General features: G+C 39.1%; 12 protein-coding genes and 2 long non-coding RNA genes across 22 annotated transcripts; 8 read left to right on the top strand and 6 right to left on the bottom strand.

The window, feature by feature from the left end:
• The first annotated feature begins 4,446 nt into the window (after positions 1-4,446).
• On the top strand, positions 4,447-6,123 carry LOC116267501 (protein JINGUBANG). Its single transcript, XM_031649247.2, has one exon. The coding sequence runs from the start codon at positions 4,571-4,573 to the stop codon at positions 5,855-5,857; it is 1,287 nt and encodes a 428-aa protein (XP_031505107.1). The 5' UTR covers positions 4,447-4,570; the 3' UTR covers positions 5,858-6,123.
• An 8,251-nt stretch (positions 6,124-14,374) lies between these two features.
• Positions 14,375-20,155, top strand: LOC116261292 (protein EARLY RESPONSIVE TO DEHYDRATION 15-like). Its single transcript, XM_031639992.2, has 3 exons — positions 14,375-14,493; positions 18,926-19,317; positions 19,835-20,155. Exons 2-3 carry the CDS (start codon positions 18,975-18,977, stop codon positions 19,966-19,968), a joined length of 477 nt encoding a protein of 158 aa, XP_031495852.1. The 5' UTR covers positions 14,375-14,493; positions 18,926-18,974; the 3' UTR covers positions 19,969-20,155.
• Positions 20,156-21,187: 1,032 nt separating this feature from the next.
• LOC116248326 (uncharacterized) lies at positions 21,188-26,716 on the bottom strand. Its single transcript, XM_031621065.2, has 7 exons — positions 26,459-26,716; positions 26,244-26,360; positions 24,871-25,392; positions 23,659-23,798; positions 23,409-23,526; positions 23,011-23,151; positions 21,188-21,548 (listed from the first exon to the last, which is right to left on the bottom strand). Exons 1-7 carry the CDS (start codon positions 26,534-26,536, stop codon positions 21,465-21,467), a joined length of 1,200 nt encoding a protein of 399 aa, XP_031476925.1. The 5' UTR covers positions 26,537-26,716; the 3' UTR covers positions 21,188-21,464.
• Positions 26,717-29,011: 2,295 nt separating this feature from the next.
• On the top strand, positions 29,012-36,334 carry LOC116266790 (glycosyltransferase-like At2g41451). Its single transcript, XM_031648152.2, has 11 exons — positions 29,012-29,381; positions 30,460-30,609; positions 30,747-30,799; positions 31,308-31,416; positions 32,590-32,724; positions 32,804-32,848; positions 33,256-33,443; positions 33,578-33,719; positions 34,267-34,313; positions 34,630-34,717; positions 35,651-36,334. Exons 1-11 carry the CDS (start codon positions 29,064-29,066, stop codon positions 35,951-35,953), a joined length of 1,578 nt encoding a protein of 525 aa, XP_031504012.1. The 5' UTR covers positions 29,012-29,063; the 3' UTR covers positions 35,954-36,334.
• Positions 36,335-41,084: 4,750 nt separating this feature from the next.
• Positions 41,085-45,598, bottom strand: LOC116245784 (pentatricopeptide repeat-containing protein At4g20740). Of its 5 annotated transcripts, none has more exons than XM_031617341.2 (4): positions 43,251-45,598; positions 42,198-42,295; positions 41,916-42,107; positions 41,085-41,793 (listed from the first exon to the last, which is right to left on the bottom strand). In XM_031617341.2, the coding sequence occupies exon 1, from the start codon at positions 45,430-45,432 to the stop codon at positions 43,276-43,278; it is 2,157 nt and encodes a 718-aa protein (XP_031473201.1). In that variant the 5' UTR covers positions 45,433-45,598; the 3' UTR covers positions 41,085-41,793; positions 41,916-42,107; positions 42,198-42,295; positions 43,251-43,275. The 5 variants fall into 5 exon arrangements, with proteins under 5 accessions (XP_031473201.1, XP_031473200.1, XP_031473199.1 ...); XM_031617340.2 differs by having other exon boundaries at positions 42,198-42,359; XM_031617339.2 differs by having other exon boundaries at positions 42,198-42,971; positions 43,251-45,597.
• Positions 45,599-46,449: 851 nt separating this feature from the next.
• LOC116245787 (uncharacterized) lies at positions 46,450-48,611 on the top strand. The gene is made up of 4 exons (XR_004170601.2): positions 46,450-46,720; positions 47,469-47,625; positions 47,956-48,088; positions 48,222-48,611. It is a non-coding gene; the product is annotated as an uncharacterized LOC116245787 (long non-coding RNA).
• Positions 48,612-50,459: 1,848 nt separating this feature from the next.
• LOC116245786 (ubiquitin carboxyl-terminal hydrolase 24-like) lies at positions 50,460-56,498 on the top strand. The gene is made up of 7 exons (XM_031617342.2): positions 50,460-50,904; positions 51,750-52,766; positions 52,858-53,045; positions 53,255-53,502; positions 53,815-53,957; positions 55,735-55,911; positions 55,988-56,498. The coding sequence occupies exons 1-7, from the start codon at positions 50,890-50,892 to the stop codon at positions 56,174-56,176; spliced, it is 1,977 nt and encodes a 658-aa protein (XP_031473202.1). The 5' UTR covers positions 50,460-50,889; the 3' UTR covers positions 56,177-56,498.
• Positions 56,499-71,429: 14,931 nt separating this feature from the next.
• On the top strand, positions 71,430-86,250 carry LOC116264647 (hexokinase-3-like). 2 transcript variants are annotated; one of them, XM_031644984.2, is made up of 9 exons: positions 71,430-72,102; positions 72,656-72,806; positions 72,958-73,134; positions 83,563-83,637; positions 84,463-84,618; positions 84,704-84,802; positions 84,902-85,029; positions 85,615-85,696; positions 85,771-86,250. In XM_031644984.2, the coding sequence occupies exons 1-9, from the start codon at positions 71,831-71,833 to the stop codon at positions 86,137-86,139; spliced, it is 1,509 nt and encodes a 502-aa protein (XP_031500844.1). In that variant the 5' UTR covers positions 71,430-71,830; the 3' UTR covers positions 86,140-86,250. The 2 variants fall into 2 exon arrangements, with proteins under 2 accessions (XP_031500844.1, XP_049931586.1); XM_050075629.1 differs by having other exon boundaries at positions 85,826-85,960.
• Positions 86,251-87,936: 1,686 nt separating this feature from the next.
• On the bottom strand, positions 87,937-90,161 carry LOC116264676 (ubiquitin-conjugating enzyme E2 20-like). The gene is made up of 6 exons (XM_031645023.2): positions 89,876-90,161; positions 89,435-89,462; positions 89,101-89,328; positions 88,940-89,003; positions 88,770-88,829; positions 87,937-88,174 (listed from the first exon to the last, which is right to left on the bottom strand). The coding sequence occupies exons 1-6, from the start codon at positions 90,022-90,024 to the stop codon at positions 88,119-88,121; spliced, it is 585 nt and encodes a 194-aa protein (XP_031500883.1). The 5' UTR covers positions 90,025-90,161; the 3' UTR covers positions 87,937-88,118.
• Positions 90,162-91,172: 1,011 nt separating this feature from the next.
• Positions 91,173-92,217, top strand: LOC126409709 (uncharacterized). The gene is made up of 2 exons (XR_007572316.1): positions 91,173-91,642; positions 91,715-92,217. It is a non-coding gene; the product is annotated as an uncharacterized LOC126409709 (long non-coding RNA).
• A 1,964-nt stretch (positions 92,218-94,181) lies between these two features.
• LOC116264658 (uncharacterized) lies at positions 94,182-96,842 on the bottom strand. Of its 3 annotated transcripts, XR_004174914.2 has the most exons (3): positions 96,505-96,842; positions 94,653-95,727; positions 94,182-94,534 (listed from the first exon to the last, which is right to left on the bottom strand). XR_004174914.2 is itself a non-coding variant. In XM_031645013.2 (2 exons), the coding sequence occupies exons 1-2, from the start codon at positions 96,584-96,586 to the stop codon at positions 94,805-94,807; spliced, it is 987 nt and encodes a 328-aa protein (XP_031500873.1). In that variant the 5' UTR covers positions 96,587-96,842; the 3' UTR covers positions 94,431-94,804. The 3 variants fall into 3 exon arrangements, 2 of the variants coding, with proteins under 2 accessions (XP_031500873.1, XP_031500857.1); XM_031645013.2 differs by having other exon boundaries at positions 94,431-95,727; positions 96,523-96,842; XM_031644997.2 differs by having other exon boundaries at positions 94,431-95,727.
• Positions 96,843-100,256: 3,414 nt separating this feature from the next.
• On the bottom strand, positions 100,257-104,515 carry LOC116263790 (tetraspanin-3-like). The gene is made up of 2 exons (XM_031643573.2): positions 103,866-104,515; positions 100,257-100,979 (listed from the first exon to the last, which is right to left on the bottom strand). The coding sequence occupies exons 1-2, from the start codon at positions 104,373-104,375 to the stop codon at positions 100,635-100,637; spliced, it is 855 nt and encodes a 284-aa protein (XP_031499433.1). The 5' UTR covers positions 104,376-104,515; the 3' UTR covers positions 100,257-100,634.
• A 3,873-nt stretch (positions 104,516-108,388) lies between these two features.
• Positions 108,389-112,278, top strand: LOC116246030 (probable inactive purple acid phosphatase 16). The gene is made up of 5 exons (XM_031617707.2): positions 108,389-108,728; positions 109,800-110,024; positions 110,110-110,383; positions 110,940-111,108; positions 111,805-112,278. Exons 1-5 carry the CDS (start codon positions 108,455-108,457, stop codon positions 112,015-112,017), a joined length of 1,155 nt encoding a protein of 384 aa, XP_031473567.1. The 5' UTR covers positions 108,389-108,454; the 3' UTR covers positions 112,018-112,278.
• Positions 112,279-112,677: 399 nt separating this feature from the next.
• Positions 112,678-116,033, bottom strand: LOC116246031 (transcription factor ORG2-like). 2 transcript variants are annotated; one of them, XM_031617709.2, is made up of 3 exons: positions 115,553-116,029; positions 113,411-113,767; positions 112,685-113,144 (listed from the first exon to the last, which is right to left on the bottom strand). In XM_031617709.2, exons 1-3 carry the CDS (start codon positions 115,964-115,966, stop codon positions 113,061-113,063), a joined length of 855 nt encoding a protein of 284 aa, XP_031473569.1. In that variant the 5' UTR covers positions 115,967-116,029; the 3' UTR covers positions 112,685-113,060. The 2 variants fall into 2 exon arrangements, with proteins under 2 accessions (XP_031473568.1, XP_031473569.1); XM_031617708.2 differs by having other exon boundaries at positions 112,678-113,767; positions 115,553-116,033.
• Between the last annotated feature and the right edge of the window lie 9,296 nt (positions 116,034-125,329).

The following is a 125,329-nucleotide window of genomic DNA, read 5'->3' on the forward strand; positions in this document are numbered from 1 at the left end:
ACATTCCCTTGGATACAACTTGCCCAAGGGAAATCTTTTCCAACCACAAGGATGAACCTTTGAACCCTTGCTCGAGTTTCAACATGCAAGAATAGCTCTATACTAACAGTCATGAATTCACGATAGGACGATGTAATAAAGAAAGGAAAGAAAACAAGGCCTTGTCCGCATGAATAATTATTGAAATGCTTGTTGTGTAAATTCATGAAACGAAGACAGAAGAAAGTTCGTTGTGCAGATATGAAAGGCTACAGTTGAATGCTTTCTGAAGGTAAGTTTTTTGGCATGTGCCTTTACTTTTGAATTTCTTTTTCGTTGGCAAATCATCCTAAAGTGCTTAAATTTATTTTTAAAATTTGTAATGTCAGAAGATAGAGCGATACATGCTGAAGTCTATGATGTTTATTTTATGCCCATATTCGATGCTTGTAAAAAATTGGTTCATATTAAAAAATCTAAAAACTAATTGCTCTTAAAAAATTATAGACAGAAAATTATGAAAAAGATAAAGAAAATTCAGGCCCCAAAAAATATGAAATCTCGATACTCTTATCATAATATCTATGAACTTTGGCAATCTAAACAGATAGAAAATCGATTTCCGTTTGGATCCAGTACATCACGAAACCGGTCCTCAAGATCATATCTTAAGCAAATGCATCCGACACTATGTTAAGTCAGCTCGTCGAAAAGAGAACTAAGAGCCGTTAAGTTCTTTATTTTGCAGCTCCAGACGTATTCTTTAAAAAAATATGTGGAAAAAAATCCACACCATGGTATGTTTGACACTCTATTAAATTGTAAAATCTAGTCCAAATGTGTATGCAAGTGTCCGAACATGACCGGGCATATGAACAGGATCTGCATATTTATTTTCCATTTACTTTTTGACAGTTATACTTGATATGATGAGTATATGGACTGATTAAGAGCTATTAATTCAAGTTATTCATAATTCATAAGATCCCACATTGAAAGCTATATACTGTTCAATGATAGTGAATGATAACTAATTACTTTGCCTTTAATAAAGTAATTTTACGTACGGCGCCTTAAGAATCATCAATGAACATGATTCAATGGTTCACATGGTTCTCATCTTCACCGGCCCAGTATGAGTAGTTGGTACTAACAGAGCAATTCCATTTTCCTCTTTTATGCCAAATTTCCAAACCCAAATCTATTGAGGTAAATTATAAGTTGCCTAACTGGGTTTTGCCAACCTTGGCAGTCTGAGTCCCAGATGGCTCGAACCCACTTTAATTTGTTCAAAGGCGGCCAAACCATTCTGCTCTTTAGCCATATTTTCATTCATTTGCTACAAGAAAAAACCATAAACACAGGATCAAAACCTGACCGCCCTGGTCTTTTCCCATCATACAGGACTCGACACGTGCGCGTCCCACATCAGCCCATTCAATCTTCAACAACCATGGAGTATTCCATAGACTCATGAAATTTTCAGGTTTAGCCAATTCTGGTCACTATGTTGATACTGACCAATGGTTTGGAATGCATAAAATGCCTTAGAGTTCACATAAAGAAACCATGGTCCACTTAAGAAAAACAAAAACTGCTTGGGAAATCCTGAGCATTTTCCATGATTGGAGGCAACAAGAGTTTTCCTTGTCTGATTGGAGGCATCAATGATGCACAACACTTGGGTTGTTCTACATTCATAAGGACTGTGTCTGCTTGAGGGGTCCATAATTATTTCTAGTGAAGTAAGCCTAAAGCCCGAAACCGCGATTTTCGCAGTGGGATGAGTCTTGGCTGTCATGCCACCAAACATGGTTCAATTTTTATTGGTCCAATTAACTGATCACTGTCCACTTTACTTACTGTTTTTAATATGGTTTAAGCGCCGAACTTTACGAAAACAACACCATGGAAAGGTCAAGCAATGGAACAGTGAGATGGGAACAGGATTTCTTAACTTGTTTGGAAGAAAATAAATCCAAATGAAGTGGCTAAATGTGAGAGGAACCTAATTTGAACTGCCCACAATCTATAGTGGAATATTCATGGCTGTTCTGTACATTAAAAAGTGATTAGGTTTCATGGAGAATGTGCTTTTCCTTTCCTTTTTACCTCAATAATGGAGGACAAAGCAAGAGGAAATCCGAGTGCTCTGCCATGAAGACAAGGACGGGAAGATGTCCGGAATCTTCGTTGTTTAATCGTCTGATCAACGGATTCTTTAACGCGGAAACAGGTAGCCATTGCCAAAAGACTAGAGAAAATTATAAAAGGACGCTTAATGTCTGGACAAATAACAAGTTACACCGCAACTTTTAAAAGTTATAGTCACTAAACTTTTGAGAGAAATTAATTTTCAAAAAGCTACCTACTAACAGAAAACATTAATTTTTCACGTAAACAACAAAAGTACTCCTCCTAAAACCTATTTTTTAATTTCTATACTACCCAAACATTAGCATTTCTTGTGCAATTTTTTGAAAATATTCTTAGGAACTCTTAAGAGACAATTGAGAACGAAATATATTTGGCATCGATGTTACTGGCCTAAAACAATATCCTGCTATCCCGACCACGCAGGGGAAAAAAAAAAAAAAACCATATCATGTGTAAAACTTAGTTCTAAAAATGTAAATTGATGTATACTTGCCTGCAGATTCGATATCGAATATCCATTAGCCAGATGTATAAAGAATGTTGGACCTGACTATTATTTGGATTTGGTATCCTGTTTCATAATGGAATTTCAGTTATCAGCCTAATATCCAACTGGGTTTAATAAACTTTAGATCTGATCCTAGGATCCTAATTCAATTATATAGAATTCAATTAAGTCGACTTCAGCAAAAGATGGATGTGGCCCGAATCCGGACCATTTAGGTTAGTGCTTGGGTTCAAGAAGATATTCATCGACAATTATGGTTCTTGGCTTTTGTTTGGTATGAAAGAAAACCGGCTAGCATTGATTCTTCATTAACATCACACTTCTTTTAGTATATGAATGCAAATAATATTTAGAATGCGAATGTTGCCGACATTGAGTGAGGTAGGTTTTCTGATATTCATGAGATTAAACACCATCATGTTATTCAAAAGCAAATAATGAATGTACCGCTATTGAATGCGTACAAGCTTTTGAAAATGAACTAAAATGAGAGATCTTCTAGTCAGGAAAATTGGGTAGTTGGATGAATCTATTCCCTTGGCATTTCATCATGATGGAAGGAGAAAGCTTTTGTTTTTAATTGGCAAAAGCTCCTTTGTTAGACCACTAAACTTTGAACAAAGCCTTGTTTTAAGAGTAGAAAAGGCAAGGCTTGAAGATCGGCATTCTTTTGTGCTTAAGTTGTTCCTAATCAAGGTAGAATTTAAAAATTGCTTATTCCTTCCTTCTCTGAACGCATATTCTTTTCCCTTCATAGCAGAGAGGTTGTGATGTGGTGCCGGTGTGGCTTAATTAGAAAAATGGAGTGATATGAGACCAAATTTGTTTATATCGGCCGATATATTGATTAATATTGACATTTATAGCGATATTTTTAAGATAAAACATTAAAGTACTGGCTGCCCAATACATAGTGAATTCAGTAAGCTTAGAAAATATGTGAAGTTATTAAAATCAAATTTATAAGTAATTTGTAAAAGACCTATGTTGTTTGCAACTGACCTGTTATATTTTGTGCGGTGCCAGGTCGGTTCTGTTTCTTCACCTAAGAAAAAGAAAAAGCAAAAGTCGGCGTGCGGGACCAAACGCACTCTCCCTTCCAAGGCAAATTTCAAAGTAGCCGTTGCACCTCGCATGGTGAATTTACCAAATTACCCCTTCACATTAAACAAGTCCAGGGATCCACACTACACCACAGTATTCTTTAGTCGCTGGTTCGATTCTTGTGGGTGTCAACCACCTTCAATTTTTAATTCTTGTCTCCCAAAAACAGAAAAAAAAATGTACATCCCTCTTTTAATTGTAAACATAAAGGCTTTAACCATGGGACAAGAGCCAGGTTGGTTGATAGGAAGATTTTTTGTTTTTTTTTTTTAAGTAAAATTTCTAAAATTGGACCCTCTTAGTGACTTATTTTATGTTTTTACAACGTAGGCTACTTCACGAGTTAAGAATGGATGAAATTCACTTGCTGTGAGTAGAAACCGGCTGATTGTGGCTTGATCCAATCTCAGTGTATAAGATCTGGACACTAAACTTGGTTATAGATATAGGACCCGACCCGGATCTGTTGTTTGGCCTAGACTGGAATTTTCTAAGTAAGCTCTATTCATGTAAACATATTAAATCACCTTGGTATAAAAAAATACCAGAAAGGGAGGGAGAACTACTGCCGTCATTTGGGAAGAGAGCAAGGTCTTCTTTGTAAATCCTCTCTGGTTTGGTCGGTTCTTCCCACCTTTTCAAACACGCTCCTCCTTTTTAAAGTAGTCTTCCTTCTCTAACGGCCTTCCCGTTCTGTCTCTCTGTCTTTCTCTCTCTGTCCCTCCCTTCCTCCCTCCTCAAGAATCAATCTGTGGCTAAAACGGGTTAATTGTTCTTCCCCTTCCTCCATTTTCACCGGCTTTCAAGCTTCAGGAAAAAAGGATGAGGTGCTTTGCAAATGCTTCTCTTTCAACAAGCCCCAGCAGGAGAAGTCTCTTAGAAGAAGAAGCTGATGTTTCTTCTTCTGATGACAGCGTCCTGTCACATCTATTCATTTCCGAGACAGATTCCGAGTATATATCGAGTCCTTCATCAAATGCTTCCTTCAATGCCGGTCCAACATTGAATTGCGGCCGCGGGAATTCATTAGCTGTACTTTCCGGCCATGTGGGATCAGTTTCTTGCCTGGCTCTCTGCGGCGAATTCGTGCTCAGCGCATCTCAAGGCACGGATATCCGAGTTTGGCAGCAGCCGGACCTTCGGCAGTTTGCAAAGTTCGGCCATGGAGATGGCTCGGTTAAGGCGCTGGTTGCAGCGGGGAACAGGGTCTTCACTGCCCATCAGGACTCGAGGATCAGAGTCTGGAAAGTGAGCAGAAGCTCCGAGAATGCCTTCCGATTGATCGCCACCATGCCAACAACCAGAGACTATCTCGGCAAGTTCATGAAGCAGAGCAATTATGTGCAAACTAGGCGGCACCACCGGCGTCTATGGATCGAGCACGCGGACAGCATCTCCTGCTTGGCTGTCTCGAATGGCTTCATATACTCCGGCTCATGGGACAAGACCCTCAAGATCTGGAGAATTTCAGATCTCAAATGCCTCGAATCCATTGTTGCGCACGACGACGCAATCAACGCAGTTGTAGCTCACAGAGGACTAGTGTACTCTGCATCAGCCGATGGCAAGGTGAAGGTGTGGAACAAGAACAATGCTTCTTCTTTTAGCTGGAAACATTGCCTGTGGAGTCTACTAGAGGGACACAAGGATGTGTCTCTGAACTCAATAGTTGTATGTGAGGATGGGAGATTGGTATATGGGGGGGAGTCAGATGGGTATGTCATGGGGTGGGAAGGGGATGCTGAGTGTCAGAAATGGAAGTTGGTATGTGAAGTTAGAGCACATGCCATGGCTGTGCTGTGTTTGTGTTCAGTGGGGGAGTTTCTCTGCAGCGGTTCTGCTGATAAGAGCATCAGAGTTTGGAAGAGAGAGATTGGTGGTGGGCTTTCCAATTTGAGGGTTATATGTGGGCATGAGGGGCCAGTTAAGTGCCTGCAAGCTTCTTCACCCAGTGTTGGAGGAGGATTCATTCTGTACAGTGGGAGTCTTGATAAAAGTCTGAGGGTTTGGTGGGTTCCTAAGGATTGTGATGCAGAGAATGAGAATGATCCTTATACTATATACAAGAAAGATCAGAAAGAGAGGCATGTTATTGCTGTGCCTGTATAAATTTTTCATTACTGGAGCTGCGGATTTTTTTTTTTTTTTTTTTTTTTTGGTTTTTGGCTTTCAGGGGATAGTAAAAAAGATTGATACCGTGAGCTTTGATTGCTGCCCATAGCGGAAAAATAGGCAAATGACGCTTTTTTTTTTGTCATGTTTGAATGTGTGTAAAAACAGGGGTTTGTTTTAAGATTGACATACTAGAAGCATTGTGATTTTTTTTTTTTTGGGGTATCAATAACATTCCAGTTTGGTTTGTGGATTCTTTTAAATTCATGACTTCAATGTGGAGAAAGTTTTGATATGTATAGCACTACTTTTTTTGAATAAATTGTACTTGGTCAAATTTCCTCAAAACTGCAGGCGTTTCTTTTTCTTTAGATTGTTCTTGCTCCTTCATCAACCAATCCTTATCAACTATTACTCTCAGAAAAAGCTCAGCCAACGCAATGATCAGATTGAACTTGATTTTGCATCTTTATACAAGTCGCAGTCAATTTTGGAGAGAGGACCTAATCATGAAGTTGAAGTGAAACGCACACAAGGGAGGAAGGAAAGCAGTTGCTTGCTGGGTTGGTTTGGTTGCCACTTGCCATGTCAAAGAATCAACCATGGTTTTTCTCTCTCACCTCCGGCGTACCTTTTTAAGTTGGCATCTTCCGGATAAAGTCTGCGTGGGGTTTAAGCCCTCGTCCTTTGTTAGTCACTAATGAAGATATATACAACAAAAAATACGCTCTGATGGAGCTCTAACTTTCAATTACAGGCTCACAGAAAGAACTTCAAGAGACTCAACCTGAACGCATCTCGTGCGATTCCTTTTCCACTCCTCTTGAGCCAGTTTTCAATTTTCTGCAAATTCAAGCAGTTACAGCCACAATTGAGAACGTGTTCCTTCTATCTGTTCCAAAGCATGTCTTCTAGACGACGGTCACCGTTCCTCCCATTGTGTTTCATTTCGTTTCATGTCTTACATATAAACGAAACGACCACATGAAATGCGTCTTTCCAACACTTGTCCAGCACCTTATCCGAGCAACGTTGGTGATGCCACCACCTAAACCTTTGAGTGAGGTCAGTGGGAAGATTATTGCTCCTGCCAAATTTGTAAAGAGAAAGAGACTTTAATTGAAAAGTTGCAGCGTTTCAGCCATGTAAAACATTTCTTTCAACCCTGAATGAAAAAAATCGCATCATCTGATCGTCGGCATAGAAAGTAGAGGAGAGAAGGGGGTGAAGACTACCAACTGATGGGACCTTGATGTGCTTCGTCTAAATGCAGGCGGGTCGCCTTGTCTGATTCCCCTACGAGGAGAGAACCATGCACCCGGCGGACGTCACTGAGGCAACCGTGGCCATAATTTTCCTGACCATTCCACGGAAAACCCCAAATGAAGAAGGGCCTGCTCCAAGAATCGCCGGTCCACCCTGTCCTAAGCCTTGCTAAGATCAATTTTGATACAAGCAGTCTTAGCCTTGCTGGGGCTGAACTGGTGAATGATCTCCAGGCTAAGTAAGAAACTATCCTGAATCAGGAACTGCGCAGTCAATTTCCGCGTCTGAAATGGGGCTCAGGAAGCAGTTGTTCTCCTCAGCCGAAACTATAGGTCCCCCGGCACTGGTGGCAGAGAGCTCTCCAGTCGACCGGACGTCACAGAGGAGCTCAGTGAAATATTTCGTGCATGCTCCAAAAATAACAGACGGATCATAGAGCACCGCTCCACCGTCCTGAATACAGTGATTCTTCTTCCTCCTCCTCCTCCCTTAAGCCGCCGCGTGAAAGAACTTGGTGTTTCTAAGCCACTGAAAATGGTTTTTGAATTCAACAAATTGAACAAAGGATTAGAAGATCGGTTGATAGAATGGGAACAGGATTCATGCGTGCATGTTATCAAGCTAAAATCAGATTTCGGTCAAAATTACAGGCGACTCGAATCAACTAATGAAGACAAACTTTAATCGAAAATTAAAGGCCCAACATATTCTTTAAGGATGTGTTTGGTAGCCTTAAATCTCATGTCCGTGACTGGTATGGAATTCCTTTTACATGGGATCCACAGAGGATTTGGGATCTTCAGTATATGGCCAAAACGTCATATTAATTTAAGGTTGGATGGGGAGGGTTTCTGACCTATAAATGCTCGGATTGAGATTCCTAGAGACCTCAAATCACCTCGGAACTCAAGAGAAAACTGATTATTACAGTTGGAAAAGTGGCCATGTTCACCATTTAAATGCACGACTACGACGAAAATCCACTAGATTATCGTCACTCTCAATGTTGGAAATCAAGCTATGACAATCCCTTGATTAACTCTTTTCTCTTTCTTGATTCTTTGTTGATAATCACCAATTTCACCAGTTTATAAAAAATAAAAAGTTGAAAACAAATTACTTAAACCGACCACACTTATCACGTAGGAAGCGTTTCCGGACTGGGTAACAAATCACAGAAGCAAGTGGGTTTTTCCTATTTCTTTCGATTTTTGTTTTGCTTTTTCTGTTCTACACTAGTAAAAAAACCGCCGGTTGCCGGCCGCTGCCATTCTCAACCACTCTATCTCTCCACACCAGGGGTGTCATTGGATTCTTTTTTCGCTCACCAGCACTGTCATTGGTGGTTTCTAGTTTTTCCTTTCCCATGAATGTTTGATGAGAAATCAATGGCAAGCATGACATGTGACAGTAGTTCCCGTTCACATGCTTCTTCTTTATCATCCTGATTTTCTTAGTTTCCATAAGGCCATGACAGCTGAAAATATGTGAGTATCTGATCAATCAAATCCTCAAAGTCACAGCTACCAGCAAATTCCAACTCTTTATGTCTGGATTCACCTTGTTTTGGAACCACCAAAAAAATGAGATATGACGGACAAAACAAATCCACATGATTCAAAAGCAGCAAGATTCAATAGTCTAATCTGGTGCCCATTTTTTAGCTCAAAAAGTCGCATGAGTTGCATGAAAAGACAACCACTGGTGGAGCCACATCTGAGCGAGGATATAAAATAAGCCCATGCACTTTCCAGAACTCACAATGTGGTTTCAATCTAAAAAAGCCCTTATAAATGGGTTCAACATGGTTGATTTTAATAGAAAATCTACCGGAAATGATCTTTATACATGACCAACTAAAATCGTAGATAATTTGATTTGTATGTATAATAGGCACACATGCCAGACGCTAGTGTGATGGGCTCTACTAATTCTGGCATGAGTGGTTAAGTAGTCTCTGCTGCTTAGTGATGGAAAAGTTAAGACCTGATCTGGGTCCAGAGTTTATTAATATGACTTTATAATCAGATAGGGCTGTACAACGAGTCCAGCTATGAGTTATTATGACTCGAACTCATTTGTTTAAGCTCAAGTCGAGCTTGACTCATTTGTAAATGAATCAAGCTCGAGTTTAATTGAAAACTCTAGCTTATATGCGAGTCGAGTTATTAAAGATACATGAAGTCAACTCGAGAAACTCGAGTAAGCTCGTTTAATCTAGGTTATCTTTTTTTTTCGTAATTTTTAATTTTAAAACTAAAAAAAATGATAAAGACAAATGGGTAGTTAGTAAAACAAGTCAGGCTCGAACTGGGACTCAGTCTATCTAGTCGAGCTCCTACTAATCTTATACAGCTCGACTTGAGCTCAAGCTGAGCAAGATACAAGTCGAGTCAAATTGAGCTGACCGAGTTCGAGCTTGACTTGGCTCGTGTCCAGTCATTAAATCAGATTCTCCCAACAGATCTAGATTTGGATTTGGATTTGGACTTTGCAACACCCCATGTGTACGACAGGGACTTGAGAATTATACCATGATAATCGTTTTATATGTCTATTTATCATATGTCCTGGTTGGAAGACTTTTTTTGTGCATCATATGTTGGAAGTAATTAAGATTTAATGCATTATCCCATTACTTATATGAGTGGAGGTTGTGTGACGGAAAGAATTTGTTGCAACCCAGACGATAGCTAGCGATGTCAATGGATCAAGATTTGGATTGAATATCTGATCCAACTGCTTCAGAAAAAAAAAATGATGTGGAGAAAGAATACTATTTGGTTAAGAAATAGATCAGATTTAGATTCAAGAAACGACATCCGATCATATCCACATATTGAGCTCTATGTTTAAGTATATATCCAATGGAATAATAAGCATATTAATATAGCCATTCGAAAGTAGATTATTAGCATATATATATGATTATGTGAGAAGTAGACGTTGCCTCTACTCAACAGATAATTAGTAGATATTTCTTGTCTTTGTGGAAGATTGAGATTCATCAAGTGCTGTCCCCAAGTTTCTCCCAACCAGAAAGGAGATGGGAAAGAGAACAACACCCAACAAACAAGTGCTAAAGTTGGGCACGAAAATTCTATATCGGAAGAGTTTCGAAGAGAAAATATCGAACAAAGATGATGTCGTAACTTCTGGCTTGTCATAAAGGGAAAGCATGATAGTGGGAATGCTTCTAACCTCTTGATGTGGGGAGCAGTTTGCCGTGGCCCGTGCCACACAACATTTTTCAATTTGACGAGAAATCCTTTGAATCCATCCCACCTAATCAAATTCCAAACAAGATTTTCTTTGGCGCTAAAGTTTTGGGGTTATCTGAAAAGTTATGAACTTACGCCATTTTTTCTAGTTCTAAACCTATAAAGACTTTTTATCTTAAATTGATCTCACTAGTTACAATGTCTAATCAGCTCTTTGAATTTTTTATATAACATGGTTGCTAATCCTGGAACTCGGACAAGTGACTCGTCCCTAGAATCACTTGGGTAGGTTGTTTGGATATATATATAAGTAACGTTAGGTGGTGAGCAGAAGAAGTATTTCATCATAGTATAAACTTCATCTTTTCTCCTATTTCTCAAGGTTTCAAGCTTGCTTGAACAAGTAGTGATTTTTCAAATTTATAACAGTAAGGAATATATTTGTAATTTTTGTCAATATAATATATTTTAAGGAATATATTTGTAATTTTTGTCAATATAATATATTTGTAACTTTTGTCAATATATTAAAAAACAACCGGCTACTTCAACCATTTTAGGTTGTTTTTTTTTTCTAAGAATCCAACCAAATCTAAATTGAAATTGGATTGTAAAAAATGTTGAGGAATAACTGTCGTACTTCTTTCATAAATTGGATTCTTTGGCATGTCTTTGTGTATGAGGATGTCCATTTTGTTATTCGGCTACGCACCGTCTTTTGTTTGTTGTTGTTGGGTGACTCAGTTGCTCAGTCTATCAACACTCTCATCACCCTTTTATTTTGTTTTATTGTACTGCTTTATTGTATATTTTTTTTTGTATTTTGTTGTTGTGGTTTGTTTTTATATCTAGAAGACTTTTTGTTTCTAAATTTTTTTATGTTTTTTCATTATGTTGGCTCTCTCTCTCTCTCTCCCTATATATATATATATATATATATATATATATATATATATATATATATATATATATATATATATATATATATATATATATATATATATATATATATATATATATATATATATATATATCACACACACACAAAAATCGACTTCTATTTCATTTTTTTTAAATCCAACCCTACAAATGCCATGCTATATGCCATTGGCTAATTTAATATGGTGGAAAAGGTCATTTGAATCGATCAACACTAACATTGTTATCGATAAAAAATACACAGTAGTAAAGTAGAAAATTTTGAGAAAATAATCATTTATAATAATTAAATTAGCACGACTTGGTTGACACTGATTATTCACCGGGAAGAACCGCTTGACTTAGGCGATGACTTGGGCGAGTCGTTTGACTTGGATGAGTTAACTCATACACGGGAGGCCCTTATTTTCCGATCAAGACCCCCAAGTCCAACCAAGTCAGCGAGTCAACTCGTAACCACGGGATCGAGCTATCAATTGGTAACCTCGGAAATAATAAAAAACTAGGTCTTAACTTTTTAAGATAAAATTTAAAAGAGCTACCCATTAACAGAAAACATTAATTTTGAATATAAAATCATAAAAAATATACAAGCGTGTCTAAAAGGTTATGCAATTAAATACAAAAAAACAGCGACGTTAAAATCAATCATGAATCGGTCCCATTGATTGATAAGATACTGATCAAAAGAGAACAAGCGTCCGGTAATTAAGTAATTTTAAACTTTAAATTTCTTTATATGTTTGAAATTAGTTGATTTTAACATCATAAAAGAAAATCACCCAATAGGGACTGATGAGCATTTTCTCAAGGTTTTAAAAAAAAAGAAAACGATGGAAACGAATACTTACAACATTTATGTTCCAGCTTAGTTAGCAAAATAATTATCTTTTATAAATGTGGCAGACACCACAAGTGAAATTAACTAGGGAATAGTTTTAAACTAAAGAAAACCATAAGCGTCAAAGTTTATTTCCACTTCTCTTTATTAAATGTTTAACACCTAGCAGTAAAAGAAAAATGTCTAAACTGTATTAAACGTTAGTTGATATTATCTGATTTACAAATGGATGGTGATAAATGTTTTACTATAATTTTTGGGTAAGATTCATAAAACACTTCTAACTACCAAACGATCCATTAAGTTCACATCTAAAACTTAACAAATCTGTAGATTTTAAAAAGCCGGTTAGCGGCTACTTTCTATCCCTTTCATAGAAAGGAGCCCTTGTAATTATATACATTTAATTATATTGGAATCTGCTCAACTCTACCATGTCAATTTTAAAAAATAAAAAGTTTTCCAATGATTTTTTTTTAATTTAAAAAAAACTATTTTTGGTGTAAAACCCTCAAGGTCATATCTTTATTCTTCTAAGATTCTACCATGCTTTTGTCTCTAGATGTACCTTGAATGCATTCTTCAACCCTAATGTATGTCGCAACTACCATTATTTGCTACCGAAAAGAATAATGCATCAAAACATGACAGTGACTATAAGATTTGAATCTTGAACCGCGCCATGTTACCCGCTTGCATTTTATATCTGAAAAAATTAAAGAATTTTTTTTTAAATATTGGAGGCGAGAGAGACCACTCCTTTTAGCAAACTGATTTCAAAATAGGCTGATTTTAGAGTGATTTTAATTGATTCAGACCGAATCCGCAAATGATCTGATTCAGTGGATTCAAAAGTGCCGTGTGCCAATTAAAAATTTATCTTATTATTATTTTTTTTAATATATTATTTTTTTACTATGCTTGCAACATTATTTAGATGGCAGAGCTTGTAGTTATGAATGTCATGATTTTGATTTCTCATGTCTACATCATGAAGAAAGAAATTCGACACGAACGGACATGATTTTGACATTACAAAACAATGACTTGACAAAGGAATGAAATAGTGGTTCCATGCCCACAGTTGGCAGATCGCCGATAATAGATGAAATAATTGTGCTTTTAATTGCTGGGAAATGGATTCCCAGGAAAATTAATCGTCGGTTGCCGATTCCAAACTACGAACTCAGTGGCACGCCTGGACTCTCTCCATTTCAGTCAACAAATAAAAATAACTAAATAAGTATTTTGGCTGCACCATATACGTTAGGTGCATACGAAAACAAATATATTTTGTATAAAAATATTTCATTAGCTTTAAAAAAAAATGTGGTCACATGTAAGTGCACTGTAGTATCCTTTGAATTTTAATTTCATATTGAGCGGTTAGTTGGTTGCTAGTTGGTTGTTTATTTTACTTAAAGTAGGCAATTGTGTTTAACTAAAAGGCAATTATTTGAATTAATCATGGCTGCTGGGAATTGAGATTAGGAATATAAATGAATCGGATTTGAATTGGATATAGCATTTACCATATTGAATTTCTTATATGTTCATATATTTGCATTCCAATCCAACCTTTGAATTCGCGATTGAATCTAAACTCCATGCTTACTGTCTGAATTTATCTAAAGTTAAATTTGAATACCATCAAGATGTCATTTCTTAGGTTCAAAGTCTTTTTGAGGCAAGAAAGCTGAATATCTAATCTGAATCCAATTCATTAACACGAAACTACATTTTTCTTGTGAACCAACTTAAAATAGACTTTTATGTTTATAATAAAATAAAAAGAAAAATAAAATATTAAAGATTGGAAAACAAAAAACTCTAATTCATGTAGAAATTTGACGAGGTTAAATGTAATTATGTTTGATTATTAACTAAGGTGATTTTTTTTCTCTAAAATTAACCCCAAGGAATTCCAATTCCAATTACCAGGTCAAACTCTAATGCTGCGTTAATTACTCATGGGGTGATCCACACTGTCAAGGTCCGTAACCAACAATCCGCCAGCTGGTGAAGTCGATAAAGCAAAGACAGTTTCGGGGAAGAAAACACGATCATTTTTCAACGTGGCAGAAGATTGGAGACAGCTTGATTCTTAAATCAGCATTTGATGATTTTCTAGCTGTCGTAACACCTGGGCTGCAATGGAACCGGATGCTGCCCGTAGGTTTAACCGGTAGGCCCGGTGGCTAGGGCTTCACCTCGTGCCTATAAATACCGCGATATCCCCTAGCCCCCCGCCTCCAGGACGCGTAAGCTTCGGGTTGGATAGACTGTGAGTGGAGGAGAGAGAAAGAGGGAGGGGTCAAATTCCCAAGAAAACGTTTACTCAGAGACCACAGCCAAACGCCGGAAAGGTAAACGCTTTCCTCTTCGTCTTCTTCTTACTTTTTCATCGTCTTCTTGGAAAGGAAGAAAACTAGGGATTGTTGGCGAAATTCCTTCGTTTAGTTCATGAATTCGTTCATGAAAACTTGCTGTCGCGGCATCAGGGGGCGTCCGTCATCATTCTTGGCTCAATCCGTTGGCCTGAGGTCCACGGAATGACGGGAATGGCCTTTTCTGGCTTCGGTATATGCGAATTGCTTGTGTCTATTTAGCACGATTGTTTCGTAACGATTCGTGAGCTATGTCTTCATCCGCGGTTTCCGAGGGATCGGATTTCGTTTAGTCGTGCTTTTTGTTGCTTTCTGCTTTCTCTTTGGAGAGAGTGTCCACACGGAGCCTTCTGGAATTCTGTACGATGTTTTCGATATGGATTTCGGGAGCCAGGGAGTCCTTTGCGACTTTGCGTTATGTTCCGTTCTAGATTTTCAATTTCGCTTCATCTTCTTCTGATTTGGCGCTGATATGAAGGTGCGGCTTCAATTATTCTGCTGTTTCCATCAGTTGATCTTTTAACTATTTCCGACTAGTTTTGGTGATTCTGGACAAACGTTCTTCATTCCTCCATAATTTCCAAGGAGTCCCTTTCAAGGAAATTGATCAGACAGGAACAGAAACACTGACAGAGGAAGACACCTGTCTCTCTCTCTCGCTCTCTAAGTTGTTTGTGGACTTTTGTTCCTTTTTTACCTCTTTAATTTCTTCTTCTCTTTTACGCGGCTTCCGGGCTTGAGTTACGTATCTGAAAGCCTAGTGCCGGACTCTCCGCGTTTTTGCTTTTAAAAGGGGAAAAATATCACCCGACAGCCCTAGCTCACAGGGCCTTCATAAATTCGCGGTAGTTTACTTTATTGGCGTTTCGCCGGTGGCACGCACCCGCGTGGTTACAACGGCAAACCGCCAAGATGGACTTCATGTGAAGAGCCCGTCCCCTCAATGGTTCTTTATCAGCCGCCTAGTTTGACCGGTGAATCCATTGGTAGGCAGACGGTGCTTTGCTCAGCTGGTTGTCGTTCTTCCTGCTCTGGATCCAATCTTAGACAAATGGGTCATATCCAGGATTTTGCCATTTCTGGCTGATCCTGAGTTCGACTCCGGTCGACTTTTTGTATTCCGCTGTCAGGATCTAACCCTGGCTTGCACTTGAAGTTAGGGATGTAAATAGACTGGATATATCCAATTACCAACTTACATTTGAACCGCGTAGCAGGATTTGGTAAAGATCTGATTATGTATAGATATCAGATATTATACCTGACCTGAAATGGGCTTTAAAAGATAAAATTCAAATCTGGTTCTGAATCTAAATTTGGATCCAAGTACTATGAAATCCGATTAGAAGTTGGATCTGTCCAGAGTCCCAACGATTTACATCCCTAGTGAAATCGCGTAGGCATTAGGCAAGTGTTCATAATGCCCGTCTCTTGTTGAGTTTTGCCTGTTCATGAATGAGCGGGGAAAGCGTCTCGCTAAATAGGCGAGATGACACGCCCCCTGATGCAGATACATTGCACTAGATACTCTTCGTTTATTGTCTCCTGGGGCCCTACCAGGTGGCTTGTGTGGCATTTAGTCTTTGCGGGTTAGGTCAAGACACTCTGCAATTGATGTAAAGCTTGTTTTCCCGAAAATTGGGTTTGCCTGTCTTGCCTTGCCATGTGATGGTTCAGACTTTGTGCAGAATTAATGTATTTTTCAAAATTTGTATCGCATGGTCATGATGTCCACTTTTTTTAAACCACAACTCTATATTTGGATCGACTACTTTGCATTTGTGAATGATTTTACAAGAATCGAGAATTTAACGATTTTTTAGATTTTGTTAGGTTCGAGGATCCTTATTCAAATAAACTGATGAAATGATTGTTCTAACTTTTGAATAATGATAGGGGTAGTCATATGGTCAAATTTTTGAAGAAAATACATGAAACTGCTTTATAAATGCAATGGCTCGATTTTTGGCAATTATGTTATACCGGATGATCTCTTATTTGCAATTAGGGGAACTGAAATCAGAGTTCGACGGGCCATACTCATAGTATGGTACTATCATGTAGAGGAGGCATAATAAAATATTAAATAAACGATGGATTGAAATTGATGTTTAAACTCAATAAAGCACTTACAGAGGGTTGTTTAATCTCTCTAAAGACAATAGAAACATTTCATAATTTAGTAAAATCTCGTCATTCAAGGTTAACAATTCATTGCCAGATCCATTAGCCAAGCTAATAGGGTGCCGATAATCCGTCCCGTGAAGGCAATCAGCCATCGAACTTGTCACCCTTTTAAAAGCACTCCGCTGGTATGGGGTTGCCATAAAGTGCGATCAGATCCGGCCGTTTACCAAATGCCTGAATCATCTTTAAATGCCTAAAACACGCTTTGAACGGAAGCTTGCGTCTGTACTGTTAGTGCACATTCATCGCCGTTTCTTGTGCCTTAATGGTGGGGTTCACTAAAAGGATGAACTGTTAGTGCTTAGGGTGGTGGCCGAAAGCTGTCATCAAAATTGAAAATAGTCATGTCCACAAAGGGTTGCACCTTGAATAACATTTTACGGTAGACATAGATTTTATATTTGCTCATAATTGTTGGGTCCCTACTCTTGGCTTGTAATTTAGATTCTCAAGGAGAGACGGAGGAGTTTCCTGAAAAATTTCTTTGGGGAATGAGGTTTCGCATCTTCCAATGAGTCGCCTACTTCTCCTGCAACCATTACTTTTGCATGTTATGAGAAAAACGAGATACTTTACCAAAGGGAGTCCCGAAAGAAACGAGTATGCTGATGAATGGATGGAGGATTTCTTGAAGGATTTTGTCCCACTTTTCACCGAAAAAAAATCGAACTTCCATTTTTCCTTATAAACGAAAAAGCTGAGACACTTTTGCGACACTTGCACATGACACGACGGAACTCGAATTATTTAGATTCCATGGTTTTTGCGTGGCGAACTGTGACTGGCTTGACAGGAAAGTGCGGGTTGGACTTTAAGGGAAGCGCTGCCGTGGTAACCTTGGGACCGTAGGTTTGTGAACCCCCGTTTGTCCTTTTGCCCTAGGCTCAGCTGCTGCGTACACGAGTAATTATTTTGCTGGAAGGTTCATCCCCACCCACACAGCCTAATTATTTTGTCTTTTTCTTATGAAACTGCAACCCGTCTAACACTTGTTTTTCCTAGAACAAAGCAGCTTTCCTTCAAACTTTGAGGCTTTTTTTTGGGTGTATGGTGCAAAGTCGAATCCTTAAGTAGCGGTCCTGGCTGAAAAAAATATCACGGTCGGCCTCGACTCTAGTAAGTACACTTGTTTGCGCATTGGCAATCAATGGTATCCGACGAGAGGCGAACCTGTGGCCAGTGGTCGCTGTCTACACTACCCTAGCATTTTTAAAGCGTTTGGTTGCTTTAACCTTGCCCTCACTTCAACTCAAAAATTACAGCTGTTAAAATATTTCAAAAAGAAAATTTCACAATAATACATTAATTTCTTCTTCAAAGAACTAATGTTTAACCTTCAAACCCAAGAGCATCTTGTCATGCCTTCAAACCTAAAAGCGTACGTTTGGTTAGCCCTTAGAAAGTGAGCGTCATTTTATAAGAACATTGTTTAAAAACCCTCTACGGCAGAAGCGCAGGCTTACAGAGGAATACTGCTCGATAAGAAGTGAGGTTTCCACTTCCTGTTCAACGGATTGGATTCACCTAGCCTTCCTTTGTTCTAGTAGCAGATGCTTTATTTGCTGTGTAAATAGAGCATCTTAATTATGATTCTGTCTCTTGCATCATCATGATCCATGGTATATTTAATTAGAAAGTTGGAGAAAAAAGAAATCAAGAAAAGTGAATATGGCTTCAGTTGGCTTCAGGACTTTCTTTAGTTTATAACTAATCATTCTTATAGGTACCACTTCCTGCTCCTTGGATCCTGCTGAAGGGTCTAATCTAACGCCAACAAAATTATTCGACCTGCACCTGCCACATGGTGTGTTGTAGACTGTTTCTTCATTTATCTCTTGAACATCTCTTTACTGCATTTAATATTTTAACGTACAACCGAACTCGCCGTCGTTTAAACTACATAAATATTACCGAGCCGTTCAAGCCTTAAAGTATCTTTTGTGTTATTCGTCCATGTGGTGCTTCGTGGCTTATTTGTTTTTTGTTTTATTTTTTCTTGAAATAAAAAAATCAAGGCGTATGCCACTGTCACATGGTGGACTCCACCGCATCTTTTGGACGTGCACTCCTTTTTTTCTTGTACGCGGAAAGAGTAACACAGTTTACTTGTTCCTAGCTATATGTTTTTGGTTACTGAATTGTGTATGAATTAGTAAAGCCGTTGGGCATGATAGCGTCTCCCTCTCTCTCTCTCCCCATATAAAGAGTTGCAATTGTTGCGCAGGCTTCTAAATCAAAAAGAGAACGAGCGGTTGATGAGACGATAATAATTCATGGCAGCAGCACCAGGAATCATCAGATCCTCACTTAACCCGAATGCACCTCCCTTCATCCCCTCCTCCTTTCAGCGGGTGGAGGACTTCTCTCCGGAGTGGTGGGAGCTCGTGAAATCATCGACGTGGTTCCGAGACTACTGGGTGGATCAGCACCAGGAGATCGTCGATGGTGTTAGCAATGCCGGAGAGGAAGATGACATTGTGGCTCTTCTGCCGGAAACCTTCGAGCTAGAGGAATTTCCCGATCTTCTCGATGAAGGGGTATTCTTTCAGCCTGAGCAGCCGAAGCATCTGATGAGCAATCAAAATGGCGATCTTAATCAAGAGAAATTACGACTGGGTAATTCACTATGTTCATTAGGCCATGACGTTATGTGACATACCTTGATAATAATAATCCCAAATGAATTCGGTTTTTGCACATACAAATTTGTGCTACCACACCGCCACCGGTGCTCTTTATCCATGTTGCTGGCAGAACAGAAGACCATGGTGGCTTTTGGAAAAGTTGCCCATTGGGGACCCTTTCCTTATCCTTCCGGTTGTGCTTTCCATTGTCGTTGCTATCCATTTTGAAAGCTTTCAAATATCTATCATTTCTTTATTTCTGAGAATAGTCCAAAACCCGTATGATATATTTCTTTCATGTCTTTGATGTGGGGACTGTTGAGAATCGTCCTCTTACGGACCATTGGTTTGTTCTTCTAGATCCTTTTTCTGAAAGATGATGAATGATGATGAAATCCCTTTAACGTCCACAGTAATTTTCCTTTTCCCAAAAAGCCAAACTCTTTTCAGGGTACATTTTAGCAGGCCTGCTCGTTACTTAAAATTTTGCTGTACTATGTGGCTTGCAGACATAGCAGAGAGCCTGGGTTTGAAATCGCCAGGAGGCGGGACGTGGGAGCAGCGGGCCAAGTACTGGGAGAAACCACCGCAGACCGTCAGCCCCAGGACCCCCAACCGTAGGATCATTCAGCAGCCGCGATGATCATCTTCACAAGAAAGAAGGGGACACTGCCGTGAGAACTCTCTTGAGTTTTGTCTGCAACTCGCTCTCCCTTCCTTTCCCCTCCTTTTGTTTATTTCCTGTAAAGGGATGCTTAAATATCTGAAGTTGGTCACATGTCTCCTGGCAGCGATCTCTGTTAAGTAAATTTCGGTGAATATTATCTTTCTCTCTTCCTCCCACATCACTGCCGCGCCCTCTCTGCATCTTTCATTTCAACCCGTGCCCTCCCACAAGTTGAGCATAACCAAGTATACTGTGAACCCTGAGCTTTCCCTTGGTGCTGCCTTCAGAAGGCAAGGTGGTCGCTGAAGGGTTCGATTCTCGTGGATGGTTAGGGAGCCAACCTCTCACCAGGGGCCGCCTATTTAACCCTTCGATACTAGTACGGCCCTTATAATAAGCCAAGGTTCAAAAAAAGATTTCGTGGGAAAGGATTTCCATGGGAATGGGCAATCACTTGAAGATAGCAAATGGAACGACCTAGGAATATCGCCATTAATCAAATTAACGGTGGGCACTAGCTGTTTACACAGCAAGGAAAAAGAAAAAAAAACCGTCTTTTTCTGGGCATATTTTGACACGAAGCTACTTGAAAGAAAAGGACCCGACAATTATAGGAGACAATGCAAGTTTCCCTTACAAGATCGCCACAAAAATTACAACTTAAAACAAATGAAAATCCTCCACAGCATCCGAAAGATTTAAAACATAAAAAATCCTTTTTTTTGGGTTGGAAATTTTGTTTCCCTTTCACATAATTCCATAATTGGTAGTGTGTACACATGAAGACTTTATGCTAAACAAGCGAAGATATAATGACATAAATTTTCCATATCAGCCCTTCCAATGCGTCGCATGTGAATCATGTCTTCAAGTTATACTTAGAAAAAGGTGGCCACGCACAAGAGCCTTCGGAACAACCTGAAAACCTGGCTGTCGGCAGTTTAGCCGCAGATCCACCTTGGAGCTACTACAGCCATGGGTGTCTGACACCTAGATTCATCCTCCCCGGCCTTTGTGCAACCTTCTAAGCTTCCAGGAAGCAATTATAACTAAAACCAACATTTGGAGACAATCACTTCATCGCATTACTTATGAGCTTAGCTCCCAGCGAACGCAGAAGCCGAGGAAAGCACACCATCAAAGAGAGGCAGGCGCTAAAGGGAATGGGGATCCGATAAAATTGATACGATAGCCATTGCATTAAACTCATGGAGATATTAGTGTGGACTGTTTATTATGGGATCAGTGTACTACTACAACTTATCCATGAAGGCAAAGATAAATAAAGCGAGACAAAAACATAACTTTAATCTATTCAAAATGAAAAATTTTTAAACAGACAACTGGCGAACACTCAAGCCTCTGCACTTCATTCGAAATATTGGCGTATAAGGACACGTCCACATAACATGGAACAAGGTAAAATGTGGAAAAAAGGGCTAGCTTATTTTGCCTGTATGAAGCCATTAGAGTCAAGACTTGGAGGAGGTCAGCTGCCGGAGATTGTATTTGGCAAGTTCCTTGTACCTTTGGACCACACCTATTAAGCAGACAGTCTGCAAGAACAATAACAATGGTTTTATACTGAGTTAGAAGCACGGTAATAGGAACTCTATGCAAACAGGAAGATAAAAGGCAAAAGGTGCCACAAAAATTGGATGTAAGACGGGTCACAAGACCTTGCCTTCACTAGACCTGACAAAAGTCACTTGACCACTCATTGCAATACCAACTTTGGATGTGCTTATCCACAGCTTTACCGCATGATTGGAAAAATATAGATGTTGTATGAACTATAAAACTAGATTTCATGTTTTCTACTTGAATACAGTTGTCACAAGAGTACGACTCACAACTAAAATGAAGACTACGATTTGCCATGATACATATAAACACACATATAAATATATATCAGTCCTAGTCATGACAGTAGACAAAAACTAATCTTAAATTGCATCTGCTATTTACATCCATTGGTGAAGAGATCCACTAAGATCAGAAGCAAATGCACCCAGTTTGATGAAAAAACAAATTAAGCAAATCTTTAATTAGAAATTTAATACATCCCTACGGATTGACATAGCTAATATTGTTTTCTGCTATATAATACCACAACAATATCCACTTGTATCGCCTGCCACAGGTGGTACAATAGCCCTATGGACATAGGATACATTAACCGCAATTACTTGATCAAATGACAAGGCAACATGTTCAGATATGCATGCCACTGATGTTGGGTATAGTAATGATTTTACAGTTGGACCCCAAATTGACTTCAAACAATTTTACTCAACCTTGTTTAAGATGATGACCTAGAAGTGACATAAATATTGTATAACCTCATCAGGACTATCATGTGCACAAGCCCCAGTCTCAGTATCCTTTTTCTCAGGGTCATACACTGTATGGTCATTTTATTCCAGAACATACGTACTTGCATAAACATAACTTTTAACAATTGAGGAGGAGTACCCAATTAAAAGAAATTTGGTATAAGCAGACTCCACATATGATGCAGATGTAAAAAATAAATACACATCAAAAAGTATGACAAAGACAGAACTTTTCTATAGAGAACAATGCACAACCATTGACTGTTACCACATGAAACACCAAAGAATACAGGAAAGACATCCTTGTTTCTACATGAATATCCTACTGATACCCTAAGGATCTGGAAACTACAAAGAGAAAACAGTAATTATAAAACAAATTTGTCATGAATTTCACAAAATTACATGGAACACCGGCTTCAGTGCAGGTCAACAGGTTTGCTTGGTAACATTGCAAATGCAGAGTAATGGCATCACCAATTGCTTACTACAACAAGTATGAACTAAAATACAGTAAGATAAAATGTTCTATCCCAAGAAACAAATGGACAAGTGCACGAGCAGATAGATGGTCAATAGAACTCTCAGTTAGAAAAAAGATTTCATGATGCTTCACATTCATCATGTCAATTTCAGAAAGGCAGTAAGTGATTAAAAAGATGGTGCAAAATCACACACTGACCTTGACAATCTGCACGACAATGGTCTTATCTGGATTGCTGAGATCCACCTTATGTGGCTTGGGAACAGATTTGGCAACTACATCTATGATTTTTGACCGTTCAATTCCAGTGTTTGCACGGGCATCATATAATACTGCAAACTGTAAAAAAATGGAAAATACACTTGAGACAGCCTGTGAGGGATATCAATAACCATATTCATGTGAAGACAGTCCCATGACTCCCATCATCCCTCGACATATGGAAGAAAACTTGTCCTCGAGAAGTAAAGCAATTACAAAATCCTTCCAAGGTCAGCCGATGTGATCAACACAATATTAGGAGCATACTTATTTCTTTTTTCTCCTCCAGAGAAATGTAAACACGAAAGTGTCAGTAGAATAGGCACTGAGAATACCTTTTGTGATGCACCTTCAGCTGGAAAGTGTTGGGAAACTAGTGGTTTAATTGCCTCAGAAATTTCTTCCTCAGATGCATAGCATGTTAGTTCAACTGGTAATAACCGCAAGATGAACCTGAACAAAAGCAGCAGTTATTGAAAGATTCATGTAAACTATCATCACCAAGATGGACAGAAAGGAAAATGAGATGCTAAAAGAGTAAGTGAATTTAAACAATCACATAATGATTAGAATTTGAGTGTAAACCTAGACATGTGTTTCCTTGTAGAAGCAGCTGTTGTCATCAAATGTTCTACAATCTTGGTTGGACCAGGATCTCCAGAGGATTTATTCATCCGGACGAAGATAATCCCATTACAGCCTGAATCGAGACTTGCAAAACGTCTCTAATTAGCAAAAAGCAAAAAGAATGTAATTAGCTTATAGATTACAACATAATAATGTATTAAGAAAATTGTTTGAAGAAGCAAGGGCAAAAAGAAAACACACACACACACACGTACACGCAGTATATAAACAAAACCAATATCAACCTAATAAAAGATCAAAAATTGAAACTAGCATAGATCAATACACCACGTGATACTGTGCAGATCGCAATTAAACAAATTGTTGAAAAAATGTGATGGACATTATTAAATAAAATAGGTACACTGTTTGCAAATTGCAATTTGCATAGAAAGCCCTACTTCAATGCTGCATCTGCAAGTTAAAACTTAAACCCATTCACCAAAGTAGACCCACAAGTCTAAACCAACTGCAGAAGAAAGGATGTGACCAAGACTGAACTGGATGAAAATTCAAAAAAGGTGTTTGCAGTTCAGAAAATATCAGCAAAATAACAGACTTTAACTTTTCTATATTTTTCTGAAATAAGTTGGTTGCTTATGTGTGTGCAATCACCAAGAGAAAGCTATTACTTCACTGCCCCACATTTTTTACCAGTTAGCTTGCTGGTAGACAACTGCTGTGCTCTTTTTCCAATTGGGTGGATCAGGAAACTAGCGGAACATCAGCTTACACTCCATATTTCATGCCTTCAGTTGGTTATCTCCCTAGAGAGGTGAACCTTCTAACTTCTAAGGGTCTCTTTTTAAGGTGTCGCCCAGTATTTGACTACAGTAAGGAAATTTAAGCTATCTAAACACAACCTTAGGTCAGTAGCTGTGAAAACTGAAAGGCTTCTATTTATTCCCCACCACCAAGACAACTGCATGAACGCTCACTCCGCATTTATCATTTGCAGATTCCTTACTATTATGTTCATATTTTGCTACCTTTATATGTAAGTCATGTGACTATAAGGCTTAAAATGCACTTACAAGACAAGTAGCAAGATGAAAAAATCTCAGTTCCACAGTTCGATCTCTTACAATATTAGTCATCAAAAACTCTGTTCATTTTTTCCGTCCTTGATGGGGGGGGGGGGGGGAGCAATAATGAGAAAAACTAAATCACCTTACTCCTATCATATAATTCTGCAAATTCATCTTCTTGTTGCTCATCTGTACTCTTTTGTTCAGCCTTGTTAGATTCTGTTGAGTCATCCTTTTTTCTATCAGCATCCACACCTTCTGCTGTGTCATCCTTTTTTGTATCAGCTTCCAAGTGCTCTGCTGTGTCATCCTTTTCCCTATCAGCATCCACACGCTCTGTTGTGTCATCTTTTTTTGTATCAGCATCCAAATGCTCTGTATTCCCATACTCCTTTTTATCAGCATCCATGCACTCTCTTGCATCTGAATGTGCTGTTGTATCATGCTTTTTCATGTCACCATCCAACCGCTGTTTCTTAGCTAGCTTTTCATCTGTATCCTCATTGTGATTTTCTATATTCTCTTCCTCTTCATGAGATTCAGGTTCTTCGTCACTCCCAGATGAATCAGAGTCGTTAAACAGGATTTTTTTGTTCAAAGGTTTACTAGTGATTGTACTGCTCTTCTCATCTGAACCTTTCCCGTCAACTAGTTCCTCAAAAAACTGCACAACGACATCATGGTCATTTATTGTGAAAAACCAAATGTTAGCTTGCAGGAATATCAGGTCAATGCTGAGATTAATATGCTAAAAGAAGAAGCACCTGGATGTACATGAACATTAAGAAGAACTAAAACAACAACAAAAAACCGAAAACACAAAGATCGTATACAAAAACATGTTAAAGATAGTCTAATGAGCTAATTCCAGAAAGCACTAACACAATTTTTAACGACTCAAGAACCACCATAGGATCTGGGCACGGAAAACATCGGATGTATTCATATGATTACCAGATGAATAAGGATCCTCGATAATTAACATAAACGAACAGCCTCGACTATTTGTATTTTCACTTTGTTTAGGGGAACATACCTGTGTATGAGGTGCTTGTCGCTTAAAAATGTTTATCTGCAACAGCCGCCATCTGCTACTGATGTCCCATACAATTACTAGGCAACCAGTAATTCCTTGATTGCACCTAAAAACTATAATCTGGAAGCTCGAGGCAACCAGACTAATAATTTTTGTAGCCTCTACAGGAGACGCATTGTTTGCATAATGGCTAAGCTTGCTCCAAGCAATCAAATACGTTATAAAGCATAACAAAAAGGCCTTTTTTTTCAATGTGTTGTGTGTGAGAGAGAAAGAAAGAAAGAGAGGGAGAGAGAGACAGCTAACTTAAACAACTAAACGTGGAAAGAACCATAAACACTCTCAGAATCAAGATGAGGAAGCACTCCATACCAACAAAGAAATACTGAAACCAAATGTGATAAACCAAACAAAAAAGCGTGAATACACCCTTATGAAACAAAACGAAGAAGAAGAGGGGGAGGTGGGGGAGGTCGTACCCGGTCGACAAGAGCCAGCGCCTCCCTGGTGGCTTGGCGCTCTCGGCCACCGTCACACGTGAGGAAGAATCCCTCCACTCCCGGACGCAGAGGGTACAGTCCTTTCTTCACCGGCTTCTGCAAACCATGAACAGCCCAACCACGATGAATCTCCCAAAAAAAAAGAGGAAAAGAGTAGTGATTAGCGTCGGAGGCAAAAGGGAGAAAAGGCTTACGTTGTGAGGGAGATAACGTGGCTTCCTCTTCTTGCTCTTCCCATTTGCTTTGTCACCTACCTGACCTGCGTCCGCCATTTCCTTCTCTCTCTCTCTCTCTCTCTCTAGAGTGGGCGGTTTCTGATACTTCTGATAAACCCTCCCGGTGCAGGGAGTGCCCCCATTTTCGGGCTAGCTTTTGTCAGGGCATGGATCTAAACCCGTATCCTTTTGAACAGAGTCCAAAGACTAAAATATCTCTCCCGACGGCTCTCTCCCTCTTTCTCTTCCTCTTAGCCTTGGTGCGCCTTCCGCCGCCGTTCTCCTTCTCCGCCCCCACCTTCTCAAATACGTTGAGATTAAGGGGTTTAATGTTGTAATTGATCGAACTGATAGAAGTTTAAGGGCTTCATGTAATTGATCGGATTAATGTAATTGATCGAATTGATAGAAGTTTAAGGGCTTAATGTAATTATTTGGATTAATGTAATCGATCCAACTGATAAAAGTTTAAGGGCTTGATGTAATTGATCGGCTTAATGCAATTGATCGAATTGATAGAAGTTGAAGGGCTTAATGTAATTATTTGGATTAATGTAATTGATCCAACTGATAAAAGTTTAAGGGCTTAATGTAATTGGTATGACTGGTTGGCTAGATAAAGTTTGACATAAGTTATGTTCACATATGAAAGACCACCACCATGGTCGATTCAATAATGTTTTTATGTTTTGTTGAACATGATCACTTTTCTTGGGTTCTTTGATAATTGTTTCCTTTTGATTGAAATGAGGAGAAGGAAAAGAAAAAAAAAATAGAACTTTTCATTGGGTGATATATGGTGAAGAACTTCTTAGATTGAGAAATGCCACTCATAAACCTTCTAAATTTGAATGAAAAAATAATAGAAAAATAAAGTGATATCCAGGTTAAATACTTGAAACCGGAACTGTAGAATAAATTATAGTAAAGTGTTTTAAACAACAAAAATACAAGAAAACATAAGAACATACTGTTGTGGTGTTATAGTTAAGTACTTTAAACAACGATAGTTTCTAATAGTATTTTGAAAATATTGTGTTCTGGCGGTGGTATTTCATTTCAGAAGTATCGGAATATGATCACAACTACTGAATACCAGATGGGGGAAGTGTTCTTCAAGATCCTCTAACCATTAGAAATAAATAAATAAATAAGGATAAACATATCTGCGTTATGTTAATTGTTTTTATATACACATAGGGAGCGGATACTCAATGTTAGTAAATGGTTAAAATTTAAAAAAAAATCATCATTGTGTTTATGAGAACCGATTTCTTAAATTTGTAATAATGACTGCTCAACAAAAGAGTCTAAAACTTCTACCTTCGTTTTATCCTTTTGGGTTACTATTCGAGCACTCCCTATATTTCAACTTACTTATTGATATCTTAAAATATTTGAAACAAAGATTAACTTAAGGTCCGTTTGATGCGCAAGAAGAATTTAACGTGGTAAATTTACCATGATAAATTTTTTTGAAAAAATTTACAAGATGAAATTTATCTCTGATCATGTTTAATGACATGGTAGAATTTAACGTGATAAAATTAACCATGTTTGATGCACAAACTCTTAATATCACCCTCGCCACCCAACTCCCTCGAAAATATCTAAGTCGTCACAATCATCATACTTTCTAACGTTTTCATTAATAATGGGATTTAGGAACTCACAACGACGTGTTCCCTTATTTGACTTAGAAATATTTATTAATGACAAGTAACGGTCTAAGTTCCTCTAATTCCAAAGTCTACTTATTTAATAAAAGAGTCGTGGCCACGAACAACGAGGCATGCTTATGATTAATAGAACTTACATGGATAAAACGGAAAATAAATACATTAAAAAAAAGTTGAAACTTGTTTTTGATATTAAATAACAAAAAAGAAAAAAATTGGCTAAAGGATAAGAAAAAAAAAAAGGTAAGGTAGAAACAATAATTAGTTCGAGAAAATATGCAGGCGCATTGAAGGGGGCGGGGGCGATGATACCGTCCATATCGTTAAGAACAAGTCTTGGATTTTATAAAAGTATAATTGCGAAATGGAAAAAGGTTTGCAGGTGATGCCCGTTAAAGCCGACACGGACAGATCCTGGGGTGACCACAGTTTTCCGAGACAGACGGCTCCCCCTATCAACGGAACATGGGTTTGAGTCGGAACCCACGTCCTGGTAACAGGCAGCCTCGCCCCGCTCCAGCTTGGATCCAGTCGGTGGCCCTCCAATTTTTTTTTCTTTTTTGAATATAAAATATTTTTTAAATAACAACTTTAATACTAGCTAAAGGCACAACTTGTGTGGTTTTTGTGTCAATTAAAGAGGGGAGATTATTTTAACCATGAAAAAGAAATGTGGATCCAAATCTAAGGTCTGAAAAGAAAAAGAAGTCAAAACCCGATTGCCGAAAACCACGTTCTGGGCCGACTCGGGGTTCCACCCGAACCGGTCGTTAATTTTCAAATGTCAACCGGAAGCAGCCCACAGGACTTCCCTCCCTCAACCTCAACTAAATACCGTCGACGACGACGAAGAAAGAAGAAGAAGAAGAAGAAGAAGAAAGAGGGAAGGAGATCGAAAACCTGTAATGGCAGGGCGCTACGGTCCTCTGAGAGTCTCTGCTCCCTCTCCGTCCTCGAGGCTCATCATTCTGCTGACGCTCCTCCCCCTCGCTCTCGCGGCCTTCGCGTTCGTCCTTCAATGGCGAGGAGGCCTCGTTGATCCTTCCAGTCGATGGCCCGGCGAGCCGCCCTCGTTTCCAGGCATGGTGGATAGCCCCCCCGTAGCTAGGCCTTCCTTGTTGTCGACAGTTGATTGCTCCGATCGATCCCACCGTGGTTCATCCTCCGGATTCCCATACTTTAAGGGGCGCGGATTCGATTTCCCTGCCGAGCAGCATCCTAAGGTCTGAAATTATCGATTTTTCACATCTATGTTTCCTCCGTTTCTTCCTTCCATGTGTTTTTGATATCCGCGGAAGCAACCCCTTTGACTTCCTTTTAGTCTATGCCTCTGTTCCCTCATGAAGGGGTGTTTGAATTATTGCTCTAACTTTGTCCGGCAGCCGTTAGACCAGTACTCAGCGGCGCTTTCAATTCGAAAACGATGAAAAAATGGTTTGTGGTGTGCTCTCTGTGGTACCGTTAGCTGAAACCTGTGTAGATTGTAGTTGTTTATCGTTCACTTGGTAGTGTGATGAAGTGCAAGAGGAGACCTTGTTTCGAATCGGGTCAGCTTTTATGTTGCAACGCGAGCGTCTGGGTTCCGGTTTCGAATACAATCGCAGTAGCCTCAATCTGGTAACCGTCTGTCGATTATCATGGCTGTAATTTTAGTTTGGTGCATTGCCGGCTCAAGACTTCTCTGTGAGATGCCTTAATAAACCGGACTTGTATATAATCCATTCTCGAAAACCCATACTGGAGTCTCTATACTATAACAGGAAGTCGTAGCTCCTCTGTTCAAGCCAGGCACGTACAATGATAAATACAAATGGACAATATGCTTAGTTCCATGTCGTGTTCTTGCAATCTTATTTCACCATTTGTTTGCTTGAAACGTTCCTGAGACATGCAAATCCGGCGAATTCTTTGTTGATTTTCTCATGTTTTAGTCTTTACTGCACATCATATGCTTCAAGTTAAACGATTTTTTCTCTTGGTTGAGTATGCGAGTAATTGTGCATGCTTGCTTGTTAACTGCCATATGCAATCTTGAAATTGTTGTTGCTCTGGAGTTCAAATATAACTATGGAGTATGGAGTTCATAAACTGATCTGCTAATAATGTTAGTATTTCTGACGGATGCAAGATCTGCAAGCTATTGTCAGTCTACATTTTTTCTCTTTGGTTGTATTCCAGCACTGTAAGAAGGAAATGGCAAGTCCGTGTCATGATAACCACATCTGCGCTCAATTGCTTAGTCGTTCTGCTCTTAGGTAACTATTTAATGTTCAGCTGCTTAATTAATTTCGTGCTCTGCAGATTTGCATTACAACAAGTACATCAGCTGGTTTAGATCAGCTTCTACCATGGATATTCTATCATAAAATCATGGGAGTTTCCAACTACTTTTTGTTTGTGGAGGGAAAAGCTGCATCTTCAAATGCCACTGCCGTCTTGGAGGCTATCCCCGTCAGTATTATCATTTGTTTTTGTGTTTCGTTGAAAATTAGAACATTTGAAAGCCTTGTTTACAGGCTAAAAATAAAACTGTTGAAGATTAACCAGCTTTACTCATCCTCTCACAAACTTATCTGTCTCTGTGGCAGGGAGTGAAAGTGATATACCGAACCAAAGAATTGGAGGAACAGCAGGCTAGAAGGTTTTTCGTCCATCTAACTTCTTGTGTCTACTGTTTGTATTTCATGCATTTAACCTTAAGGTTTTGTTGCGTACTGGCTTGCCTTTACTATTATCATGTCTAAACTGACAGGAAATCACTTTAAGAGAAATGCATACTCATGCTTACATTAGATAAAAGGAGAAGCTACTTACAATTAACAGCTCAAGTTATCTCATTTACTGGTCAAAAAATATCCAATATTTCCATGCTTGAAGGAATAACAATAAAACCATTCCTTCCACTGGGGCCTTATTTTTTAGCCTATAGTTGACCTACTGATTCTGTTGTCTGTTATCTCTTTGCATCCTTTAGTTTTTATATATGATTTAATTTTTGTGTGCATCCATAAATGTTTTTGCCGATTGAATGGTCTTCTATGAAACAATAGAAATCATTTTATCAACAAGATTTGTTGTTTTCATTTTATTGAACCGCTATTTCCCACTTATTGGATTACTTATATTTTTCTCTCCTTTTCTGAGTTCAGCCGTATTTGGAATGAGACTTGGTTGTCATCTTTCTTTTACAAGCCTTGCAACTATGAGCTATTTGTCAAACAGACACTTAACATGGAGATGGCTATTGTGATGGCACGGGTATATTTCTTTTTTCTATCTTTTTCAGTTATCTCTATTCATCTTATTTCTTTTACTTATTGTATGAATGTGAAGTTGTTTAATTCTGTTGAACCTGTTGATCCTCACAGCAGGTTACCATGCTAGCAGGATTGTTTTTTGTTGTTATTTGCTGACTAGATATGTATAGTTTTTGTGCCTGCAACCAGTTCATCGTGATCACCTAATCCTTGCATGAATTAGTAATGAGCATGCAAGAAATTAAAAGTCAGGCTTGGCACAGAAGTTCAGAACAGGACTCTAAGAAAAGACGAATATATGAAAGAAACTATGCCGGCTCTTGAAAATTATCTGCTTTAGTTCAAAATTTGAAGGAGCGTGGAACATGGTTCTGTCTTAATCTTGCTTTATAAATGTTGGTAATATTTCAAAGTGCTGTAGTTGCATTCATTTTGTTTTCCAGTATCTGTTTTTTGTATTTCAAGCTGCTTTAGAAGGGCCTCAAAATCCACAGAAGATGTAGTGTTTTGTAGTTGAAAACTTCAAAGAATGTCATAAATCGCATTTGTTTCTTCCTGTAATTCTTTTACCTTTCTTCTTCCACCACCCCTCAAGCCCCCTTCCCTCCCCTCCCACCCCAACCAAAGTTAGTCAAAAGATTGTTTCAAATCCTTTCTGCAAAGGAAGCATGTTTGATGTAGTTTCAACTGGGCTGTTTATAACTGTCCAATTCCAAAATTTGCATGTGTTATGGATGTTAGATAAGAAAACTCTGAATCCATTTCCACACAGGTTCATACCTAGCTGGACAGAACTTTTTTTCTCTTTGGCACACACACCGATTGATGTGCACACATATCTGGGCTGAAAATTTTGTGTTTGCTATATCTGTGACATTATTTTATCTCATGTGAAACTTTACTGATGACTTTTCAAAGAGAACAAATGCAATTAGCAGTTGGAATAATTTTCTATCAAAATCAATGACAAAGTGCTTACAATTGCATGAGTTTGTTATATAATGAATAGATAAGGTTCTTAGTCCACTGATTTCTTGACACTAGTGAAAAATTGCTGGACATGCAAGACACACTTATTGAGGGAATGATTCTCTTTGTTTGTCTTGGTTACATTAGCTGTTAGTTGTCTCTCTTGTTCTAACTTCAAGCTTCACAAAACCATTGGAAATCGCAGGATGCAGGCATGGATTGGATTATTCATCTTGACACTGATGAACTTGTTCATCCAGCTGGTGCTCGGGAATACTCACTTAAAAGTTTGTTCAAAGATGTTCCAGAAAATGTTGATATTGTCATTTTTCCAAATTATGTGAGTCCATGATCTCTATAGCTTCCATTCTGCATCTTGATTGCTTCCAGACTGAACAGTCAGTTTTTTGCTTTTCTAGGAGAGTTGTATTGAGCGAGATGACATAAAGGAACCCTTTGTTGAGGTATGAAATGTTATGGAGCTTATTCATGTATACCATGTGGTTGTGCATCGATAATTCAATAGCCTATGGTAGTGTCACGTATGCACATGATCATATCATATAGTTGAAATTGTTGAAGCTAAATAAACTTTTTCATATGATAATGTAATAAATTTCTTCTCTTTCATGCATTTTCATGCAAGATGGAAAAGATAAGTTACTTCTCCATGGCTTGTTGCACTATCAGCGAGTAACTTGTTGAGTTTTTTCTCGCAGTGTTCGCTGATTCTGTTTTTTCGAGAGCTTTAAAAACGGAAGATGTGTGTCACTGCCTTTTAATTTCATCTATCCTGCCACTCACTCTGCTTGTGCGTCCATTCATATTTTGTTTCATACCCTGACTGAAGTCATCAATTGTTTTTCTTTAGGTCTCTATGTTCAAGAAGAACTATGATCATCTCACGAAGGAGATGTACTTTGGCAATTACAAGGAAGCAACTCGTGGTAACCCTAATTATTTTCTGACTTATGGAAATGGAAAGTCAGCTGCTCGTGTCCAAGATCATCTGCGTCCTAACGGTGCGCATAGGTGGCATAACTACATCAAGACACCAAAGTAAGATTTCTTACAGCCCTTAAGCTGCATTCGGCCTCTATTTTGTTGACTACTAATATCTTGTGAATTTTCCTGGAGACTTCTTTGTGGAAATGTGGTACTTTGCTAACTTTAGAATGGAATTTCATTGCTAGTGAGGTCAAGCTGGAGGAGGCTGCAGTTCTACACTATTCTTACACCAAATTCTCAGACATTACTTCTAGACGTGCCCGCTGTCGTTGCAAGGCCACGAAGGAGGATCTTAATAGGTGTTTCATGATCGACTTCGACAAAATTGTGAGTACCTGCCCTTATCGTCTGGGCAATTTTCTTATGGGAATTGCTTTTCTAATCCTAATTTGATCTTCAAGTCTTTTCATATGATACAAACTGATCTCTTTCCATCTTTACATTGACAGTTCATCTAACTAAGCTGAAATTTGTGCAAACTACATTTTTTAAGTAATTTTATATGCTAGAGGCTTTTTAAGCTTCTGCCAGTTGAACGTTCCAAAGAGACCGAGTTTCTTCATATGCTTGAGAGCAGTTTATTGATTTTGCAGCTTGAATATCAAGCTGATGCCCTAAATAGTAGCTAGTAGTTATTCTCTACACATGCACGAGAGTGTGGCGTGCCAGATTTTCATCTGATTAGTTGGAAGAACCTTCTTAGAAGCCTTCCTCTTAATCTGATGATGAAAAGTCAATCTGTTGTTGATTAAGTTTATGTAATTAATTTCGTATTAGTTGGTTCTGATTTACCTTTTTCTTCTTTCTTGTTCTTCCTATAATCATTCCTAACTCTCTTTCAAATGCTTATTGAACTACCATCCTTTATGCACAGGCGTACATAATTGCTTCAACCGCGTCCGAAGAGGAGATGCGTCAGTGGTAACTATTCTAACCAGAGTTTTTAATTTCCATCTTCTGTTGGCAAATATACCCACTTTGTTAGGAAGATTTTTTGCCGAAGGTCAGGCAAGTTATTTGCAAATGGGCTGTGTGGGCCTTCTGCGATGCATATATCTTCTAGATATGGAAATTATTCTGATTGAGGCCATACGTGCTGTAAAGTGAGGCACTTGTTGAACTCTGTTGTGCACCATGGGAACTGGCTAGAAGAGAGCAAAACCCAGAAATGCTTGGTTCTATCTATCTCTTCTGTAGATTGTCTGACGGTGCAATTTTTTTTCTTTTGGGTGTGAAGGTATCGCAAGCAAGTGGTCTGGGCCGATGAAGCTTTGAAGCTGAAGCTTCTCAAAAAAGGCATTCTCACCCGAATTGATGCCCCCTCGGTAAGCTTCAAACCCATGTGGGTGTGTCCTCCAAGAATTGATTGATGTCAGATCTTGGAAAATTTTCCCGTGTTTAATAGCCGGTTGTTTTGGCAAACAACAGAGTTACCTCCCATCCCTTGATTCTCAATATTGGTTATCGAGACGCTCGGGGTTCGACATATTCAAAATATATTAAATATATATATATATATATATTTTAATTATTCTTCAAACAAAAGTAAACTTTGGGCCATACAAGCTGATGCTTGTAGTTCAAAATGATCAGTCAGAAACTGATACAATGCGTAGTTGCGTACACCAATATTGACCGCACTGCTCATTTGAAAGGGCATGGCGACCGGGTTTACTTCAGTTTTCTTTTTTCACTTAAACATCAAAACTCAAGTGGATCTCATATTTGTAGACCTTTTGATGCAGCCGAAACATGCGCTGCCTTCTTATGTGAAGTGATGAACACATTAAATACTCGTTTTCACGTTTAAATCCACCGAGTCTAGTACATTCGGCCTATTCAAAACATGAGATGCTTCCTGATGCCCCTTCTGAAAGATGCTTCTTGAAACATCTGTGTTCTTGGCGTCCCAAGAACAGCATATTCTACAGGGAGATGGAGCATTCCATCTCCTAACTCCTACCATGAAACGTCTGGAACAGAGCACTCGATTACCATACATCAGGTATTTTTTCCATCCATTAGGTACGTCATAGGAACGTAGAAATTAAAAGTCATTTCAGCCTATCCCCTACATTCAAACCTCCCTTTTTACCATTAGCAAGAAAGTTTACAAGTAAATTACAAAGATTTGATTTTAGCCCCGTGCCTTGAATCTGCATATCCGTGTTTCCCGCATATTTCAATCAGACGAAAAATACATGGATGATTTGTGAATGCTGTGCAAGTATTTTTATTTATTTCACCTTATTTGGTAGGTTATAATTCAAGGCTTGAAGGATTCTGGCATTTTCAGCTCGTTTCTTGAATCTAGAAAAGATTCGGTGCCAAAGGAAAACATCTCCTCCTCCATGGAACGTCCAAAGGACACCAACATCTCACAAGTACCACATACACATACAGTGTTGAAGATGAAGCCACTTCCAGCAAGGAGGAGGAACGGGGGAAAGCATCAAGCAGTTGCTCGAAGAACCCTGGCTTCCATTGATGCTTTGGCGAAAGCAGTGCCTCCGCGCCCCTCACCTGCTGGGAGGCGGACGAGGGCCAACTTCACATCTTAATTGCCTCTTTCTGTTTAATGATCCTTGGTGAGTTGGTGTGATGATTGATATCACGACATAAAGGGGGAACAGGAGAGAGTGAGAAAGAGCAGTTTGGGTGTCAACTGTTCTGCTTATTGGCGCCTCTTTCCTGCCATTACGCAAACACTGTTGTAAAGTTCACGTTCCGGTGCTGTCTCACGGGTTAACGGAATACGGGACTTTTCCAACTTCTGATGAGGACTTCAATCGTCCATTTGCGAATCGATGGTTTGGTGTATAAATTACAGGCCGGAGAAGGGGAACGCTGGGTTGCTCGCAGAAGATCCGGTATCTGCTGAAGGAATGTAGATTAGTTTATTCTTTTTTTCTCTTTAATCCTTTTTTTATTCGATGCTTGGACACGATATAATTTACATTTGCTTGTATTGATGATATTCGATAATTTGATATGACAATGTTTCTATGGATTGCCTAACATACAGAGCGTTTTCCTTTTCGGAAGAGAAATCTCATAAAAAAAACAAGCTTTTTAACTACAAAAAAGACTTCCTCCATGCATAGAAGGATCAAACCAGAGTTGGCCAGAGTTCAGCCGACCGAATTATCTGCAAACCGCTGGCCCATGAGGATGTATTTTTATTTGATTAAGTATTTATTAATTGATTTTTTTTTAAAAAAAGGATTTGCATGATATAAGACAATGTTGGACGATACGGCAATACCGTTATAATGAAGCGCAAGCAGCCGACGACGTTACCATCCGAAAACCTTGCCTCTTAGTTTATCCTGAAACTTTATATTTCTTTCACAAACTAAGAGTCATCCATTTGGCACTCTTAAGCCGCAAGAGGTGTAACATAGCTTGATCAGCTTGGTGGCCTCATAAAAGTTTGATCATGTTGGTGCTCTTTTTTAGGTTGCAAATGGTGGATGCAAGACACTTTAGTTGATGAATGTCTTATTCTCCACTTAAGTCCAAAATCACTTCTGAATCCCGAAGCTAGAGAGAAAGGTTTTGACATTTTGGAGGTATCTTTATTTAGCGCTCTTCGGCGGCAATGCCATCAAAACTGACATGAAGTAAAGAATGACATGTCATTTATGAGTTATTTCTTAAATAGTTTAACATTTTTTACTTTAATTATTTTCTATATTTTTCATTCATTTTTTCCAAAAAAAAAACCGTCTATTTTGTACCGTACACCTATTAACGACTAATTCAGCTGAATTTGTGGATCAGCAGCTTGGCCAATTCGATTCACGAACTGACTTTCATAAGAGTAACTGCCTTCTTAGCTAGAGATCATTATAGTTGCACTCATCTCAAGCCTCCTACACAATACTAGTTACTTGCGTGATGTCAAAGGTGTCAAGATGAACACTTGTTTGAGACGACCCTTCTCATTTCCTCAATGTGGTGTTGATTCAAAGTAGTAGGTGGCTGAAAAAACAAGTTTGTCTTTTATTTTTTAATTTTCAGAAAGAATAATTTTTTAGAATAAAATTGAAATATCAAATATTTGCTGACAAATAAGCAAAAAAAAGCTTCATAGGAAGGCCTGAAGAATATAAAAAAGGTATGTTCGAACTCAGAGAGGGAGTGATTTTAATGAGAGAGGGACCGGGGGAAAGCATCAAAGCATATGCTGCTTTTTCTTGGAAAGAAGAGAGAACATGAGTAACATCCCATGAGTAATATCCCAGATCATCAGATACGGTGGAAGAAAGAAAAAGAGAAAAAGGGCATCAAGTATGTTCTTCAGCATATTTACCCTTGTCAGACTCATTCTTTTCTTGTCATAATTTTCAAAATTTATGGTTTTTTTCTTTTTGAGTATCTGGCTTGACCCATATATCCGAATATACAAATTCATGATCATTTCCTGAGTATCTGGCGCAACCCATACTGTCTAAATAAACACAAATTAGATGTGAACTTGGATGATTAGTGGAAAGTATGTTTTTTTTTTTAATACTTGGTCATATCTCAACAATTAAACTATGAACTTTTCATAACTAACTTGTAAGTGTTTTCTTATGACACTAAGGAGGCGTTTGGCAACAACAACCGTTCATGTTTTATGAATATGCTCCAAATATTTTCTTCTCATACCAAACAGCCCCTAAGTAACTAAATCAAATCTTGATGACCACACAAGCGTAAGAATTGGTAGATTTTTTTTTTCTTGATGCATAGACTGAAATTTTATAAGCTGAGAATGATTTCTTTCGTTGGATTTTAAATTATCTAGAAACTTGTACATCAAAATACATGTTTTGTTTGTTGTTAGATTTTTCAACCTAGAGGTGGCATAGGAGCAGTGAAGATAGGCAAGGCAAGTCCCGAGCCCGTTGCTGTAGGCCATTGCCTACACAGCCCACAAAAATTGCATTATTTACATATTGGTATCTTACTCATGTTTACCTCATTCATATGGCTTCCTACACAGACCCTTCCATTTTCAATGGTGACCTGGGACCAATTATACGGGTTGCGCACCTGTCTCAAACTTATGCATCTGCCATCTTCATGAGCCACAAGTTCTTAGGAAAATTACTCATGCATGTTTTTAGAACATAGTTTCATCCTTCATGCTTTTTTTAGTTTGTCACTTATCACCACAAATTAGAGAACAAAGCATCTTCAAATCAGATTACTATCAGCTTATATTAGCAGTGGAGGTAAGTGCAGGCTGGGGTAGGCCAGTGCCCATGTCAACCAACACAACTACACAAGTCCTTGAAAAAGTTTATTACGAGGGAGTTGGGCGTAGTTCCAGTCAAATGTGGTGTCCACATCAAACTCAAGTTAATGCCTTATAAGCACCAAGGTTAGTGTCCTTCATAAAATTTTTTAACTCCACCCTTGGCTTGTAAGTTATGATATGATGGACTTTGTGCCACTTAAAGAAAAGATGGATGAATGTGAAAAATATGAGAACAAAAATATGGATCTGAAAAATTGCTCCATTGGGGACTGCTACGAAAAAGAATTTAAGTAGAATTGCGCTCACTAAAGCAAGATCACGAAAGTTTGTTGATAAAGGAAGAAAAGACTCGTGAGTCGAGGCAAGGACAATGAAGATAGGGATAAAGAAGAAAAGCCAGTCGAATAAAGAGAAGTTTGTCCTGCAAGTAGCGTGCGGGCTAAGCAAGCCGGACACTGATCGGATATAAAAAGGAGAAGACCTGGAAGCAATAGCAGGAAGCTTATATTGGCAGCTCCGGCTGCCATTGCCCGTCTGGATGCAGGAGCTTCCTCCTTCCATGGTTACGGAAGGAAGGCATGAAAAGGAGAAGGAAGAAGGAAAAAGAAACGCGATTGTGACTCATGACATGATTGCTCGGCTGAGTTTGTTCAGTTGGTGTTGTGGTCCGGGCACCAAAGTGGGTCTCTGATCGACGAGCTCCTCTGATGCATGGGCCTCAACACCAACTAAACAGACTTAGCTGGTCCATCATGTGATGCGTCGCGGCGTCCTCCTTCCTCCCTCCTTTCCTTTCATCTTCAGCAGCCATGCAGGAATGGACCCTGAGCGATCTTCTTGGATAGAATGATACCTTTTCTTTTTCTTTTGGTCTGCTGCCATCATCTTAGAAATGTTTAGCTATCTAAAGGCAAAGGAGGGAGAGACCAGGAAGCTTTTGGCAGTGCGTATGGCGGTACCTGATCTTCCTAGATTGAAGATCTGTGCCTCCGATAGTCGTCTGATTCAAATTAATTAGTTATGTCCTTTTGATTTCCTGAACCATCTCATGTAATGTGGGGAATGATCCCCAGGAAATACATTTTCTGTAATGGAAGGCGGAATTATAAATTAGAAGTGGGTATCCACTTAGTTTGATCTTATTGTGCTTGTTCCAATTTTTCTTTGCTCCAGTTGCACTTGCTTATTCGTGTCGCTCATATATAAATCTGCAAAATATTGAGATTAAATCGACATTAAGAGGCCAAGGCATTGATGGCCTGGACCTAAAAGGAAGGTGATCAGACTCCCTCACTATGGCAGGTCGATCGACGTGCAACTCTTATGTCTAAAAATGTTTTTCGGAACATGATTTCACTCAAAGCCCCAGGAACAGGAATGAAGAACTCTTGTTTGGAATTGTTTGGGCCGTCCGCAGGCAGTATGCTCTCTTAGTTTTGCAAGCAGGCTTCTAACCTTTGATAAATTACAGAGGCTTGGGATTCTTGCTAATAGATTACATGGGCTTGGGATGCTGGCTAATAGATGCAGAGTCTTGCAAGGATGTAATGTAACTATGCGGTCAAGACCTGGAACTCATTGCAGGAGATTTAAATCCCACAGGCTGCCTTGTACGAAAGTTAAAGGGGGATGATAGAACTATTCATTTTCAATGATTAAGCTATTCATTGTAAGAAAAGATAACTGAAGACAAATTACTTAACAAAAACACAAAAACAATTGAATGTTGTCGCCGACCCTCCCTCCCTTCTCCCCCCACTCCTTCCCCCAACACCACCCGCCCGTCGCGCCTCTCTCTCTATTAACATGGTCTTATTATGAACGGCGTGCAGTGGGAAGACTAACCAAGGGGCCCAAAGAATATGCTTTGAGAAAAAGATCCTTTTTTTCCTAGTAAATTGGGAGGACATCAGTTTTAAACTCTTACAGGCATCATACCCTTGGATTTAAGATCCGATACCAATTGAGATAATTGAGAATATCGTATTTAAGGTAAGACCTCCCTCTGATCCAACCTCAAATTTGAGGTTTTGACCATATACCCAGGGTCTCAAACTATCTTTTCTAGTGGTAAAATTCGGTAGTTGTTTACACTGTGGGTTCCACGCAAAGATATCTGATAAAAGAAACCTTAAGTCAGCCTCGTATCAGAGATCTAAGGCTATCAAACACACATTAGCGACATAATCGCTTCAAAGTACCAGGTCATCCCTTAATCCCAGCGTACGATCCTATACAATCCAATTGCACAAGGAGAGGCCACTTATGAGAACACAACATGAAAGCCTTCATTTTCTTTGCCACTTGCCTTTCACCATGACATTTCAAACACTTTGTGCCAGTCTGTCCTTGTAGAAAAAGATTTGACATATCAACACGTTTTAACGTTTCAAGAGAAATTAACCAAACATAATAGAATTGAAGAATAGTGAAGTAAATAATTGAAGAAGAGTGGAGTAAAGATTTAGGTATCATTGAGTATTGTAAATACAGCAATATAAACGCAATCTTCCAGGTCACAACCGAGTTTTACAAAACTTGACTATAGTTCCCAGTGGACCTCGCATGCCAGGCATAGTGTCCTTTGTTCCAATTTCTTCTTCCGCATGTAAAATGACAAGTTCCAAACTTCAAGCCCCTCGCATGGTTGAGATGTTCATAGCTCCTATGTGATATTCAGATGGTAGTATTTAGAGGCCAAACTTGCATTTTGGCCGTGTGAAAAATGTGAAATTCCCTGGCGTTTTCTTTAGCATGCACACTCTAATTGCCTCTGAGAAATTCCTCTTAAAGAATCCAAATTATTCATCATCAACTTCTTTCCAGGAGACCAGTTGCTTCACCATTGAGAACAAACGAGACCAACTTGCTTTCAAGCTTCAAAACAGATTCCAGCAACGAGGGCAGAGGGACAGAGTTTGCTGATCATTCTCTTGGGCAGCATGCATGATTAGGTGCATATTATAAAGCATTCAACGGAGTTCGGAATGTGTCAGTTCCTCAGAAAACGCACTTTGCACTTGGGGCCTTGATCTTCTCTGGTGTTTAAGAAGAAAAGCCACCTCCAATGGCTATAGCACATGGATAGTCAAGACTGGACATGGTTCCTATGGAGAAGGGCCCAGCGAACAGGAAGAACCATCCATATAGCTGAGAAAATGCAAGTATCAGAATGCATCTCGCATGCAGACTGATGAAAAATCAGATGAAGCTTTCATGACAACAGAAAGAATTAGTAGTCATCATAGCCAAGAAAATAAGTTACTTCTTACTCATCAAGTCCTTCATTGTGGAACTGCACCACATTCTAAGTGCAACACACGCCTCAGGTCTTAAAAACCATAGACCACGAAGTGGAACCACTTAACCTCCTGGGTAGATATAGGAAAACAGGAGTAAAGACAGGAAAGATGGGATGCTTATTTGACTTGCACTTGACCATATTACTGCAGAAAGGATGGTACCTGCAGCATGCAACAAATTTATAACATGGTAAGGGAGGGCATGAGAGGAGTAATCTGAACCTTCAATCTTTGCCAAGGGTATGAAAGTACCTATCACTATATAGCGTGTCCTTTAGCTGCGATGCAAAGTTTTCAGTGCCAAGCCCGCGAGCGCAGGGCCTTGTAGATGCCAAACAAAGAAAAACACCCTAGGAAAGGAAGCGGATGGATGCTAAAGAGAATTGCGCAAAACAATTCAGCAATTTCACTACCCTAGCAAGGTTTAGGAATCAAGGTTATTGAAAGATTCTGTGTGTGCGTGTGTGCATGGGCAAAAAACAGATTAAGATTCCCACCCAAGAAACTCTGCAACAATTGTTAAACAGTTACCACATTAAAATAATACGAATGCATAAATACAGAAATTATTTTCACGTAGGAAGTGGGTCCATTTTGAAATTACTAAAGAACGTGAAAATGCACAAAAAACTACCAAGTACCAACAAATTACTTTTAAGTGATTTTGCTTGCTGCTGCTGGAAATAAATGCATCAGAGACTGTCAGAAGTACAAACATGTAAGTGCAACCTCATGCGTACTCACGGTTATAGAACTTTGAAAAGCATTTGCATGCAATATTGTTACATCTCATAGAGCTCTTTTGATTGCAGGGAACACCATATTCAGGGAACACGGCATTCCAGTAAGTGGTAGGGCCAGCAACATGAATGATGAATGCAGAATGTGGCGCACACTCCACCTCCAATGGTGGAGTCACAGTCTCTGTCCGTGCATGCAAACACAAACTGGACAGTTTGTGCTGTGACAGAAATAGCAATCAAACAACCTAAGAAGGATACTCCGATGGAAAACCTGTCGATGTTTCTGTATCATATCCATAACATTAATCAGAATGTGATTTAACAAGAACTCACTGCTGAACTATGTGATAATAATCTTTGAACAATATTCTCATGATAAACAAAGAAGTTTAGACCAAGATTCCAGAAAAGTTGCATCATCAGATGACAATTACGTATATACACATTAAGGATTTCTCTATTAAAAATATGCTTCGCAACTATCATATCAAGCCATGAAGTGTCATAGGGCATGGTTTGCTACCAAAAACAAAAATGAAAAGAGCAAGAAAGGAGATGGTACCTCTTCTGCCGCAGACATGAAGCAATTAGCTCCCCAACAACTTGGATTTTGGACCAAAAAACTTCAGCCCAGAATAAACAAGGTCCATGGTAATCTTTTTTAGATGTTCATTTAATAACTCGTTGTACATTATCAAATCTGCATCAGTAATTGTCTTCTTTTTCTCCATAAAAGCAAACACCTTTCTTGTTTCTTCGGCAGTTCCATGCTTGCAGAGTCCATGTATAATGGCACAATATATAATATCTCCTGTTGGAATATCCAGTTGCATCATCTCATCTAACACCTCTATCACCTTGTCTGACTTACCCGACTTACAAGCATGGAGTATAGTAAGTGTATACTTGAAAACCATCGGTCCACTGTTTACACTCCCCAAACAATCTTGAACTAGAGATAGAGCGGCCATTATCTCGCCACTCCTACAAAGTCCTTTAACAAGAGAACAATATGAAGCAACAGTAGGCACCCAAGACATCGCCTTGATCTTATTATAATATGAACATGCATCTAATATTTCACCAGTATCAACCAAGCAATCAATTACCTTGCTATATGTCAAAGAATTTGGTTCAAAACATGAATTCTTCATTTCCTCAAAGAGAGACAATGCCATCGGTACCTTCCCAATTTTGTGAAGCCCACTTATAAGAACATTGTATATGGAAGTGCTGCAATAGTGTCTTCCTTTTAATTCGTTGAATGTTTCCAATGCTTTCAATACTCTCTCATCCTTGTTCACCATGAAAGAGAAGAAATCAAGCAATACATCATCAGCACTTAATCCCAGCGTAGATATCTGCTTGAGCAAACTGCAAATGTTATCAAACATTTCTCTGTCTGCATATGAAACAATCAATGGCCTAACTGTTATAGAGGTAGGAACAAGTCCTTCTTGAACCAGCATTTGTAAAACGTTACTTGCTTTATCCAATTCACCTTCACTGCAGATTCCATCTATCAAGGAATCATAAATGAGCAAGTCAGCTCTATATCCCATTTTGTTCATCTCCTTATATAGGCTACAAGCACAGCTTACCCTACCAACACTCACAAAAGAGGTGATCAAGCTTCCATAAACTAAACGATCGACCAACAGCCTCTTCTGTTTCATCCGTTCAAATAAACGATAAGCTTTCTCCACATCTCCCACCTTACAAATCCCACAAATCATCGTAGTATAAGCCATAACATCAGGCTCAACACCATCCTTGACCATCTCTTCCCAAACCCTCCATGATCCGTCCAAATTTTCTGCACGAACCAACGTCCTTATCATTGCCGTATACGCGAAAACATCAGGCTTGCACAGATTTCTCCGCATTCGATCCAGTATCTCAAAAGCTTGATCGATTCTACCAGCTTTACAGAGGCCTTTGATGAGAATCATGAATGTAATGCTTTCTTCTACATATCCATCATTCTTAAAATCATCATAAACACCCAACGCCAAGTCTAGATGTTGGGATTTAACAAGAGCGTCTAGAATCCTATTATAAATGAAAACACTAGGCTTGCACCCAAATTTCTTCATTTTTTGATACACAAAATGAACTCTAAGGCCTCTACCGGCATCAGAGTGCATTCTGAGCAGAATCTCGAATTGCTTCTCAGTAGGTTCTCTGCCGTACGATTTCATGAGCTCGACGACCTGATCGGCCGCCCGATACCAGTTCGATCGATTCAAGCAATAAGTCAAGGCATTGAAAGTAGAGAAATTGTGGTGGAACCCCTTTTGCTTACCTGCCCAGCTGAAGAACTTGGAGCAAATCCGGGGGTCGTCGTACCCTTTGAGCACCTCGGCCACCACGTTCTGGTTCACCCGCCGGAGCTTGCGCAAGTCGGCTATGACCTCGGCGCCCCAATTCTTGTGCTGGCGGAAGCTGTCCACGACGTACCGGGCGATCGGCGACAACCGGCGGCCAGAGGCGAGGAATTTCTCAGATGGGTTGTTCCAAGTCGGGGCCTGTTGGACTGAATCCGGGTCCCAGAGACGGAAATCGAAAGCGGATGGTTGAGAAGCGTTACGTCCGCCGACCTTCTTGCCTTTGGCAGTGGTGGGTGGGAGGGAGACAGTCTTCCGGTTGGTGAAGAAGCCGCCGAAGACGACGGGGCGGTTCTGAGAAGGAACCCTGTGGCCATAGAATACGTTGTACTTCTTAGGGATGGCAGAGGGCGGCATCTTCGAATCTGCAGGTTCTCTTCGCTCCTCTCCTTCCTACCTTCCCGCTACATCTGGTTCGATATTCGGAGTCTGGAAGCGTCAAGCAGAAACTCTTACTCTCAATTCTACACCGGCGCAACCATGTCTGCCGAAGTAAGGGGCGGCGCGTTTGAGAAGTGGAGTGACGAAGCGCGAAGCGACAGCGTAGAGCAGATTTTCCAAAATAGACCTACAAATTTGAAGATAACATAATCGCTCGTAAAATTTAAGAAATATTATTGAAAACCTTTCAAAAAATTCGACAAGTAACCATGAACAAAAAGCACATGGCAATGTCATCCTCATTTCCCAAATGTCATTGCTACACTTTGAAGGGAGACGTTTTTTTCGGGTATTTTTTTTAGAAAGGTTGTTTTTCCCATGAAAATGTTGAGAAAATTAAAAAAACCTACAAATTATTGACAAATGGTTACATTTATGTTTAAAAAGAAGAGAAAAAGGAAAATTGGGCAAATGTGAAAAATGTGATAAATTTATCTTCCGTTCTTGCAAAGAAAATTGCTGTTTAGCTTTTTTTTTTCTGTTTTTATCTTTTTTTAGTTAATATTACGATATTTTAAAAGTATAATCAAGCTCACTAAATGTCCTGGTTCTTGAAAGTTTTTTTGAATGTAAAGGATCCTTGTCCTAGTGGCACTTAACCAGCTTTATTTAAATTAATAAATTTGACCCAAATACTTTCAAGCCTATTGATTTGCATGTCCACTATTTTATATTAGCTCCTCTAATAACTGTCAACATTTTTAACGACATTTAAATTCATCAGTCATAATAGTTAAGTAATTCTTTGGGGGAGTAGACGTAATATATCTTTAGAAGTTCTTTCGTGACAAAATGGAACGTTATAATTGACAGCTGTATCAACAATTTCAGAAATGGCAGAGCCTTCTGAAATTATGATGCAAGAGTTGGGACTCAAAACGAAAAATTTCCCTAACAAAGGCCGGCCAAGGCAAAAGGCCATAAACCGAGCTCCTGCTGAAAGGTGTTTTGGCGGGAGAGGCGGGCAAGGCTCGGCCTCCCCGCCGATTCCTTCTCCATTGCTTCTTCATGAATTCGTGCGCTTGCTTCTTGTTTCTAAATTCTTGTTGATTGCCGCCATTATCACCACCACCACCACCACTATCACCGTGTACTCGGCCTGTCCCTCTCTTTTCAAGCCTTTTTTGTGGTGCTCGGATCTAGCAAGCAACGATTGCTCTGAACGCATGGCTCCTCCGAGTGCACCAAAATTTCAGCCCTCCTGGTAAGTGGAAGCTCTCGTTTTCTAAAGTTTCCGTTTCGTTCGTAACTAATCCCGAGGTTCTTAACTTCTTGCTACCTCTCCGTTTTCTTTCATTCTTTGGTTTTCCTTTTTTTTTTGTGTCTTTATTTTTCTCCAGGGAACTTGTGGTTTCCTCATTTGGTATTTCTTCGAATTGAATACGAGTAGCTAACATGATCTGCCTTGTACATTGATCTAAGATCTTCACCTTCATTTTGAGCTGCTCTATTTAAGACCAGCAGATGATGGCTATCTTAGACAATTTTCACATTGGTGATTCATTTGGTGGTTGGATCTGTTATTATTTTATGGAAGGATTTTCGTTCTTTCAATGTCTCCTTTATCTTCTCTTTTTGATTTTCTGGCTATCTCTTCTTTATTTCATCTTATCTGGATTCAAGAGGGTTTTTTCAACAGCCTGATTTGTTCGCACAGGGTTTATATACAGGATGTAAAAATCTCCAATTTTTTGTAAATAAAGGTTTGGGGGCCTAACCCCCTAGCAGTCGTTCTCCGGTAGTGCAAGGGAAAAGAGAAAAACCTTGATCAAGATTAGGGCTAATCAAAGCATGCTTGCTTGCAAGAAAAGGAGAGGGACAGTGAGAAAAGTGATAAAACACAAAAGAGGGAGGGAGGGGGTGGGAAAGAGGGGAGAATCAAGATCTCCGGGGATCTTGCAGAGTTCGAATGTTGCTAAGGAATGAGGCCGACTGATAGTATATGTATGCAGGAACCTAGATTGAAAGAAAGATTGGGAAGCTGGTAGTGCCCCTAAGCATGTACAAACTACGCAGTTAAGCTATGTTGGAGATGCATTCCATGGTTACTGGAGCAAGGCATCAAGACAAGAAAATGAAAAGTGAGGCAATGCATGACATGGCTGCTCAGTAAGTTTGTTCAGTTGGTGTCATTGGCCAAGCATAAAGTATGTTGCAATTTATGTATCATGATTTTGCTTGAAACTGTGTGGCTTGTGTGATTTTAATTCAAACACCTCATCCCATTCCCGGGGCTACTGAAATATGAGGACTAGAAAACGTAAAAACTTATTAGACCCACCTTTTAGTGGTTTTACTGTATCAGGTCATCTGACTCACAGGTTGTCACATTAAAGTTGCTTTTTCTAATGAAGTCTTAAAGAGGTAGAAAAATGTAGTTTTGATGTGGCAACCGGCAACATACGTATTGTTGATCTAATCTGGTCGAATGATTTACAGACGACGTGGTTCCGCAGCAGTTATTGTGCTTCTTGGTTTTTTATATACCAAAGCAGCGTCTCAATGGCAACTAGACAAACTTAGCTGAACCACAATGTGATGCATTGCCGTGTACGTCTTCTTTTATGCTATCGTGAGTAACCATGTCAGAATCTGGTCTTTTCTCTTCTTAAACATGGTTTACCTGTTCATTCTTTTAAGAATGCTAAGCCATGGCCAACAACTTCATTTGGATGAGTAACGGCCTAATGTCCTACATTTTGCAGAACATGCACAACTAGTTTGCAGTGTTGCTTGTAACTATTGTCTGCCACTATGCGAATGCGATGCAGAGAAAGCAAGAAGACTTTTTGAGGGGAAGCAGCGCCAGTTATTCCCCAAACTTGAAGTCTTCAACATCTGTTGGCACTATTTATCAATATGGACTTGCCCAAAGAAATTTTTTCCCCATGCTGGAATCTCGTGTAGGCAAGAACGTTTCACACTTTTTTGTGCAAAACTTGGTTAACAGAGGAATTTGGAAGATATTAGATAAGACCTTGGATGAAGCTTCAATTCTGCCAATTCTTTTTTGCTTTTCCTTGTGTTGCCGTAGGGCTTCGAAGCTGCAACTCTTTTCGATTTCATTTCTCCTCCCACAGCCCATTAATCAAGTTCGCTGGCCTTCGAAGGGTTCTCATTTTTCTTTGTAAAGCAAGCTCGGCAAATCTGGCTGCAAATTAATTGTTGAAAAATGCTTATTATTTTCTTAATTGTTCATACTTTTCTTCACTTGAAATACTCGAGTTGGAAGTCCTCAAGTGCAGGGGCGAAGCCAGGATTTTTTTCAGGGGCGAGCCAAGAAAAGCAACGAGTCGGGCCAAATTAAAAAAAATTGATTTTTTCAATATACAAAAAAACCTACGCTCACCTAAGCCATGGCCCAGACGGCCTCCCGGCTCCCCCCTCCCTCCGCCCCTACTCAAGTGGGTTGGTGCAACGGTCAGGGTAGAAACTAATAGGCGGTCATTTCTCGTATCGAATTTATGGAGTATCAACTCTCTGTGCTGCAAAAAAGGGTGTCATTGACACGTAAGTTGAAGTAAAGCATACCCTATAGTGACAATGAGTTGAGTGAGAGTTCCGGCTTTCTTGTTTTGCAATAGAATTAAATACTCCTCATACTCACCTAAAAATAATTAGAAACATTAGTATATGTAATGTTCACTTAAAGAGAAATTTGATCAACTACCTTTTTTCCGGTGGTCCTGTTCGCCAATGTTTGCCGTGATCTGTTGGTTCTTAGAAAGATTCTTTACATTTGTTGGCAGCGTGTAGCACTTGGCATCATTTATTGGAGCGGGTGGTCAAAATTGATTCATCCCCGGTGCATGGCAATATAAACTGATTAAGAACTGAATTTGGATATGCTACATAGCTTCAGTTTTGAGTGAGAGTCTAAACTTTAGATAAATCAAATATAAATGCTTATATAGTTGGGATATTAGACTGTCTGGATTTTGGTTTTTGACTTCAAAAGAAAAACACATACACACCCACTTCAAGATTGAATTCAAAATGCAGAATCAATTTTGATCAAGTCAACCACAAGTTAAAAAAATTTACATTTCTAGCCCTAAAAATATAACTTCCACTAGTTTTACTAGTGTTAGAGACAGCCAGTGAGGCTTCAATTTACATGTTCACCGGGCTTAGGACGGTTGAATGAAGACAAGAATCAATAGTTGTATCCGTCTCATATAATGTTCCTGTTGCCAAACAACTTTTAAAGGGTCATTTGACTACAGTAACACATTATTATTGTCCAATGAATTATCCCAAAAAATGGTCCTGATTCTATAGTGTCATAGATCTATGTTATTTTTTGAAACAGATTCATATATGACAGCAACAATATTTTATTGTTATCAAACAACCACTGAAGTGATCTCTTTCTACCATTGTGGTTTTTAAGAAATTTTATTCAAACTTCACAATTCTTATATGAGTTTGACCAAGTTAAATCCAACATAAGGTTCTTCCCCTAACTTTCCTTTAAATGCCAATAAGTAGGCAGGTCTGCGTGACAATTTAGCTAAAACCAATTCAAATACTTCAATTGGTTGCCCTCATCCGCACTCGAGACATACAATTTATATGGAAATTAATATATTTCAAAATCTTATGCATATCAGATTATCTTCACTTATTTTTATAATTTAAGCGACAAATCAAACTCATTTATGAGGACAGAACATGTGGACTGGATATAGATAAAGACCAGATGGCCTCATCATTACGACCCGCTTTGATCGGCATCGCATCTCCTGATTGCAAGGAAAAACGAGTGTTTATCACGAATTCAAAGGAAAATGTGGCGCTTAATTAGGTTTTTTCGAGTAAAAGGTCGGTTGGTATTAGAAATTTGGGAAGGAGACGCTATTTTGTTTACAGCTGGCGTTCCTAAAGCCTCTTACTTGACGCTAAAATGTGTTATTTGGTCACAAATCATAGACGTCCAGGTGCCAAATTCTCCTTCCGCTCGGTCCCTCGTTGTAGAAAGAGAAAGAGGGAGAGGAAGAGACACCAGAGGGAGCCGGGAGAGAGGGGGGCGGAGCTGCCGGCGCGAGTGCGTTAGGGTTTTGTTCCTGTTTGGCTGTTGCTCGAACACAGAGTGGGGCGGTCGATGCTCCGTCCGCCATCGACCCCTGTGCCTTCGCCTTCTTCTCCTCCTCTTCCTCTTTCTCATTAAATGTGCGTCTGCACCCCCGCAGCTGCCACCATCACCACCATCATTGCTGCTTGTATCGCCACCGACTCAGCTACTAGCTTCCCTTTCATGTCTTCCTTGTGCTGCCGCCTTTGCACTGCCCCTTCCGGTGCTGCGCTTCTCTATGAAACCCTAGCTCACATACGATCCCAACACGAGAGCTTTCTGTATCTCCCTCTCCGGCAATGAGTAATCCCAAGGTTGTTGGTCTTGCATCTTTGTTTGTTTTTTTCTTTTTTGTTGTTTGTCGGAATTTGTGTCTTCACTTGCTGATTTTCGGTTCCTACTATATTAAATCCTTGCTCGTTCTATTTGATTTTATTTTTGTGGTTATCTCTGGTACTCGTTTTTCGTGCTAGAAGGATGTTTCTACGGTTCGATTCATTTGATTAAAATTGTTCGGGAATTAGCGTTTGGAGTACAATGGTGTGTAGTTCTGGAATATGGAAAGATGAAGAGTCCGCCTTGTCGTGGAGGTTTAATTTTCTTTTGATGTCTATATCGGTGATCCGGGGAAATTGGGGATTCACGAGCGTTTTCTTTCCCTTTCCGCTCTCTCTCTCTCTCTCTCTCTCTCTCTCTCGGCTTCCTTAAAAAAAATACAGAAATCAAAGAACTTGAGATTGCTGTTGGGAGCTTTCAATGATCAGCTGACTCGATACTTCTCTTTACCTTGTTCTCCCTTGGAAAAAAAAAAGGATCATTGAACTAATAAATTTGATTTGCGGATGGAAACATTGTGGTGGATAAAAGTTTTAGTTGATATGATCTGCTCGGGCATTCTAATTCTTTTGATGGTTCTCAGATTGCCGTTTTGGTTATACCGATTCAACCCAGAAAGAAGAAGGGACGGCCCTCACCTGTTTTAGATATTTATAACTCCTTTATGTGGCAGTGATTACATAGTAGTTTCTTCGTGAAGTTTATGCAACATTTTTTAATTTGTTTGAGTGTGCTTGCCGCCTTGAACGTATGTCTTCTGATGGTCTTTATGCTTCAAGGTGCATAAAGTCTATAGATTGATGAGTCTATCTTTTTTTAGCAGGTTGTGGTGTTTGGATCATTCACTGAAGATGAAACAAGGTTGTTCCAGAAGGCTTTGGTTGGAAATCCTTCCGAGTCTGTGAAGAAGACTGACTTGCAATTTGGCTCATTGGACTATGCGGCAGTCGTTGGGAGCTACAGTGCCAAACAGCCGAGCCAAGCAAATGGTTCTAAAATATGTGAACCAGTAAAACCACTTTCTGAGAATGGGCTACCAACTAGTCACAAAGCTAAGTCCACGGATGGCATACAGAGAGTATCTGCAAATACAAAATCAGTTGTCGCTTCTCCTCATTTCAGTCATGTTAATACTGGCACTGAAGCAGCTAAGAAGGTCGCTGCTGGAATTAGATCGGTGTCTGGGTCACTACAAAATGGATCAGGTACCTTAAAGCCATCAACGGGGCAGCTGCCTGAGAAGGATGCCCGTTCTGTTGGGAGCCCTGATGGGGCAGCCAAACATTTATGCGTAGAAAATTCCACTAGTACTTTGGCCCACATTTTGGATGTTCAAACGAATGTCAAAGGAGGTTCCGATGCTAAGCCTGTCATTTCAGACAAACCAGAGACAGTTTCTGCTTCCTTGCAGAAGTTGAATATCGGGTTGGGCGTGGAAAATAGTGGTTCTCAAATTTCTCATCTATCTGATGTTCATGGAGATGGCAGTATGTTTGTTTCAGGAGTTCTTCAGAAGCCAAAGTCTGAGGACCACCATGGTAATAGTGGGGGTAGTTCTCCACACGTCCCTGAGGATGGAACACCAAAATATGGAAGCAGCACAATCACTGGTGATATCATTTGCAGTAATTCCTTTGTTCACTCGTCAAACGGTCCGACTTCAGGAAAGGATGTAAACAATGCATCAAATGGGATAGAGACATCTGTCAAATATGTGCAACCAAGAGGCTTAATAAACTTGGGCAATCTGTGCTTTCTTAATGCAACTCTTCAAGCACTTCTTTCGTGTTCACTTTTTGTTCAGCTTTTACAGAAACTTATTGTTCGTGATATCCCCAAGGTCAGCACTTTAAATGAGAATTTCTTTTTTGTAATTTTGGGTGAGAATTCATGAATAATATTTTTTTCTCTTTTTTCCTTTTTAACGTTAGACGGGATACCCAACATTACATGCGTTTACTGAGCTCATTTCTGAGTTTGAAGCATCAAGGGATTTGAGTGCAAGAAAGAATGCAAGTGCTGTTGTTGAGGTTGGAAAGCCATTTAGTCCTGTGATGTTTGAATCTGTCTTAAAGAAGTTCACTCCAGATTTGCCTGCAAGCATATCAGGGAGGCCAAGGTACCTTATGCTGGTTAAGTTCTCTTGTCTGATTACAATTAAAATGCCAGAGGATTCAGTCTTTTTTGTCTTGAGTAGTACAAAATTGGTGGAATTGCTTACAGATTATCAGTCACTGATGATGATTATGAATCTTAGTCTGCCTATTCTAATTGGAGAAGTATATGTGCTTGTGCCAGTAACAAGTTGTAATTTGAATCCATGTGCAGGCAAGAAGATGCTCAGGAGTTCTTAAGTTTCGTGATGGACCAGATGCATGATGAGTTATTAAAACTGGAAGGTCACCTGTCATTTTCGGATGGGGGAAGGTCATCATTGGTTTCTTCTGCTGAAGATGATGACTGGGAAACTGTTGGACCAAAAAATAAGACTGCAGTGACCAGAACTCAAAGTTTTGTGCCATCTGAGTTGAGTGATATATTTGGAGGGCAGCTACGAAGTGTTGTTAAAGCAAGAGGTTTGTTAATGTGTGATGCTTATATGAGTCCCTAGTTGTAGGTTGTAGGTACTTATGCTTCTTCTGTCTGTGGTGCTTACATAGAGACATATTTATACTTTATACACTTTGCACTTTTTTCTTATAAGGAAAAAAATTTCGCCATGCATATGTGCATGTGCATGCATTGAATAGATCAGCCAAGTGAACTGAAGAGCTAGTGGCGTGAACTTTACCATGAATCTTTCTAATACTAAAGGCTTTGTTTTTCATGTACATATATTGTTTCCGAAGATTAAAACCCTGTTGTTGTTGGACTTTTTTTTCTGACAGGCAATAAAGCATCAGCTACAGTGCAGCCATTCCTTCTGCTTCATTTGGATATATTTCCTGATGCTGTTCATACAATTGAGGATGCACTCCGGCTGTTTTCTGCGCCAGAAACACTTGAAGGCTACAGAGCATCAACAGGAAAGGTATTTGAATCTTGGCAAAACCCGGCGCCAGTAATTGGACCAAGAGAGCAAAATTGGTGAATGAAAGATATTCTTTGAAAATGGGCAGGTCTTCTGTTGTGCTTTACAGTTTAGCGACCGAGTCTAACATATCAGTGTGGTACATAATTGCATGACTGTTCTATTAAAAAGAACAAGGTGTAGACGACGTGGTGATTGTGGTTAAAGATTACTACAAGTAGCATTGCATTCATATAATTCGTGTAGGTGTTACCAATAAGAAACAGTGTGCAAGCACTTTTTCTTGTTTGATATTGGGGAGAGTTTGTGGAAGGATGTCACTTGAGAATGAATTAAATTGGTAACAAAGAAGCTTGAGAATGAGGCAGAACAGAAATAAGAGCCAAAGCTTCTCCTTACCTAATGAATTTTCTATTATAAATCCAGTGAAGGTTTCGTAGAATCATAATGCGCCCTTCAATCCTATTTGCTATCAAACGCTTGATGTGGATCACCAAGTGTTTGACTCCATATTTCTGATGTTTTCAGTGGTATTTTCTTTGTCGTACTATGCCTGCAAAACTTGGAGTCATTGTATCTAGATTTCAACAATTATTTGGTAAGAGTGTTATCCACTTAACAGTAGTCCTTTTATATTCTTTTGATCTCTGTGGAACAAACTGATGATTTTGTATTCTATATTTTTATGTACCGTGATGCAAGGTGAGCCAATTGCAACGGCACTTTTTATGGCAAAAATAGCTTTCCTGCTGAAATAGTTTTGGAATTGCTATATTCACACTGTATTTTGCTTCAGATGGCTACTTTCAAATTGAATTCCTGCTGTATTAATTATTGTTAAATGTTTTAAGTTTTAACAGATATTTTGAATCAGGATTTCATGTATATGAGTCACCAAACCAATCACATGCCAGAAAATTGATCACCGCTATAGTCAATTAGTCATGTATGTAACTAACATATAAAGGTGGATGAACTTATAACCATAGTTGGTTGCAACATTGAACAATTCACTACGCATAGAGCTTTCAAAACAGTGTTTTGCACACCCACATTGCCGTCATCATGTCCTTATCACGTGCATTGGGAATTTTCATAAAGAAATATCTTTAATAGTGTGTTTTGGGAGCTTTCAGATACAAATACCTTTATTGGTCAGGCTCCTTATTGGAGTTTATTTCGAGCAAATTGAAGAATTTATAATGATATTTTTGCAAATTTTTAAAGAAAATCCCTATGAATTTGTGTTTCCAGCAAATAGGATGTTATCTTGGTAACAGCTGGCAGAATGACCATCGGTGCAGATCTTGATGGTAGTAGCAACTATGCAAATGAGAACTAGCTTGTTTATCAACTTCTGGCCCTCTAAGTTTCGTTGTCTGAAGGCACTTCTTTTCTAAAACTGTTATTGGTAGTGATCCACATATTCTCCTTGTGAGCTTTATCAGTTTTGTATGTATTCCTGTCCTGCTTCCTTCACTTTGTTGATTCCTACGATTGGTGTACCTTAGGCAGGCAAATTTGGACTTCAGAATGTAACCATTGTTGTTTCTGCTTGATGTGAAATAGATGGTCTTCAACTCAAAAAGTCGAGAATTGTTATTTTGTAGGCTTGGAGACAATTAACTTATGTTTCCATACTGTATCAACTAAGTTGCCTTATGAGCTCTGGTGTACTGATAGGCTAATATTATTGTGACCTGATTGATTTCAATCTTTCATCGCCTTGCTGCTTCTTGGTGCTGCTGTCATATAACTTTGTCTTTTATGATAACAGGCTGGAGTCGTCAGTGCCCAGAAGTCTGTGAAAATACAGACCCTGTCCAAGATTATGATTCTACATTTGATGCGGTTCAGCTATGGGAGCCTGGGAAGTACCAAACTGCATAAACCTGTTAAATTCCCCCTAGAATTGGTTCTTGGGCGTGAGCTGCTTGTCTCATCTACGACAGAGGTCAGATTGCTCCGGGTTTTTGCTTCTTCTGTTTTTTCTGTAATAATTCTTAAATTAACACTATGGTGTTCTCCAGGGCAGGAGATATGAACTTGTTGCTACAATTACCCATATAGGGAGAGACCCATCAAGAGGACATTATGTAGCTGATGCGAAGCATGTGGAAGGCAGATGGCTACGTTTTGATGATGCATCAGTCAGTGTCGTGGGTCAAAATGACGTGCTCCATGATCAGGCTTACGTACTTTTTTATCAGCAGGTTTAGGTTTCTCCTGAGTTTCGCTGTAAAGTTTCACAACAACTTACTGTAGATATTGCCAGGGAAGTGGCTGTTGCCACCAATCGGTATCATGTTCATGGCTGAAGCGCCATATGTGAAGTTCCTTGACGAGAAGGGGTGGTTTTCAGCCATTTGTATTTTTGGTTTCACATGAACTTTTCGCCATTTAACCAAGCTGTCGTGACCGACGGCTTTTATTGACTCCTGTAAATTTGTTGAGAAATTTGTGCACCATCTGTAGATATAGAGGCGACATGGCGTTTATGTAGAGTGGTTTATCTACGCATTCCTTGCCTGTAGTTGGACATACATGTGCCTGCATTCGCTTGACTGCCTTTTCGTTGCATGGTTAAGATAAAGAAAAAAAAATTACTATAAGTATGTGTGTACGTGGAGAACAGGAGGATCATGGGATTGAAAACAATGTAATGAGGACGAGGGAGAGAAAAAAGGGCGGGAGGGTTGTGGAAAGTGAAAAGAGGAGTGAGAAAAAGTGGTTTAAGCTGAAGTCTTCCATTCATCCCGGATGCACGGATGTGTGTGTGTACATCGTCTCACACACACATCCGATGCATCCGGGATGAATGGAAGAAAACCGCTCAAGCATATCTAAGGGATTCAAGGATCTGTCGTTCCGGGTTCGGAAGATCAGCTTAAACCACTTTTTAATATATATATACATATATATGTATATATATAGAGAGAGAGAGAGAGAGAGTGAGTCTTGTGACAACTTTGCAGTGAGAGAGAGAAACTCATGACAACTTTGCCATGTCAATGTATTATGTTCTTTGTTTTATCATAAAGGGGTTTTAAGGTTGTGATACAACGTACCTGCTGAGCATCTCACAGGAGAGGTAAAGGTGGTTGTATCAGGATCTAGACTCCCTACAATCTCTTTATATGACTTCGATTTCGAAGGACCAAACGTTTAGAAAGTGACAAAAATTGTTTAAATATGAACTAGATATTGACATATTGAAACAGTTCAAACGACCTTCCTTGTCTCTGTTTTTTTTTTTTAATACTCGAAAAGGAAAGATATTTGATTTGTTTCAAACATTAGCCAACAACGTTGAAGTTCACATACGCAGAGCAAGGAAGGTGGCAGTAATAATATCCAGTAACGATTCAGTTTGTGTCCTGAACCAGGTCGAATCTGAAGGGACGCACATAATGGTATCGATGGTTTAGCGTCCGCTGCTGCACTTTCCTGCTTCTTGGAACGTAGAAATTGCTTTCAGCTATGGAGTCGGATGTATTTGTTTAACATACCATACTTACCATCATCTTCAGGTGGAAAGCCTTTTGAAATCATCGAACTTTTATTCAGGCAGTAGTGCAGCAGATCAGAATTGGGATTGATATTGCTATTATCAAGTCCGACCATTTGTACATTGCTTACTGAACTCTGTTTGGAATACTGAAAAGTTGTATCCAAGTTTTTTATTTGATTATGCTCGTGAAAATTGGATATCCATCAGATTTGACAAGGGAAAAAAGTTACACTACATTCAGACCCAATTGATCGGATGTGAATTTTTCTTATTGAGTCAAACTATTTGAGGTTTGGTTTCAAATCGAACTTTGTATTATAGACGAAGCATTGACATCCTTAACAAGTGTTGTTTGTAAGAAGAACACTAGAGTTCATTCTCAAAAGCAGAATTAAATTTGTTAGGCCTCGTAAGTCTCGTTGGTGTACATATTTTGTCACAGGTCACAGTGTGGTCTCATCTCTCGTGTGGCATCGATAAGTGGAAAACCTTTTTGCTCAGATTGCGTCTGTTATAAAACGAGGCAACAAAAGCTGCTGAGTTTAATGTTCCCAAAAAAACGGAAATATAAAAAATTTTAGAACATATTATGGAAGGTATCGGTTGCAATATCTATGGCTATTCCAGTTTTCATCAACAAGCAATCAAGTTCAATAGGAATATATCCGTTGTATTGTGTCCAATTTGCAGATGGTTCTACTGAAACTTATGAATAATGGAATTGTGAACCAGTGGCTTGGTAGGTAAAATTCATAGATTTAATTTACTTGACTTTAGCGAACGACTGTGGAAGCAAAAAAGCAAATATCCCAAAAATAAACGTGTCTCCCTTTTGTATTGTTCTATTTCAGTAAGAAGAGGAAACGAACAGTCTCTTTATTCTTTCCTAACTAATGAAAAGAAGAAAATAAATTAATACGTAAAGCCCATTCCGTAAAGCACTATTTATTTGGTGAAAACTTGTTCACCATTAGTTGTACTTGTTGTTCCTTGTCTGACTGCATCTTTCACTATTTGCATCAGGTTCTCTAGATTCAAAGTTTATATTTCTAAACTTCTATGCCCCAAGATTCTAAGAGTTGACTTAAACATGTTCTTTAACGTGGATAATATTTTTTAACATGAAGTTTCAACAACTGAATTTTAAGATTCCAATAGAATCTGATTCATGGACCTTGAACAAAATGGAGAGCCAATTGATTCTTACATTATTTGGCATGCGAATCCCCACATACTTTATTTTATGCAAAAACACCCACAAATGTGTTTTAACATCAATTCTCAAACCAAATCCGAACCACCTGCATCCATGCTTTAGAAATACTTGCTTTCTTTCAAGGGTGCTGCTCATATCTCTATTCATGTTTCTCATACATACATCCGTACCTACAAACACAAACACAAACACATATTAGGGTTGGAAAGTGCCCAATCCAAATTGGAAGTATTGACATTTCTTCTTGTTCCGTCTTGTTCAGAAGTGACTTATAGGGGCCGTTTGGCAACAGTAATAATATTCTGTTATTATTTCATGTACCTACCCCAAATATTAGAGCAGATTCATAGAATATTGTAACATAGTGTTCCATGAACCTGCCCTAATAATTTAGGGTAGATACCTGAAAGAGTTACATAATGTCGTTGTTGCCAAATGACCTGATAGAGGAAGTTTGGTAATACATACACTGCATTCCTTGAAGCACAATGTTTCATGGATCTTTTTCTAAGGTTGAGATCTATACGTGGAACATTCTGCATTTTTCTAAAATTGAGACGGATTCATGAAGCAATGTATAGCACAGTATTCTCGTTACCAAATGCCCCCATCGTGCTTTTAGTTGTCGATCTGACCTATTTGCAACCCTAACACGCACATGCATGCATATACGTACACTGAAGTATGATCAACAGACAGATCGACGTGTGTAATAGTGTGGTAGTTGCCAATGAATGCAGATCAACCTCATGGGGTCTGGTTACCGTGGACAGCCGACATGCTCTGGGTTTAATGGTGAGGAATGGCGGTTTGGTATCTCCTTCCGTCCCTACTTCTCACTGGGGGCCATTTTATTGCAGTAAATATAGCTACTTTTCACAGTGTTGTAAAAAGGCTGTCCTGGCCTTTAAAGCTGGCTGCCTCCAGTAAAAGCGTGTTGCATCTGGGCTACTGCCTGGTATCGATCCATTTCTAAGCAATATTGATGCCATATTCTCAGCGTTTCTTTGTGTATCATGTACCAAGTATAGCTATACATTAAACCACAGCCAATGGCCTCTTGCTGTGTATCGAGTTTCTTTTTCTGTCTTTGAATTGGATATAATTGTTTTCTTGTAAAACTATTGCTACAAACAGAGATAATCAATAGCATCCAACAATTTGAGATTGAATGAGGAGGCTCTTCAAATGATGCTAAGAGAAAATTGAGCACTTCTGTAAAAAATTCGAAGCAGCCTTGGACCCGGGATGAGTAAGTAGAAAGGGGGAGGGGTTTCGGCCTCTTTAAGGCAAATCATCATCTCCTTCTAGATGCTTTCTACCGACCACATGCTAATTCATATTGGTTTTGTTTCCCTTTTTCGGATTCGCAAGCTGAGTTTAGGCAAATCTCTACCGGATTATGTTAAAATAAGCACCTTGGTGACCCTACTTGACTTGAAGATCTTAAATCAAATCGCCTGATTAAATGCACACTTAGATTGCCAAAAAGGCTGATTCTTTTCAATCATCAAATATTTTTTTTTTTTATATAGTCAAAAAACCCTTTGCAGTGTTAGACATAACACGATAGCATTGGTAGATTGTCATGTTATTATTGCCTACAGATATTCTTAGTGCCACATATTGGATTTATATTTTCTTTCTTTAGACATACTCAATTTGAATCGATAAACTTTAGTTGATGCACTAGTTGCACCCCCTAGGCTCCCAAAACCCTAAGCCTGGACCTGACCTAAAGTGAACATGCTAGCTAGGGTTAGGTTTGGCCATGCTTAAAGAATAAGCACCATGGCATCACATATGCGCCACTAGCAGCATGTTGATCAGCTAAAATATTACACCTTTGGAAGCAGTTGCATCATTAGATACGGCAATCTGCTCATTTAATGCAAGTAAGTAGCAGAGCTCTAAACTTCGATGGAGAATCAAACGTGGTAGGAGGAAATTCATATATAATGAACTACTTAGGCAGCATCTGCATCTGTTCCCTATTCAATCACCATAAATATTCAGTTGACCTCTCTCTCTCTAAAAGCATGTGAGAGGCTGTGGGACAATGTACAACCCTGTGTAGATCCACTAAATAAATGCAACAACCAAACAGAGGTCTGCTCACTGCTCCTGTACAGTTCTTCATTAAAGCCAAGGCAAGGCTTCTGTTCGCAATTTCTTATGGGGACTAGCAGAAGTTGACTCTTCAAGCAAACCTTTCACCTACCCAATTCTTCATCTATATATATATATATATATATATGAAGAAAGAGAGAGAGAGAGAAACTGAAATTAGCTGGCTATCTCTGTGGTCGGATGATTATTTTTTAATTTTATGTGGCTAAAAGTTATCATAAAAGATGTATTTGCGACAGTTAACTGTTTGGTCGCGGTTTTTAGCACTGAAATGCACCGTTGCGACAGTTTTTAGTGACATAAAACAAAAAACGAGACACATTTATTCTGCTTTGGTTGCTCGAACCAGGCAGAGCTGGTTTCGTCTTGGCCCAGGCTCAGCCTGGGGAGGCTAACCCACTTTTCTTCGACATGTAACTTTCAGACCCTCTCTTGTGGCTTACGTCTATTAGACCTGTAAACAGGGTCCCTTCAATTTAATACAGTGAATTTGGTGGGCCGCGTGCCCCCAGAGGATTGGATCTGTGGTCATGTTATATCCATTAAATGGGCAGATCCAGAATGGGAGTTAAACCAACCCAGACACCATTTTCTGGCACAATCAGTTTTTGTCTACCGAAATCCGATCCAGAATCCAGATGTAGGGAAGTCAAAAGCGGTTAAAGTCCGATTAAGAAATCAGAACTGGATTTGGAATTAAGAAAATGTCATCCAATCAAATTTGGAGTCCTTTTTAAATAAATGTCAGATCATATTTGGATTCACTTTTAAATTAATTTACATTTTGAAAGTCAATTTTTAGCATATCAAAATATGATTCCTAGATACAGATGTAAATTTAAAAACCAGATTCTTATTGGATCCAGATTGCAAGTTTAAAATTCATATTTACATATGGTATGCAAACCTTGGTTTATTTGTGTTTGAATCCGACTATGTGAATATGTGATCAATTAGATATGAAAAGTAATGCAATTGATTTGAATACCATCTGTTGGCATCTAATTCTCAATCATACCAGACATTTATTTTGAACTTAAGAACATTAGTTACCAATAAGATACCAAAAAAAATCCATAAATATATTCAACAAGCAAGGGCTAGGGTAATGAGGTTTGTTCAATGCTAATGAGTAGTGTTTATGAGAAACTACACAACACTAATTTGGACCCACTTGAATCTGGTTCCAAGATTCCATCGTGACCCGGTCCATGTCAAATCGGACATTGACTTATATTCTGAAAAGAGAAAGAGAGCCTTTTGAAAATCAAATTGGAGCTGGACCCAGTGTTAAGGAATCTGAGCTGGATCCAATTCATGTCTGTACTTTGCATTCCCAAAAAGCCCACCTCTGGGAATGTTGGGAACCAGCTGGTTTATTTATTTGGCTCTCTACTTTAGTTCCATTACCTCATGGGCCTCCATCCCATCAGTCAGTCCGTTTCCCAAAGCACTTTCCCAGGTTTGGATCTGGATTTGGATTTGAATCCAACCAAACATGGGCTGGGCCCAAATGGATCTAAAATTCAAAACCCAACAACTCTAAACAGTGATAAAATCAAGCAACCATTTGAACGACGCTCTAGGAAAAAAAAATCTTTTCACAAAAATCAGGATTTGCTGGACTTGGTAACTTTTTTTTTTTTTGTTAAACTTAGTTGTGTCTTTGGGTTCATGAAAAACTTGGAGGGAAGAGGGTTTAGGTTATTGTAAATGAGTAGAAGCCTACCACTCGAAAGAGAATTAAAGATCTCACCGAACCCTTTGTTTTTTTAAAGTTCAAAGTTTACTTTTGGTGCTTCAGGGTGAATGCTTCAAGGTGAAGTTTAATTTGCGGAAGATTGAAAATGAAAACTTTACTAGCTTTTAACCTAACCGTTGTGCCAACTTCCTTGGAAATGGGATTAAGGTTATTCACTTTCTTTCATCAAAAATGAGTTTTTCTTTATTAGTTGTCCAAAGTACGAAACAATACTCTATTTTACTTCTAAAATGTTGTTTAGTATTGCGCTTGATGAGATTTGAGACTGCTGCATAAAAAAAAGGTGTGTTTTGGAAGATCTTCAATTTAAACAAATTAAAAATCTTCATACATGCTACATGCTAAAAGTCATGAGTTTAAGATTTGATTGAGGAGGGTTCCACATTAAATCCATGAATCTAACTTTGATATTGATATCAGCAAGGAAGAAAGGCAAACTAAAAAGTGTCATTCATTCAAACACAATCTCTTGTCTCAAAAGCAAATGCATGTAGACTCGGTCAACAAAAACCCAAGAGTGGGGTCGGCGGTTAACTTGATTGGTGAGCCTAGGTCCGAGTCCATTGGCTGCTGGGCCTTGTTTTGTTCCAATTGCCGACCGTTTTGTTTCCACACGGAGTACACCTGCAAAGGAATAATCAAATAAAAAACAATTTCATAATTAAGCAATCGACGGGCAAAGCTGTTAAATTAATCAACACGATCAGCCGATGGGACATCCGGGTCGTACTTCCGGTTTCGGGTCGCACCGTTTGAGTCAACTTAGGGGGACCCACGGGAGACAGAGGCGGTCCTGGCTCGGTCCGGGACCGTGCAGAAAAGATCTCACAAGATTTGTTGGGGGCAAGGGTCAGGTCTAGAGACCTAGAGAGAGAGAGAGAGGTAGAGTGGTCCCCCAATGATTGGACTCACGCTCGCGGGGGGAGGCGAAACGTGTAGCGAGGCGTTTGGTGGACTCACCTACCACGAGTCCCGGACACCCGTTGCGGGCCCCACTGCTGCCGACGTGGACAGTTGCGCGTGGCGTGGCGTGGCGTGGGATGGGAGGGCCCTTTTTTTTTTTTGTCCCTCGTTGGACCCTTTGTCCCCTGGACAAGTTGTCCACATCCCCTGCCGATTTTCCCGTCGAAGCCCTCATTTCTCAGGTTTTTATCAATAAGCGTGCTTCTTTCTTTTTATTCAGAACTTGTGCGGTCGTTGGAGGCTGGAGTTGCTTTTTTGTTTATTTGTTTATTTGGGAAAAGCACTCACTCCAAATTATCATTCTCATATGTTGTCTGAGTTGCGGTCATCTTTGTCACCTTCGATTTTTGTTTGTGAATTGTGTATCTCATTTTAGAGGGACTAACACTCTGCAGCCGTCTTTTGTAAAAGTAACACAAACGACCCTCAAGCTAAACCCGGAAAACACGATTTTCTGTGGTGAGGTTATCGACAGGTTAATGGAATATCTAAAAACTAAAGCCGCCAAAAGAAAATTTGTCACATTTTGTGCGTCCGGTGATTTGATGGTCCCCCTGCCAGGTTTGGCGTCTTCCTCTTTATGACATAGCAAAGCCACTTTTCTTGCAATTTCCACATCAACTACATGGTCTTACCAAATTAACATTTTCCTTTTTTTTGTTGGGACGTGTTTGATGGTATCCAAAACTTCGAGGTGATTTGAAATTAGTGTTACTGAGAAATCTACTGTTCAAGCAAACAATGAATTTTAGTATAATAGATTTCATATTCACAAAGGTATGTGGTCTGACAAAGAAGAGGGCGGTGCTGACATTCATATAGATCTCAAATTAATCACCTTAGACCTTTCATTTTAGGAGATAAAATACAGCATTGATAAAGGCAATGAAAATGTGTGTGAACAGTAAAACGTATTGACGTTAAATCAATAAAAGATTCTACCCACCTTTTACGGCCTTGCAAGAATCTACTTCTCTTTTTAACGCATGGGTTTAAAATGCACTACAAGGAGCTCCCAAACTAATTTACATGGATATCCATTTTAATTTCTATAAATTAAAACAAAAAACTTTAAGGCAGGGGACATTGGCAAAACAATGTTTTACCAAAAGCATGTTTTGTGATAACCTAATTTTTTTAACTAGTTTTTAGAACCTGAAGCATGTGTTTGGGTAACAAGAAAAGGTCCAGATTTTTTTTTGTAAATAAGCGATCAGGTTAATGAACACTAATTTTTTCACAAACCCGATTACGACCATCAATCAAACCTCCAAAACAATGTTTAAGGTTGTTATTCAAATCTACCTTCAGGGCCCATTCAAGGAGAGAAACAATATTCAGGGAGAGAAACAATATGTTATTGTCTCATGTTGCATGAATTTACCTCACTCTTTAGAGCAGATGCATGAAACAATAGCATAATGTTATTGGTTCCAAACATTCCCTAACGGGTCGTTTGGCAATTGAAATAATTTGTAAAAATTCCATGAACATGCCTTTAAAATAGATTCATAAAATGCTATTTCTTGTGTTCTATGAATTTGCCTTGTTTTTTTGGGTCGATTCATAAAATACTTGTAAAGTGTTCCAATTGTCAAATCACTTCTTGTGTTACAGGTAAAACTGAGTTTAGGGGCAAAATAATCCTTTAAAATTCAGTTTTAAGCTTGTCTTATTGATGTCAAAACTCATTTTTCATGAAAGACAAGAAAAACATACTCCTTCCTCAAGTTTTTATCTTGTCATTCATTTAAAAACTACCTAGAAAATCATTTTTTTACATAACCTAGTTTTGAGTCATTCAAATGGACTTACAACCCAATTCTATGTTAAAATAATAGCAACAACTAAAATGGCAGTAATACCTAAACTGAACTTGGGTAGCTTTAATGGTAGTGGCAGTGCTACCTGTACAACAATGGATTGTTTGAACTCTAAAAGTAAACAAACGAATATACATTACTGGTTATTGATTATTATTATTATGTTTAGGTCAAACAACCAATTGGGACTCATTGAATTAAGAGAATGAAAGGATATTATTAATGGCGGGTATCTCTCTCCTGAGCTGGGAATTTAGCTTTTCCTCAACATTGTTTCAGTTGCCTGATATTAATATTATAAAAGAGACAACTGACCTATTGCAATTATACAAGGAATTTTCGCTGTTTATAAGAAGCTGGCGATGGCTGGCTGTGACAGTATGTCGCCATAGTTCCATGGACGAAACCTATAAGTTATTGCTCTTGTAGTGCTTCACTAATAAAACATGCTAATATCATTTCTCCTTTTGCCATTAGCTTACTGCATAATCAAAAAAATGACTTTATAGATGATATAAACCATTACCTCATATGAAATGGAAACTGGCATCTCTACTAATCAGAGTCGTCGGAATTTCAGCACGGTGGTTAAAAACTCACAAAGTTTTTCCAAGTTTCTCTTTTTATATAACGAAGGAAACCATCAATGCAAGGCCAAGCGGAGCTACTTTTGATAAGAAGATTAATGTATCAATGCGATCTAAAAAGATTATGTGCTTCTTTCAGAAAACGTAGTGCATGTCACTATGGATATTATTTTACAGAATCAAAACATTATTTCTCTTGGAACAAGAACATGGTGTTTGTTAACATGTGTTTTAAGAACATGTACTATAAGACTACGTGTTTTTCATATCAAATGACCTGGTTTGATATATTTAATCGCACAAAATTAATCTCTAAGGGGCCATTTAGCTAATGGAATAGTTACTTACCGTTCCATAAACCTGCCTTTAAGAATTAGGACGGATTCATGGAATACTAGAACCTAGTGTTCAATCTAGTGTTTCACGAATCTTTCTCAATTCTTGGGGCATCAACGATATGTAAGTGTTTCATTAGCCAAACGACCCCAAATTGTGGATGTAAACTCATTTGGTGCTGCTTGTCTATTGCATCTTTGTCAAGGAAATAGTTCTCCTCCTTGCAATGCATAAAAAGTGTTGCATTATTATATTTTGCAAACGGGTAAGGAAGGGTGGCGTTAGGAACCAAGATTTATTTTTCTGTTTGTTTGTTTGTTTTTCATTTTAGCATTTGGGCTGTTTGGGAAGGGCATCATCAATTTCAACCACTCAAATTTATTGTGATGCAGACCAATTAAATACTTATAATAATCACTTTACAGTAGGCAGGTCACATAAAAACTTAAAAGAGGCATATAAAACTGGAAGGAATATCAATAGAAGGATAATAAAAGTACATTTGTGTTTGTGCAAACAAGTGTGGCTGTTCCTTTTAATTAGTATATTGGTCGACCTTCATTACCATACATGGAAAGTGAGCAATCCCCTAAACCCTGATGTGATATTGTGTAAACCAAGTTTAGTGCTAATAAAAATATGGAACTAGTAATTAGGAACACGTTTTTGAGGTTATGTTAGAGAGAGAGAGAGCTTGTTTAGGACTTCAACCAAACTTGACTTGATCATCCTTTGTAATTCTCTTCGGATACGAACTCAAACCCTAACTTTTAGAGCCAAATTTGGATCTAGAACTAACAAATAGGAACAAGTTTTTGAGGTTCCTTTTGTGTGTGTGTGTGTGTGTGAGAGAGAGAGAGAGAGAGAGAATAGAGTGATGGCTTAGGACTTCAACCAAATTTGGATCCAACCGGCATCATGTAATACGGTCGTTTCCATGTTGAATCTGATTCAGACATGAAACTTGGATTGGAATCAGAATACAAGAGCTCAGACGTGCAAATTAAAGTAGCGCTAGAGCTACTGCTGCGACTGTTTGATTGTGAGGCAAAACCTGCGCCGCTCAAGATATCAGCTGTAACCCAAGTTTTAAAACGTCATTAGTCGAAAGTGATTAGCTAATGCCTGTGATTAGAAAACTGGAAACTGCCAATCTCTAGATATGGCAGCTAACACGTGAAAAAAGTGGATGCCATGACTGCTTTGAATGTGAAATATACAGGAAATGTAATGCATATACCAACTTTATGAATGTTTGTTTCACCAAACAACCATCTCTGTTCTATTCTGCCCTTAATTGGTATAGTATAGCTGGTCGGCATGAGTATCATGTTGATGATACATCCATTGTTCTATTATATTATATGCTACTCGTCTATACTGTAAATTGTAGCATGCACGTCACTTGAGTTAAAGAGGACATCGTAGGACCACTAAGGTTCCAAAGCAACTGTAGACCCCGAGAGTGTGGAGAATGAGGCAAGAGTGGCTTTGCCTCTCCCGAACTGCGAAATCTGACCTGCTTTAATCCCCATCATTTCAGTATATATTTGGTTCAAATGACGGTGGAGATATTATGAATCTTATCAAAGAAAAAAAATCTGTTCGGTTGTATTTCAATTTTATGATATAAATCTATTTTTGGAATTGAGAGCACCAAATCTTCCTCAAAAACATGTTACCCTAAAAATGCCTTAGTATTTGCCAGAGTATTGGTCATTTTTTTTCGCTTTGCTAACCTGATTACTTGCCAAACCCTACTCATGAAATTAATAAATTATGTTTTGTGCGTCCTATTTCATAGATATAATGTGCATTATGCATTCTTTTTTATTGAAAAACAAGTTTCAAATAACGAAACCCGAGGGGTAGCACACTAGATGGCAAGGTGGAAGGTACAAAAGGGGATCAAAGTTCGAAAATGCGGCCGTTGCCCCATCCATGTGTGCTCCGTTCCTGGACGCCACAAGGGTCCTAGAGCAAGCTCTGTGCCCCGGGGGTGGTTAAGTGGCTTCTCTTAGAGGCTGTGGAAAAAAGAAGATCCACTCAGCTTAACGAAAAAAAAAAAAGTTTCAAATAACCTAGTTTTCATACATATACGGTGACTTTAGTCCCTTCAAACGCAAACTGCTCACATTTTATGTTCCAACTACAATATTTAAAACGTTGATCTCAATCAAACAAATATTCAATATGCATGCATGGTATGGTTACAACAGTAGAACCTTTAGTTTCAGCTCATATCGAAAGCAGATCCATATTATACATACACACATATATAGAAACTGAGAGGTGCTGCACATTTAGATTCTAAACAAATGAATGACATTTTCAATCCTTGATTTTTTTCCACAGGTAGACAAGTAAGAGAAAAACAAAGAGAAAGAAGCAATCATCTTCGTCGGTTAGTATTAGTTTACTTCGTTTCTCCTTGTTTTTAACTCAATTGTCGATTTAGAAAAGATCAAAGATTGAGATTATTTTTTTATCTCTTTATGTTTTATATATATATATATATATATATATATATATATAGAGAGAGAGAGAGAGAGAGAGAGAGGGAGGTAAGGTTGATTCTTCAACTGGTATGCCAGCCCAGACTCTTCCGGTTGTCGGCAAGCAAAACCAAAATAAATGCACGGGATTGGCGTGTGTGGAAGACCAGCGCCCCTGTTTTTAAGCATCATCTTGTCTCCTCCTCAGTTGCGTTACTCACCACCTTCGAATTAAACCCTCGCGTTGCAAACGATACATATATTTATGGCCTTGTCTGCCGACCACACTCCTTTCCACCACAGTTGTGAAATCAAATCTTCAAACTAAAATTAAGCAGAAGAACCACACTTCACTATGAACACTAATTTCTCGCGATGCATTGACGTTTGAGTTTGTGACATCTCTCTTATTTGAAGTCCATGATAAATTTTATTTTTATTCAACCACGTGAACAGTTTGCCCTGCTTATTTTTACTTTCGACTTACGATAGAACCTAAAATTCATATCAATTTTCTCACACTACGAAACAAACATAAGAAGCTAAATCTCACCAATTCTCAAGAATTTCCTTCAAGAAGCAGAAAATGTCGGCCAAGGGGGCAGTAGCTCAAATAAAAGCTTGAGTTTTTTTATAAATAGGGGAAATTAATGAGCTGGAATGTGAATTTGGGTTTGGAACAGAGGCTGCTGCACCTATGATCCGGTATCCAAGCTGGTCTGGCTTGACCGACCAAGCCCTTTCACGTGGGCTCGAGCCCAGACCCATCCGATTAGCCAATGCCTTTGATCTTCTTTTTCTAAACTTGCAATCATATTACACTTCAACTCCCTCAAGAAAACATGATTTGCAGAAACAACCGCAACTTCATCTTCTTACTCCATGCCATTCAAAATCTTCCTTTTTATTATTATTAAACTTGGCAGACTAGAACCTAAAAAATATCACCGGGGACAGGACCTACAGCCCCAATCCCAGCACATGCTATAAGGTCTAAAAAACTCGATTCGAACCATGAATAAAACCATGGTGGAATTGGAACCATGAATCGATTCATTTTACTAGGACTTCTAGCTAGAATCTGTCTTAATGGTACCAACTAACAAGCAAGATGAAGCTTAGAAAATCTTGGTTGAGAGGCATTAGCTATAAAATTTAAAATTTTTAAAAAACAAAGAAAAATCTTTAAAGTATCAATATTTAAATGTGGATTTTTTGTGAGTCCGTGTGGACAGTTAGCTTGCCTCTAGTACTAATAAGAGCGTCGTTATCAGATCAGTTCATATACGAGACCAGTTATGGAGGTTTGAAACAAAGGTTCGGGTCAATCCTGACCTACGGAGTGTGGCCGATCGTCCCAAAAACTTAAGGTGGCCACTGGTAAATATTCCTAAGCTTGGGTTCCATTCGAGAATTATGCCAAAACACAAGGCCCTTCTCCCGCTTCCACTAAAAAAAAAAAAAAAAAACTTCTCTTTTTTTTTTTCCGTCCCTCGTGCTGACCGTACGGTCCCACACCGGCTTAGCTGGCGGCAGCAGGAGTACAGCTGGCGTCCGTACTCGGCCCGATACGCCAGCTACCGTCGCCGTTTGGGCGAGAGTTTTTGTCGAGAACTGTAGCCGCGAACGGGAGGGGGAGTTGGTGGGCCGACGACCTAAATTACCGGAGAGCCCTCCCTCTCAATTAGATCCCACAAGTTTGTCCTCCACTTAAATAATGAAAAGGAAAACCCTCCTCGGTTCGGTTCGGTTCGGTTGGACTAAAATGGATTTCTTTCTTAGAACCTGCTGGTAGTGGGGGAAGAAGTATGGTCTTTTTTTATAATAGAGAATCTTTAATAGTGCCGCCATTTTGGTTCTCATTTTTTAAACCGAACCATCAATTTCCGTAGAGATTATAAACGCTAAAATGATTTGATACAAGGTGACATCAGAGACGATGGACAATGACAATGATCTTTTCTCTCTCTCTCTTTTTTTTTTTAATACTACCTAGAGTGAGAGAGATTATGATCTAAAATTAGAACTGAGCTGCCACAAGTTTGTCACTGTCAAGGCTATTTTGGCACTTTTTTTCCCTTGCTCATAAGATATCCGCGACTGCATAAGATCCGCCACTGCTTCGAGTTTTGAGTGAACTTGTGGTATATATGTCAAATAAAGTTATCAAATGATCGGACTCTCTCATCAGGCTACCAACCTAACTAACAATGCTATACACTCGCTTAAATACCCGATTCTATGACTAATCTCTAATTTCACCGTTCACTTAGTTTAAGTTTGATGTAGCCACCACATAATTTTGAAAACAGTCTTAATATAATTTAATGAAGTTTTTGATGAACAGGCGTAAGTAGTGGCCTAAACGAGACCTGATGATTCATTGTTAAATCAAGCAAAAAAAAAGCCAGAAATGGCAAATAAATCAGCGTCGGTATTGCCAAATGGCCGTTCACATTTACGTCGCTGAAGCAGAGACCCCACGACGACTGTTGAAGAAGGAAAAAAAAGGAAAATAACGAAGAAAAATAAAGTGGGTATTTAAGAGAAAGAGAGAGGGATGATTTGGTCAAAGGAAAGGAAAATGCAAGAGGGGAGAAAAGAACACGTAAGAAGGAAAAAGGAAGAGAGAGGAGAGTGAGAGAGGGACACATTAAATGCATACCCGCCCGCCTCACTGCCTCCTGTCCCCGACTCTCCCTCTCTCTATCTTTCCTTCCATTCTGGTTCTCTTTCTTTTTGATGATAACAGCATAGCAGCAGAGCGGGAGAGAGAGAGAGCAGTTCACTGTGGGGATTTCTGTTATTTGGTTCCTGTTTCTGTGGCTTTCTGATTCGTTGAAGCATTTCGTCGAGCACTTCTCTTTTCAAAGGGCCGTGGCACTCGATCTGGTTGTCTGAATCGCATGGTTGGCTTGGTTTTCGACGAGTGGCGGATCGTGGGGATCATTGGGATGATGTGTTTATAGCGTTGAAGGGTGGACTAGCTCTCTCTTTGGGTTGAAGGCTCGGTCGCTCGTTTTGCTCCGGGGTTCTCGTTTCAGTTGTTGATGGGAAAGGTGGGGCTGGGAGTGGCGGCGGGGTGCGCGTTGGTGTCGTGCACGCTGGCGGCCATCCTGGTGAGCAGGCGGCTGAAGAGCAGGGCGAGATGGAATAGGGCGGTCAGCGTGCTGAGGGAGTTCGAGGACGAATGCTCGACGTCCATTGGACGGTTGAGGCAGGTGGTCGACGCCATGGCCGTCGAGATGCATGCTGGTTTGGCATCCGAGGGTGGTAGCAAGCTGAAGATGCTTCTTACCTTTGTGGATACTCTCCCCAGCGGGTCTGTGGAACCACTAGCCTCTCTCTCACTCACTCTCCCTCTCCCTCTCTCTTTCTCTCTCTCTGTCTGTCTCTGCTTTGCTTTTAGCAGCTTGATGCTGATAGCTTTCGGGATTCCTTTAGGAGCGTTGCTTCAGATTTAAGCTTTGGTTGTGCGTCGTATTTTTGTTCTTTCGTTTGTTTCCCATAGGTGTTTTGTAAAAGAGGGGGACATTTGTTTTTCACAATGGCCTTTTGCTATATATACGTTCGTTCTATGGTTTCTAATTAGTTTTTTGTCGGTTAGTCGTTTGAGAAATGGTCTAACTGAGATATTTATCTGTCGCAAAAGGAAAAAAAAAAGCAAAAGACTGTTAGCAGGATAATTTGGTGCGCTGTAGGTTCTTTAAGCACGATCTTTTCTGGACTTGAGATGTTGAATAGACGGCTGGTTCTATTGGTTTACATTCTCTTCTATTGAATATGGATTCCTTCAGTAATTAGTCGCATGTTGGTGTTTCCTTGTGGGTGAATGCCGGTAGATCGCGTAACTCTTGGTTCTCTCTTTGTTTCAGCCACGAGAAGGGAATCTATTACGCATTAGATTTAGGAGGAACTAATTTCAGGGTGCTAAGGGTCCAGCTCTCGGGAAAAAGGCAAAGAATTATAGACCATCACGTGGAGAAACAGGCGATTCCCCCTCATATAATGACTGGTACAAGTGAGGTAGCTGAATGGTTCTTTTCTTGCAGTTTGGAAAATATTGAAGGATATGATCTTCTTCCATTAATCGAATTACTTTTGTACGCTAATGAATTTCTCCATCCGTTTCATTCGTGGTCTTGAGCCTTTTTCTGGTCTCTTTCCATTGTTGCAGGCTCTTTTTGATTACCTTGCTTCTATCTTAAAGCAGTTTGTTGAAAAGGAAGAGGGTTATCAGCCGTCTCCCGGCACAAAGGCACTTGGCTTTACGTTTTCATTCCCCATGAAGCAGACCTCTGTTTCTTCAGGTGTGCTTGTGAAGTGGACAAAGGGTTTTGCAATTCATGACATGGTTAGTGTATGCTTGATTTCGGATGACAAGCTAAAATAATTTCAGCCACGTATATTTCATAGAGCACTCAGCATCCAATTCGTCTGGTCGCTTGGTGCTCTTAATTTGTTCCATTTGAATGTTCTCTACGTTATATAATTCACCAAGCAAGATAAGAATGTTGTACACTTGCTAGAATTATTTTCTTTTATAAGGATGGAAAAACAATAGGTTGGACCAAATTCAGGTACAAATTTGAGGACGGTAGGGAGCCATCTTTCCCCAGGCTTCTTGACAATGGCAATTTCCGTTTCTGGCTTATAGGGTTAACCATCCACGGAACCTCTTGTGCACATTAACTATCCTTCTCATATGATTACCTTGATTCGTCTGGAGTACTTGTTATGCTACTGAGCTATCCAGAAATTTTTGTTTTTGATGGGGTAATTTTATCTAAGCCTGACTTGTGTTTTTTCCTGAAATAATTTTAATGACTTGAAGTTGGAAAGTGCAAGAAAGTCACTTTTTAGTGCTGGAGCCAGCTCCTCCATGAGTATTCGTTAGGTTGTGTCATAATGGAACATGTAATATCTATATGGTTTGTCTATTATTCTATTGATCTCCTGGCTCATGTTCGTATCTCATAGTTTGGTAACTTCAAGCACTGAACTCAACTGATGAGATAGCTAATCATATCTACTATTTATACTTAGACCAGCCTACCGGTTTATTACTTTATTTCAAACATGTTACATGAGGGCATATTCCATCTTCCTGCAAGTTGATATGTTTCTGCATTGTGTCTACTTTGTATTTGACTGTTTTCTCCAATAGTGATTAACATCGTGAACAGATTTTAACCACAATCTGGGCTTGTCTATGAACACTCAAAGCAATCTACCCATGTTTTCTTCTTCTTTTTGTTCATGAAAAACATTATATTTTTGCACTGTCTTATATGATATGATTTAGTTTCCAAAAGACGAAACAATCCTTGGCTTGCTTGGGGCATTGAGTTTTATTTTCTATTATATGATTGTTATTGTTTTTATTGTTGTTGTGGTGGTGAGGTGTGTGTTTTTCTTGAGCAGTTTATCTATATATTTTAATTTCCTATTCACTAAAGTGCTTTCAGATGCTTTTTTTTTTTTGTAAATTATTTGTCTTTTCCTGAGAAGCTGTTGCTGCAATAAAGTTATCTTCTGTGCAGCCTCAGGATGGTGCTGCCTTTAGGATAATTTTTTTCAGCAATTTTAGGGTTTGGACATGATTTAATAAAAAAAAATTGTCACTGTTCTGCATACCTAATGTTGAAAGGGATTGTTCTAACGAAATGCATATAATGATGTCTCATTATTTTACACTGTAATGCTATTGTGTGTCTTTCAGTTAATGGGGTTCTGTTTCTCTTGACTTCCTTTCCTGGGCCCAAACGTACATCAATTTGTCTTGTGTATCAGTACAGTTCTTTTTTTTGTGGGAACATGTACATTGTGTTTGTAACTTTGCATGGTACTTTTTGACTCATTTAACCAAGTTAATTGCGAAATAGGACTTATAGCCTTTTTTTTGGCTATTGATTTGGGATGGTAGGATTTAAACCTATCGGTAGCAAGAGAAGAACCCTTTACAGCTTTACTTAGTGCTTGGCCACACTCCATTTATGCTTTTATTCCACACAAAGATGTTAAAACGTGTATAAGGTTTGGGTCATGACGTCTGGATCTGGATTCAGATTCAGATGTGTCTGGATCTGGATTCAGATTCAGATTCAGATGTCATATTAGGTGTTTCCTTTTTAATGTTATGTTTTCTCATTAATGGCATGGCTGTAATATTCTTTGTTTTTAATAGGACTTAGTCCATGGTGTAAAAGATTGATTTTATAATATGATCTTAGGGTTCATCGGACAGTTACTGCTGCTGCCGTCCCTATCCTTTGACACTTTTCTTCTCTTTATTTCTTGTTTTTCTGTGCATAAGTTTTTGGTGGATGACACAAGAATCTGATATTACAAAATCTTAGATGGTATTAGAGCCAGGTTGCAGGGTGTTTACCAGAGTATGCTCAAAGAGATCTAAGTTGTCTTTTTACTCAAGAAATCCCTCTTTTTCTGACGATTATCTGATCTGTCATCTTCCCTGTCTTCTTATTTCTATTCTTTGTGATCTCTCATCATTCTTTTCTTCCTGTTACTGTTTCTTTTGATATTCCTTTTGATCTATGCTCTTATTGATGCTGTATAGTCCTCTCTTTAGTCTGTATTCTCTTCTCTCTGCAAGTGTTTGAGATCTGCCCATAAGCCTGACCATTCTCAGTAGGCCAACGTCCCTTTTGCCTAGTCAGTTCCTTATAAATTAGTAACAACAGTATTATACCACTCTTTATCATCACTGGCTGATGATTTCATTCTTCTATCTACTTTATAGTTCTCTATTCTCCTCCATATTTGGCATCCAATTTTGTCCATCTGTCAGCCTTGCGTAGGTTACAAAAACAGGTTACCATCTTTTGCGCTTTTCTAGCAGGCCTCTCACGCCACCACCCCCACCCACCAAAAAAAAAAGGGTGCAGGTTCACAGAAAGCCCTCTTCTCTTTGCCCCCACTTCTAGCAGGTTTATCCCCTTCAGCAAAAAAAAAAAAAAAAAGCTTTTGCTTTTTGCTTATATTAGCTTACCTTGTTTGAAGGGGGTTGATAGGGGCTCATACTGTTTTAATGCTGATTAGAGGTCTCCTTCATATTAGTCTTTCTTTCTTATTTGTTTTTTAATTTTTCTACTCTTGTTTTTGTTCTTCCCTTGTCAATGGATTCCTCTACGCATTTTGGTCTGTCAGCCAACTTCTTGAATCAACTAGTCACTGACAAGCTCACACATTCTAATTTCTTGACCTGTAAGAGACAAATCCTTCCATTTGTACGGAGTCAAGATCTCGATGAGCATCTTGATGGTTCCGCTCCTGCACCACCGAAGGTTATGTACATGAATCTAAGGATGAGAAAGGTGCCACATGTTCCAAGTTCACAAAAAATCCAGAATATACATCTTGGAGAAAACGTGACCAATCTTTGGTTGTGCCTACATCACTTCGGCACTATCTCAAGAAGTATTGGTTACTCTTTTAGATGATTACACTGCAGCAGAGCTATGGACTCATTTATCTCAGAATTATTCTAGGATATCAGAGGCACAAGTTCTATTTTTGAAGAAAGAATTTCAAAATTTGAAGAAGGGTTCGATGTCAGTCATGGAGTATATTGGTCACATGAAGGTCATCACTGATCAGTTGGCAGTCATTGGTAGTGCTATTTCAGATAAGGACAAAGTCCAACAGCTTATAAATGACTTAGGAACTGATTTTGACATGCTTACTATAGCACTGCAGGTCTTCCGCAACTGCCTACTTTTGAAGAACTACATGCAAAGCTTCTTCATCACGAGAATATCATGAAGCATAGAGCAGAAGAGAAAGATTCAACCGGTTTTCATTCGGTGCTTGCTATAGAGAGGTAGGTAGGTTATGGACGAGGGAATGGAGGACATCAAGGAGGCAAGGGGCAGAGGTCTTTTTGGACATGGAGGACGAGACATTTTGCCTACATCCATCATTCCAGGGAGCTCTACTACAGAAAATCAAAAGCGAATCCCCACATGCTTCCAATGCAATAAACATGTGAAAGCTGATTGTTGGTTTAACCCACAAAATAAAGGAAAAATGCATAAGCCTGAAAATAGACCAGCTTACTCTCAGGGAACGAGGATACCACCAGGAGATGTACGTCAGGTCTTATTGTCAATCCTATCATCACAAATGACGTTCAAGTAGAATGAGCAAGGACATTGGTATGTTGATTCAAGGGCAGCCTCTCATGTGACAGGCTATGCGGGTAAATTATCTAACCTATCCCCTTAGCTTGTGAAAGGTAGTATAGTTACAGGCGATGGATCTCATCACTCCATCAGTCATATTGGCAATGCACAAAGTCACATGTCAAAATCGTCTCTTCCTTTGTCCAATGTGCTTCTTGCTCCTAACATTTAAAAGAATATTGTGTCTGTTACTAAACTTGTTGATGATATGCATTCAACCGTCGAATTTACTCCTCATTCTGTCTATGGTAAGGATCTTCAAACGAAGGAGATGTTGGCTGAGGAGGAACGACATAGAGACATGTATGTCTTCAAGGAGAACCCAATCACCTCTTCAGTTTCTTTGGTCCTTATTCTTTAATTGGAGCCATCAAACCTTCTTCAGAGTCGTCAAAGTTTTCCAGTTCAAATTTGTTGAGTGTTTCTAGCTATTGTAATAAGTCAGGACTCTGGCACAGTCGTTTGGGTCATTGTAGTAGAAGTTTTGTTGAAAGTCTTGTTTGTATCAATCTTATTCCAGAGTCTAGTTTGTCACCTCCTTCAGAGTCTAAGAAGTGCTCGAGTTGTAAACTCTATAAGAGTCATGTTCTTCCATTTCATATTATTAATAGAAGAGCTTCGAGGCCTTTTGAAATTGTTTGCTCTGACATTTGGGGATCCACTCCTATTCCTTCTTTATCTGGAAGCCGATATTATGTCATTTTCGTTGATTCATATTCTCGCTATAGTTGGATATATTTCATGAAACGTAAACATGAAGTATTTCAAATATTTTGGAATTTTCATTCTATGGTTAAAACCATTTGTTGACGTTGAGGCAGTTTTTTGAATATTAAAGAACCTGACAGTTCTTTAATTATTTTCAATAACTTTTTGGGTTACTATATAATTATGTTATGTACTCTAATTCTCCCTTAAGTAAGGGTTAGGGTAAGTGATCAATGGAACTTTTGACGTGTTTCTTCTCTTTCTCTCACAACAACGCCATTGACGGGTTAGGGTGTGTATGTTATGTGCATATTGATTCATCTTTGAGAAATAAGTTTCAGGACAAGGTGGCAAAGTGCAGATTTTTTCCAAACGTATTAGAACCTGTCACATGAGTGCGGGTGCTGGCGCGGCGTATCCCAAAAAATTTGGGTGCGAGGGTGCGGCGATGGTGTATATATATATCATATTTATTTTATATATATACATGTATGTATTCATAATGTACATAATTTTAGCTTGTTTCTTAGCTTAATCTATCATTCTTTTTACTTTTATTACTGTACATAAAAAAAGAAAGGGGTAGAGAGAAGAAAGAAAAAGAATAGAAAATATTTTGAACATGCATAAGAAAGGATGCGGTTGGAGTGCGTGTCAGAGCTGCGCCCGTGTGACAGATTAGAACCTCCAGAAATGTTGTTTTTGATGAATCGGAATTTGGCATGGACGTGTCAAATCAAATGCAACCCAGGATAGTGGAGATATATGATCCATAGTTGAGTCATGTCAATCCACCATTCATTCATACTCGAACAGTAGTGAAGGTTTAAGTAACCATCAGACCGATGAAGAACATCCTACTAAGCGCTTTTCTAGATAAGTATATATGTCAGAAGAGGCATAGAAAAGGGGTTGAGTAGTCTAGAGGTAACCACTACTAAACATGCGCGGAGATCGGCTCGTATTCGGCATCCAATTCAACGATGGGTGAGTCATGATACATTTTCTCTTGATTTTCAACTATTTATGTCTCAACTCACAAAACAAGATGAGCCACTCTCTCTCAATCAAGCTGTCAAATCACGACATTGTATTGAAGCTATGAATGATGGAATGGAAGGTCTTCATGAGTGTCAAACTTGGGATGTGGTACCACGACCGGAAGGAAGGAATGTTGTTGGTTCCAAGTGGGTTTATTAAAATAAAATATAAACCCGATGGGAGAATTGAAAGATATGAGACACGTTTCGTTGCTCAGGGTTTCATGCAACAATATGGCGAAAATTATGATGAAACTTTCAGTCTGGTGGTTAAAATGTAGCTCTTGATCGAGGATGGGCACTGAGTGAGATGGATGTTAAGAATGCATTTTTGCATGGAGATTCGATGATAGAAGTTTATATGGAACAACACCCAGGATGTGTAGAAAAAGATCCTTCCACTTGGGTGTGCAAATTGAAAAGGTCTTTGTATGGGTTAAACTTTAAAGTAAAGCAAGCATCTCCTTCTTGGTTTGAGAGTTTTTCTTTACATATTCAAGGTTTTGGTTTTAGAAGATGTTCATTGGATCATTCCTTATCTGTCTACCAAAAGAAAGGTATCACAACTCTTCTCCTCATATATGTGGATGATATTGTTATAACAGAGAGTTCAAATGAGCTTCTTTCTTGTTTTTCTATGCATAATAAGTCTTCGGTGGATGACACAGTAATCTGATATTACAAAATCATAGAAAATATGCATTAGGTGTTAGTCAATTTCAGCACATTGTGTATGGAAGAAAAAGTTGTTGCTGAGATTTTACGTGTGTAGATCTGGATTAAAACTAACAAGTATCTGCTCAAATTAAGATAATTAAGACATTAAGTGAATGTATGACTATGTATAATTCAATTTGACAATTTAAGAATTTTTGGTTGGTTAATTCAAAGGAGGGACCTTTTCCCCTTCCTCTTTGAAATTTTCCGTTGTATCAAATCAATATTCTATAAAAATGATGTTATTCTGAGAATAAACTATTTGATTATATTTAAGATATTGACACGGTTTCTATTGTTTTGCATCTGTTTTCCCTTAAATTTCTGATGTTGAGAAACATTTCTTAAGGATGCTTAGCTGTGTAGTTGTATTGTGTTTCTCTTATATATTTGCTTGAGTTGTACCATATACTTGTAGCTTACTACCTGTATTTGGTTGCTTTTGGCATTTAGTTTCCTTTTTCCTTGTTTTGGTTTAGTGAAACTTAAACTCTTCCTACTTCAGTTTTATACTTTGAGGACCAGAGTCCCTTAACCTTCCATCATGTTAGGTGGTCAAAGCAAGACAGCTGCAGAGGCATTGTAGAAGAAAATATTGGGAAAGAAAAGGAAATCAACACAACTGAGAGGCTAAATTGCGTTGTCAAGGAAAATGTGCAGGCATGTGATGTTCCATACATTGTGGAACCATTGCACTGGGCATTTAGATTTGCTATACTAAGCAAATTTAGCTAGCACCTTATGTTCCTTATATGGAATCTCCTTCCATGGAGCGTGCAGTAGGCAGCTGAAGGGTTAATTGATTGATCATATGATTAATTAACTCAGGGTCATGGTTGATGTGCATATTTCAATAAAATTATGCAAGTTTTCAAGATTGCTATTTCTATGGGTGGTCTTGAAATTTTTAATGATTTTGAGTTTCAAGGCTATATGGAGCCTACAAACGAGCAATAGAATCAAGGCTTCACCCTTTTTGGTTTTTGTTTTCCATTTGGTTGCTTTTGAAAATAGAAATTTTATCACGTTAAAGTGTTTGAGGTTTAGTTTTTGTATGTCGTACTTTGGCAAGCTACCACCAACACAGAGCATTCGTTTAATCAGTTTCACTTAGTTGTTGACTGCTTTGGGTACTATTTTTGAAGATTTCTGTTTTTGAAATTAATCGTCGCAAAACAAGTTTTGAATAGCCGGTTTTATGTCCTTATTGTATATGCATCAAGGGGAAGTGATTTAGCTGGATATTGGTGTGAGGATACTCCTACAACAGGTGGAAAGTCGAGGCCAGAGACTATTTCTGTTAATACTTTATACTGCTAAGCACATTGTAAATGTCTTGTAGGTGTCCATATCACTAAGTATCTCCTAATCCTAATGACTTCTGTGTAGCTATCCTAGGATCTGATTGTGGTGTTTCGTGTCAGTAATCTTCAATGGAGTGGAGGAAAAGTGGTCTCTGTAGGGGCTTTGGCTACAATGTATTGGCTCAGTCAAGTAATTCTGAAGAATGTGACCTTGTGGATTTTGTGTATGATTGTTAGGCTGCTAGTTATTGTCTCCGAATCCTAGGGAATTACTTTTCTGGTCTGATGGAACTGTAATATGTTTACTTGGGTTTAGATGGCCATATTTTGATCAACATTGCTAGTACGCTAACTTAGTTACATGGTTGGGTTAGTATTGTGGAGAAAGAGATCGATCATCTTCAAATATTTTGCTGCATTTTCTTTTGGACTACTGATTCATCTCATTTATCTTGCCTTCTATGAGGCATGTGACTGAGTTTTAAAATCTTAAAGTGTGTAGTAATAGTATCCTTTCTTTTAGCCGTCCATTATATCATCTGATTATTATTCACGCAAGCCCTAATTATGCATGCTGACATACAAATTGCTCTTCATGCTTTCATCTCCCGGGATTTGTTTAGATGCTTCTGAGAAGTTCATGGTGAGAAAATTTAAGATCTTACTTAGACTTTTGTGCAACCCAGGTAGTGAATATTGGTTGCCTCTGCTTCCATTGGAAGATCCTTTTCCACCAGAGTAAGTTTATAATGCCTGGGGCTTCTATTACTATTTTCTAACTATTCCAACTAATATAGGTATCTATGTGTATGCTGGTTGGATTATTGTCTTCTAGTAATACTTCCTCATGGTATTTGTTGATGGTGAAGTACTTTGTAAGCATTCAGAATCCATAATTTTCGCGTATTTTGTGGGCCCTAACATGTCCAACTATAGTAGATTGAGCTATATCAAAACGGATTCTTGTGGCCTTTAGCTGGTCTTCAATTTTGCTTGTATTCAGAGATTGGGCGTTTTGCTTTTGTGGCAGTTCTTGATTGGGTGGTTTCTTTCAGTTATTATTCATAAAATTTCTGTATTTTGGACCTGTGTCAGTAGAAACACTAAGGTTTCCATATGTGAAGTTTTGCATGTGAAGTTCATAGTAATCTTGTTTGTGGTACTCTGATTGTTCAGTTACTTCTATGAGGTATTATTCCTCTTCTGTTGCTATGAGATGGTGGCACTGTCTATCCCATGTTCTTCATAGTGGGTACATGGGCAGCAGTAGATATCTGGTGCACTATGTGTCAGTGTTACAAGCCAGCACTTCCTGCAACGTTTGCATTTTAGGTGTTCTATCTTTATTGTTACCAGTACGCATTCTTTGTAGTCTGCATGCAACTTCCCAATCCCATAACTTTTGTTCTATTTCTAATGTGTGTGAACTATGAGATGGACAATTGTTCCCTGCAAGCGGAAGCTGACTAGAGATATGTAGCAGGGCTATAGTATAAGACATATTCTGAAGGGTACTTCTAGGCAAAGTATATGGGAGTCAGGACTCAGGAGTGATTTGTGTGTCTTTATGGTCCATAGCAGACATAGCAGATCACTGAACCTTCTTTCTGTCTTGGTCGTCCTGTTTTCCTTAGATTTTGCTGCTTAAGCATCATTTACAGTTATTGAGTCATCATGGATGAATTCAGAGGGAATTATTGAGCAACAAAAGTCTATTGTCCATGCTGAGACAGGCATGAAAATGTGAATTTAGAAGTTGCACCAATTATTTCTTTGTGTGGTTTTGTTTTATATCCAAATGCCTTCTGATAGTTTCTTTAGTGTTATGCTCCGTGGGATTAAAAAAGAAAAGAAATTTTGGTGAAAGTATATGGTCTTGTTACTGTTAAGTAATTTTCTAAAGTTAATCTGAGTGAAGTGCTGAAGTTGCTTTAAGCAGTAAAAAGATTACCATGTAGCATGTACTTTAAGCATGAACTATATTCTTGACTTGTGTTTGTGGGTTGTGGTTGATCTTGTAGGTGCCGTATTGTGAAAATTCCTGCATAATTTGCATGTACAGGTTGTTTAATCTTATCTGATACCTAGTTTAGGTGTCTAATAAGTTGTTTTTACCTTAATATTGGATATGCAAATTTTGCTGTTCAGTGGATGTTTAAAGTGGTTGCAAGCTTTTGGGTGTTTTTCCCATCCTGTTCAATGGAAATTTCTAGTTTTCTTAGGCAGATAAAGCAACCACTCCTTTCATTTTCTTCTTTGTCGAATTCTTGAGTTCCTTCAACTGTTTCATTTTTTTTTCTGCTGATGGACGAGAAGAGTATTTATCTTAGCCTGAAAGTGGATGCCAAAAAGTTTAGGCACCTTTCTTGCAATAACTACTCAAGAAGTTCACAAGTGCATTCCATGGTGGAATATGTTTCTTTGAATGTTCAAATTCAATAGAGATTTATCCCATGCTACTTATTCATCACCCATTATTGTGCTGTACTTGGGAGCTGACTTTGCTGACTTGCTTTTCTTTAATAGTTCATTCAGATGTGATCTTTCATGTTTAGTCGATGATTGATACTAGAAGACTAGAGATCCCAAACCTAACAGCATAAGCCATAACAACTTTAGACCATGTGACAAACACAGATACATTGACAGAAATGCACTGACATGTTCCTTGACAGCTTATTTTCTTGGTGAACTTGATGAAAAATTAAAATTCTACTTTTCAAAATTTGTTTCTGTGAACATTGTTATTAATTTGTTTTGGAGATCGTTAGCTGACAATATTGTTCAATGCATCCGGTCTACTTTTCAGGATGGAAAAGATGTTGCAGGATGCTTACAAGAAGCCATGGCTAGAGTGGGGCTAGATATGACTGTGGTGGCATTGGTATGAGCACATATGTGCATTCTTGGTTCCTGCTCATTTGCTTTAATAAGTCACAAGGAAACTGTGACTTATGCATGATTATCTTGTCATCTCTGGTCACTTGTGTTCAACGATCATTTCACTTTATGTCCATCTTTCTGGTAGGATTTGGGATCTTGAGTTAGTGTAAACTCGGATCTGAACAATTCAATTTTGGGTTATGGACCCAAGTAACATGAAATGGTTTCCTGGTTTCGGCTGTGAGGCATCTTGTTTCTTGTCCGTGTTTGTCCTCTGCATGATGTCCTCTGCATGATGATGTAGCTTCCTGGCTGTTACGATTTTTCTGCAAACACATAGTAGGCCTATTTTTGCAGACTGATTCTCAAGACTTGTTACTGGATAGTCATGGGAAAGTTTTCCACTTCATCAAACTAGATTAGACTGCATATTGATTAATATCTTGTCTGGAGAAGTGCATCAAATATTTTACCGTTTGAAGTGTTGGCTTTTCTATCTGAGGTTGACTAGCTAGATGATTTATAATGGTATTTGATGCCACTGTTTTTAGTGGAAAGAGCATGGCCAGGCTGCGTTGATCCATTATGTTCTTGAAATGACTAGTATATGCTTGATCCGCTGTCCTGGATGATCTGCAGCCTTGTCTTCAATTTCATTCACCTAACTTAATTACCTGTTGAGTCTTTGTCTTTGCACCAATGCTGTATACAACTGTACTGTGGTCAACCAATTGATTTTTTGATTTTTGTTGGCCTCAAAATGCCAGCATTGCTATACCAAGCTTGATTCCCCTCCTAACCCTTCAGTCATTCCTTTAAATATTAGGTAAATGACACTGTTGGAACACTTGCGCTTGGGCACTATCATGATGATGATACCGTTGCAGCAATTATCATTGGAACTGGGACCAATGCTTGTTATGTTGAACGCACAGATGCTATCACAAAATGTCAAGGGCTCCTTTCTAACTCTGGGAGCATGGTATTTATTCTTGCTATCATGGACTTGAACCTTCTTTCATAAACTTTTTATCATTATGCACAAATTGCTGACTATGACTGGTCAGGTTGTCAATGTGGAATGGGGTAATTTTTGGTCATCTCATCTTCCAAGAACTTCGTATGACAAAGCTTTAGATGATGAAAGTCCAAACCCAGCTGAGCAGGCAAGGCTAATTAAGTCAATTGAGGACGGTTGTTTCTGTTATCCTTTATTATCTTAACAAAGGATGAGATCTTTAATCTTTTTAATGTTGATTCTTCAGGGATTTGAGAAGATGATATCTGGAATGTATTTGGGTGATATAGTGAGAAGGGTGATCCTAAGAATGGCACAGGACTCTGATCTCTTTGCTGGTGTTGATTCTAGACTAAATATGGCTTTCTCTTTGAGGTACGTTACTTTCAATCAATTACTTAGTTCTGTTCTACTGAAACTGATTTGGTACTTAGATGATGTTCTAGAACTAATTTGCTAATCTAGGATCAAGGATGAGTCATGAAAGTTTGTAGACCCATCTATGTGTTTTAGTACCCGCTACCATCAGACGTTTCAAAATCAGTTCTAAATCTATTCTATTTGCTAGTTTTGTGAATAGCTATGCCTTTTAAACTTACAATCTCTTGCTTTACTGGAATGGTAAAGCTTTCCTACATGCATGAGCCACTTATTTCAACCCTGTGCTATCATGCAAGTTTACAGCTACTATGAATCTTGTACTGAAGAGTATGAACATTCTTATCCTCTTCATGACGTGGCCTTTCCATGAGCATGATTGTCTCGTCTTGCATATTTAATCTCAATTGTGCTGAAGCTTAGTGTTCAAGGTACTTATTTGCTGAAATACTTTTAGGCTAAATGGATAGTCACGTATTTTTTGTTGTTAGTTTCATCAGTGTAATAGTTTTGGTAAATGGATGCTACAAAGTTCTAAACGTGCTTAAGCTGCTTATTCGTTTCCGCCACACTGATTTTCAGGACTCCCTTAATGTCTGCAATGCATGAAGATGATTCTCCAGACTTAAGAGAAGTTGCAAGAATAATGAAAGAATGCCTTGGGGTATGGGAAGCTCTTTCTCTGCGTATTTGGCTTTTCGAGAACTTTAAGTTTGAGGCTTCATTTTCTTTGTTCAGGTTTCTGATATCCCTCTGAAGATTCGTAGACTTATTGTGCGAGTATGTGATATAGTGACACAAAGAGCAGCCCGATTAGCAGCTGCCGGAATCGTGGGAATCTTGAGGAAAATTGGCAGAGATGGAAGCGGCGGTGTTGGTAGCAGAATGAAGGGCGAAGGTTATAGCAGAACAAGGAGAAGAAGCGTTATTTCAGTGGAAGGTGGTCTGTACGAGAGTTATTCAACGTTTAGAGAATACATGCATTCTGCAGTTGCTGAGTTATTAGGGGAGGATGTGTCCCAACATGTTGTTCTCAGGCTATCGGAGGATGGCTCCGGATTAGGGGCTGCACTTCTCGCTGCTGCGCATGCTCCGTCCTTATGTTAATAGTCATTAATGGTCGTTAATACAAGTCTCTCTATCTCTCTCACATGTAAATATAGATATTATTATTATTTTATATAAGGGCAAGTGTGCGAGTCATGTATGTTATGTTAATTATTTCCTCAATTGATTACATATTTTTTTAGTGTAAATGATCATTTTTTATTGTTGGAAATCTAATCGCAGCCAAATAATTTAACCAGCAGGGGCAGAGCTGACTATACGGATTTTTTACGTTTGGTACCCTTTGGTGAAAATCTCAGTGGAATTCTGCCCGATCTTGATGAGATCAAGTTCTCCGGTTGGTCTTCTGGCGCTGGAGTGGTTGGAGACATGATGGTGAAGTGGGGAATATATTTCCAAAAATGGCGGCACCATCAGCCACAGACTGTCTCCAGCGTGGCGGCCCTCCCTGTTATACTGTCTCTGTACTTCCTGCTTGAGCTGTCTGTGTCAAGTCATCTTTAGTACTGGGGCTTTTCACACTTTTTATAACATCTGTTGCTCAGTCCTCTGAAAAGGCGAATGTATTTCTTTGAAGTCTTGTTTTCTTGGAACGGGTAGTAAAAGAGCAGTTCATGCGAGAGAGAGAAGCCAAGTGTTTTTCACCACCTTGTAAATTCCTCAAACACTCTAGGCTGGGGGTCAACGGAGCAGTTCATGCGAGAGAGAGAAGCCACGTGTTTTTCACCACTCTGTAAGTTCCTCAAACACACTAGGCCTGGGAATGGAGGTTTCCCCCTAAAACAAGGAAAGAACTGGCCTTTTCTGGAAATTTGACATGAAAACTTTCCGAAAATCTTTTTGGACAAATTTGCTGTTCATGTTTGCATGAAGAGACAGGTGACACAAAAATAAATGGACTTAATAGAATGCTCGTAGCATTTGAAAGAGAACGAGGGGAAAAGGCACAAAGGAGTTGGGGGTGTGGAATTTTAAATGCATCGCTCGTAGGTGGAATTTTAAATGCATCGCTCGTAGGGTCTTTGTTTTCATGGAACGGGTAAAGCAGTGGTCTCATGCGAGAGAGAGAAGCCACGTGTTTTTCACCACCCTGTGAGTTCCTCAAACACTAGGCCTGGGAATGGGTTTCCCCCTAAAACAAGGAAAGAACTAGCCTTTCTGGAAATTTGATTTGAAAATTTTCCGAAATTTTTTTGGACAAATTTGCTGTTCATGTTTGCACGAAGAGACAGGTTATGACACAACAAATAAATGGACTTAATAGAATGCTCGTAGCATTTGAAAGAGAACGAGGGGAAAAGGCACAAAGGAGTTGGGGGTGTGGAATTTTAAATGCATCGCTCGTAGGTGGAATTTTAAATGCATCGCTCGTAGGGTCTTTGTTTTCATGGAACGGGTAAAGCAGTGGTCTCATGCGAGAGAGAGAAGCCACGTGTTTTTCACCACCCTGTGAGTTCCTCAAACACTAGACCTGGGAATGGGTTTCCCCCTAAAACAAGGAAAGAACTAGCCTTTCTGGAAATTTGATTTGAAAATTTTCCGAAATTTTTTTTGGACAAATTTGCTGTTCATGTTTGCACGAAGAGACAGGTTATGACACAACAAATAAATGGACTTAATAGAATGCTCGTAGCATTTGAAAGAGAACGAGGGGAAAAGGCACAAAGGAGTTGGGGGTGTGGAATTTTGAATGCATCGCTCGTTTATGTCATATTTAACAGAATGCGTTGCACATTCGCTGTGAAAGAACAGCATGCATGTGGATTCGGATTTCAGCTTCTCTCTCTCTCTCTCTCTCTCTCTCTCTCTCAGTTGTACAGGCTAGAGAGAGCTGGCTGATCAGTAATGTTTCCTTCGATTAAGTTCATAAGGTGCAGATACAAACAGATGAGGAAAGCACACAATGGGCCCAAGAGCATAAAGACAAGATAAAGAATTGTTGGCCTCAAAAAGAAGTATCAATCCTTTTAACAGAGGGAGGCAACTGAATGTAGCTGTATATGACAAGAAACAGACAGCTAGACGACTCCACCTGAAAGCTTGTGCCGCTGCATTTCTACTGATTTCCTGAATTCTGCGAATGAACACAGCAGATGCCCATGAGGTAATTGAAAGCAAATGTGATGCAAGATTACACACATTCAATAATCTCAACCATCAAATATGCAGTAAACTCTGTACATTCAATCACAACCATCAATGTGTGAGGAAAATAAATAATGACAGAGTACTAATGCTATGCATGTTTAGTTTCAGACTCTCCAATGTCTACGCGCCAAGGAGAAGGAACCGAATTGCATGCGAACTTCCACAACTGGTTGTCACAGGAGGAAATCGCATCTTCTGCGTGTACTAAAGGTAAAAAATTTGACAGACGTTCACAGTGGAGAGAGAAACGCATCTTCAGGCTTGAAAAGAAAAGTCCAAGATCGATTGTTCTTTTGCTAAAATCAATCTTCTGCTGACGGAAAGCAAGGCTAAGGGGTAGGCTTAGTACGGTCACACGTACTAAGAAAAGGTCCCATGTGATTTGTCTTTTTTCTAAAACCAATCTTCTATGTGGAAGCCTGAGGGGCAGAGCTGGTACGGTCATATATGTGCATAATTCCTCTCATCTAAGAGCAATGTGGTTTCTTTTGGCAGCAAAACATAAGCCAAATTGGAAGTACCTTCTTGGTTGCTCCACAGTGCAGCAGCTGAAGTATTTAGTGGGGAGTCATTATTTGGTTCTGAAAATCGCGCGCGCGCGAGAGAGAGGTTAGAAGCTTTTGATATTTTCTATTAGTGCGAAAAAGGCATACGGAAATATGAAAAGAAAAAGAAAACGAGCATTCCTTACCTCCGAGCAGGCTTTGAATTGACAGTAAAATTGTCCTAACATCATACGCAGATGACCATTTGTCCTAACAAAATTAACAATGGACATACTAAATTTTAGATGATTGTTGCTACACTCCAAGAATGGAACGAAGAAAACGGAAAGGGAAAAATAATAGTTACCTGAAGAATGTCCAAGCAGATGTTACCGGAGGTGTCAACATTGGGATGGAAGCACATCGTGTCAAATTTCACCTTCGGTGGCTTAAAGGGATACTCTGTAGAAAATGTCAGTGAGAGCCTGTAGACCATGCCTTCATACACAGTGTCTTTGCTTCCTGTAATGGTTCCTTTCCAGCAGAAGATGTTGTCTCCTTCAGGAAATGCAGAAATTCCGGGTTCGCCACTCATCTACGACGTTCAAGAAGGGGTGTGAGTAAAGCATCACAAAAGAGAGAGGAAAACACAGAATCGAACTAGGAGCTAACTTGGAAGTGTGATGGTCTGGAAAACTTACCATCAATGCCATTAACTCAGATTGCAACCTGATTGTAGCCAGCAAAATTTAGATAAATTGTTAGATACCACAAAAAAGATCCGAGGAAGGGATCGCAAGATAGAAACAAGAAGCAAAAGAAACATGATTCTCATAGATAACAACCATCGATTGATTCCCCGAGAAAAAAAGAGACGGTGGCTTCACATAGAAAAAAGGAAACGAAAAACCATTATAGGGAGCAAATTCATAACCAAACGAAATGGCTAAAAATCGAAGCTCTTAATAGAAGACAAAAAGAAAAGGTAACAAATAGAGAAAACCGAAGCGCTTAAAAAAGTTCAAAGAAACATAAAAGTAGACCCAGAAAAGGGGCGACCAATTCGTTGAAAACAGAGAGGAAGAAGGAAGGCGAACTGAACTGAACATGCGAAAGAAACATGAGGAAGACGAATCGGAGACCTTCGAGTCACAGAATGGCTGTCTACGCTTTTGGCGGTCATCTGAGGCTGCTTTGCTGGAGCAGACGAAATTGGCGGTACGACCGGCGTGTTATCTTGATGTTCCACCGATCTTTGACGGGTTGCATCTGAATAACTAGCGGGAGCCATTCTTGAAGCTTAGAGATGCGGAAAAAGAAGACGAGAACGATTCTCACTTCGCGTCTTGTTCGCTACTCCTCTCCTCACAGCGGGGAACGATCTCCTCTTCTCAAGAGAGAGAGAGAGAGAGAGAGAGAGAGAGAGATCGGCGCAAGGGAGGCAACGGCGACCACTCTTATGAATTTCGAAAATTTTGAACGTTAGAGATGGACGGTGGTCATTAGTTCATCTCAACGTCTAGGTGAGATAATTGGCCAGAAAAAAAAAAAAAAAAAAGCTTGAACGGTCAACCTTGAGTTACTTGCCAAACCTGTGAGTTACTTGCCAAACCTTTTGCTTTCGAATAATTGGGTCCATTTAGACAACAGGCACAGAATATCCGGACCCGTTCAAGCTGGAAACAAATGAAATTGGATTCATCAAGTGGTTCCACATGGACCATTTTTGTGGGGATCGAACCGGACAACGGATGGGGTCCTTGCTTTTCATTCGGATCCAAATCCGAGCTAACTTGGCTTCATCCCCTAACTTTATGAATGAGGATCAAGGTGAAAATAAATGAGTTTGGGTATGGCAGTTGATCAAACAGTTGTGGTTTAAGAGATTTCACACCAAACGCGGTTCCATCTCATCTGGACCTTGGCATGCGTTTGTCTGAAACAATTGAACTACATACACTGTTTCACCAAATGCAAACCTAAAGATTTTGCAGTAGCAGAATCTCAAATCTGTCTAGAATTGAAGAAGAGTCACTTACCGTTTTTAAATATGTTATAAATAGTTCTTCAAAATAAAAGAAAACAATAAAATAATTCAGATATGTTCAAGCGTGAGGTGATGCTTGGGGTTTCCCAATTCTTGGGGAAAGTGGGAAGTACCTTAGGTTATAATTTCAAAACATACATCTTTGGGTTCTCAAGATATTTCCGAAGAAAATTTCAGTGTCACTATTCCGACACGCACAGGCCTTGTCACAATGTCAACACAATCTTAAATCTCAAGTGAATGTACTCACCATTTAATGCAAAATCTCCATAAGGATCATGTCCTGCTCAACTGTTTGAACTAAATTCACTTTGACAGATAGCAGAACATCATTCAGCATGACTTTGTGAATCATCGACTCGGCAACAGGCCGCAATGACAAACAGAACATAATAATCGAGAAGACCCTAACGAACATCAAGTCCAGGGCAGAGTGAACCAAGTTAGCGGATATAATCTTTTCGAGAAGATAATATGAAGCTCATAAAATAGCAACAGCTTCCCCACACTTGCTGGCTCCCTCGCTTATCATGCCACTGGCCTTTAGAATATACAGAGATTTAATTGCCAACAATGATACAAGTACTTAAGGCAGTGTTTGATGCACAGGAAAATTCCTTTGCATCGGGGTAAACTTCATGTTTTTGTACGGTTCTTCCGCTGTGCACATGAAGTTTTTAACGTGGAAAATTGGTACGACGAGGGTAAAGCCAGAGGTTCGATTTTTTTCTGCAGATTTTTTCAGTGGCCGTTAGGACTCTCTCGTCTCTCTTTCTCGCTACTCCTTTCCCTCTCTCGAAGCCAGAACGTTATTTTCTTCCTTGCCCTCCTTCGCGCTGCGTCCGTGGTAACGTCGGGTAAGGTAACCTTCCTTCTCCCCTCTCTCCCTCTGTTTCTACTATGTGTTTGCCCTAATCCATTTCGATCACTCCAGGTGAGTTGCCATTAAGAATTTCCAACGAATGCTCCGTGAGTCAAGGAAGAAGCTGTGTTTGTTCATGACTAGCTGAAGCAATCTGCAGTACTACTTGCCTTCAACAAGTTATATTTTTGCTTGTTGACTATGCAATCACGTTTAACCGGATTTCTTAGTTTGTTGTTTGCTTTGGTTAAACGAAGATGCTTCTTGTTTCTTCTTTCTGTTAACAAGTGTCTTAGATTGTTGTTTAATCGGATTGGATGCTTCTTTCTTCTTCTTGCGAATAGGTGTTCTAGGCTTCTAGCTTCAATTTTTTCCTGTACTCGATGTTTATTCCTTAGGTGGAAATCCTATTTGAAAATAAGAAAATGAAATGAAGCTTCCCTCTGTAAACAAGTTACTGTAAACGTCAGAGTGGCCTCGTACTCTTAATGGAAATTGAAGAAAATTAATCATGTATAGCTCATTGCTGGGCTGCAATTCTTTGTTGAAAGGATTCATGGTGGCCGTTAGCATCTTGTTTCTTGTTCGATTGATTCAGTAGTTTACTCATGAACTGTCAATGAGGACAAAAGCTCGTCGTATCGGAAATGTAGGTCAAGAACCATGGCTTGTTTATGCTATTAATCAGTATCATTATGCTAACCATTTTATTTGGTTGTCCCATAAAAAATGGGGGCGTACGCTATACACAAAGATCGTACTCCTGTCTCCTGTGTAAGGCCGATATTACCATTTCAAATCTCTTCGTTTGGTAGATGAGAGATTCAAATTAGAGAGTTCCTCTTGTTTAATTAGACCTTTTCATGTTTGCTGTGGAAAAGTCGACATCATCTTCATTTCAGATTTGTTAGCAGGAGAACTACGTCTGCTTCTTGGCAGTAGGTGTTTTAGCTTCATCCTTTACCTCTTGAAGAGTATCAAAAGCACCAGTCTTGCATTAACAAGAGAAAGAAAAAAACATCTTCCAAATTATACCCACTTGAAAATAGAGAACAACATATGTCATATACCCACTTAAAAATGGAGAACAACATATGTCATATGAAGCTTTGGTAGATCCAAGCCACATTTCATACCCACCAGGTGGAAGAACAGCTTAATTTAAAGGCATACAACGGTCACCTAAAAAAGTCGTAGATTTATTTTACTCTGTGCACCAAACACAATTCACAATTAGTTTTTACCATGCAAAAAAACTATCCTCTCATCAAACAGGGCTTTCAAATGATAAACTTACCATTCCAAATTATTGGGCCTCAAGAGAGAGAGAGAGAGAGAGAGAGAGAGAGAGAGAGAGAGCAATTAATTTTACAATAATAAAACTTTTGATGGGCTCGTCATATGTCAAGTCACCGATGCTCACTGAAAAGTTGATGCTATTTTCAAAAAAATTTACAACTGCGATGTCAATACGCAGAAAGTTCCGCTCATGATGCTTTAAATAGTAGGAAGAAAGGTTTGGACAACCCAACGCAATAAGATAATCACATGAAACCTGAACTGGAAGTCCCTGCGTTCCCCAAGGACCGAACCATGTTTGGCAAGAAACAGCAGAGCAGACAAGAACTTGGCGTGTGAAGCTTGAAAACAAGCTAAAACTGATAATGGGAGAAAAGATATTCGACAATAATGTGGATGGAAATGAAACCTAATCAAACACAATAGCAGGATGCCACCACGATATCTTTTCCCTGATCAGACAAAAAAACAAAAATCAGGAAGGTAGGAAGCAACAGTCCCTGATTAGGTAGGATAGAAATCTAACATAATTGAGACTTGAGAGAGAGAGACAGAGATAGGGTGGGGTGGAACCTGCTGCATGTCTCTTTCAGCACTCAGCAGTCACCTTTAAGTAGACGGAGGATTACACGACAAAAATGAAAAAAGAGGTCCTACTTTCCTTACGGAGATCCTGTATATATGTCATCTCAAACGAGGTACAAGCAGATGTTGAGGATAAGACACCTTCCTACTGCCTCTCCCTTGTGCATGTTGCAACAGCATGGCCGTTCAAATACACTCCACACCTAGACAACAAACTAGGTTTTGGACCACAATTGAAGTTTTCAGCATATTCACACACCTCAATAAAATATGCCTACTTCAAGGTAATTGTATGTTTTTCTGCTCTAGTAACTGCACGAATGTGATCTCAACCAGCACTTACAATGCTTGATTATGCTGTATGCACCGATGTTTATAGCAATTTAAAATCAACTCGGCCTAAAATTTTCAGAAATATCCTAGCCACAAAAATCATATTTATGTTCCACATACCTATGCTATCATAAGAAATGCGACTGGAGTGCCAGATTAGCTAAAACAATTTATAGGACTGTCAAAAAGTCGGGCACATCTAGTAGGCATATGTCAGCTACTCTTCGTACAAGTAACATGAAGGTAGGCATTCACTCGATCATATCATATTACGGCCTTTTCAACAAGCTTTCAACGCCACAAAAGAGCTATGACAATAACGTACTTCAACAAGCATTTTATTTCTGGACTTTAAGGTCTGATACGAGATTTTTACAGAAAATTTTGTGAGATTCTTGTGAAACTGGCATGACTTTCTTAGACAACCAATATCCGCAGGCTTTTAGATTCCCGTGTTTGACACAGCACAGCACATGGCGCACCGATGCAATTGAGAGAGAGAGAGAGAGAGAGAGAGAGAGAGAGAGGATAATGCACGAGTCACCTGCATACCTTTGCCTAGTCTCTCTAGTGCATGCCAAGGCCTACACAATTTTCAGGGTATATACCACATCTGCTAAAATCTCGTCCCAAAATGAACAACATATCTGCTACCAAATCCCGGACTGAGTCCCTCTGATTGACAAAACCCAGAACCAAACAAAGAAAAAATTCAAAAAGATGTAATACCAAGTCAACCACCATCATTAAAACTTTTACAGCAATAAAGAATATAGAGATGCACAAAACAAACCTATTTATGTACAAGAAAGGCCCATCTGCTCTTACAAAACCAATCAGCTTTTGATCAGCATCCAGCAGATGGTTTCCGTCATGTGTTTCTCCATATGGTTGAGGACACTAACCAAGCAACTCCTCATATCACATGCAAGACCGACAAAAGGATCACTTCCCCACCAGAGCTCTTTCATGAGTGAAATGATCAGTTCTCTTACGCCCACCGCAATTCCACCAATCTTCGGTGGTCGCTGGAAAGATCTCGCCAGGGCTAGATTGATAACGTTTATACCTAGATCCATACCGCCCACCTCCTTCTCTTTTTCGACCGCTACCATTAGTAACGGCCCAATTTCTCTTACCTTGTTCTGCAGGGTCATAGCTGCTAAACTGGGTGAGTCCATGATTCCAATCGTGGCATTTCCATGAACTGACATAATCATTTCCCCAACTACATTCAGGCCAATTGTGAGGGCTTGCATCGTCCCACCCTGAACTTGGAATCGGAACATTATCCTTATTCCCAGGTGCAAAATCCACACTATCCCATGAGTTACGAACTTGTGTGGCTTGTCCATTATTTTTAAAGTCATCTTTCCATCGATTTGACTCTGCAGTACAGTTGTTCACACCACGAGCCCAATCATCACCATCACCCCATCCTGAACAGGGGAAGAGGTTATTACCTTGATGGCATGAAAAAACGACAAAATTCTCCCAGTTGTTGCCCGTCGATCCCGGTTGCTCGCTGTTCAGTGAATCACCTTTACTTTTTTCTGCAACAATAGGTTCTTGTTGCTCCAAGGCTAATAACAGCTCGGGATCAACATCATCAATCGAATCCCAGTCAATTTCGTCAATATAGATGTCTGGATCGGGAAGAGAAACATCACATGGGAGGCCATTAATTTTCGCCCAGAAGCGTTTCTTAGCATTAGAGAATGCTTCCTCTCCAGCAGAATCATTCCATTGAACTACATTTTCATATAAAGGCATAATTTTCTTAGCTTCGCAAACTTTCCACCATGGGATCAAGCAGACAGTTGCACAGAATTCCTTCTCCCAGGCAGGAACAGTTGGCTTCCAAGAACCTAAGAAAGAATTCCCAAGACAAGTTAGAAGCCCGGAGAGAATATATAAAAAAGGAAAAACGTGAAAGGGAAGATAAACATTCTCCACCGTAGGAAGTGGAAATAGTAATCAAGCAGCATCTTTCGGAAAGTAACACCGAATTAGAAGTCTGATTTCCACCTTCAACAAAACCTAAAGCTAACCAATCCCTACCAAGCCTACAATCTGAATCGGAAAAAGAAAAAGGAGTAGATTCAATACGTTTCTAGAAAACATAACCCCCCACAGTGAAACAACAAAGGCATCTGCAACAAACAACACTAAAAACAGAGGAGGAGAACCGCACTTGGAAATCAAAAGAAAATAAACAAAAAGAGATGAGAAATTTGAAAGAAACCAGAAAAAGTAAACGATAAATCGAACAACAAAATTGAACATCCAGTTCACATCCAAATTTAGTAAGAACGCACAGTTTTCTTCAACTTAAATGACAACGGGAAAAAAAAAGAGGATTTCAAGCATCAAAACATACACTTTCTTTTAAAAAGGGAAAACTCACCCGGCTACCTCTCCGCCAAAACCCTGATAAGAGGAAAAATTTATATATATATATAACAAAACCACGATAAGACCCAAAGCATCTTCAGCCTCCAAAACCCTAACCATCCAATGCATACCTCTAACCGAGACAACGGTCTCCCCCTTCCCCAATCACCAAAACAAGAAAGAAAAATTCAGACAAGAAACGAAAAAAGAAAAAAGACATAAAAGAGAAGTACTAACGAATTCAATAATACCTATGGGCGGTTTTCTACATCTCTGTTTGGAGGATGACGGCTTCCTCCCTGGAAACTCCCTCGATCCCCTCCAGTCGCCCATTCCCAATCCCCGCGAACGCCTTCCCAACCAAACAAAGAAGCCAAGGAAACAGAATCCCCCCGGCAGTATCTGATGCCGGAACTACAATCCCACCAAAGAAAGCAATCCGCCGATCGAGCTTCTGAATCCAGGAAACAAAACGAATCTGCCAAACAACGGAAGGCCTCCAAGAAATCTTTGCACACAATGAAAGGAACAATTGAGAAAGAAGAAGAAGGAAGAAGAGGAAGAGATTGTTGCTGCTTTCGGACTCCTTTCCGGGGTCACCGTCGAAGCACCAAGGGCGCCTTTATATAAGATGGACGCTTGAACAAGTAACCCCATTGTAATGAAATAATTACGAAAACAGCATGGTACTTTGTGTCTGACCACTTACCGGGTGTTCTCGTGCCACGCAAAAAATTATCTCTCTATCCTTCTCAACTTTCCGATTTTACGATTTACCAAAGCGTCCGCCCTCAACCGTCGATGCTCGAAACCGGCGGTCTCGATGAAGAGAAAGCCGAAAATTTTCGTTCGGGGGCCTGAGCATTTATCACAATGACATGAACAAACCTCTGACATTTGCTACTCCCAAAACAAAGACTTACTTCTACTGTCCTTTCGAAAGTAAAATATTAGATTGGACAAAGAACACGATAGCGTTTGCTTTCCTCTTTTTTAAGAAACAGAAACTTTCCAACTTATATTATATTGGAAATGAAGGTCTTTTGAGCGTCTGGGCATGACATGATTTAACCTGAGGTTCGTTCGTATTTTCAGAAAATGGTTGGCAGTTGCCAGATTTTTGGATATTGAGAAGGGTAAAACGAGAAAAATAGGCGGAGTTGGATGAAAACGTGGCACGGTGAGGAAAGTGAGTCCATTTTGAAGGCTAAAAAGTAGGCCTCGATAGAGAGAGAGAGTCGGCGAAGATCTGACCGCCGCGTCAGATCAGATGACTCGGATCCATTTGGATGAACCTGGATCATGTTGGTTTGGATCTAACGTGGATCCGAAACCCCGTCGCCAATTCTCTTTACTTTCAAACCTTGTTTACCACGTCAAGATCATTTGGTGCCGAACGCGATGTTACGCAAATTATTTTTTCACTTTTAGTTCCATGTTTTACATTGGCAGGTTAATGGTTCATATCCAAACATATTCATATTAGAATATGAATGTACAAAGATTTATGACAGATCCGAGTTCGATTTTTTAAATTGTCAATATGAATCTCGTGTAAATCCAACTTTTAGATACACAATCGAATCTTAACCACATTCTTATATGTTAAAGAACAGGCTTTCGAAATGTATGGATGTTGGATATATGGTATTTAGTCAAAATTAAATCTGAATTCGAACCTGATCACGTATTTATTCAACACCAAATGTGAAGAATCCTATCAGATCTCAGACCTCTGTCTCCGGTCAGATCTCAGACCTCTGACATGTATAATGGATGTGAAAAACTATGGATCTGAAATCCATTGTTTCAACAAGCCATCAGTATCTTCCATCTACCTCTATCTCGAGGGGGTTGGCGCAACTGTTTGAATGAGGGCTGTAGATGGTCAGTCTCTACTCACCCAATCAAGAGCGGAGCTGCTGGCCCGCGCCGGCTTGGGATGGTCAGTCTCTACTCACCCAATCAAGAGCGGAGCTGCTGGCCCGTACCGGCTCGGTGCGGGTCTGCTAAAAAAAAATTTTGACTCCGCCACTGCAGCGAGCCCACTTATCTCATGGTCCTCAATCAAGAGGACGTGCTACTACGTATACTTACCATTCAAAGTGCATCTCTATCTACCGATGCCCAACACGACAGTTTATAATGGAAAGAAGAACACACAAAAAGACAGGTTAATACGCGGGAGTGCTTAGCAAAAAGAGAAGGGGAGGGCGTATTGACAATCACTAACAACGAACCAGAAGCCAAAAGAAGATCTATGCAATCAAGAGAAAACCTTCTTCCCGAAATCCCGAACTAGGAGAGTAGTTTCACTGAAGATTTAATGGGGGAAGTTCTTTGTTCAGTGTGATGGTGCAGATAAAATTTGGTTGAAGTAGATGGAGCCATGATGATTTTTTATATTTAAGGTTTTCCTATTTGAAATCAAACACTTGGTCGATGTCGCGTGGATCTTAAGTTAGAACAATGGATTAACACGAGATTTTAGTTTCACAAGCCATGAGATTTTATATCACAATAAGAATGCCACTTTTTATTTTCTAATTTAATGTCGGGACTCTGAAATTTTCTGTGGCTGTTTAAGAACCAAGAATCTTCCATGTAGACGACAGTGTAGCTTTGAGAATCTGCGCAGGAAACTTCATGGTCTGATAAACCAACTGATTCTACTTGAACCTGTGATCTTCGTTGTAAGCTGCCAAAATTTTGTTCTAAGATTAGCCGAAGTCACATATCCAAGGAATGTGGATCTCAAAATATGAGCATGTCAAGATATGTCTGGAAGTCAAATGCCGCAGGAATAAAACCTGTTCTCATAATGCACTTAAGGCACTGTGACCTGTTCATAAGGTCTTTGAAGGAAAAGCGTTTCAATATGAAAGTTGGGATCTCATATATTTAATTTGGTGAGGCAATGGAACTATCACCAAGCGTTTCCATTGGTTACATCCCATAAAATTTGTTAAAATCATTAGCAATTGGTTTTCAAACTGGTTTACATACTGTCTGATGAATGCAAGAAGAAAGGCCTTGGATGACCACAGCAGTTGAGAATTTTGTATTCTGGACTGCTGTTTGAATACTAAAAGTGAAGCAATTAACCACTCTGTTGCTCTTGAATCTAACAAGATACCAACAAAATTAATTCCATGACATAGAATGACGGTCATAGAGAGTAGTTCGTGCATCAAAGGGAAGTACTTCTCCAAAGTCATTTCCCTAAAGCAGCAGAAGTAAAAATACATGCCATTTAAGCCTTCTTATATGCTTTTTAAAAGCCAACTTTAAGATTACTATTTAAATAAAGGAGGAAGAAAGCAGAAAATTGGAAGGTTGGAAAAAGAAATGTGGGCGTGTTCAGATGTTTCATTGGAGTTAGTGAAGAAGAAGCAGAGATACAGTTGCAACTTGCAAGAAGTGGACAGAGATCTCAATGCCTTATAATCCACAGGAAGACAGTTAAATCCAAAGGACATCATTACAAAATTGGTAGGGTAAAACACTGTCTAACATCAGACCACTGTGAATACGTAAATGGATCATGCTGTCTCGATACAGTTGGCTCCTCGAAATAGCTTCTCTTTCCAATTCAATACGTAACCTTTTAAAAAAATTTGCATCACTCGATTGACATACTTTTTGTTCGATATCATAATCATGACTGCTTGAATCTGAATTTTCATAGCCTTTTAGATGTAATTAACCACCGCGAATATTTCATGGACAAGCGTATGAAAAATATAGAAAGGCAGAAAGAAACAGAGAGGAAAAGTGCAGAAAAAAAATTTAAAAGGCACCATCATTTGTCACATTAATTTGTAGATGTGTAGGAATGGGTGTCAGGGGAAGTGGAAGCAAATAAAATTTGAATTGTTCATTTCACACGCTATTATTGTTAACTCTCACCACCTGGCCAGGTGAATGAAGCTAAGCACTGTCATTCAAATATCCAGTAGATATTAGTGTATGTCTGATACTGATTACAAGGGAACAAGTAGGATTAAGTAACAACCATAAGAACGGCTTAGATGATATTCTGCTTATAGATATGAACCCGATACCCAAACAATTTACATGGCCATGACGTACCCTTTTTCTTCCCCAGTAGAAAAGGATATAATACAGAGAGAACCCGCTACACAGTACACACAAAAGCAACTCCATTTAAACCAAACCTTTTCTACTTTACACAAGGGTACTTTCAAGAAAGCAAAGGAAAAGAACCATAAGACACGAAAAGCCTCAAAAAAAGGAAGAAACTTGCCCATGATAGCATTCCAAATGATCTCATTGTACTCCACACAACCACAGGAAAGAGAAGGAGAAGAGAGAGAGAGAGAGAATCGTGTACGTATCATGAGGCACCAAACTCAGCACGTCAGAAGTTGAATCTGCTAGGCTCTGCCTTTTCCATCCTGTTCCTGCCGTAGGACTCCCGGTTGTCGGTCCTCTTGCTGTTCCTGAAGGCAGCGCAGGCTATGACGTAGAGGACGACCATCACGATCAGAAGAATCATGTTGATCAGGGACACCCTCCTCCAGTCCTTCTTCAGGTTGGCCAGCACCCCGGCCTTGCATGAGTCGCAGCTGTAGCACAGCCGAGCCTGGTCGTTGCTCCAATTCACGCAGTCCGTGTCCGCCACCGCCAGTCCCGCCACCGGTTCCCACGTCGTCTCGGTCACGTAAACGAAACCGCACGCCGCCGGTGGCTTGCAACAACCAGACTGTGCCGATATCACAAGGCGCCGCGCGCCACACAAGCACAGACCCACTTCACCGTTAGTCTCCTCTCTATATTCATCGTATTTATAGCAACAGATCATTCTAAAGATCATAACATAGAAACTATTAATTTGAAATCTAGAAGGCCCACATTGGGATTATCTATTGAACTTAACCGCCTTTTGATTAATCGTCCTAAATCCAAACATCTTAACCAGGTGGATGACCGCGCTTCTCCAAGGCCTGAATCATGGCAGCCAACTCGGAGCAGATCGGTTCATCAGGCAGATCAGGGTGGGATGTGCACTCTCGTCCCATGTGTGGTTCTCTGCTAACGTGGTAGGATCCACCATGAAAGTGTTGATATGTATCATTATTTATAGGCAATTGGCTGTCTATAATATCTCCTCATGGGCCAATCCGCCATGATTCTAGCAGCTCACTTTATTTGATCTCTTTATACTACAAACAGACGAGTTGAACATGCATAAATTTTTCATCCAACATTCTGATTATCGAAATTAATGGGCACATTAGTCATCGGTAACAAGGATAATGTCACTGACTAGGCCGCATTGCTTCAATGGGAACGACAGAATCAATGGACGGTGAAGATGCTTTTGCAGGAGAATGGACGGTATAGAGGCCAAAACACAAAGTTGGTCACCGTTTAGCGGATCCAACGAAGAAGACGAGGGGGGTGGGGGCGCCCCGGGGGCCTCGGGCAATCATGCATGGAAAAAATCATGGAAAATTTTTATTTTAAGGCAACGCTTCATTTTAATTTTCTTACAAAAGTCTTACAGTTATGAATTTTTCTAATGAGTTAATGGTCTTTTCCAATTGCCAACAATGTTAAACTAGGCTTTACGTCAGATTATCATCCTGGAAAGAAGCGGGTTCTTCTCAATTTTTTGCCGTCGATTGGAAATACTCCCCAGAATTCAGTTTAAAATATATGCATAAACCTATGCATATTTTTAGTTTTAAATTTTCCATAAAATTTTTCTCTCTATTTAATTAACGGTATCATATTTATAGATTTATAACATTTTGAATGTACTGATCAGATCTATAAGGTATAATACCATAGGAAAAAACGAATAAAAGATATTAAAAATCAATTCCGTGGTAGATTTAGTACAACTTTATAAATATGGTTCTATTGGTGGTTTGTTTTTAATTCTAGAAACTCTTTTAGTCAATAACACAAAGAAAGACTCGATTTCTGGGTTTTGGCCATATATCTATACTACTGAATTCAATTAAAATATATAAATAAGAAAACAGATAGCTACCAGACTTTCAAATACTAGACCTTGATGGTACTCATTTAAGCCATCAATTCTAATGAGATCAATTAAGTTACAAATAAAAAAAGCAAGCTAGTAAATTTATCAAAATTAGAAACACGCGCTACTCATTTATTAATGGGATAGAGCTGTTTTTGATAGAGACCCATGTCTCGTTTGATATTTCATATAAGGATATTTTCCTACCAAATTTCTGGGAGATGATTTTTCTCTACCATTTTCATAGTAACGTTGTGATACTTTGTCAAACTTTTTGAGATACTTTCCATGTTATCTTTCTACAAGCACAAGTTTGCTTTGCTACATTAGAATTGAAAATGTATAGCATCACTGTAAGTAAGAACTGCTCCCTTGAATATGGTCGAAAGTATAACAACTCGACTCACTCCTGGGCTCGGGCCCCTGGTTCGACGAATCCCAACCCGCCCCTAACAGTTTCGGTTTCAATCCTAAAAAGGTTAGGAACTAGAAATATCATCTCATTAATGACATCTTCTATAAGCCCATATGAAACTAAACTCATGGAGTGTTACAGAAAGTGTGTCGTTCTTTTTCTAAGTAACGGGTGAACCTATAATATTTTTTCCGATTTGAAGACTTTCCACAACGTCTAAAAAAGAACAACTTGAAAGCGCCAGTATACCACTTCAAGCAATTCATATAATAACTTTGCTTTCTAAGTCTGCCTTCTTCTTCAGGTAGACGAAAAGCACTAGGAAGTAGTTTAAGTCGATTTGTGAACACAGAAATGGAGCCTTATGCCTCAAGTTTATCAAAGAAACAAAGAATTTAGGCCCTTTCCTCTTTGATGGTTTGATTTCCACATAAATATAGTAGTTTCAAGGCTGAAGGCCATAGTAAATTTCTTGTCTAACTTTATTGAACCAAGCTCAGACAACTGATCAACCTCAAAAGGCCCCAAAGCCAGAGAATTTTGATCCGTAAGCAAAACAAGTACCTCAATAAATCATTCTACTATCACTATATGAAACGGAATACAATATATATATATATATATATATATGTATATATATATATATATATATATATATATATTAGTGGCCAATGAGGTTGCACAAAGCCAATCTAAAAACTCACAATTCAAGTGCTAAGTTTATCTTTCCGAGTCCAAATGAAAGACGTTACTTGAGCGCAATCATGCGTAGCTCGTCTCATTTCCAGCCAGTATTATTCAAGGATTAAAATGGAACAAAATTTAACATTTTATACCATTTAGTGACAGCAGTCAGTAACATTGGTGAAAAACTGACCTAGATTTGATATTTTTTTGACTGTTTTAAGAAAAAATAACTTGGATTTCCAAAAGAAGTGGGTCCCTATCAAGAAATTATGCCAACCAGAAATGGCCGCTAGCTACTTAAAGAACAAACCCACAACAGAAGGCCAGAAAGGGAAATCTAATCAATTGTTAAAGCGATCGCAACCTTTCACCAAAAAATAACCCGGCAAAAAACGAGGCACCAAAAGGGAAAAAGGAAAAAAAAAAAGACAAGAAACGAAGCTGGAAGCCATTGATTGAACCTAAAATTTAAACGAAACGGGGAGAAAACGGACCTGGATGGGGGTAAGCGACCGAGCGTAGAACCGATCGGCCGTCTCCGGGATGCCGCCGGGAGCCATTTTCCCACAAACGCCGGCCTGCTGGATGCACGAGACGATCTTGTCCCAGTAGCTGGGCTCCGACACGCGGTCCTTGAGCCAGCCGGAATAGTCCTGGAGGCGGTACTCGAGGTAGCGGCGGTTGAGAACGGGGTTGCCGGAGCCCTTGGCGGTGACGGAGAAGGCGAAGATGGTGAACCCTATCAGCGCGACGACGATGAAGAACATGGCCGTGAGGTAGAGCCGGAGCAGCCAAGTGATCCGGTAGCACGAGCCGGCGAACCCGGCAAGCGACACAACCATGACGGCGATGCCGATGATGATGATCGGCCACTGCAGGAAGCGGAGACAGTCGGTGGAGTTGGCCTTGGTGCTCAGCCATATCCCGCCGCCCAGGATCGGCACCGATATCAGGAAGGTCAGGAAGTTGATCATCCCGATCAACGAGTTGCTCGCTCGCAGCATCTCTCTCCTTCCAGAGAACGGGGGATTTGGGGTTTCTTTATCCTGTTCTGCTTCTGATCTGATCCTGATCCTGATCCTGATCCTTCAATGGAGGATCCTGGATTTGTGGATACTGCTCAGCTTCGAAGCTTCACTTTACTTGGAACAAGCAGCCAAAAAAAGGCGACGTGGGAAGTAGAGGAAGGAGGGCGTCGCTTGTGCGACAAATATGCCCGAATCGCCCTCCATAGATTGGGAGCCCGTTCGGCGATAAACGGGTCGGTTTAGGGCGAATATTGTCATTTCCGTTTGAGATGAATTAAAGACGGGCTCCTGGTCGCTTGTCGTCGTCCTCTGAGCTTACCGGGAGGTTATATTCATTTCCCGCGCGTCGTTATCGGGGTGGTCGGTGCCAGGGAAGTGATCTCGGCCGTCCGCGTCCAGATGAACGGTCCAATCCAAGATTCTGCTCTCTTGTGGAGAACCTTCTCAGAGGTCAGCTGCTTTCAACTCTTGGAATATCTCGAAATGTTCAGATTTCTCTGTCTGCTTTGCTTTACTTCACTTTAAAAAAAAAAAAAAAGTTTTAAGATGTCTTATGCCGTGCATTTTTGAACAGCCCAAGATCAGATCTGGGTTCAAATACGTGTAACTTAGACATTCAAAACGTTTTATACGACGTAAAAGTTAAAAAAGCGTGATTATCAAGTCAGGATTAATTTTCAATTAAAAAAAAATTTAGGACAAAGTTAGCGTCTCTCCACATAAAATAAAAATAAAAGACGGCGAGTTGCATGTGCCCGTAGGGATGGGGGACCAATCCATGTGCCCATTGCCCACCCTTATCAGCACCTACTCTGGGAGCGTGGGCTTCGTGGGGGCAATGGGCACAACTTTAATGCATTAATTGAATGTAATTGTAGAGCAAGTAACAAATTTAGAGTTGTTGGTGCCACATTTTTTTTGTGTTGCAAAAAGGATGGCACCTGGGCTTGATATTTTGAGAAAAATTTACCATGTGCAAAAACACTAAATCTGTGCTTAAAGAAATGTGTTGAAAAAAGAATATATAGTGCTTTTCCAAAGGGGAATATGTTCTAAACTATATGTTATGGTTCCTAACTTTTCACAAGATGCAAATATATAAAGTTCATCCTTTTAAATACTTTTTCAAACCCATCGTCCATACTAAGTAGCACAGTAACAAATTTGGACCTTTTTCAATGATATTATGCATTGATCATGATAAATTCTTTAGATTCTATTGGGTGCGAGTATAGATAACGAGGGCATGGTTCCAATATATCGAAAGCAGACCTAATACCCTGCAGGAAAGGAGAAAAGATGGAAGTTTTGACTCCTTTCTCTATATAAAAGGCAAATAGATTTAAGCCAGTTGCTTTTGATTACCTCAAATCTCAGTCGGATTTGCTACATAAATCTAAAGTTTATCAAACTGCAGATTTCAGATCTGTCAGAAGGCTGAAATCCATGGATCTCAAATCGAAGAGTTAGGAGGTGGGGTTTGGGACTTCATCTGTGGATTTTTGATCCACCCATAGCAGCAGTGAAGAGAGGAGAAAGAGAAAAGGCTGAGGGAGTAAATCAAACATGAGCTTTAAATTTTAAAATCTCAGATAGATATCAGATTCGAGGTTTTAAAATATAAGATCTGAGGTAATCAAACACAACCACTTCTTCAATGTACAATTGAATTATGAGAAATGGAATAGCACCACCAACCAGCACGCACATTTCTTTGATGGATTCAATCAGATTGTATACCAACCAAGAAGCATGTAGTTTGTAATGAAATACAATATTCACACAACTACTTCCTCTTGAATGGTGGCTCGAAGCCGCACTGAACAATTCTCTCGCACTATGACCACATCGTCTCTTTACAACTCGACGCAGGCTAGTAGAACCAGAGGGATGGCCTTGGGGATTTTATGTCCAAGGAGAACAACAAAGTTTCTCAGCTGAAGGAGATTAATCTTCCCCAAGTAAAACATAAAAAGACAAGGAAATATTAGCGCCGTGTTGCAAAACTATGAATATAAAATTCGAGGCGTTCAATTTAATTATTGTAGCCCTTGCAGGATTTCTCATTAATGAAAAAATTAACGATACAAAACACATATGAGAAAGAAATGTTGTATTATTCTTCACTCAAAAATATTCTTATCGATAACATAAAATGTTTAAGGCTATGTGATTCAGAAGAAATCATAAAAATTTAACGTGTAAATTTGGATTTTATAAGGTTATATTATCATTTGGTCTTAATTTTATTGACCAATAAAATCTGATGTAGACCCGAAACAAGAAAGATTTACGTGAACCAAACATTTTCTTAAGAAGGAGCTGAAAAGACTAAAGTCCTTATAATATTCAATCTAGATATCTGATTTGGATCTTTTTTTAACTTATAGTTTTGGATTTCTTCACATGCGCATGCAACTGGCTTTGGCAGGAAATTAAACAGCTATGGCCTATGGTGGGTAGGCCCTCTTCTTTCATTTCAGATTAGAAGTTGGGTATATACAGATGAAAAAGAAAAGTGACTTATCCCTATGTATGGATATCTATCTGATATGGGGTCGCACTCACTTGGCGACAAATAATCTCATGTAGTTGATAAGAAGAGAAAGAAGATGAAAACATTTCAATATTGCAATGAACCATACAGTTGAAATGTTTCATAATCTCCTGCAAGCAAGCAGTGCTGGAATATAGAACTCTAATGGGTCTAGCGTAGCCGATCAAGTGATCAGTTGCTAAATACCTTGTAGGTAGCTCGATTCCCATGAGCGCTAGGTTTTTGAACTGCAAACAATAACAAGCACAACACTTTAGTTGATGGTTGTACTGCCCTGAACCCGAAAGTGATGAGAATGGAAGAAAAGGGGTGGCTTCACCTCTTAAGTACAATCATTGCTGGAATCTAAGATTTTACATCTTCCATAAAATCTATATTAGGTTGTGTTTGATTCACTTCAGATCTAAGATATGAGATCTCAAGGATGTCAAATCCATAGATTTTAAAATCAGACCCCTCCTGTCCCCTCCCCATTCGATCTTCAATCTATGGTTTTTAACATGTAACATAGATTTGACATCCATGCATTGAAAGATCTTCAGTTTAAACATACTGAGGGCCTTTGCATTGTGGATCTTAAATCCATATTACATCTTAATAACTATGATTATAAGGTCGGATTGTGGGAGGGAAGGTCAGACCTTAAATCCGCAGTGAAACAAATAAGCTTAGTACCGCAAAGGATTCTAGTGAATGACCATATTGTCCGAATAAATTTTTGGAAAATGTTTCCCTTGCCCCTTCCAACACGAGATTTAAATTTTTGGAAGAAGGCTTTGACATGAAATTTCCTGAAAACATGTTAGAGCCTTTCCAATTATATTTTGAAAGTCAGTTTTTAATGTGGTTCTAATTAGGTTTAAAGTCGGATTGAGGGATATTCAGCTATCAGTTTAAAAATTGGATTCAAATTGTAAATTTGGTTCAGATTCGTATATGGCATAAACAATTTATTCATTCGTATTTGGATTTTGAATTCAAATCCAAATATGCGATCATCTGAAAAAACATATATCACGAAGAGTACATCATGTTCGAATCTCAAACTTGTTATAAGAGACCAATGGGCTAACTCTCATTGTATCATTTAATGTATAACTATGAATTTTTATTTAGTTGGAAAAGTTAGGAATATATGAATAGAGAGGATGACGAAACGGGTTGGGTGGTTAGCTGGTTGCGTCAGAGAAGCGATGGGAATATGCGGATTCCATCGTCTCTCAACTCTACCAATAATTTTATATATATTTAAATAATTCCTACACAACAAACTAAAATGACATTTTTCTAAAATGACTTCGTTTATTTAATTTTCTTGTTTTCAATGCTCCTTGATGCGACTTCCGAAATTATTAGGAAAATAATTTTTATGACGTCACAGTGGCTTTTACAACACACTGTTTTCTTTGTGTGTGCGCGGAAATATCCCAAACCGTATGTTTAGTTTGGCGGGCGATCGTTCCCGGCAAACTTCTGCGAGAGATAGTGAAGAAGAAGAATGAGTATTCATTCGCCCCCTTTCTCCCGCCGTACTCCCTGCTTCCTCTTCTTCATCTTCCTCGTCTTCAACGTCGGAGCAGGACGCGACGGCGGCTCGATTGTGCAGATCAAGATACCAGGGAAGTCTCTCCGGTTCGCTAACTCGTCGGCGTTCAAGATCGCGCTCTTCGCCGATCTCCACTTCGGAGAGAATGCCTGGACGGATTGGGGCCCTCTTCAGGATATCAACTCTCAGGCCGTCATGTCGACCGTTCTCGATCGGGAAAAGCCTGGTCCGTGTCGATGCTTTTCTTTGTTTGCCCATTTTGTTTTTCAAAATTGTCCAGCTTGTGCTTTTATTAACGTTATATGTGGTTACAGTTCGTGCCAAACAAAATTTCATGTTTGGATTTTAACTCTTGTTATGAAACTCAGGCTTCCTGCGCTCACCTCCCTTAATGCTGGACGATTCTGTTAAATGAGGGCAAATTCTACAGCATTTTCTTGTTTCTGGAGTTTTATAGATATTTTAATGTTCTCGAGTCCTAAATTCCTGACGACACCCTTTCGTCTCGGAATTTGCGTGCTCTGTCACAACGGATGATATGTCTTCGTTTTGTCCACCGAATACAGTGGACTCATGTTTCGAATACATATCTCATTGAAACTTGGAAGGATATAAATGCAAGTTTTATGATTCTGATTTATGAAGTATATGTAGCTCAGAAGAACTCTAGGCGATCAGGCTTAACTTACCCCAAGTCTTTTTGGTCCATATCTTGAAAACAGATGTCATCGGTAGGATGCATTCGTCCTTCCAGTACGTCGTTCCTGTTGATGGTTCTGGACTAAGCCGGATTCCTATTTCCCTTTTGGCAGGAAAGAGAGTGCAATTGCTTGCCGAAGTGGAACAAAAAATCCAAACCAAAGCGTTGTATAAAATTGATGGGGATTACTGCTACATTCCATGCGAAATTCTTGACTAATGGGAACTTTTTCTTCTTATTCTTGTTTAGCTTTTTGATGCAGTGAAAGAAAAGGTACCCCAAGTTGCATCTTTGATGGCATTCTTGACATGTCTATGCGAAACTCCAAAATCAGATAACATAGTTTCAGGACTTGATCGAAACACTACCACCAAAAGTCTAATTCCGGATATTATTTTCCATCCTGTTTATCGATTCCAATCTTCTCCGTGCCTCATTTGGGAATTTTCTAATTCCATGAAGATTTAAATTAGTTTCAGGATGGTCGCTACTTTTGCATCCCGTCTATCTATTTCAATCTTCTCTGAGCCTCACTTGAACTTGTTTATTTTGGTGTTCCAACTTAGTTTCAGAACAAGCATCTGTTTCCCTCTGCAGATTTTGTGATTTATCTGGGAGATGTCATCACCGCTAACAATATACCAATCCAAAATGCAAGCCAGTATTGGGATCAAGCTATTGCACCGACCAGAGAGAGGGGGATACCTTGGGCTTCAGTGTTTGGTAACCATGACGACATGCCGTTCGTGTGGCCTTCAGAATGGTTCTCAGGCGAGGGAATCCCTGAAATTCGATGCTCACCGTCAAATGCAACCCTCACTTGTATGGACTGCTTTCACCACTACAACCAACATTGGTTTTTTTCCCTTTCTAAATGCTCTGTTGTCCATTGTGGATCGTGCTGCAGATGAAAGTACTTGTTACTTCAAAGGCACAACAAGAAAGGAGCTCTTGGAGAAAGAGATGCAGAATGATTTATCTGTTACCTTAGAAGGGCCATCCTTTCTGTGGCCAGGTGTGTCAAATTATGTGTTGCAGATCTCGTCATCCAAGGATGAAGAGGAGCCAATTGCTTATCTATATTTCCTGGATTCTGGTGGGGGCTCTTACCCTGAGGTGATTTCTGCTGCACAGTCAAGATGGTTCCAGCAGGAGTCTGAGCGGCTCAACCCTGACGGAAGGTACTAACCTCATTGTCTTGATCTTCGAATTACATTTGAAGAGCAAAACGCCACCACAGAAAATAAAAATGAAAGGAGCCTCATGCAGGATGGAGAATTTCGTTGCTTACTTTCCGAAGAAATGGAAAAGTAAGAATAATGATGAATTCACATGTAGGATGATTTTTTTTTTTTTGTCATCAATCGTACATTATACACCACAGCAAGGCCAGGACAACACCAATTACTTGAGTGCTTTAATTCTGGTAAACGAGACGTAATTTGTTATAGCTATATCAAGAATCGGCTTTGTTGACTGTTGAGTAGACAAAGGTTAGCTCGTCAACGAGCACTACTGAGACATATAGATTAGAGGTACACAAGAAGGAAAGAATTTAGCCTTTGTATCTCACACTTGGCAATTAGGCTCCATATTTGGACCCTGTCAATGTGCTCAAAGTAGTACACTGGCAAGTAAACGGATAACTAGTGACATTCACCTTCTTACAGAATAGAGGAGTAGACAATTTTAAATCCTCACTTTTACTTCATATTTTAAATCTTTCATCTTTCACAGGGTGCCAGAAATAATCTTTTGGCATATACCAAGTACAGCTTTCAAGTCTGTTTCTCCTTGGTTTGGAATACATAAACCCTGTGTTGGATCTATCAACAAAGAGAAGGTCGCACCTCAAGAAGCCGAATGGGGCATGATGGACGTGCTAACAGCAAGAAAATCGGCCAAGGTAAGTTTGCACATACCGGATCAGCTTTATCGCATTTCACTAGGCTTGTTCAGGTTTGACATTTTTGGATTTTCTGGGTTCACTTGGTGGTGGTTTCGCCCCTTTCCCTCATCTTCTTTGGTTTGACACTGTGCTCTCAATGGATGCAAATCATGTATTCCTCACTAGTCAAGATCGTAAACTTCTAAAGATCTCTTTAAAAGGCATCAATTTTGCCATTCATTTAACTAAGAATGCGTAGTTTGGCCTAATTGGGTGAGAATTTCTACGCTGTCTATTATGGCTTCAATGCAAGCCATGATTGAATTTATAAAATAATAACCTTTGTCAACTTTTTTACCACTCGGTATGAACATGTATTGCCTTTTGGACAACCATACGTATAATTACTTTCACCAATAACTGAACACGGATGCCTTTTTGCACAAATAAAGATTTAAACATTTCTTGGCAAAAAGATCTGGGGTCTGGGCTAACAGAGAACAACGAGAAATGAATGGGCCTTCTTGAGATAAATTCAATAAATAACACGACAATGTGTTGGTACATATTTCAGATCTAAATTTGATTTCAAAAACGAATAAAATAAGTTGGATCAATGAGTTGGTCGTCGTTTGGTAGCTGAACCTACTTCAAAAGCTACCACCAGTGACAGGAACAGTAGAAAACGGAACTTACACACTTGTTCTTGCGCAGGCAGTGTTTGTTGGTCACAACCATGGGTTGGACTGGTGCTGTCCCTACAAGAGTCTGTGGCTGTGTTTTGCTCGTCATACTGGTTATGGTGGATATGGTAATTGGGCAAGAGGAGCTAGGATTCTTGAATTGCGTGAAGATCCATTTTCTCTCAAGTCCTGGATAAGAATGGAAGATGGTGCGGTACATAGTAGAGTTACCTTAGCCCCTTGATTTCACGAAAGTTGCCTCTTACGAGGACTACTAATAAAAAATAGTTATGTATGTAAGAATTTAGAAAACTTTCATCATGCGCATTTGTAGTCTTCTAATTTGTGGCCTTAAAGAGTCACCTCTCTCTCTCTCTCCCTCTTCCTCTGTTTCTCAAGTCCTGTATAAGAATGGAAGATGAGGTTGTGCATAGTAAAGTTACCTTAGCCCCTTGATTTCACGAAAGTTGCTATAAAAACTACTGGATGAAAAATATTTTTGTGTATAAGCATTTAATAACTTTTATCATGTCCATTTGTAATCTTCTATCTTGTGGCTTTCAAGGAGTCCTCTCTCTCTCTCTCTTTAAATACTAACGGATAAAATGTGTTTAAGCTTTTAAAACTTTTATCGTGCACACTTTTAATCGTCTAGCTTGTGGCCTTGGTGAGTCCTCCCTCTCCCTCTTTCTGTGTGTGTGTATATATATATATATATATATATATATATATATAGTGTGTGTGTATATATATATGTGTGTGTATATGTACATACATACATATATGTGTGTGTGTGTGTATACAATATATTTGCAAGCTGTGGTTGAGCAGATCTCTTCTGGACCATGTCGAAAGAAATGAACCCTGAGTTATATAGTATCGCATCCAGAGTAACATTTTAGATGTTAATTGCATTAAATTTCATTTTTGGGAGTTACTATGTTAACGTACCCCCGGACTCAAAAGTAAATTTGATGAACGGATTCACCACTTTTATAGAATCTTTAACTGGCAAAAGTTCGTTCTGCAAGATTTTATCAAATAGATTCTTGTTTCGCAGAAGACCTCTCAAACTGATCTCTCCTTCAAGTTTACATCAGTTCTAGCACAGGATCCTTGCAACAAGGATGGGCGTGCCCACTTGTGGTCTACATCACTTCCTAGTACACACAGCAGCTATAATCCATATGTATCAGATAAGCTGAGCTGCTGGAATCATTCTGAGAAGTCTACCATCATGACAGGCTCACTTGCACTCATGAAAATCTCCAACAATTTTATCTTTAGCTATTTTGCTCCCCTTGTCCCAGAAAGAAGGATTAGCTTCTGTCGAATTGCTTCACTATCCATCTTTGTGCATTTGTCTTCCATCTGCACAATCAGTAGCCATTAAAGGTGGTCAGTGTTTTTTGATAAATGTACAGGAAACCGATCTCAGTGGATTGCTGCACAGGTATGAAGTTAGTCTAAGGTACCAAAAGATTGGGGAAGAAAATGTTCAGCTCTGGAACAGGATGTAGACAAGAGGCCTCAAAACCCAGGTCCCAGTACTACCAAGAACAGGAACCTGAATCATGTATTCGGGAGTAGCACTCGGTCAAATGGATACTAATAGCTAGCAGAATCAGAACTCTGACCTTAAGATATAGGCTATAGAAGACTCTCCCTTCACCAGACCCAAAAGTAGATGCATTCAGCAGTTGGAGGCCTTCTTCTTCCAAGTTCCTCACAAGTTCTGATAGGTGGTATCCCTGTCTTCTTGAAGTAGACACCTGAACCAGCAATTCATTATCATGAACTCGCGTGGCCGTTATCAGGGGTGCCACCGGGAGTAAAGGATCGATATTGTTCATATCACCGGATTTCCCGTTTTCATGCCTGGATATTCTCTCCAAGATCTGTCTTCTCTTCTGAATCAGACTCTCCACTTGTTTCTGCAGCTCAGGTATGTATTTAAGTGCACGGGAAACCGTTGCAGGGACGCTTAGCTTTTTCTGCACATTTGTGGTGCCAACACAAAAACTTGTTACTGAATTCTGATCACGAAGATGCCCATAATCCTGAGACTGGTGTTAGAGCTCCATGTGCGGATCAAATTTTAGCAGTGAGCATTTCAAATAAGGGAAGATGACGACTCCGCCTTGTGCTTGCCGAAGATCACTTGCACTCACGATCACTAAACTTACTGCGGAGATTCCAATTAATTACTTACACGTGGTTTTCTTTCGAGAGATGAAAAATAATAGCCTGGATTATAATAAGATTTGGTGATGAAAACTTTGTTCATTCGATGCATTTGGTCCTGTGCTTGCGCGAAGAGACAATGATAAATTCATTGAATCATTTAAAACAAGACAGTATTATTTATTTGTTTCTTTCTTTAAGGGTCTCCTCAGGGCATACTAATATTTTTTTCCACAAGGCCCTAACCACAGGCCACAAAAAACACACACATATATATATAATTCCCAACTTGACATATTTTTTTACTTTCTCAACAATGAAGTCCGTAAGAGATGCCAAATGGCTAAGAAAAACAGCACCTCGTTCATTGGCTTTCTTAAAGAGTTTGGAAGTTAACGATTGGCCAGAGTTACGCTTCCCATTGATTGCAACCCTCTTCCCTTTTCTTACGTTTTATTTTTAGAGGTCATTGCTCAAGAAAACAATAAGAAATAATAAGATGACGAAAGACATGCCATTATAATATTGCCATGAGAGGTCAAAGGTACAATAATGATAAAAAATAGAAAAAAAAAACTGGGATAAGGAACAAAGAAAAGAAAAAACTTTCTCTCCTTTCAAGAATTTTGTCCATCCTGGTGTATGAAGTATCTAATCACCGGAGAAAGTGGGGCAAGTTAGAAAACCGAGTGTCCGATCTGCGTGCGAAGTTTGGTACCTGCCAGTCGGCAAGTTTTTTCTTGGAAAACTACTGCAAAAATATTTTAACAAAAATCGAGGTGGAAATTGTGGTTTTAGATGAAATAGTTCATAGAGGTGAGTGGATCGCAACTTGCATCCATGGACACCTGATAAAATTTATCACATATTTTAGGAGAGTAGGAATCGAAAATCATGAAGTAATACATGAAATGCAACTAAGATCATGTTAATTTGAAACTCATTTTCTTTAGAGGAATGTCATTTTCAAACTTCACTAAACTTAACAAACCAGTGGGTGGGAGTCCTTTTCCCCGAAACATGTAAAGCGCAAGGGAACAAAAGATAATGTGATCGATGGGAACTGATTTGCTAATATCTACTCTTTTCCGGGCAACTGTTTACGTGATAGAAGTAATTTAACATAAAAAAAATTAGCTGAAAACACTTTTTCAAAGATAAACCAGGCTTCTAGTGGTTTTATCATCACTCAAATGGGCCAAAAAGCTGTTTTCACCTAAATATGAAGCCGACTTACGCCTAAATCCCTAAAGTCATGTTCGATTTTTGGAAGTGAAGTCGAATTTCTTTTTGACCAAAATTTTTTCTCCCAAATTTAAGGTTAAAACGTGAAGAAAATTTTGGATTCCTTCACAAAGCTGGGTTTGATTGAGCTGTATACACTAAGGACACATGGTTTATCGGAACATGTACTGCAACAGCAAGCTAGTGCGTAGGCAAATCAAGGACTTCTCATGGTCATGGCGGCCCCGGCTCCCCACAGTTCTTTCCTTTACGACAGGGGCTTTCCTTTCAAGGTGCTTGCCTAAGTTTTCTGGTTTCGCAAGTTTAGTTCCTCACCGTGAAAAAAGCAAATTGATGCGTTAAGAAGGTACCGTTTGGTCGGCGTTTGGCAGCAGCGACCGGAGAGAAGAGTAGAGGGAGTTCATCCTCTTCCGGCGATACCTCTCGTTGGCGTTGTGGCTGAGTTTCTTTGCAACCGTATGTTGATCTCCATCCATGGTGCACGATCCCTGAGCATCGTCGAACGCCGGCGTGCCGTAAGAAGATAACTGAAAGGAAGGGTCCCGGAAGGTGGCCGCGTCCACGGCGCCCCAGCTAATGCACGAAAGATCTTCCACTTCCCTTGTATCCCCGCAAAACATCCAATCTTCTCCTGCACAAGAACTCGAAGGCAGGCCCGCTGGCGGTTGGATGAACATTCTACGGCGTCGGAAGGCCACCCCCGATGGCTTCTCTTCTGCACGTATATATGTATACAGATCTTGTGCTGTCATCGTTGCCGTCATGATAATTGGTAGAAAATTTTATGTTTCGGAGCGGTCCCATCAAAAGTTTTTTCATCGGGAAGGTGTTGAGTTGGCTCCTGTGAAGATGACATGTACGGATTTTCTTTTCTTTTTCTAAAAAGAGAGTCAGCAGATCAAATAATTTAACAAATAACATTTTTAAAGAGATGGAAATTCTCCGCCATTCATTTTTGTGATGGATGGTCACCGTTTGGACCACCATCAAGTAGTTTTCCGATGAAGTCATAGCTTGCATGGAAGATAGCTTGATGAAAAATGACGGCAACTATGTCATGTGTATTAAAAGAACGCCATTGTTGGCAGATAAAAGAAATCTGGTGCTGGAATTCCTAAAGTTTCACTCCTCAGTAGATTGTATTCAAACATTTATAAGACCTCACGTATCAATTGGTCTACAAGAAAGGTAGCTCTGCTAGAACCTTGATCGTCGCAGAGGACCATGGTTTTCATTTATTTACAGCTAGCGCTGTTCTTAGCATATCTAACTCGATGTTGGTCTGCCTTAAAAAATAGGTTTGGCCATGTCATAAAAGGTAGTCATCAATTTTCATCTCTCGCTCTTGTATATGCTTTAATTAAACTTGATGATAGAGAAGGTATTCTGGAGGTAGGAGACAAGACTGCACAGGTTTCACCTACCATACCTACTATCGCCTCCCCAACAATCTAAACCTTTTAAACACAAAAAACATTCACTGGATCAGTGAGATTGCCATGAGGTTTAAACCCGTGACCAGGAACTAACCAGGATTCTCTCTCTCCCTCTCTCTCTCTCTCTCTCTATATATATATATATATATATATACACGTGCAATGCACGACGAAGAGCAGAGGGGAACGTGGGGAGGTGAGTGAACCGAAGGATGAAAACAGTAATTGGAAGATTTCAAATAAAATATATGGACTGCGCCCTTCTTCCATCTTTCTAGCCCTTTCTGCTATTGGTTCATGATGTCCAGCAGTCAAGCTGCCGACGAATTAGCAATCACAATTCACAAGTTGATCTCATGATTGGCAGACTTTGGAGAGAAAAAGATTGGGCCCTTCTTTGCGGCTGTCCTGCAATCGGCCAACAGGCGGCTGTTAGCCTAAGATCTTCTTGCCTGCCTGCTTTTTTGGAAGACCACAGTGCAGGGCTATAGTGTCCTCTTGAAGAGAGAAAGTTAGTGCAGCGTGCGCGAGGAAAAGACATTTTAGTAATTTGCTAAAAATGAAACTCATTTATTTTACTTTTTTCAATGTTTATTTTTTTTCTTTACACAGCTTTTTTTTTTTCAAGATGAACTAAAGGTATTTCAATCATTAAAATTTTTTTTTGAGAAAAAGAAAGACTGTAAATTTGCTCAAGAGTTCTTCCAAGTTACCTTTCTGTGTTTAAGAACATTCAGGAGGGAGATTGAAAGTTTGAAGAATATAGATCACTAAAAGAGAAAATCAACTGCCCATCAACCACCGACTTAGATTTTGATAGGTTAAGTCAAGATGGAGCGGTGGTTCCTTGTGCATGGACTGTTCATGAAGGGTCCTGTCCGCCTGTAATGACACCCGAACTCAAAGGTGCGTATAATGTATTTTACTTTCTTCGAAAGTAGATCTCTAGAAGATTGTACAGAGAAATTCATGGTAGCATATTTTAAACTTTTGGCCTCATTCAATTTCAGTGTCTTTGGAATCTCGATTTTCCAACTCATTTCGAAGACCAAGAAAGCTGGTGCCTACCATCCATGCATCCGTACAGCTTATAACAGGCAGGATTAAAATTTAAAGTATTTTTAGAATTATTTTTGTTAATGTATATCCCATATGGCTAATGACAGTACATGTAGTACATTTTTGAATGTCTTAGGGGTTAGCGAATAGCAATGTACCCATACACAGTAGTACTTAGGACTAATGTTAAAGCAAACCGAGATCTGACCTTTAAATTGAAATAGATTCATAAAACACTATTTAAGGTGTTTCATGAAACTTTTTTAATTTTTGGATTATATTCATAAAACAATTAACGAACTCTTAAAAGGTGTCTAGAGGGCACCCTAAAAAGATTGGCCTCCTAAGAGTAGCAAAAAATGTAAACAACCATTTTTTTTTTTTCAATTACTTCAATCAACACAAAAGAAGAATCAGTTTTGTAGACTGTCAGGATCGTTTTAACTCTCTATCTCTCAAACGGACACAAAACCAGAACCTGAATGGCAGCAGAAGTGGAAAAGGATCATCAAGAGCTATAATCGGCAGCAGCCACATGACCTCATTCGCATTCCACGGCATTTCATGTGCTGAGATTGATTCCAATCATGGCCACCATGTGTTCAGATCCTGTTCACCATGAAACGCAGGAATCCTACAACTGGATCACGCATTGTTTACATTATCTTTCGCTCTATAAACATATAGCCCTCTTTCTCTCCCTTCCTTTTTTCTCAAATTCTTCTGCTTAGACCGCGGTCCACAGAGGCGTGGTTAAACGAAAAATATACGTGATTGTCATTATTCACTCACAGAGGCTGTCCTTTTCCTGTTTAATTTATTGCTGTGTGTTAAACCATTGACAGTGGGATTAGCTCTCCCTAGTGGTTGTCAACGAGTTGGAGAAAATTTCTAATGGGGATGGGATTATGTAGTCCAGGTTCGAGGGAAGGCGACAAAAGGAGATTAATAAAATGTTGAAGGTATAGAAGATGCATCTGGGGAGGTTTCTTGGTTGGAGAGATCAAAATGGGAAATGAATAAAAAAAAAAAAAATTGAAGTCACAAAGTTCTTTCCATATAAGTGGGACTTGAGGCAATTTAGATCGTTTGACATTGAATCTGATATATTAAATACGTATGTCAAATTGCCAATTAGTGACAACCTTTCTTTTCTCAGCATTTTTATTTTACGGTAGCTTCTGATTAGTATTATACTCAACAGGTGCAATTTTTTAAGTTATTACATACTTTCAGACATAGTTGGCAAACCGATTAATCAGATACAGTTCATCTGATTACTGAGCCACGGGTAAGCTAGTTCATGACTCAGCAAATGGTTCGGGTCCAGTAAACATATATTTTGATAGAAATCAAAATGATGACTTGACTTTCTCACCAGTTTCGCCCCTCGGGGTGAAATTTCAGTATAAGGGGCACTATAGTTTAAATTTTAAACTTGAAGGGACACCGATATATAAATTAGTAAAAAGATAATGAAACATCATATGTAAATAAGATCATTTGTATGGGCTGGTGTATGCAATTGCCCGCATCAGCATACATGTCGGCACTGCTGGGCAGATATCTCGAAGAGGCTAAATATCAATGTAAATGGCACTGTAATTTAAATTTTAAACTTGGAGGGACACTAATGTATAAATTAGTAAAAGGATGATCAAACATCGATATGCAAATAAGACAATTTGTATGGGCTGGTGTGTGCAATTGCCCGCATCAGCATACATATCGGCACTATTGTGTAGATATCTCGAAGATTGTTGAGGCACTGTTTGAGCCGATAAAATGAGAATGTATATCAAATTTGGGGGACAAGACGTCCCCTAAACACAAATCCAGTTGTTTGCCCTCATGAGATCAGCACCAAAACTCTAGTTATACTAAGACTATGACATGGGTAATGGAAGAATTGTAGAGATAAAATAAGATGAGGAAACCTGAAATCTAGATATTAGGCATAAGTTAAACCGTTGACTTTGGACAAGAGAATATTTAAATAAGCTTTTAGTCAGACTAGAATTGCATCATCTTAATTTTGCAATTTTGAAATTTGGGTCTGACATCTAATCTTGTTTGGTAGACAAGATGCCTTGTGTGGAACTCCTCTCATAATCTAGACATATACATTGTAACGTTTATCTAAAATACATAAGCAATCAAAGTTTGTACTGGATTTGGGTCAACCAAATACATAAAAAAATAAGCTTTGGATCAGAATCATTGGTACCCAAAAGGGGAAATCCCAAAAACATGCAAAGAGCCCATCCCTTGCAATCCTGGATTACCCTCTTATAAATCAGATCTAACTTCAAATTTTAATGAAAAGGAGACAACATGATGCGAATTGTTCTTTCAAGAGTGATAAATGATGTTATTTAATGAAACTCATCAATTTGTTTCCTTCTTTTTTTTCATCTCTCTCCCTCAACCTTTAAAGGGGATCTCAGCTTGTTAAAAAAACAGGTTGACTTCTATATTTGTAACTTAAAATTTCCATGGTTTTATTTCTTTAAAATCAAATGACTTAAATGGTTGCCATGAAGTTTAGTATATAAGGGTCTGGTAGCTACCTATTTTCCATGTTAAAAATGTTCAAAAAATAGAAAACCAGTATAAAAATGGAAATCAGATTAAATTGTATGAGATTTAAAAGATTAAAGGTCTTAGCTTTCTCGGCTCAAAAAATTTGATTTAGACATCAAAGTTTTCATGATCTCTAATTCTCATGCATGTTTTCATATGTTTTGAATCTGTTTATATGATTAAGCTAATTAAAAATAGATCAAACCAATTTTGAGGTACACATAAGAGGCATATCTGAAGATGCATATTACAGTGCATCAGTATTTATGCACTTCGATTACATTCAAACGAAAGACTAAATGATTTTTATTTAGTAAAGCTTAACGGTATTTATTTCAACCATATCTAAAGTTGCAATCTTGGGTCATTTTTACTTTTTTCCCTTCATTGAGGCTGCAAATAATTTATAATGACTGTGTATCTTCTTCATGTCATGTTCCTCGTATTAATTTTTTTTGTAACAAATTGGGCATTAAAATTTAAGTACTACATAAATGACTAAATCATTACTCATTCAAAATCTATAATTAATCTTTAATGCTCAGGCAAACTATTTTAATGTCTAACCTGGAATGAGAAAAAAAAAAGGGCAAGAACCCATTGCTTTAAATGCTGAAATAGTCATCCGATTTATGAACGGTACGAAAGGTCATCCAGACAATTCGCCTATATAAATCACATCTTGTACCGATCTTCATAACCTGAAAATTTACTTCTCCCATTGTTAAAGACTTACAGATAAAAGCTCAACAAACAATTTTACTAAAAAAGTCAGAGCTTAGATCTGGAGTTCACGTCTCAGATTCTTTGTACTCTCACAATAAATCTATTCAAGTGTGTGTGTGGGAGAGAGAAAGAATGATGTATCTCAATTTTTTTGTACTTTTACAGTAAAAATTGATATTCAAATGGTAAAAACAAAAAGTTAACTGTAAGCCACATACAACCATTACCAGCATTCAGAAGTATAGAAAAATGAACAAAGAGCATAAAGATAGTCAAAACTCACAACGCATAAAAAAAAAAAAACTCATAATTTATTATCTTAGCACATCATCAAAAACATGATTTTGAAAATTGCCGACGGCTTAGGCAAATTCATAAATTTATAAATTATAAATAGCACTTGTATATAAATAAATAATTTGTAAATAAATAAATAAATAATTAGGTAGGCATTACAGATGCCACAGCATTCCACCACGCCCTTAATATGGAAGACACATGTATATCAGCTGAATTTAGAGCATGATACCTTTTCACGCATCATTTTATTTTATCATTTTCCGGACGACCCCCAATTGAAAATATTGGCTCTAATTTATAATAATTGATGTTTGGACTATGGGAGCTTAATCATTTGCCAAACTGCTATGGTATCCAACAACAAAGTGGCGGATACTTTTCTTATGCATTTAGATCAATGATTAAAGTTTGAGTGTTTTTTTCTCGTTATTTACTCATGTCGACCAATTTTAGAGTATTTTTATATTGAAACTTTTTATTTTTTAATATCAATTTACTAATATATTAACTGAAATTAAATGAGGCCGTCCCCGCCAATGCACGCCCCGTGACGACTGAAATTTCAAAGAGGCCTTTCCAAGCCTCTTATCATTTCGTAGCTTTGGCATTTTTAGCTTGTTTCCATGCATCTGGATGCAGATATAAGTTTCAAAGAGTTTGGTGGATGCTAATTTGGGTCTGTTTGGCAATGCGAACATGTTGTTACCACAACGTCGAGATTCATGAAACAGTATCATTCACTTTTCCTTGCAAACAAATGTGTGGCTTAAAGCAGGTCTTTAGTTCGATTTCCATGAACGCTATGTTCTTGTGTCTTAAGGTGGTAGGGCGCAGTATCCAAGTTGAAGGGTGTCTCTTTCTATCACTGACACCGACGCAGCTCAAGACCCCGGAGGCGAGGGGAATGGGAAGGCCTTCGGGCTTCGCTTCAGGTGGTGGGATTAACCCTCTCGCTCACCCGAAATGAGTGGCTTAAGTGGCCATAAAAAAATTTGAACCAAATAAATTAACTTCAGTTTCCTCTTCCTTTGCATGCAAACGCCTTTTTATTAATTATTTAGAAAAAGGCGAGCAAGGGGAATCTGAATGAAAAAATGTTGTATTTAAATCTCAATCCAAAACCTGATTTTCAAAATCCGAATCCGATCTTTACCTCCATATTTGAATGCAAACTGAATCAGACCTATTTTCAAACGTTTTACCATTTCCCTATCAATTTATGTATATCCGCATTGAATAAATTTGAATGCAAATCCAATCATTACCTTCATATTCACCCCGAATCTGGTTCTGATCAGATATTTATGTATATCCACATTCGAATCTGATTGATGTCATTTCTTAATCGGACATCAAATTTGTTTCCGTATCCGATTTTTTAGGAACAATTCAATCGGATATAGACATCTGTTCACTTCCCTATCAAAGTGATGCCCAACTGTTCAGTGTCCATAGACCCAACTCCCACAAAGCCTCAGTTCTTAGGTGGCACGACTTAGTATCAAATGGTTGGTCATGTTTGATGGCTCAATCCGTTGTTTATGCAAGGAATTCAGGGTGTTGGCCGTTCAGAAGCAATTTATTTTGGGTGATCCTTGCACCTATTTTTAATTACTAATTGGACGAATTTTCTCTTTGTTTGTTTTACACAGATATTTAAAAAATAGAAAATCCTACTTCATGCTTTAGAATCGGGTGTGAATAAGTTTTCTGTGAAAGATCATACTTTCTATAACAATTTTTGCTTGAATTTTACATGTCAATGCCGCAAACTATGCAAAGATCAAGATATAATTTGCAACGGAAACCACTACCATCAAATTTCTTGGTTTTGCCAACGGTAACTTCACCCATCTTTGCCATCGTTCCTGAGTTTTTGCTTCGGAACATAAAGAATTTGCAGCCAGATGCACACTATTGGAGCAGCAAAATTAGCATTGGGAATTGATAGAGCAGATTCTGCTAAAAAAAAAGAAGTTATCTGATCGAGTATCAGGGGAAAAAGGCAAAGTGAAGGGCCGAATGCAACTTACAGCATTGAGTTCAGGCCACGCCTATAGAAAATGAAATAAGCTTGAGAACTAGCACAGAGCACGCCTTGTCGATGATAAGATTCTGGAGTTCCTCCATGATGCTTGGTTAGAGGGCCATGGTGTCGATGATAACAAAACAAGAGATAACGAGTTATCGTTCTCCCTTTCATTGTGTCTTTCATTCTTTCCCACTATGTTTCATGATGGTATCAGAGCTTATGGTGGTCTAGCAGAGCCATGGTGTCATCAAGCAATCAGCATGGAGCGTCTGAATCCTTTTCTCGAGATGTGATAATCTGTATTATTTACACCACTTTGACAATCCGGGTGCGTCTCCCGTTTCTCAACAATTGAGAGGAGATAATTATGAAGTCTCGGTTTTAGCATGGCTTCTGAACTCTCTTCATAAATCATTGTCAACCACTGTGGCATATGCTAAGAATGCAGCCCATGTATGGAAAGACTTAAAAAACAGGCTTTCTCAATCCAATGCCCTACGGCTTTATCAAATCCAGCAACAAGCCATCAGTGGCAAGCAGGGTCAATCTTCTATTGGTACATGTTGTACCCAGATTAAGGCTTTATGGAATTGAGTATGATGCTTATGTTACATTGCCGTCTTGAGAGTGTGAGGTGATGAGAAAGGTTATTGACATTCAGCAACATGATTGAAGTTTTTGACTGGTTTGAATGAAAGTTGTACAGCTCGCAGCCAAATACTTATCATGGAATCTACTCCATCGATTTCCAAGGAGGGGATCTTCTAATTGGCCGCGTCAACAGCCACAAGCGAACTCTATCATGACTGATAATGCATTGGTCTTACCAAATACTCCCAACCACAAGCCCCAAGAATCACCAGGCGCGCCTACCACCTTCACGCCTGACCTTTATCGTCAATTCATGGAGTTTATGAATAGTAAAAATCCTAAAGTCAATCTTGCAGGTACTCTCTCATTCCCTCTTGTTTGTTCTATCTTCACTCAAATGTGGATCATTGATATGGGGGCTACTCACCATATTGTTAATTCCTCGTCAACCCTTTTCAATCCTAGTCCTACCACATTTAATCCTGTCAAGCTCCCTTTTAATAGTGTGCCTGTCACTCATGTTGGTCAAAAGAGAAATTGCAGAGTGGGAGAGGGAGATAACCAGGTTAAAGGCAGGTTTGTCCTTGTGTTATGCTAAGAACCTGCTAAAGTGGAAAGGCAAGAGGATCTCCCGTTTTCGTTGGACGAGGAAAGAAAGCAGATACTGGTGGTTGTTTTCATCAACACCTCAAAATCATGGAGAATTCATAGTAATGTAGATTTTATCCAGGCAATCAAACTTGACCTCCGAAATTAATTCAATCAGGCACGTAGGTCTCATGCACCTGAACCCAGATGGCGATCTCAGTTGTCCCAGATGCGTCCTAAATTTCTCTGGGAAACTGCATGAATGCCTTCTGCCATTTTCTCTGAATCCGTTCATGGACTGGTTCTTGCACTCACCTCTTCACCCCAATTCTATCAAATAATGTCATATCGAATCCATATGATGGTTGTTCTCCAAGCAACGATCTTCAGCTTTTACAGAATAATATTTTGCAGATTCAGGCTCGCCATCTTCTGTGATCTTCTGTGAATATGGCATGACCAAGTTTCTGAACCTCGAAAACCAAGTGTCAATTTGGCTACTTCAGCTGATTGAAGGCATCTTCTCTGCAATTTTTGTGTACTACAAAACCAAGCAATCGATGAAGACTGAAAGAGCTGGCAATGGTTGGTGGTCAGAACAGGTATGCTGTTACCAAACCATTTTGAATCAAAAAATGGAGTTCTAAGAATCTAAATACATGGAAGGCCGGATTTGGTTGAAACCATTGCAACCAAAGGAAAAGGAAATCGTCAGAACCATATCCCTGACAGTTTAGATACCTACATCAATACAACATGAAAGGAACGGATGCTGAATTTGATGAGGACTAACAATATTATTGTCAGACCAT

Source organism: Nymphaea colorata, chromosome 1, assembly GCF_008831285.2.
Source record: "Nymphaea colorata isolate Beijing-Zhang1983 chromosome 1, ASM883128v2, whole genome shotgun sequence".
Classification (NCBI taxonomy): domain Eukaryota; kingdom Viridiplantae; phylum Streptophyta; class Magnoliopsida; order Nymphaeales; family Nymphaeaceae; genus Nymphaea; species Nymphaea colorata.

What these genes read in the sequence shown, in the direction of transcription:
- LOC116246030 (XM_031617707.2), top strand. Translation starts at nt 108,455, where the DNA reads ATGAGTATTCATTCGCCCCCTTTCTCCCGCCGTACTCCCTGCTTCCTC. An exon ending in CGGCTCAACCCTGACGGAAG is followed by an intron (nt 110,384 to 110,939) that starts GTACTAACCTCA and finishes CATCTTTCACAG; the next exon opens with GGTGCCAGAAATAATCTTTT. An exon ending in CAGCAAGAAAATCGGCCAAG is followed by an intron (nt 111,109 to 111,804) that starts GTAAGTTTGCAC and finishes GTTCTTGCGCAG; the next exon opens with GCAGTGTTTGTTGGTCACAA.
- LOC116245784 (XM_050075901.1), bottom strand. Translation starts at nt 45,432, where the DNA reads ATGCCGCCCTCTGCCATCCCTAAGAAGTACAACGTATTCTATGGCCAC.
- LOC116264676 (XM_031645023.2), bottom strand. Translation starts at nt 90,024, where the DNA reads ATGGCTCCCGCTAGTTATTCAGATGCAACCCGTCAAAGATCGGTGGAA. An exon ending in AGCCATTCTGTGACTCGAAG is followed by an intron (nt 89,463 to 89,875) that starts GTCTCCGATTCG and finishes GGCTACAATCAG; the next exon opens with GTTGCAATCTGAGTTAATGG. An exon ending in ACTGTGGAGCAACCAAGAAG is followed by an intron (nt 88,175 to 88,769) that starts GTACTTCCAATT and finishes GTTCATTCGCAG; the next exon opens with AATTCAGGAAATCAGTAGAA.
- LOC116245786 (XM_031617342.2), top strand. An exon ending in TTGTTCGTGATATCCCCAAG is followed by an intron (nt 52,767 to 52,857) that starts GTCAGCACTTTA and finishes TTTTAACGTTAG; the next exon opens with ACGGGATACCCAACATTACA. An exon ending in AAGTGTTGTTAAAGCAAGAG is followed by an intron (nt 53,503 to 53,814) that starts GTTTGTTAATGT and finishes TTTTTCTGACAG; the next exon opens with GCAATAAAGCATCAGCTACA.
- LOC116267501 (XM_031649247.2), top strand. Translation starts at nt 4,571, where the DNA reads ATGAGGTGCTTTGCAAATGCTTCTCTTTCAACAAGCCCCAGCAGGAGA.
- LOC116263790 (XM_031643573.2), bottom strand. Translation starts at nt 104,375, where the DNA reads ATGCTGCGAGCGAGCAACTCGTTGATCGGGATGATCAACTTCCTGACC. An exon ending in GGTCGCTTACCCCCATCCAG is followed by an intron (nt 100,980 to 103,865) that starts GTCCGTTTTCTC and finishes ATATCGGCACAG; the next exon opens with TCTGGTTGTTGCAAGCCACC.
- LOC116261292 (XM_031639992.2), top strand. Translation starts at nt 18,975, where the DNA reads ATGGCAGCAGCACCAGGAATCATCAGATCCTCACTTAACCCGAATGCA. An exon ending in TCAAGAGAAATTACGACTGG is followed by an intron (nt 19,318 to 19,834) that starts GTAATTCACTAT and finishes TGTGGCTTGCAG; the next exon opens with ACATAGCAGAGAGCCTGGGT.
- LOC116264647 (XM_031644984.2), top strand. Translation starts at nt 71,831, where the DNA reads ATGGGAAAGGTGGGGCTGGGAGTGGCGGCGGGGTGCGCGTTGGTGTCG. An exon ending in AATATGGCTTTCTCTTTGAG is followed by an intron (nt 85,030 to 85,614) that starts GTACGTTACTTT and finishes ACTGATTTTCAG; the next exon opens with GACTCCCTTAATGTCTGCAA. An exon ending in TAATGAAAGAATGCCTTGGG is followed by an intron (nt 85,697 to 85,770) that starts GTATGGGAAGCT and finishes TTCTTTGTTCAG; the next exon opens with GTTTCTGATATCCCTCTGAA.
- LOC116266790 (XM_031648152.2), top strand. Translation starts at nt 29,064, where the DNA reads ATGGCAGGGCGCTACGGTCCTCTGAGAGTCTCTGCTCCCTCTCCGTCC. An exon ending in AACTACATCAAGACACCAAA is followed by an intron (nt 33,444 to 33,577) that starts GTAAGATTTCTT and finishes TTTCATTGCTAG; the next exon opens with TGAGGTCAAGCTGGAGGAGG. An exon ending in CCCGAATTGATGCCCCCTCG is followed by an intron (nt 34,718 to 35,650) that starts GTAAGCTTCAAA and finishes CTTATTTGGTAG; the next exon opens with GTTATAATTCAAGGCTTGAA.
- LOC116264658 (XM_031644997.2), bottom strand. Translation starts at nt 96,586, where the DNA reads ATGGGCGACTGGAGGGGATCGAGGGAGTTTCCAGGGAGGAAGCCGTCA. An exon ending in ATGTAGAAAACCGCCCATAG is followed by an intron (nt 95,728 to 96,504) that starts GTATTATTGAAT and finishes ATTCTTTCTTAG; the next exon opens with GTTCTTGGAAGCCAACTGTT.
- LOC116248326 (XM_031621065.2), bottom strand. Translation starts at nt 26,536, where the DNA reads ATGGCGGACGCAGGTCAGGTAGGTGACAAAGCAAATGGGAAGAGCAAG. An exon ending in AATTATATGATAGGAGTAAG is followed by an intron (nt 23,799 to 24,870) that starts GTGATTTAGTTT and finishes TTTGCTAATTAG; the next exon opens with AGACGTTTTGCAAGTCTCGA. An exon ending in CTGAAGGTGCATCACAAAAG is followed by an intron (nt 23,152 to 23,408) that starts GTATTCTCAGTG and finishes ATTTTTTTACAG; the next exon opens with TTTGCAGTATTATATGATGC.
- LOC116246031 (XM_031617708.2), bottom strand. Translation starts at nt 115,966, where the DNA reads ATGACGGCAACGATGACAGCACAAGATCTGTATACATATATACGTGCA. An exon ending in TGCCAAACGCCGACCAAACG is followed by an intron (nt 113,768 to 115,552) that starts GTACCTTCTTAA and finishes ACAAATGTGCAG; the next exon opens with AAAAAGCTAAGCGTCCCTGC.